The sequence below is a fragment of the Salmo salar genome, chromosome 16 (genome assembly GCF_965601325.2).
Source record: "Salmo salar chromosome 16, fSalSal1, whole genome shotgun sequence".
NCBI lineage: Eukaryota > Metazoa > Chordata > Actinopteri > Salmoniformes > Salmonidae > Salmo > Salmo salar.
In genome coordinates, this window is record NC_138306.1 from 4,023,584 (window position 1) to 4,167,762 (window position 144,179).

Genomic DNA, 144,179 nt, shown 5'->3' on the forward strand with positions numbered 1-144,179 from the left:
TCCTCCGAAACACAACCCAACCTAGTCACACTGCTTCTTGACACAACGCACATCCAACCCGGCAGCCAGCCACACCAATGTGTCGGAGGAAACACCGTACACTTGGCGACCTGGTCAACGTGCACTGTGCCCGGCCTGCCACAGGAGTCACTAGTGCACGATGAGACAAGGATATCCGTGCTGGCCAAACCCTCCCTAACCCGGACAATTGTGCATCGCCCCATGGACCTCCCGGTCGCGGGCGGCCGTGACAGAGTCTGGGCTCGAACCCAGAATCTCTGGTGGCACAGCTAGCACTGCGATGCAGTGCCTTAGACCACTGCGCCACACGGGAGGCCCCCGGGTCAGTATTGTCAATAGGTCAGTAGTCCTATTGTATTACTTATGTAATACACATGAATATAACCCCTTACTCTAAACAATACATAGGTACACATCCAATTAAACTCTCACTGTAAATCATCAGTGAGGATACAACACAGTCAAGTGCAAATTAATGTGATTCACAGAGAGGATTCCTAGATGACCTGTGAGCTATTCAGGGTGTTCATGAACCAAATGGACTCAGGGTGTCACCTGTCATAATGGGACTGGCTTAGGGTGTGCTATGAAGAACAGTCTTTATTATTTACTCTGCTTTGGGCATGGAGTAGATGTGTTGCATAATAAGCAGCTGTGTGATTGTAATCATAAGGATTCTGAACTGAGATGGAAATCAGTGTTCTAAGATGGAACTTAACTAAACTGGCACTCAGATAATTCTGTAATGGAACTCGAACCATTCTAAGATGGAACTATTTTCAATAACTATTTAAATTGAGATGAAACGAGAGGCATTCTGTTTTTCCATTATTCCTGTGAAAAAGGTAGTTTGGGAGGAGTACATTGACATTGCTTTTACCATGGCAAACTGTGTGGTATTTTTATTCATCTCCTTTGTGATCATCGCAGCAAATGTTTTCGTCACACGGGTGGTGTTCCATCAAAAGCATCGTTGAACGTGGAACAACGCGCTACTAGTCAATCTTCCCGTTATCTACATCCTTTGTTGCTGTATCACCTGTCCCATTCTCCTCACTATTGTTCTGAAAGGACCCAGAGGACGAGGTGTGGAGGAACTGCTCTGTGACGCCCAGGTAGCCTCTATCTTTCAGCTGCTGTATTCAGTTGCTCACATTGGCCTGCGTCAGTGCAGAAAGACATCAAGCCCTTTCAAAATCACTCAGCGCCGAAGACAGATCCTGGTCTGCATCCCCTTGACCTGGACGGTGGGTATACTCATTGCTGCCTTTTGTTAGACGTGTGTCAAGAGCCTCGTTTATACCTGGTGACAACATGCATCCTTTGTCCTGATCTTATCCACATTCTGATTTTCCCACATTGTAGCTGTTGCATCTACACATGGTCCAGATGTCAGATCTTAATTTGATCACTCTTTTGTCATGAAAATGTTTCTTTCTAGATCCTAGAGCAACTACAGCTACCTCATCCTCTACACACTGCTGTGCTTCCTCCTGCTTGTAGCCATCATCATCTACTGCTACACCAAGGTCCTCACATCCATGAGCAAGGTACACATAAATATTGTCCACCAGTCAGCTCCACAACTCTCTCTGTCTATATGCTGTTGCAATTGAGCTGGGGATGAGGTCAAGTCCCCATGTCCCCTAGAGCCCTCACTGTGTTCTTCAGGAGCACTATCGAGAGCATACTGTCGGGCTGCATCACAGCCTGGTATGGCAACTCCACCAATGTGGACCGCAAGGTGCTTCAGAGGGTGAAGGGATGTAAACAAATTTGTGCACAACATTTGAGAGAAATACGCTTTCTGTGGGTATGGAACATTTCTGGACCTTTTATTTCAGCTCATGAAAGATGGGTCCAACACTTTACATGATGCGTTTATATTTTTGTTCGGTAGTTCAGGACCTCCGGAAGGAAAGCAACTGTGTTCTACTGTATGCTCACTAGTATGTGAATGATGGTAGCCCTGTCTGGTTTCTCTTCCTCTTCTTCCAGCTGAAGAGGAGCTCCAGTGTGGAGTTCCAGGAGAATACTTTTTATAGTGGAAAATGAAATATTTGTGTTTCTTATTGGACAATTTCATGTAGTTCCTCCTTTTTTCAGTCTGTTTTCTTCCGGTAGATACCTAATGAACACAACCCTGTCGTGGAGTGTTGTTGTCTTCTTTTTCATCTTTCTATTCCTCTCCTTCCTCCTTCTCCCCCAGCTGAACCGTACTATGGCATTGCAGGGAGGGCATCCCAGCCTGGAGGAGAATAAGCGAGATGTGAGGATTGTGTTGACAATGATCGGGACTGCCTTTATCTGCTGGCTACTCTACACAGCCCTGTCTGTGGTGGTGGTGGTGGTGGACCCAGAGCTCCACATCCCTCCACTGTTGGCTACCATGCCTATGTACTTTGCCAAGACCAGTCCTGTCAACAACCCTATAATCTATTTCCTAAGTAACAAGCAGGTATGTGTAGGAGTGCCAGAAAAACACTAGAGTGAGGACACGCCACACCAATTGAGTTTCTAGATTATTGAAGGAGACTGCTATATATCAGTTCCAGTGGAGGCTCCTCAGAGGAGGAAGGGAAGGACCATCTTCCTCAGTGAATTTCATAAATATGTACATGGTAAAACATTTATAAAGTTATAATTGTTAGATAAAACTATATGAAATATAATCACGTCACCAAATAACTGATTGAATCATAGTCTACATTAGCCTCAACAGCACTCTATAGGGAAGCCACATGGTGTAACTGGAAGACAGCTAGCTTCCTTCCTCCTCTGGGTACATTGACTTCAATACAAAACCTAGGAAGCTCATGATTCTCACCCCTTCCATAAACTTGCACAGTAATTATGACAACTTCCGGAAGACGTTCTCCAGAGCTCTTCCAGCATGAACTGACATGTTGTCCATCCAATCAAATGATCAGATAATGAATCTAGTACTGAAAGCATACGCTACAGCTAGCTAGCGCTGCAGTGTATAAAATGTGGTGAGTAGTTGACTCAAAGAGAGAAGGACAATAGTTGAACAGTTTTTAACTAATTCATTTCTTTCAAAATGAAGGAGAAGCAAGAGAGAAAGAGAAACTTTCAGTTTCACTTACTTAGCTAGCAAGTGCAGCTAGCTAGTTTAGCCTACTGAAACACCCTGCTCAAACAGAGGGATGCTATGTTAGCTAGCTGGCTATGACTCTCCAACACAACACTGGAACTCTTCCAAGTCAAGGTAAGCTTTTGGTATTACTAATTTATTGCCCCCTGGGCATGCTGGTGTAACTGCTTACTGACTGTATACTAACGTTACTGCATGATTGTAGCGGGTTTACTAACAAGCTATGCTGACTATGACATTACTTTAGCTAATATGGTGACAACGATGTAGGCTGTTTGTAGAGATTTGGCTTGGAAAGGTTGTTTCGCATGGGCATATACAGCTGATTTGTTGTGCATTGAAGTCCACAAGTGAAGGGAAGATAAGGAATACAACGTGGCTGTTAACTCTGTTTACGAGTGATCAGGGGTGTATTCATTCCGCCGATTCTGTTTCTTAAATGGAAGCAAACGGAACAAAACTGGGATAAACATACCTGAATTTGCCTGTTGGACTAATGATTATACTTTATATCAGCTACATTCAGGCAAGAGTTTGCAAGGCGGTATTGAATGTTGCTGTCTGTCACCTCAAATCTCTCAACCTGTGTGCTCCTACGTTGTAAACTTTCATTCATAGGCTAGGTTGTAGCAACCTCATGATGGATATAGGGAAAATTGGAGTATCATGTAGTAGCCTAAACCTATCGCTGTTAGATTGAACTGGGTGAATGGAATATGAATGAGAGTCATCCAATATGCTGTAATAGAAATAAGGCCATGCTCATGAAAAACATGTTTTCCCTCATCTCAAACGGCACTGACCGCCACTGATCAGTTCCCTGTGGTCTTAATTCAATTAGGATACACATTTACATTTTGGTTATTAAGTAGATGACACTCTTATCCAGAGCGATTTACAATCAGTAATGTCTTGTGGATTGTCTGGTGTATTGAAGATTGTATGAATTGATTCATAGTTCTTTACCAGACATTTTGTACGTGGTTTGCAAACAGTTTTCATCTGTTTGTACTCCCTGTAGTTCCGTGATGCCACTCTAGCGGTCCTCTCCTGTGGGCACTGCATCCACCACGGCCCGGCCATCGACACCCTCACCATGAACTCAATGACCCTGATGAGCACCGTGGGCACAGGGAGCCGAGGGATCAGCGTCCACAGCAAGGTGCTGCCTCTGTGAATCCTCTCTCCTTTGTCTTCTCCATCACTCCACCGGAAACAGAAATAGGAACCTAGAAGTATCACAGTGGTCTGGGTACATCCCGTCCCGGCCCAATCAAGGGGAAGAGGAGAGAATAGCTTCCTCCTCATCCTCAGGCCACATAAAGTAGTCCCCATACAATTCCACTTCAGTTAGTCTCAGCAAGACCTCAAGCCACAAAGTAGTCCCAACCCTGCAATTCCACATCAGTCATCAGCCAAGACCGCCTCCTCAGTGCTATCAAAATGGGAATGAGCGCGCACTCAGTCTGTTGTTTTTCTGAAATAGTTTTTATTAAATAGTTTTTAATCATAACAACAACAACATCTTTAACTATTGGAAGTTCTGATAGCTAAGGATTCCTCGACGTAGCTGGCTTTTTCAGCTGGGTCTGTAAGTTTGTGTCCCGGATTCCTGCTAAAAAAAACAGTTAGCGGTTAGCCATCATGCTAACAGAGCAAGATAACGCTAACAGTGCTAGAGTCAAAACACCAGTGGTATTTGTGTCTTTGGCTGGGCTCAAATGCGCTAGGTGCGAGATGATGTCTACGCAAGAGGAGGAAAATAAGGTGGAACTAATAAATTAACATTAATTCTTTGTCTGTTCCAAATGTATCATCAACCGGTATAGGGAAGAGATTCTCCAGCTGCTATTTCAGCTGCCGGAAAAACAAGATGTGCTTTCTAAGTACTTTGATTCAGCCCAGGGGTCGATGAGAATTTTTGTTCTGAATGCCTCCTACAGCCAAGGGGTCGATGAGTCGGGCAGTACTGACCTGCTCCATTCCACTGGACAGATGGTAAGCTCAACTCCGCGGCAGGTAGCCTAGTGGTTAGAGCGTTGGACTAGTAACTGAAAGGTTGCAAGATCAAATCCCCAAGCTGACAAGGTAAAAATCTGTTCTGCCCCTGAACAAGGCAGTTAACCCACTGTTCCTAGGCCGTCATTGAAAATTAGTTTAATAAAGTTAAATAAAGTTAAATAAAGGTAAAAAAATATCTGGGGAGAAGGGCTTTGGTCAGGGTGACCAAGAACCCGATGGTCACTCTGACAGAGCTCTAGAGTTCCTCTGTGGAGATGGGAGAACCTTCCAGAAGGACAACCAATCTCTGCAGCACTCAACCAATCAGGCATTTACGGTAGAGTGACCAGATGGAAGACACTCTTCTGTAAATGGCATATGACAGCCCGCTTGGAGTTTGCCAAAAGGCACCTAGAGGTCTCTCAGACCATGAGAAACAAGATTGAACCCTTTGGCCTGAATGCCAAGTGTCACGTCTGGAGGAAACCTGGCACCATCCCTACAGTGAAGCATGGTGGTGACAGCATCATGCTGTGGGGATGTTTTCAGCGACAGGGACTGGGAGACTAGTCAGGATCGAGGGAAAGATGAATGGATCAAAGTACAGAGAGATCCTTGATGAAAACCTGCTCCAGAGCGCTCTGGACCTCAGACTGGGGCGATGGTTCACCTTCCAACAGAACAACGGCTATAAACACACAGCCAAGACAATACAGGAGTGGCTTTGGGACAAGTCTCAATCTCCTTGAGTGGCCCAGCCAGAGCCTGGACTTGAACCCGATCGAACATCTCTGGAGAGACCTGAAAATAGCTGTGCAGCGACGCTCCCTATCCAACCTGACAGAGCTTGAGAGGATCTGCAGAAAAGAATGGGAGAATCTCCCCAAATACAGGTGTGCCAAGCTTGTAGCATCATACCCAAGAAGACTCGATGCTGTAATCACTTCCAAAGGTGATATGTAAATGTGATATTTCATTTTTTTAATACATTTGCAAAAAATTAATTAAACCTGTGTTTGCTTTGTCATTATGTGGTATTGTGTGCAGATTGATGAGGGAAAAAAACAATTTAATTCATTGTAGAATAAGTCTGTAACATAAAAAAATGTGGAAAAAGTCACAGGGTCTGAATACTTTCCAAGTGCACTGTATGTCCAGAGTCATATTCTTGTTAGGTTGAGAGAGGATCTCACGTCAGATGATGTGGAAGTAATATGGCTACAGGTTCATCTGCCTCACCTAAAGCCTATTCTCGTAGGAAGTTAATATAGACCACCAAATGCTAAAGATCAGTATTTGGACGATATGTGTGAAATGTTGGATAATGTATGTAATATCAACAGGGAAGTATATCCGATGTCAACAACTACAGACCAGTATCCCTTCTTTCTTTTCTCTCCAAAACTCTTGAACGTGCCGTCCTTGGCCAGCTCTCCTGCTATCTCTCTCAGAATGACCTTCTTGATCCTAATCAGTCAGGTCTCAAGACTGGGCATTCAACTGAGACTGCTCTTCTCTGTGTCACGGAGGCTCTCCGCACTGCTAAAGCTAACTCTCTCTCCTCTGCTCTCATCCTTCTAGACCTATCTGCTGCCTTTGATACTGTGAACCATCAGATCCTTCTCTCCACCCTCTCCGAGTTGGGCATCTCCGGCGCGGCCCACCTGGTCGCTCCTACCAGGTGGCGTGGCGAGAATCTGTCTCCGCACCATGCGCTCTCACCACTGGTGTCCCCCAGGGCTCTGTTCTAGGCCCTCTCCTATTCTCGCTATACACCAAGTCACTTGGCTCTGTCATATCCTCACATGGTCTCTCCTATCATTGCTATGCAGACGACACACAATTAATCTTCTCCTTTCCCCCTTCTGATAACCAGGCGGCGAATCGCATCTCTGCATGTCTGTCAGACATATCAGTGTGGATGACGGATCACCACCTCAAGCTGAACCTCGGCAAGACGGAGCTGCTCTTCCTCCCGGGGAAGGACTGCCCGTTCCATGATCTCGCCATCACGGTTGACAACTCCCTTGTGTCCTCCTCCCAGAGTGCTAAGAACCTTGGCGTGATCCTGGACAACACCCTGTCGTTCTCCACTAACATCAAGGCGGTGACCCGATCCTGTAGGTTCATGCTCTACAACATTCGCAGAGTACGACCCTGCCTCACACAGGAAGCGTCTGGATTACTGCAACTCGCTGTTGGCTGGGCTCCCTGCCTGTGCCATTAAACCCCTACAACTCATCCAGAACGCCGCAGCCCGTCTGGTGTTCAACCTTCCCAAGTTCTCTCACGTCACCCCGCTCCTCCGCTCTCTCCACTGGCTTCCAGTTGAAGCTCGCATCCGCTACAAGACCATGGTGATTGCCTACGGAGCTGTGAAGGGAACGGCACCTCCATACCTTCAGGCTCTGATCAGGCCCTACACCCAAACAAGGGCACTGCGTTCATCCACCTCTGGCCTGCTGGCCTCCCTACCTCTGAGGAAGCACAGTTCCCGCTCAGCCCAGTCAAAACTGTTCGCTGCTCTGGCACCCCAATGGTGGAACAAGCTCCCTCACGACACCAGGACAGCGGAGTCAATCACCACCTTCCGGAGACACCTGAAACCCCACCTCTTTAAGGAATACCTAGGATAGGATAAAGTAATCCTTCTAACCCCCCCCCCCTTAAAAGATTTAGATGCACTATTGTAAAGTGGTTGTGCCACTGGATATCATAAGGTGAATGCACCAATTTGTAAGTCGCTCTGGATAAGAGCGTCTGCTAAATGACTTAAATGTAATGTAATGTAAATGTAATTTCGATGAAGATCATCAAAGGTAAGTTAATTTTTATAATGTAATTTTTGTCATTTCTGTTGACTCCAAAATGGTGGGTATCTGTATGGCTTGTTTTGATGTCTGAGCGCTGTACTCAGATTATTGCATAGTTTGCTTTCGCCGTAAAGCTTTTTTGAAATCTGACACAGCGTTTGCATTAAGGAGAAGTGTATCTATAATTATTTGAATAACAGTTGTATATTTTATCAACGTTAATGATGAGTATTTCTGTAAATTGATCTGCTCATTCACCGGAAGTTTTGGGAGGCAAAACATTTCTGAACATTACACGCCAATGTAAAATGGGTTTTTTGGATATAAATATGAACTTTATCGAGCAAAACATACATGTATTGTGTAACATGAAGTCCTATGAGTGCCATCTGATGAAGATCATCAATGGTTAGTGATTAATCTTAGCTGTATTTCTGGTTTTTGTGACGCCTCTCCTTGCTTGGAAAATGGCTGTGTGGTTTTTCTTGTCTAGGCGCTGTCCTAACATAATCTAATGTTATGCTTTCACTGTAAAACCTTTTTGAAATCGGACACTGTGGTTGGATTAACGAGAAGTGTATCTTTAAAATGGGATATAATAGTTGTATGTATGAGAAATTTGAATGATGAGATTTTTGTTGTTTTGAATTTGGCGCCCTGCTATTTCACTGGCTGTTGAATAGTGAGTCCCGCAGGTGGGACGTCCCACATACCCCAGAGAGGTTATTAATGTATGTAAACTTCTGACCCAATGGAATTGTGATACAGTGAATTATAAGTGAAATAATCTGTCTGTAAACAATTGTTGGAAAAATTACTTGTGTCATGCACAAAGTAGATGTCCTAACCGACTTGCCAAACCTATAGTTTGTTGACAAGAAATTTGTGGAGTGGTTGAAAATGAGTTTTATGACTCCAACCTAGGTGTATGTAAACTTCTGACTTCAACTCTACATCCTGGAGTTGTGAAAAACTCTGCTACCTCGTTACCAAAGCATAGTTGGCTAATGTTAGCTATCCAACATGGGTGGAAAAACGGTTTAGCTTGGTAGCTAACTAGCTAACGTTAGCTAACTAAGCCTAGTAAAATACAAAGGAGACCAGCTGCTATTGAGTCTTAATTTCTTTAATTGATCAAATTAGTTTGTGAGACACGCAGGCCGCCAGGAATCTCTTCTTGTGAGGGAACGATGCATCACCAAACAAGGGTATGCATTTCCAACCACTCATGGACACAATTAGTTCCCTGCTGAATCAAATACTGGACTACAACATGGTGGCTGATATGAAAATGAAAGGTGTGGACAAATTAGTATTTGTAGCTATATGACTTTGAATTTGACAAATTCAAGTTTATTTTGAAAAAGTCCAACCAAGCAATCAAGTTAGGTTGTTGTATGATGGTTATCTTGGGATTCTCACATATGTTACATTAAATTGTGGTGTGAACATGCATACATTTCCTGTTTTTCTTTGTCATGTTTCAGGAAGAACAGTCCGCACAACACCCGTGTAATGTATACTGAACAAAAAAATAAACGCAACATGTAAAGTGTTCTTCCCATGTTTCATGAGCTTAAATAAAATATCCCAGAAATGTTCCATACGCAAGCTTATATCTCTCAAATTTTGTGCACAAATGTGTTTACATCCCTATTAGTGAGCATTTCTCCTTTTCCAAGATAATCCATCCACCTGACAGGTGTGGCAAATCAAGAAGCTGATTAAACAGCATGATCATTACACAGAGAATTGAATGTTAATTTCTCTACCATAAGCCACCTCCAACGTTAATTTCAATTTACTGATTTCCTTATATGGACTGTAACTCAGTAAAATCTTTGAAATTGTTGCATTTTATAATTTTATTCAGTATAGTTTAAGAAGGTTTAATCAGGAAGGCTGGTCTGAATAACACAATTCACTTCGTTTCTTATTATAAGGGCATAGTGTGAATGAATACAAACGTATCATCATCAGCATAGCGTCTTCTTTCTTCTCTCTCCTCTTAGCCATGTGTGGATGTCATTCAACTAAACTCAGCAAAAAAAGAAAAGTCCGCTCACTGTCAACTGTGTTTATTTTCAGCAAACTTAACATGTGTAAATATTTGTATGAACATAACAAGATTCAACAACTTAGACATAAACTGAACAAGTTCCACAGACATGTGACTAACAGAAATGGAATAATGTGTCCCTGAACAAAGGGCGGGGGGGGGGTCAAAATCAAAGAAACAGTCATTATCTGCATTAGGTACTGAAGTGCATCTCCTCCTCATGGACTGTATCAGATTTGCCAGTTCCTGCTGTGAGATGTTACCCCACTCTTCCACCAAGGCACCTGCAAGTTCCCGGACATTTCTGGGGGGAATGGCCCTAGACCTCACCCTCCGATCCAACAGGTCCCAGACTGTCACGGTCGTCATAATGGATGGACAAAGGCGCAACGGGTATGTGAATGCTCATTTTATTTAACACGAAATAAAAACAAGAAAATGATGAACGGACAACAAACAGCCTTGTAGGCTCACACAGCAGTACAAAGAACAATCTCCCACAAGCCCCAAAACAAACAAACTCCTAATTATAGGACCTTCAATCAGAGGCAACAATAACCAGCTGCCTCCAATTGAAGGCCCGAATCCCAAATACTAAACATAGAAATAAACACCCTAGAAACAGACATAGAACTGTACAACATAGAACTAAACCAAAAACCCCGGAAACATAAATAAAACGCCCCTCTACATAAACACACACTCAAAACCATATAAAACAAATACCCCCTGCCACGTCCTGACCAAACTATAATAACAAATAACCCCTTTACTGGTCAGGACGTGACAGTACCCCCCCAAAGGTGCAGACCCCAGACCTGACAACAAAAATACCCACAAAATAAACCCCCTAAACTAAAGGGAGGGAAGGGAGGGTGGCTGCCGTCACCGACGGCTCCCGTGCTACACCCCCCCTCCCCAAACCTCCTACAGTGGAGGTGGCTCAGGCTCAGGCCTTGGTCCCTTACCTGACCAGTCCACCCCCTCTGAATACCTCTGCCTGAAGCCTGTCACTGTTGACCCTGGACTGGATTCTGGGAGCTCCGGACTGTAGGGCGACTCTGGGAGCTCCGGACTGTAGAATGACTCTGGGAGCTCCAGACTGTAGGGCAACTCTGGGAGCTTCAGACTGTAGGACGACTCTGGGAGCTCTGGACTGTAGGACAACTCTGGGAGCTCCGGACTGTAGGACGACTCTGGGAGCTCCGGACTGTAGAATGACTCCCTTGGTTCCGGACTGTAGGATGACTCTCTTGGTTCCGGACTGTAGGATGACTCTCTTGGTTCTGGACTGTAGGACGACTCTCTTGGTTCCGGACTGTAGGACGACTCTCTTGGTTCCGGACAGTGGGCCGTCTCTCTTGGTTCCAGACAGTGGGCCGTCTCTCTTGGTTCCGGACACTCTGGACGAGGCACTGTTGTCGGACACTCTGGACGAGGCACTGTTGCCGGAAGTTCTGGACGAGGCACTGTTGCCAGAAGTTCTGGACGAGGCACTGTTACCGGACACTCTGGACGAGGTACTGTCGTCGGAAGCTCGGGACTGGGCTGACGCACTGGAAGCCTGATGCGTGGGGCTGGTCGTGGAGGTACCAGACTGGGGACACGCACCTCAGGGCTAGTGCGGGGAGCAGGAACAGGACGTACTGGACTGGGCTGATGCACTGGAAGCCTAGTGCGTGGGGCTGGTACTGGAGGTATCAGACTAGGGACACGCACCCCAAGGCTAGTGCGAGGAGCGGGAACAGGACGTACTGGACTGGGCTGACGCACTGGAAGCCTAGTGCGTGGTGCTGGTAGTGGAGGTACCAGACTGGGGACACGCACCTCAGGGCTAGTGCGGGGAGCAGGAACAGGATGTACTGGACTGGGCTGATGCACTGGAAGCCTAGTGCGTGGGGCTGGTACTGGAGGTATCAGACTAGGGACATGCACCCCAAGGCTAGTGCGAGGAGTGGGAACAGGACGTACTGGACTGGGCTGACGCACTGGAAGCCTAGTGCGTAGTGCTGGCTTAGGAGACGCCAGACTAAGGACACGCACCTCAAGGCTAGTGCGAGGAGCGGGAACAGGACATACTGGACTGGGCTGATGCACTGGAAACCTGGTGCGTGGTGCTGGCTTGGGATGTGCCAGACTGGAGACACGCACCTCACGGCTAGTGCGAGGAGCGGGAACAGGATACACTGGACCGTGAAGACGCACTGGCGGTCTCGAGCGCAGCACTGGCTCCAGCCTTACTGGCTGGATGCCCGCTTCCCCCTAGCAAATGCGGGGCGCTGGCACCGCGCACACCGGCCTGTAAATACTTGGCCTTGACGCACTGCGCATTACTCCGAAGCACGGGACCTGTCCAGTAATAGGTTGCCTCCAAAAAGCACGGGGATTTGGCTTAGGGCTTAACCGCCAAACTACCCGTGTGCCCCCCCCCTAAAAAAATTATTGGGGCTGTCTCTCAGGTTTAAACTTCAACCGTGTACCCCTGTAACATTCCCGGTCCTCTTTAACCTTCCTCCATGGGCCCTCTCCGGCTATAATCTCCTCCCAGGTCCACGACTCCCGATAGTCCACCTGCTGCTCCTTCCTCCGCTGCTTGGTCTGTGATTGGTGGGAGATTCTGTCACGGTCGTCGTAATGGATGGACCAAGGCGGAGCGGGTATGTGAATGCTCATTTTATTTAACAAGAAAATGATGAACGGACGACAAACAGCCTTGTAGGCTCACACAGCAGTACAAAGAACAATCTCCCACAATCCCCAAAACAAACAAACTCCTAATTATAGGACCTTCAATTAGAGGCAACGATAACCAGCTTCCTCGAATTGAAGGCCCCAATCCCAAATACTAAACATAGAAATAAACACCCTAGAAACAGACATAGAACTGTACAACATAGAACTAAACCAAAAACCCCGGAAACATAAATAAAACTCCCCTCTACATAAACACACACTCAAAACCATATAAAACAAATACCCCCAGCCACGTCCTGACCAAACTATAATAACAAATAACCCCTTTACTGGTCAGGACGTGACACAGACGTGCTCAATGGGATTGAGATCCGGGCTCTTTGCTGGCCATGGCAGAACACTGACATTCCTGTCTTGCAGGAAATCATGCACAGAACGAGCAGTCATGCTGGAGGGTTATGTCAGGATGAGCCTGCAGGAAGGGTACCACATGAGGGAGGAGGATGTCTTCCCTGTAACGCACAGTGTTGATTGCCTGCAATGACAACAAGCTCAGTCCGATGATGCTGTGACACACCGCCCCAGACCATGACGGACCCTCCACCTCCAAATCGATCCCGCTCCAGAGTACAGGCCTCGTTGTAATGCTCATTCATTCGACGATAAACGCGAATCCGACCATCACCCCTGGTGAGACAAAACTACGACTCATCAGTGAAGAGCACTTTTTGCCAGTCCTGTCTGGTCCAGCAAAGGTGGGTTTGTGCCCATATGCGACGTTGTTGCTGGTGATGTCTGGTGAGGACCTGCCTTACAACAGGCCTACAAGCCCTCAGTCCAGCCTCTCTCAGCCTATTGCGGACAGTCTGAGCACTGATGGAGGGATTGTGCGTTCCTGGTGTAACTCATGCAGTTCAAATCAAATTTTATTTGTCACATGCACATGGTTAGCAGGTGTTAATGCAAGTGTAGCGAAATGCTTGTGCTTCTAGTTCCAACCATGCAGTAATATCTAACAAGTAATCTACCAATTCCACAACAACTACCTTGTACACACAAGTGTAAGGAATGAATACGAATATGTACATAAAAATATATAAATGAGTGATGGCCGAACGGTATAGGCAAGATGTAATAGATGGTATGGAGTACAGTATATACATATGAGATGAGTATTGTAGGGTATGAAAACATATAAAGCAGCATTGTTTAAGGTGGCTAGTGATACATTACATCAGGATGGCAAGATGCAGTAGATGGTATAGAGTACAGTATATACCTATGAGATGAGTAATGTAGGTTATGAAAACATAACGGCCCACTGAGTCCCGTGTGGCTCGGTTGGTAGAGCATGGTGTTTGCAACGCCAGGGTTGTGGGTTCGATCTCCACGGGGGACCAGTACGGGAAAAAAATGTATGAAATGTATGCATTCATTACTGTAAGTCGCTCTGTATAAGTGTGTCTGCTAAAATAACTAAAATGTAAAAAAATTATATAAAGTGGCATTGTTTAAAGTGGCTAGTGATACATTTATTATGGCAAGATGCAGTAGATGGTATGGCGTACAGTATATACATATGAGATGAATAATGTAGGTTATGTAAACATTATCTAATATAAATAATATAAAGTAGCAAGTGATAAATTGATTACATCAATTTTCCCATTATTAAAGTGGCTTGAGTTGAGTCAGTATGTTGGCAGCAGCCACTCAATGTTAGTGATGGCTGTTTAGCAGTCTGATGGCCTTGGGATACAAGCTGTTTTTCAGTCTCTCGGTTCCAGCTTTGATGCACCTGTACTGACCTCGCCTTCTGGATGTTAGCGGGGTGAACAGGCAGTGGCTCGGGTGGTTGCTGTCCTTGATGATCTTTTTGGCCTTCCTATGACATCGGGTGGTGTAGGTGTCCTGGAGGGCAGGTAGTTTGCACCTGGTGATGCGTTGTGCAGACCTCACTACCCTCTGGAGAGCCTTCCGGTTATGGGTGGAGCAGCTGCCGTGCCAGGCGGTGATACAGCCCGACAGGATGCTCTCGATTGTGCATCTGTAAAAGTTTGTGAGTGTTTTTGGTGACAAGCCGAATTTCTTCAGCCTCCTGAGGTTGAAGAGGCGCTGCTGCACCTTCTTCACCACGCTGTCTGTGTGGGTGGACCATTTCAGTTTGTCCGTGATGTGTACGCCGAGGAACTTAAAACTCTCCACCCTCTCCACTACTGTCCTATCAATGTAGATAGGGGGCTGCTCCGTCTGCTGTTTCCTGAAGTCCATGATCATCTCTTTTGTTTTGTTGACATTGAGTGCGAGGTTATTTTCCTGACACCACACTCCGAGGGCCCTCACCTCCTCCCTGTAGGCCGTCTCGTGCGTGGCCATGCATGCATGGCCACGCAGTCGTGGGTGAACAGGGAGTACAGAAGAGGGCTGAGAACGCACCGTTGTGGGGACCCAGTGTTGAGGATCAGCGGGGTGGAGATGTTGTTACCTACCCTCACCACCTGGGGGCGGCCCGTCAGGAAGTCCAGGACCCAGTTGTACAGGGCGGGGTCGAGATCCAGGGTCTCGAGCTTAATGACGAGTTTGGAGGGTACTATGGTGTTAAATGCTGAGCTGTAATCGATGAACATCATTCTTACATAGGTATTCCTCTTGTCCAGATGGGTTAGGGCAGTGTGCAGTGTGATGGCGATTGCGTTGTCTGTGGACCTATTGGGTCGGTAAGCAAATTGGAGTGGGTCTAGGGTGTCAGGTAGGATGGAGGTGATATGGTCCTTGACTAGTCTCTCAAAGCACTTCATGATGACGGAAGTGAGTGCTACAGGGCGGTAGTCATTTAGCTCAGTTACCTTAGCTTTTTTGGGAACAGGAACAATGGTGGCCCTCTTGAAACATGTGGGGACAGCATACTGGGATAAGGATTGATTGAATATGTCTGTAAACACACCAGCCAGCTGGTCTGCGCATGCTCTGAAGACGCTGCCGGGGATGCCGTCTGGGCCTGCAGCCTTGCGAGGGTTAACACGTTTAAATGTTTTACTCACGTTGGCTGCAGTGAAGGAGAGCCCGCAGGTTTTGGTAGCGGGCCATGTTAGTTGCACTGTATTGTCCTCAAAGCGAGCAAAAAACTTGTTTAGTCTGTCTGGGAGCAAGGCATCGTGATCCGCGACGGGGCTGGTTTTTCTTTTGTAGTCCGTGATTGACTGTAGACCCTGCCACATACCTCTCGTGTCTGAGCCGTTGAATTGCGACTCCACTTTGTCTCTGTACTGACGCTTAGCTTGTTTGATTGCCTTGCGGAGGGAATAGCTACACTGTTTATATTCGGTCATGTTTCCGGTCACTTTGCCCTGATTAAAAGCAGTGGTTCGCGCATTCAGTTTTGCGCGAATGCTGCCATCAATCCACGGTTTCTGGTTGGGGAATGTTTTAATAGACGCTGTTGGTACGACATCACCGATGCACTTATTAATGAACTCGCACACCGAGTCAGCGTATTCGTCAATGTTGTTGTTCGCAGCAATGCGGAACATATCCCAGTCCACGTGATCGAAGCAATCTTGAAGCGTGGAATCCGATTGGTTGGACCAGCGTTGAACAGACCTGAGGGCGGGAGCTTCCTGTTTTAGTTTCTGTCTATAGGCTGGGAGCAACAAAATGGAGCAGTGGTCAGCGTTTCCAAAGGGAGGGCGGGGGTGGGCCTTATATGCGTCGCGGAAGTTAGAATAACAGTGGTCTAGGGTTTTGCTACTCCTGGTAGCACAACCGATATGTTGATAGAATTTGGGGAGCCTTGTTTTCAGATTACCCTTGTTAAAATCCCCGGCTACAATAAATGCAGCCTCAGGATATGTGGTTTCCAGTTTACATAGAGTCCAATGAAGTTCTTTCAGGGCCGTCGATGTGTCTGCTTGGGGGGAGATATACACGGCTGTGATTATAATCGAAGAGAATTCTCTTGGTAGATAATGCGGTCGGCATTTGATAGTGAGGAATTCTAAGTCAGGTGAACAAAATGACTTGAGTTCCTGTATGTTGTTATGATCACACCACGTCTCGTTATTCATAAGGCATACACCCCCACCCTTCTTCTTACCAGAGAGATGCTTGTTTCTGTCGGCGCGATGCGTGAATAAACCAGGTGGCTGTACCGACTCAGATAGCGTGTCTCGAGTAAGCCATGTTTCTATGAAACAAAGAACGTTACAGCCTCGGATTGTCTCTCTGGAATGCCAACCTTTCTCGGATCTTGTCTACCTTGTAGTATGCTCGGGAGCGGTGCGCAATGTGCCTGTCTACGGAGCCTGACCAGAAGACCGCTCCATCTGCCCCTTCTTCTACGACGCCGTTGTTTTGGCTCGCTGGCTGGGATCCAATCCATTGTCCTGGGTGGTGGTCCAAACCCTTATCCCTACAGGCTCCGGACCATGGATAATCCCTACAGGCTTCTCGCCATGGATTATATCTACAGGCTCCGGGCCATGGATTACCTCTGGAGGCTTCGTGCCATGGAACATCCCTACAGGCTCTGGGCCATGGATCATCACTTGAGGCTTCGTGACCATCGATTATCACTGGAGGCTTTATTCGTGGAGCTGGAACAGGTCTCACCGGACTGGGGAGACGCACTGAGAACCGAGTGCTCAATGCAGGCACCGGCCGTACTGGGCTATGGATGCGTACTGGAGACAGAGTGCGAGGAGCAGGCACAGGACGTACTGGGCTATGGTGACGCACTGGAGGGAGAGTGCGCGGAGCAGGCACAGGACGTACTGGGCTCTGGAGGCGCACTGGAGACAGAGTGCGAGGAGCAGGCACAGGACGTACTGGGCTATGGTGGCACACAGGAGGGAGAGTGCGCAGAGCAGGCACAGGACGTACTGGGCTCTGGAGGCGCACTGGAGGGCAGGAATGCTGAGCGGGCATACTCCAAGCTGGCTGAGTGCCAACCTTAGCACGACAACGGTGAGGAGCTTGCACCGAGCGCACCGGGCTGTGAGTGCGCATGGGCGACACCGTGCGCACCACCGCATAACACGGTGCTTGTACAGTCACTCGCTCACCACGGTAAGCACGGGGAGTTGGCTCAGGTCTTAAACCCGCCTTAGCCAATCTACCCGTGTGCCCCCCCCAAAAAACAATTTTGGGCGCTGCCTCTCGGGCTCCTGTAGCTCTCTTAGCTTTTCTTCCCAGTATTGCCATTCCGCCTTCGCTGCCTCTATCTCATCCGGTGGGCGGCGATACTCTCCCGGCGTTGTCCAAGCTCCTGCCCCATCCAGGATCTCTTCCCAGGTCCATTCCTCTGAACCACACTGCTTGGTCCCGCTCATCTTTCTGGTGAGTGCATGCTGCTAGGCTTTCTTTTGGTGGGATCTTCTGTCACGAGTGCTGTCTTTGTATTCCCTGTCATAAATTAGCCAAGGCGTAGCGTGCCGGTAGTTCCACATCTTTTATTTGTGAAACTCTAACAAAACAAGAAAACAGGTGAAAACTGAAACAAACGTGACGTACTGTGGCTGCTCACACACAGCTGCACAAAAACAAAGGGGAAAACAGGCTGCCTAAGTATGGCTTCCAATCAGAGACAATGATAGACAGCTGCCTCTGATTGGAAACCATACCCGGCCAAAACATAGAAAAGAAAACATAGAATGCCCACCCACCTATCACACCCTGACCTAACTTAACAGAGAAAACACAGCTCTCCTAGGTCAGAGCGTGACAGGTTCATTGAACAAGCATGGGAAACAGTGTTTAAACCCTTTACAATGAAGATCTGTGAAGTTATTTGGATTTTTACGAATTATCTTTGAAAGACAGGGTCCTGAGAAAGGGACGTATTTACCTTATAGTCTATAAGCACAGCACAATGATGCACATTTCTCACTCTTGCTGTTTAACCTATGGGCGCACTCTTGCAATCTTCACCTTTCTTTCAACCAGTGGGTGTAAATCTTGGGATTTATTTATATGTCAATTTAGCCTTGTTCTCTCACTTGCAATAGTTTTCAAACTATGGTAATTTCCTTCAGTGTTGGTTAATTATGTTAGACGCCAAAATCTTTTTAATGAGGCTGTGAAAATGTATAGACAGTTTGAGGCCCGCTCATCCACTAAAGAATGGCTTGATGATGCTCTCTGTAGAGTACGTACCATTGAGACCTCCAACCAGAAGAGATGAAAGTAAAAAGAAAATGTCTGTACCCCCATATAATCTCCTTTGAGTGATGACATCAAGGGAGAGATTAAGAAACATTGGAATATGCTTATGGCTGATCCTGCTTGCCAAAATATTTTCACACTACAGGGACAGGAATGTCAGGGACTTCATTGTTCGTGCTGACACTCATGTACCCCCGAAAAGAAATTACGGAACCTGGACACGGTGACTGGCTTCTACCGCTGACGTAATTGTGTGGCATGTAGGGATTACTCTAAAAAAGTGAGTGTATTTAGCAGTTTTGGCACTGGCAAACAATACACTATCAAACAGTTCCTCACATGCAACTCTTCTAATATCATACATAGTGCCTTCGGAAAGTATTGAGACCCCTTGACTTTTTCCACATTTTGTTACGCTACAGCCTTATTCTAAAATGTATTCAATTGTATTTTTTCCTCAATCTACACACAATATCCCATAATGACAGAGCAAAAACAGGTTAAGAAAATGTTACTAATTTACATTAAAAAAACAGAAATATTACATTTATATAAGTATTCAGGCCCTTTACTAAGTACTTTGTTGAACCACCTTTGGCAGCGATTACAGCCTTGAGTCTTCTTGGGTATGACGCTACAAGCTTGGCACACCTGTATTTGGGGATTTTCTCCCGTTCTTCTCTGCAGATACTCTCTCTCTGTACTTTGCTCCATTCATCTTTCCGTTGATCCTGACTAGTCTCCCATTCCCTGCCGCTGAAAAACACAGCATGATGCTGCCACCACCATGCTTCACCGTAGGGAGGGTGCCAGATTTCCTCCAGACGTGATGCTTGGCATTCAAAGCCAAAGAGTTCAATCTTGGTTTCATCAGACTAGAGAATCTTGTTTCTCATGGTCTGAGAGTCTTTAGGTGCCTTTTGGCAAACTCCAAGAGGGCTGTCATGTGACTTTTACTGAGGAGTGGCTTCCATCTGGCCACTCTACCATAACGGCCTGATTGGTGGAGTGCTGCAGTGATGGTAGTTCTTCTAGAAGGTTCACGCATCTCCACAGAGGAACTCTAGAGCTCTGTCAGAGTGACTATCGGGTTCTTGGTCACCTCCCTGAACAAGGCCCACCACTCATTGCTCAGTTTGGCTGGGCGGCCAGCTCTAGGAAGAGTCTTTGTGGTTCCAAACTTCTTCCATTTAAGAATGATGGAGGCCACTGTGTTCTTGGGGACCTTCAATGCTGCAGACATTTTTGGTACCCTTCCCCAGATCTGTGCTTTGACACAATCCTGTCTCGAAGCTCTACGAACAATTCCTTCGACCTCATGGCTTGTTTTTTTCTCTGACATGCACTTTCAACTGTGGGACCTTATATATACAGGTGTGCGCCTTTACAAATCATGTCCAATCAATTGAATTTACCACAGGTGGACTCCAATAAAGTTGTAGAAACATCTCAAGGATGATCAATGGAAACAGGATGCACCTGAGCTCATAGCAAAGGGTCCGATTTTTTATGCAGTTGAAGACATTTCTAAAAACCTGTTTTCGCTTTGTCATTATGGGGTATGGCATAAAAGTGATTGATAATTTAGAACAGGTGTCACGACTTCCACCGAAGGTGGCTCCTCTCCCTGTTCGGGCGGTGCTCGGCGGTTGTCGTCACCGGCCTACTAGCTGCCACCAATCCCATTTTCCTTTTCATTTAGTTCTGTCTGGTTTTACACACCTGTGTCTTGTTTTTCTGATTTCGGTGGGTTTATATTTCCCCGCTGCAGGTTAGGCTGTGTGCGGGATTATTTTGCGGTTGGCTAATTGTAAGGGGTGCGTGCCTGCACCACGGGCGTTGTTTGTCTTTTGTACGGTATGTGTTTACCGTGGACAATTTTGCTTGTGGCTAGCGGAATTGAGGTTTCTCCCCTGTGTGTGTCATTGTGCTTTCGGGACCGCCAAAATAAAGTGTGGATTTTCCTGGAAGCCTTCTGCTCTCCTGCTCCTGATTCCACACACCCCCCTCCATCGAGAGGCTTTGTTACAACAGGTCCTATACTCTAGATTTTGTTATTTGGCAACTTTAGATGTGAATTATACAAACCTTTGAATGTCTTAGAAATGAAAACATACTGTATATGGGCTGCATAATGTGACTATAGGTTATTGATGATATGAGAACATCGCAAAAAAAAGCTTGCGCAATGTTCCTTGACTCAGGTTGCACACGCTGTTCTCTCATCAAGTGATCATATTTTCGCCCATAAGACTATTGTCTTTACTAATGTGTAAAATGAGTTTTGATTTAGAATGGCCCATAGGCTATCTAACGGGCAGGAACAGTGGCAGGGGAAAGTGACCTACATTCGCTATTGAGTGAATATGGACATCATTCACATGCACTCAATAGCGAATGAAGGCCACTTTCCCACAGGTTCGTCAGTCATGCGGGTAGGCTACTCAGTTATGCATCAACCATTGTTTGAGGAGCATGCAGCCTCTCACTGCGTGACAGGTGGGTAGCTGCAGCAACAGGGTTGGAGAGCCCATGGCATATAGACTTTGTGCGGAATATCTTCAACAGTAACATGTTTTCACAATGAAACATATTTAATTAAAATGTGCGCTGAAGAATATTTAACTAAACTGTGTGCAGAAGAAAGGAATTAAGGAGAGAGGGGAGTAGATGGAAACGCACAGTGGTGCGATATTCTGTAGCTAAAGGTAATGTGTCAGCCTATTAATTATGAAAATATATAAAAATGCCCTATTACTAGGGTATAAAAAAAAAAATTACACTCTAATTCTAGGTTAACCTGCACAATCAATGAACCAACAGCATCGCCTAGGCCTGTAAGTTATTTCCCAGACTCATGAATAGAACGTTTGGAGCGTAGCATAAGGTAACCAGTCCATCCAGTATGCATACTATTACATTCCACACTCAAAGGCAATTACTAGAATTTGTTTAATTTTGGAGTATAGGTTAACCTCTATGGGCTAGGTGGGACGCTTGCGTCCCACCTACTCAACAGCCAGTGTAATCCCGTGGCGCGATATTCAAATACCTCAAAAATGCAAAAACTTAAATTTTTCAAACATATTACTATTTTACACCATTTTAAAGACAAGACTCTCGTTAATCTAACCACACTGTCCGATTTCAAAAAGGCTTTACAACGAAAGCAAAACATTAGATTATGTCAGCAGAGTACCCAGCCAGAAATAATCAGACACCCATTTTTCAAGCTAGCATATAATGTCACATAAACCCAAACCACAGCTAAATGCAGCACTAACCTTTGATGATCTTCATCAGATGACAACCCTAGGACATTATGTTATACAATACATGCATGTTTTGTTCAATCAAGTTCATATTTATATCAAAAACCAGCTTTTTACATTAGCATGTGACTAGCATGTGACTAGCATTCCCACCGAACACTGCCGGTGAATTTACTAAATTACTCATGATAAACGTTCACAAAAAACATAACAATTATTTTAAGAATTATAGATACAGAACTCCTCTATGCACTCGATATGTCCGATTTTAAAATAGCTTTTCGGTGAAAGCACATTTTGCAATATTCTCAGTAGATAGCCCGGCATCACAGGGCTAGCTATTTAGACACCCAGCAAGTTTAGCACTCACCAAAGTCAGATTTACTATAAGAAAAATGTTATTACCTTTGCTGTTCTTCGTCAGAATGCACTCCCAGGACTTCTACTTCAATAACAAATGTTGGTTTGGTCCCAAATAATCCATTGTTATATCCAAATAGCGGCGTTTTGTTCGTGCGTTCAAGACACTATCCGAAAGGGTAAATAAGGGTGACGAGCATGGCGCATTTCGTGACAAAAAAAATCTAAATATTCCATTACCGTACTTCGAAGCATGTCAAACGCTGTTTAAAATCAATTTTTATGCCATTTTTCTCATAAAAAAGCGATAATATTCCGACTGGGAATCTGCGTTTAGGTAAACAGACGAAAGAAAACAAAGCATGGGGTCGACGCGGGCACTTGTCAGACAGGCCACTTCCTGTTCAGAATCTTCTCAGGTTTTTGCCTGCCATATGAGTTCTGTTATACTCACAGACACCATTCAAACAGTTTTAGAAACTTTAGGGTGTTTTATATCCAAAGCCAATAATTATATGCATATTCTAGTTACTGGGCAGGAGTAGTAACCAGATTAAATCGGGTACGTTTTTTATCCGGCCGTGTCAATACTGCCCCCTAGCCCTAACAGGCTAGACCAATTATGTATCAAAGACATCTTAATTTTGAAAAAAATTTTTGTAATGTAATCTGCAGTAGACTATGAATTGTTTTATGGCACAATCATTATTTAAATTCCGTTTTTTTCAGGCTTGGGCTCATGTATAGGGCTATGCATATGCATAAGCTCTAATATGCATATGGTTGTTTTGAATTCATCATTGTGTTAGGCTTTGAAACAACATCCACAAGGACCATCTTTTTCCACTCAGTTTTAACCTGTTATTGAACTTATTTCTTCAAAGTGATCAATCACAGTGAGGTGTGTTTTAACATTTTCACGTGTGAGTTCCAAATATTGTATCGCTAATGGTCACCCCAGCATGAGTTTCTTTATGCGAGTGATGTCGGAAGGCACTCACTGTTCCAAAATGTGATTGTTACACAACAGCACAGTTACCCATGCTGTTCTCAAACCAAGGCACACTGCCTGCTAATTATCTATAGGTTGTTTTAACTTGTCAATTTCAAATTAATATCTAATAAATGTTATTTTCTAACAACAGTTTGAATTGAGGTGTGTCCTGCCTCCTTAATTCACATAGAGGTAGTCCATTTCACTGTTGGGGACAATTTACGATTGAGGCATTACTAAGCCGGAAAAACTTCTCTCTTCTATGAGAGCCCAAGCTATTCCCCCGTGTTTCCTCAGATCAAGTATGCAGACATTTGCGCATTTCTCCAGTCAGAACAGAACTTGCATGAACTTTCACCCCGGCACATTTTCCAGCTGGCACCTGCATTGCCTTCATTGTTTTCCTTACTAATAATAACTTTGGACATGTGTGCGTTCGTATCAAACTAAGTGCCTTATTACGTTATCATTATAGTTTCTGTATATGGTGTTGTTGTTTATACAAGTGGTGTAAAGTATCTGGGTATCTGTACTTAACTATTTATATTTTTGCCAACTTTTACTTTTACTTCACTACATTCTTAAAGAAAATAATGTAAGTTTTACTCCATACATTTTCCCTGACACCCAAAAGTACTCGTTACATTTTGACAGGAAAATGGTCCAACTCACACACTTGTCAAGAGAACATCCGTGGCCATCCCTACTGCCTCTGATCTGGCAGATTCATTATACACAAATGCTCCTTTTGTAAATTATGTGGGTGTTGGAGTGTACCCCTGGCTATCAGTCAATAAATCTTTTTTTTTTTAATTGTTCCATCTGGTTTGCTTAATAATATAAGGAATTTGAAATGATTTATACATTTACTTTCGATACTTAAGTACATTTTAGCAATTCCATGTACTTTTGATACTTAAATATATTTATAACCAAATACTTTTAAACTTACTCAAGTAGTATTTTACTGGGTGACTTTCACTTTTACTTGAGTCATTTTCTATTAAAGGTGTCTTTACTTTTACTCAAATACGACAATTGAGTACTTTTTCCGCTACTGGTTTCTACTGTAGCACACCATATGTATGTATAGAGCATAATATGTTTACTGTTTTATTTACATTTTCGAGTACTGGTGACAAATCATAGTGCGTGCATATGAATTCACCCCCTTTGCCCTGGAGCCCCTAAATAAGATCTGGTGCAACCAATTACCTTCAGAAGTCACATAATTACTTTAATAAAGTCCACCTGTGCGCAATCTACACTACCGTTCAAATGTTTGGGGTCACTTTGAAATGTCCTTGTTTCTGAAAGAAAAGCACATTTTCTGGTCTATTAAAATAACATCAAATTGATCAGAAATATTGTGTACACATTGTTAATGTTGTTGTCACGTCCTGACCAGTAAAGGGGTTATTTGTTATTGTAGTTTGGTCAGGACGTGGCGGGGGGTGTTTGTTTAGAGTGTTTCAGGGTTTGTTGGGCTATGTGTTTATGTAGAGGGGTGTTTGTTTAGAGTGTTCCGGGGTTTTTGGTTTATGTTCTATGTTAGTATATTTCTATGGTCTAGTCTTTCTATTTCTATGTTTAGGGTTGTTGATTGGCCTTCAATTGGAGGCAGCTGTTCCTCGTTGCCTCTGATTGAAGGTCCTATGTATAGGGGTGTTTTGTAATGGGGGTTTGTGGGTAGTTGCTTCCGTGTTTAGTGTCTGTGCACCTGAACCGGTGCAGCCAGAGTCACCCTACAGTCCGGAACCAGCGCAGCCAGAGTCGCCCTACAGTCCGGAACCGGCGCAGCCAGAGTCGCCCTCCAGCCCTGAGCCTGCAGAGATGCTCATCAGCCCTGAGCCTGCAGAGACGCTCATCAGCGCTGAGCCTACAGAGACGCTCATCAGCCCTGAGCCTGCAGAGACGCTCATCAGCCCTGTTGTTGATTGGCCTTCAATTGGAGGCAGCTGTTCCTCGTTGCCTCTGATTGAAGGTCCGATGTATAGGGGTGTTTTGTAATGGGGGTTTGTGGGTAGTTGCTTCCGTGTTTAGTGTCTGTGCACCTGAACCGGCGCAGCCAGAGTCGCCCTACAGTCCAGAACCGGCGCAGCTAGAGTCGCCCTGCAGTCCGGAACAGAGACGCTCATCAGCGCTGAGCCTACAGAGACGCTCATCAGCCCTGAGCCTGCAGAGACGCTCATCAGCCCTGAGCCTGCAGAGACGCTCATCAGCCCTGAGCCTGCAGAGACGCTCATCAGCCCTGAGCCTCCAGAGACGCTCCTCAGCCCTGAGCCTGCAGTGACGCTCATCAGCCCTGAGCCTCCAGAGACGCTCATCAGCCCTGAGCCTCCAGAGACGCTCCTCAGCCCTGAGCCTGCAGTGACGCTCATCAGCCCTGAGCCTCCAGAGACGCTCATCAGCCCTGAGCCTCCAGAGACGCTCATCAGCCCTGAGCCTTCAGAGACGCTCATCAGCCCTGAGTCTCCAGAGACGCTCATCAGCCCTGAGTCTCCAGAGACGCTCATCAGCCCTGAGTCTCCAGAGACGCTCATCAGCCCTGAGTCTCCAGAGACGCTCATCAGCCCTGAGTCTCCAGAGACGCTCATCAGCCCTGAGTCTCCAGAGACGCTCATCAGCCCTGAGTCTCCAGCGACGCGCCTCAGCCCGAGGTGTCCAGCGACGCGCCTCGGTCCGAGGTCTTCAGCAATGCGCCTCAGCCCGAGGTCTCCAGCGACGCGCCTTAGCTCTGAGTCTTCAGCGGGGGAGGACAGGTTAGGTTGGGGACTAAGGCCGGGGCCTGAGCCACCTCCATTGTTGGAGGATTAGGGAGGGGGGTGTAGCACAGGAGCCGTCGGTGACGGTAGCCACCCTCCTTTCCCTCCCTTTAGTTAGGGATTTATTTTTTGGAGTTTTTTGGATTAGGTTTTGTTTTGTGGTTTTAGGTGCATCTGGGGTCTGCACCTTTGGGGGGGGGGGGGGGGGGGGGGGGGGGGGGTACTGTCACGTCCTGACCAGTAAAGGGGTTATTTGTTATTGTAGTTTGGTCAGGACGTGGCAGGGGGGTGTTTGTTTAGAGTGTTTCAGGATTTGTTGGGCTATGTGTTTATGTAGAGGGGTGTTTGTTTAGAGTGTTCCGGGGTTTTTGGTTCATGTTCTATGTTAGTATATTTCTATGTTCTAGTCTAGACTTTCTATTTCTATGTTTAGGGTTGTTGATTGGCCTTCAATTGGAGGCAGCTGTTCCTCGTTGCCTCTGATTGAAGGTCCTATGTATAGGGGTGTTTTGTAATGGGGGTTTGTGGGTAGTTGCTTCCGTGTTTAGTGTCTGTGCACCTGACAGGACTGTTAGTGTCTTTCTTTGTTTTTGTATACGTGATTTGTTTGTTTTTCCTTCTTTTATAATATATACACGTTCCCGCTGCGTTAATATATACACGTTCCCCTACGACATCCGTGACAGTTGTAAATGACTTTCGTAGATGGAAATTGCATGATTTTTTTTATGGAATATCTACACAGGCGTACAGAGGCCCATGATCAGCAACCATCACTTCTGTGTTCCAATGGCACGTTGTGTTAGCTAATGCAATTTTATCATTTTAAAAGGCTAATTGATCATTAGAAAACCCCTTTTGCAATTATGTTAGAACATCTGAAAACTGTTTTTCATTGGCAGGGACTGGGAAACTGGTCAGAATTGAAGGAATGATGGATGGCGCTAAATACAGGGAAATTCTTGAGGGAAGCCTGTTTCAGTCTTCCAGAGAGATTTGAGACTGGGATGGAGGTACACCTTCCAGCAGGACAATGACCCTAAGCATACTGCTAAAGCAAAACTTGAGTGGTTTAAGGGGAAACATTTAAATGTCTTGGAATGTTCTACTCAAAGCCCAGACCTCAATCCAATTGAGAATCTGTGGTATGACTTAAATATTGCTGTACACCAGCGGAACACATCCAACTTGAAGGAGCTGGAGCAGTTTTTCCTTGAAGAATGGGCAAAAATCCCAGTGGCTAGATGTGCCAAGCTTATAGAGACACACCCCAAGAGACTTGCAGCTGTAATTGCTGCAAAAGGTGGCTCTACAAAGTATTGACTTTCGGGGGGTGAATAGCTCAGGTTCTGTCTTTTTGTCTCATTTCTTGTCTGTTTCACAATAAAAAATATTTTGCATCTTCAAAGTGGTAGGCATGTTGTGTAAATCAAATGATACAATCCCCCCCCCAAAAATGTATTTTAATTCCAGGTTGTAATTGTCGTGGAAATATTCAGTCAATAATATTTCTCAAATAACGGAGCCTGTGAGTTCAAATAGACTTTATTACAAAGTAATATAAGCCAAGCTGGTTCATGAAGCAACTGCCTTTCCAGCTTGGCACACACTTTTTATACAGGTTTCATCCTTACGTCACACACATAGTAACTCCTCTTTGTGTTAATGATTCATCCCCTCAGGTCATTTAGCCACCATTATCTTTTTGCCTTGCACTAATTTTAGTCTGGTTTCACATTAGGGCATGGAAACATTACAGTCATAGCAATGGTACAAAAATTAACAGACATGTCCACCCCCAAGACAGGTGCATGTCTAATGGTGGCTAATGACCTAGATACACATATAGAGTGCACTTATTCTGCTGACTACTCTGAGATGGGCTCACATGTTCTGGAAAATTCCAAATAGGCTTAACCGAAGCAACAGTAAATATTAGGCCATAGAAATGGTACAAAAATAACCAGACATGCCCACTCCCCAGACAGGTGCATGTCTAATGACCTAGAGTGCACTCATCCTGCTGACTACTACGAATTGTATAAGGGGCCGGAAGTTTACATACACCTTAGCCAAATACATTTAAACTCAGTTTTTCACAATTCCTGACATTTAATCCGAGTAAAAATTCCCTGTTTTAGGTCAGTTAGGATCACCACTTTATTTTAAGAATGTAAAATGTCAGAATAATAGTAGAGAGAATGATTTATTTCAGTTTTATTTTCTTTCATCACATTCCCAGTGGGTCAAACACTCAATTAGTATTTGGTAACATTTTCTTTAAATTGTTTAACTTGGGTCAAACGTTTCGGGTAGCCTTCCACAAGCTTCCCGCAATAAGTTGGGTGAATTTTGTCCCATTCCTCCTGACAGAGCTGGTGTAACTCAGCCAGGTTTGTAGGCCTCCTTGCTCGCACACACTTTTTCAGTTCTGCCCACAAATTTTCTATGGGATTGAGGTCAGGGCTTTCCGATGGCCACTCCATTACCTTGACTTTGTTGTCCTTAAGCCACAACTTTGAAAATATGCTTGGGTCATTGTCAATTTGGAAGACCCATTTGCGACCAAGCTTTAACTTCCTGACTGATGTCTTGAGATGTTGCTTCAATATATCCACATAATTTTCCTCCCTTATGATGCCATCTATTTTGTGAAGTGCACCAGTCCCTCCTGCAGCAAAGCACCCCCACAACATGATGCTGCCAGCCCCGTGTTTCATGGTTGGGATGGTGTTCTTCGGCTTGCAAGATTCCCCATTTTTCCTCAGAACATAACTATGGTCAGTATGGCCAAACAGTTCGATTTTTGTTTCATCACACCAGAGGACATTTCTCAAAAAAGTCAGATCTTTGTCCCCATGTGCAGTTGCAATCCGTAGTCTGGTTTTTTTATGTCGGTTTTGAAACAGTGGCTTCTTCCTTGCTGAGCGGCCTTTCAGGTTATGTCGATATAGGACTTGTATTTACTGTGGATATAGATACGTTTGTACCTGTTTCCTCCAGCATCTTCACAAGGTCCTTTGCTGTTGTTCTGGGATTGATTTGGACCTTTCGCACCGAAGTACGTTCATCTCTAGGAGACAGAATGCGTCTCCTTCATGTGCGGTATGACAGCTGCGTGGTCCCATGGTGTTTATACTTGCGTACTATTGTTTGTACAGATGAACGTGGTACCTTCAGGCATTTTGAAATTGCTCCCAAGGATGGACAAGACCTGTGGAGGTCTACAATTTTTTTTCTGAGGTCTTGGCTGATTTATTTAGATTTTCCTATGATGTCAAGTAAAGAGGCACTGAGTGTGAAGGTAGGCCTTGAAATACATCCACAGGTACAAATGCTATTGACTCAAATGATGTCAATTAGCCTATCAGAAGGTTCTAAAGCCATGACATCATTTTCTGGAATTTTCCAAACTGTTTAAAGGGACAGTCAACTTAGTGTATGTAAACTTCTGACCCACTGGAATTGTGAAATAATCTGTCTGTAAACAATTGTCGGAAAAATTAATTGTGTCTTTAATTAATTTAAATCTGGACCCCTACAAATCAGCTGGGCTTGACAATCTGGACCCTTTCTTTCTAAAATTATCTGCCGAAATTATTGCAACCCCTATTACTAGCCTGTTCAACCTCTCTTTCGTGTCGTCTGAGATTCCCATAGATTGGAAAGCAGCTGCTGTCATCCCCCTCTTCAAAGGAGGTGACACTCTTGACCCAAATTGCTACAGACCTATATCCATCCTACCCTGCCTTTCTAAGGTCTTCGAAAGCCAAGTTAACAAACAGATTACCGACCATTTCGAATCCCACCGCACCCTCTCCGCTATGCAATCTGGTTTCAGAGCTGGTCATGGGTGCACCTCAGCCACGCTCAAGGTCCTAAACGACATCGTAACCGCCATCGATAAGAAACAATACTGTGCTGCCGTATTCATTGACCTGGCCAAAGCTTTTGACTCTGTTAATCACCACATCCTCATCGGCAGACTCAGTAGCCTTGGTTTCTCAAACGATTGCGTCGCCTGGTTCACCAACTACTTCTCTGACAGAGTTCAGTGTGTCAAATCGGAGGGCCTACTGTCTGGACCTCTGGCAGTCTCTATGGGGGTACCACAGGGTTCAATTCTTGGGCCAACTCTTTTCTCTGTATACATAAATGATGTCGCTCTTGCTGCGGGTGAATCTCTGATCCACCTCTACGCAGACGACACCATTCTGTACACTTCTGGCCCTTCTTTGGACACTGTGTTAACAACCCTCCAGACGAGCTTCAATGCCATTCAACTCTCCTTCCGTGGTCTCCAACTGCTCCTAAATACAAGTAAAACTAAATGCATGCTCTTCAACCGATCGCTGCCTGCACCTGCCCGCCTGTCCAGCATCACTTCTCTGGACGGTTCTAACTTAGAATTTGTGGACAACTACAAATACCTAGGTGTCTGGTTAGACTGTAAACTCTCCTTCCAGACTCACATCAATCATCTCCAATCCAAAGTGAAATCTCGAATCGGCTTCCTATTTCGCAACAAAGCATCCTTCACTCATGCTGCCAAACATACCCTCGTAAAACTGACCATCCTACCAATCCTCGACTTCGGCGATGTCATTTACAAAATAGCTTCCAATACCCTACTCAACAAGCTGGATGCAGTCTATCACAGTGCCATCCGTTTTGTCACCAAAGCCCCATATACTACCCACCACTGCGACCTGTACGCTCTCGTTGGCTGGCCTTCGCTTCAGAATCGTCGCCAAACACATTGGCTCCAGGTCATCTACAAGACCCTGCTAGGTAAAGTCCCCCCTTATCTCCGCTCACTGGTCACCATAGCAGCACCCACCTGTAGCACGCGCTCCAGCAGGTATATCTCTCTGGTCACCCCTAAAGCCAACTCCTCCTTTGGTCGTCTCTCCTTCCAGTTCTCTGCTGCCAATGACTGGAACGAACTACAAAAATCTCTGAAACTGGAAACACTTATCTCCCTCACTAGCTTTAAGCACCAGCTGTCAGAGCAGCTCACAGATCACTGCATCTGTACATAGCCCATCTATAATTTAGCCCAAACTACTACCTCTTCCCCTACTGTATTTATTTATTTAATTTATTTTGCTCCTTTGCACCATATTATTTATATTTTATCTCTGAACTTTCTTCAAACTACAAATCTACCATTCCAGTGTTTTTCTTGCTATACTTTATTTACTTTGCCACCATGGCATTTTTTTGCCTTTACCTCCCTTATCTCACATAATTTGCTCACATTGTATATAATCTTTTTTTTTTTTTTTTTTTTTTTTTTTTTTTTTTTTATTATTATTATTTTATTTTTTTCTACTGCATCATTGATTGTATGTTGTTTTACTCCATGTGTAACTCTGTGTTTTTGTATGTTGTCGAACTGCTTTGCTTTATCTTGGCCAGGTCGCAATTGTAAATGAGAACTTGTTCTCAACTTGCCTACCTGGTTAAATAAAGGTGAAATAAATAAAATAAATAAATAAAATTGCGACTTGTCAAAACTATAGTTTGTAAACAATACATTTGTGGTGTATGTAAACTTCTGACTTCAACTGTAACTTCAAATAAAAGAAATCAATGTAGGCTACAGCAAAACACAAACATGAGAATGTATAGGTCCTCTGCCTATGTGATAATATAAAGCACATATTCAGATTACAAACGTGTTCTGTGCTGTGAAGGTAATGGGAAAAAAAGACCTACCTTTGTTTTCAAAATCTTCCACAATAACTTTCCCCATATCAAGTCCATTTAACTCCTGAGAGTCAACTTGTTGCTCAAAGCCACAGCATGTGGCTGTGATGTTTAGCCTCCTAAGAATGTTCTGAAAACTCTGGCTCTAGTGTAAATGTTCTTTCTTCAATTTTGAGTGTTAACCTGGGTGTCCTCTTTAGCCTTGTCTTCAATTCTTGCTGCCACCAAATGCACCTTGATTCAGGCATGTTCAAAAAACGTTTTTGGAGGGCTCTTTGTTTTTTTGTTTTCATGTCTGATGCATAGGATGTTCATTTACTGTAAATTCCACCCACTCTTTTGCTAGTTTAAATCCCTCCAGTTGTTTCTAGATCAAAGATCCCTACCTTTTTGCATGTTGTACAGCCCAACTTTGAATTCTGCATGACAAGCCAGGGGTTATACGTGTGCTTGTTCTTGATCTGCAAATTGCACCTGCTCCGAGCACTTCGTTGATGGATGCACTGCCCCTCTCCCCCTCTCCCCCCCAACTCCCCATCTCCCTCTCCCACTGAGTCTGACTTCAGTAGGGAGACGACTAGACTAGGCTATGTGACATGATTACGTAGGGACCTCTTCACTAGCTGACCACCACTACCAAGACCTGTGTCAAGATTAGTTTCTTACCCCGCTGGCCCTCCCCATAACGTCTATGTACAAATAAGAGAGCAGGTCTGGAATCAGTGTAGCAGGATAGGATGATTACATAGAAGGATCACCGCGCTTTTACATGATGGTCTTTCTGGGGGGCGGGAGAAATAACGAGGAGGCAACTTGATTTAATGCAGATCGCTTTTATTAGAATGTCTACAGTGCGAACAGTGAAATAATTAATAAATCATGCAACGAGAGGTACCAGATCTTGTCAAATAAGTGCCGGAACAAATAAAGTCAAATCTGAGAGGTCCTGTTCCGGCAGCATCCGGCTCAAATTAAGCACTGGATGGAAGGTCCCCGTAGAGATGTACCTCGGACTCAGGATGCATGCCAAACAAGACTAGATGATTAGACTATAGCTGGTGTGTGTGTGTGTACTAGCTGCTCAGCAGTGGTCATTGTACAGATGTAAGATCTTAATTTGATATACCTTTTGTTACCTAGAGATTCCTGTGTCGCAGGAAATGCAGACGAGCTTTGTGATTTACAGAAATTCACTGAAAAACCACACTAACACACAGTTATATTAACAGTATTCCAATTTTAATGTAGTCTCATTTCGACCAGCTAATAACCTAACCACCGACCAAGCAACTTTGTGGACTAAACGTTCAAATCCTGTTGGTGCAGGATTATTTTTCTGCGACAATACAGGTCAAATTAGGATCCTGCATCTGTACACACGACCCTTTGACAGTCAGCAGCCAGCCCAGTAGCACTTGACAACAGAAAGGCCATGATGAGAAATGGTTTTGCTACTTCAGGTGAATGAAGCTAATAACTGCAGGTGTAGAGTACAACAGTAAGGTTGCATCCTACATAGCACCCTATTGCCTATATAGTGCACTACTTTTGATCTGGTCAAAAGCTGTGCACTGTGTAGGTAATAAGGTGCCATTTGGGACGCATCCTAAGGGAATAACCATGGGGGGCATGTCATTATTACACAATTCCACACTGCACATGATCCATACTGTGTACGACCCTGCCTCACACAGGAAGCGGCGCAGGTCCTAATCCAGGCACTTGTCATCTCCCGTCTGGATTACTGCAACTCGTTGTTGGCTGGGCTCCCAGCCTGTGCCATTAAACCCCTACAACTCATCCAGAACGCCGCAGCCCGTCTGGTGTTCAACCTTCCCAAGTTCTCTCACGTCACCCCGCTCCTCCGCTCTCTCCACTGGCTTCCAGTCGAAGCTCGCATCCGCTACAAGACCATGGTGCTTGCCTACGGAGCTGTGAGGGGAACTGCACCTCCGTACCTTCAGGCTCTGATCAGGCCCTACACTCAAACAAGGGCACTGCGTTCATCCACCTCTGGCCTGCTCGCCTCCCTACCTCTGAGGAAGCACAGTTCCCGCTCAGCCCAGTCAAAACTGTTCGCTGCTCTGGCACCCCAATGGTGGAACAAGCTCCCTCACGACGCCAGGACAGCGGAGTCAATCACCACCTTCCGGAGACACCTGAAACCCCACCTCTTTAAGGAATACCTAGGATAGGATAAAGTAATCCTTCTAACCCCCCCCCCCCCCCCTTAAAAGATTTAGATGCACTATTGTAAAGTGGTTGTTCCACTGGATATCATAAGGTGAATGCACCAATTTGTAAGTCGCTCTGGATAAGAGCGTCTGCTAAATGACTTAAATGTAAAATGTAAATGTGTGTGTGTGTATGCCTGACTGTGCACATGTGCCTTTGTATGTGTGTGTGTGTGTGTGTTTACCTGTGTGTATGACAATCTTTCCATCTCCTTAGCAACCCCCTCTCCCCCTTGACTCCTCTCCCCTCTAAGGACTGTATTAATAACCAGGGCCCATTTCTCCTGATGAAACATTTAAGGGTGTTTTTTTGTAAAAGGAGTTCAATCTATCTCTGCTGCTGCCAAGGCAATCAGGATCACTCTCAGGAGCTGGGAGAAGGGACAAGCAGCCTTGACTCCATCCATACCCAAGCTTGTAGCATCATACCCAAGAAGACTCGAGGCTGTAATCGTTGCCAAAGGTGCTTCAGCAATGTCCTGAGTAAAAGGTCTGAATACTTATGTAAATGTGATATTTCAGTTATGTTTTTTATTTCTAAAATCCTGTTTTTGCTTTGTCATTATGGGTTATTGTGTGTAGATTGATGAGGGAAAAAACTAATCAAAGGTATTATTACTGCACTGTTAGAAACAGAAAAGCATTTTACTGCACCTGCGATAACATCTACAAACGGTGTATGCGACCAATATACTTTTCTTTGATTTGACCAAATCATCACAGGTGAATTGCAGACAGTGAAAAGTAAAATATGGTTTACAAAGAATTTGCAGGTGAGGTGAAAAAGCCAGTGAAATTACTATTAAAACAATTGCTTACATTGACACTTTTTACAACCAGGAAAGGACAAGAGAGGGGGGTAGACAAGAGACAGCAACAGAAGAAGGCAGACAATAGAGATAGCAACAGATGACATTGTAACGTTGTCTTTGGAAGAAGGAGTAGACCAAAGCGCAGCGTGGAACGTGTTCATGATGTTTATTAATAACTTGAACACTGCAACCAAAAAACAAAGTGGAACAAAATGCAACAGCTCTGTCAGGTGAACACACCAAACAGAAAACAACTACCCACACCAACCCTGTGGGAAAAGGCTACCTAAGTATGGTTCCCAATCAGAGACAACGATAGACAGCTGTCCCTGATTGAGAACCATACCCGGGCAAAACAAAGAAATACCAAAACATGCGTGACAGTACCCCCCCCCAAACCCCCCCCCCCCCAAAGGTGCGGACTCCGGCCTCAAAACCTGAACCTATAGGGGAGGGTCTGGGTGGGCTTTTCTCCATGGTTGCGGCTCTGAGAGCCTATGGGAGCCGTAGGAAGTGTCACGTTACAGCAGAGATCCTCAGTTTTCAATAAAGAGAGTGTAGAAGGCCAAGAAATGGTCAGAGAGGGCACTTCCTGTAAGGAATCTTCTCAGGTTTGGCCTGCCAAATGAGTTCTGTTATACTCGCAGACACCATTCAAACAGTTTTAGAAACTTTGGAGTGTTTTCTATCCAAAGCTAATAATTATATGCATATTCTAGTTTCTGGGAAGGAGTAATAATCAGATTAAGTCGGGTACATTTTTTATCCGGCCGTGAAAATACTGCCCCCTATCCATAACAGGTTAAAATCGGACATAGCGATTGCATAAAGGAGTTCTGTATCTATAATTCTTAAAATAATTATGTTTTTTGTGAACGTTTATCGTGAGTAATTTAGTAAATTCACCGGAAGTTTGCGGTGGGTATGCTAGTTCTGAACGTCACATGCTAATGTAAAAAGCTGGTTTTTGATATAAATATGAACTTGATTGAACAAAACATGCATGTATTGTATAACATAATGTCCTAGGTGTGTCATCTGATGAAGATCATCAAAGGTTAGTGCTGCATTTAGCTGTCTTCTGGGTTTTTGTGACATTATATGCTAGCTTGAAAAATGGGTGTCTGATTATTTCTGGCTTGGTACTCTGCTGACATAATCTAATGTTTTGCTTTCGTTGTAAAGCCTTTTTGAAATCGGACAGTGTGGTTAGATTAACGAGAGGCTTGTCTTTAAAATGGTGTAAAATAGTCATATGTTTGAGAAATTGAAGTAATAGCATTTCTAAGGTATTTGAATATCGCGCCACGTGATTCCACTGGCTGTTGAGTAGGTGGCACGATTTCGTCCCACATACCCTAGAGAGGTTAATTTTTGAAATTCCTTCTTTTTTTGCCAGGGGAGGATGCCCCCGGATCCCCCTACTGGCTCTGGGCTAAGCCCAAAATGTCTTAAAATCCTAGAAAAGCCCCAGGGCGAGTTCATAATGACACTCACATTCAGTCAAAATCACAAAATAAACCCACTTGTGTTTTGTCAAGGCAGCAGTTAAATCTTTATTATATCTGCAAAGTTTACAAAAAAATATAGGTTAATATAACAAAAATACATGTTTCTCTTTTTTTAAGCATACAAAACCACATGTTATTTAATACTGTTTAATAGCAAATTATCTTCTGTTTATAACATTCACACATTAAGCCATCCTTTGCTACACAACAATCCCTTTCTATTGGTCAAACAGGGCCTTGGGACCAATCAAAATACTTTGACCAACATGACTTGGAACACATCTACAGTACACAGAGATCGATAGACGGCGCACTGCCCATGCAGTTACAGAAACGATTAATAGCAAAATATAGGAGTGCCCTCTTTCCAACTCTATGACACCACACTAGTCACCGACAACTTTTCTCTAAACAGTAACAGTTAGAGTTAATAATTTTTAAATAAAGGTTGAAATCTTATTTTTTCCTTATAGGGGAGAGGGAGAGAAAAACTCCCTTGCATTTTTTTGTGCATATTGAGAGAGGAGGTTCGTTCTACAGTCGTCCATTGAAGAGTGTAGCGGAGTAGCGGAGCAGGGTGGGGGTGAAATGGGGGTCAGGGGTGAGATTTCAAGGTTTGGAGAACAGAGTTATTTCAGGGCACAGCTACTTTGAAGGGGCTACCTGGGACACTGTCATCCCCCCACTTGACGATGACGGTGTAGTTGTCCTTGTCTTTGACAGCGTAGGTGACGTTGTACAGGCGGTTGCCCATGTGTTTAACGTACACCTCTTCACAGGGCGTCCTGGGACCGTGCACTCCCACCAGCAACATGTTAGTACCTGGAAGAGGGGAGGGTTAGGAATGGTACTAGAGGAGTGTGTGTGTGTTACATATTAATGTGTGTATCTATTCCTCGAGTCTGTTCTTCTCACCTGCTTTGCTGCAGTCCACATTGAATATATTCTTCTGTCCGACCAGAGCCTTGGTGAGCCCACCGCCTCGACACACCACCTTGCTGGCGTCAGAGGTCAGTTTTGAGGAGGACGAGGTACTGTACGCTCCTGCTAACTTGGACGTCTTAGTGATCGTCTCTACCAGGACCGAGGACGTCTCGTGAAGGCTGTGACCACCAGACAGACGGGTACCTGAGGGAGGGAGACATGTTACAAAAGAGCTGCAGTCACGACTCAAACCAGACATTACATAATCTAACACCTCCTCTCCACCTCACCTCCCCTCCTCAGAACAAACAAGAGCACCATGAATGGAGGGTACTTAGAACAACACTGTTAACCTGTAGGCTACTGTTTTCCCCATCTCAACATATTCATACAGCAGTGATTCCTCACACTCGGAGGGATTCTTTGTAACTTCACAACAACATACAGTATCTAGCCTTATTTTCTACATTTTGCCGGTGCTTCAGAGGATGCACTCAGTCTTCAGCACAGTGACTATTCAATTTACAATCCCGATGAGAGAATTTTTTTATTTATGTATCATTTACGCAATTTGTTATTTATATACTACGTATTCATTACATAATTTCTAGGAACTTTGAACTTTTCAGAGTGTCTCATTTTATACCGAAAACCTCTAACCTCCTTTTCATCAAGATCTGGCAGTCAAGCTGCACACACACGTCACACACCGAACACACACCTGTGACTTTGGCTTTGAATGGGCTGCCCACTATATGGTTGGGTCCTCCATATTTGATGGTGATGAGATAGTTGCCGGGGGCCATGGGTGTGTAGATGACCTTGTAGCCATCAAGGCAATCGGAACAGTCCATCTTCACCTTTGAGGGACCGTCGATGGTCACGGACAGGGCACCCGACCCAGCGTTACAGGTGTTCACTACAAACTCTGAGGCTACACCTAGAGGGAGAGAGAAAGACTACATGGTGAGGAGACCTAGCATTCATAATACATCATTTTAAGTCAGCATCATAACTAGGGCTGTGGCGGTCACAAATTTCGTCAGCCGGTGATTGTCAAGCAAATAACTGTCGGTCTAACAGTAATTGACCGTTAATTAACATAAACACATTTAGCATCTCTTGGCTTCCACACATAGCCTACAAGCCACTGATGCAGACCTTTGGAACATATACACTGCGTGCACAATTATTAGGCAAATTGAATTCCTCGGGATGAATTTTATTGTTGAACAAACACAATGCTCTCAGTCAATCCAAAATGTTATTGAACCTCAAACCTGAATGTTTAACAAAGGAAAAGTGAGGTTTGTCTTTCTCAGGGAAATATATAAGTGTGCACAATTATTAGGCAACTATTAGTGTGCAGAATTATTAGGCAACTAAATTACAAAAATAATTTCTCTCAACTCACTTGTTTATTCTCAATTTTTAGAGTAAGTGTAACTGATAAGTAACACAAAATGACAATTATAACATTTTTGGCCTTTCAAAAATATTCAGTGACCAATATAGCCACCCTTATTTTCAATAACTGCCATGAGCCTTCCATCCATGGAGTCTGTCAGTTTCTTGATCTGTTGGAGTGAGTAGTCGTGCTGTACTTCGCTCCGCGGGTAATATTACATTTCATTACATTACAACGGAACAACGGAACGATTTGATTAGTGTAATGTTAGCTAGCTAGCTACATAGTTGTCTTTGCATCAAGGATAAAGGTGTAGCTAAAGGTGTAGGTGTAGCTTTGAGAAACTAACTTTGAGAAACTAACATGGTTAGCTAGCCAGCTTTATTCGTTCGTTCGCGCCGTTTTCCAAACGGCGTCAACACCACAACATCACAGCCACTGCTAGCTAGCCAACTTTACCAACTAGCAGTATTGTTGAAACTAAATACATTACAACGGAACGATTTGATTAGTGTAACGTTAGCTAGCTACATAGTTGTCTCTGTATCAAAGATAAAGGTAAACGCAACCACTGCTAGCTAGCCAACTCTACCAGCTAGCAGTACTGTATCATTTTTAGTCAATAAGATTTTTGCAACGTAAGCTTAAATTTCTGAACTTTCAAGTTGTGTAGTCCACTTGCGTAGCTAGCAGGACTGACTTTGTGTTAGCTAGCCAACGTTTAATTACTTCTGCGTAATGAAAGGAACTAGACACGGACACGAATGATCCATTGGTAGTTTGTTGTAACCAAGTATTGGTGCTAACCGTGTTTTATTGGATGCTAGCATGCTAGTTAGCTACGGCGTCATAGGACATGGTGCACTGGGTGGGTTTCACAGAAGAATACTGTACAAAGTTATCTAGCTGAATAAACTAAGTTTGAGCCTATTCCTGGAAACATTGAACCACTGTAGTTTACAAAAATTATACATTTCTAAAGTGGAAGTTGGAAAAGTTATATTTGAGTGTTTCAGTGAATGATTAGTGAGGGAGGCCCTGCTCTCTCGCTTCCCCAGTTGTTTAGTTTATTTTCATTCCAATCTCCTTTGCATTAGCGTAGCCTCTCCTGTAGCCTGTCAAGTATGTGTGTCTATCCCTGTTCTTTCCTCTCTGCACAGGCCACACAAACGCTTCACACCGCATGGCCGCTACCACTCTAACCTGGGTGGTCCCAGCGCGCACGACCCACGTGGAATTCCAGGTCTCCGGCAGCCTCTGGAACTGCCGGTCTGCGGCCAACAAGGCAGAATTAATCTCAGCCTATGCTACCCTCCAGTCCCTCGACTTCTTGGCGTTGACGGAAACATGGATTACCACAGAAAACACTGCTACTCCTTCTGCTCTCTCCTCGTTTGACCACTTGTTCTCGCATACCCCGAGAGCATCTGGTCAGCGGGGTGGTGGCACTGGAATCCTCATCTCTCCCAAGTGGACATTCTCTCTTTCTCCCCTGACCCATCTGTCTGTCTATCTCCTCCTTTGAATTCCATGCTGTCACAGTCACTAGCCCATTCAAGCTTAACATCCTTATCATTTATCGCCCTCCAGGTTCCCTTGGAGAGTTCATCAATGAGCTTGACGCCTTGATAAGTTCCTTTCCTGAGGATGGCTCACCCATAACAATTCTGGGTGACTTTAACCTCCCTACGTCTACCTTTGACTCATTTCTCTCTGCCTCCTTCTTTCCACTCCTCTCCTCTTTTGACCTCACCCTCTCACCGTCCCCCCCTACTCACAAGGCAGGCAATACGCTTGACCTCATCTTTACTAGATGCTGTTCTTCTACTAATCTCACTGCAACTCCCCTCCAAGTCTCCGACCACTACCTTGTATCCTTTTCCCTCTCGCTCTCTCTCTCCTGCTACTCTCTCCTCTTCCATCCTATCATCTCTTCCCTCTGCTCAATCCTTCTCCAACCAATCTCCTGATTCTGCCTCCTCAACCCTCCTCTCCTCCCTTTCTGCATCCTTTGACTCTCTATGTCCCCTATCCACCCGGCCGGCTCGGTCCTCCCCTCCTGCTCCGTGGCTTGACGACTCTGTTGCGAGCTCACAGAACAGGGCTCCGGGCAGCCGAGCGGAAATGGAGGAAAACTAGCCTCCCTCCGGATCTGGCATCTTTTCACTCCCTCCTCTCCACATTTTCTTCCTCTGTTTCTGCTGTTAAAGCCACTTTCTACCACTCTAAATTCCAAGCATCTGCCTCTAACCCTAGGAAGCTCTTTGCCACCTTCTCCTCCCTCCTGAATCCTCCTCCCCCTCCCCCCTCCCTCTCTGCAGATGACTTCGTCAACCATTTTGAAAAGAAAGTTGACGACATCCGATCCTCGTTTGTTAAGTCAAACGACACCGCTGGTCCTGCTCACATTGCCCTACCCTATGCTTTGACCTCTTTCTCCCCTCTCTCTCCAGATGAAATCTTGCGACTTGTGACGGCCGGCCGCCCAATAACCTGCCCGCTTGACCCTATCCCCTCCTCTCTTCTCCAGACCATTTCCGGAGACCTTCTCCCTTACCCCACCTCGCTCATCAACTCATCCTTGACCGCTGGCTACGTCCCTTCCATCTTCAAGAGAGCGAGAGTTGCACCCCTTCTCAAAAAACCTACACTCGATCCCTCCGATGTCAACAACTACAGACCAGTATCCCTTCTTTCTTTTCTCTCCAAAACTCTTGAGCGTGTCGTCCTTGGCCAGCTCTCTTGCTATCTCTCTCAGAATGACCTTCTTGATCCAAATCAGTCAGGTCTCAAGACTGGTCATTCAACGGAGACTGCTCTTCTCTGTGTCACGGAGGCTCTCCGCACTGCTAAAGCTAACTCTCTCTCCTCTGCTCTCATCCTTCTAGACCTATCTGCTGCCTTTGATACTGTGAACCATCAGATCCTCCTCTCCACCCTCTCCGAGTTGGGCATCTCCGGCGCGGCTCACTCTTGGATTGCGTCCTACCTGACAGGTCGCTCCTACCAGGTGGCGTGGCGAGAATCCGTCTCCGCACCACGTGCTCTCACCACTGGTGTCCCCCAGGGCTCAGTTCTAGGCCCTCTCCTATTCTCGCTATACACCAAGTCACTAGGCTCTGTTTTATCCTCACATGGTCTCTCCTATCATTGCTACGCAGACGACACAATTAATCTTCTCCTTTCCCCCTTCTGATAACCAGGTGGCGAATCGCATCTCTACGTGTCTGGCAGCCATATCAGTGTGGATGACGGATCACCACCTCAAGCTGAACCTCGGCAAGACGGAGCTGCTCTTCCTCCCGGGGAAGGACTGCCCGTTCCATGATCTCGCCATCACGGTTGACAACTCCATTGTGTCCTCCTCCCAGAGTGCTAAGAGCCTTGGCGTGACCCTGGACAACACCCTGTCGTTCTCCGCTAACATCAAGGCGGTGACCCAATCCTGTAGGTTCATGCTCTACAACATTCGCAGAGTACGACCCTGCCTCACACAGGAAGCGGCACAGGTCCTAATCCAGGCACTTGTCATCTCCTGTCTGGATTACTGCAACTCGCTGTTGGCGGGGCTCCCTGCCTGTGCCATTAACCTGTTAGGGCTAGGGGGCAGTATTGACACGGCTGGATAAAAAACATACCCGATTTAATCTGGTTACCACTCCTACCCAGTAACTAGAATATGCATATACTTATTACATATGGATAGAAAACACCCTAAAACTGTTTGAATGGTGTCTGTGAGTATAACAGAACTCAAATGGCAGGTCAAAACCTGAGAGATTCCTTTACAGGAAGTGGCCTGTCTGACCATTTGTTGAACTTCTTTTCCATCTCTATCATTTACTAAGGATCTCTGCTCTAACGTGACACTTCCCACGTCGTCCATAGGCGCTCAGAGCCCGGGAAAAAACAGAATGTCGTCATTCCAGCCCCAGGCTGAAACACATTATTGCCTTTCTCAAGTGGCCGATCAAGGGACACTGGGCTTATGCTCGTGACCCCGACCGCCCCCGCCTTTGGGATTTTTTCCTCTGTTTGCCGAAAAGGAGATTCCCTGTCGGAATATTATCGCTTTTCTACAAGAAAAGTGTCGTAAAAATTGATTTTAAACAGCGGTTGACATGCTTCGAAGTACGGTAATGGAATATTTAGAATTTTATTGTCACGAATTGCGCCATGCGCGCGACACTTCTTTACTATTTCGGATAGTGTCTGGAACGCACGAACAAAACGCCGCTATTCGGATATAACGATGGATTATTTTGGACCAAACCAACATTTGTTATTGAAGTAGCAGTCCTGGGTGTGCATTCTGACGAAGACAACAAAAGGTAATGAAACTTTTATAATAGTAAATATGATTATGGTGAGTGCTAAACTTGCCGGGTGTCTAAATAGCGAGCCCGTGATGCCTGGGCTATGTACTTAGAATATTGCAAAATGTGCTTTCACCAAAAAGCTATTTTAAAATCGGACATATCGAGTGCATAGAGGAGGTCTGTATCTATAATTCTTAAAATAATTGTTATGCTTTTTGTGAACGTTTATCGTGAGTAATTTAGTAAAATGTTAGCGAATTCCCCGGAAGTTTGCGGGGGGTATGCTAGTTCTGAACGTCACATGCTAATGTAAAAAACTGGTTTTTGATATAAATATGAACTTGATTGAACAAAACATGCATGTATTGTATAACATAATGTCCTAGGGTTGTCATCTGATGAAGATCATCAAAGGTGAGTGCTGCATTTAGCTGTCTTCTGGGTTTTGGTGACATTATATGCTGGCTTGAAAAATGGGTGTCTGATTATTTCTGGCTTGGTACTCTGCTGACATAATCTAATGTTTTGCTTTCGTTGTAAAGCCTTTTTGAAATCGGACAGTGTGGTTAGATTAACGAGAGTCGTGTCTTTAAATGGCTGTAAAATAGTCATATGTTTGAGAAATTGAAGTAATAGGATTTTTAAGGTTTTGAAAATCGCGCCACAGGCTGGCAGTGGCTGTTACGTAGCGTCCCACCTAGCCCATAGAGGTTAAACCCCTACAACTCATCCAACCTTCCCAAGTTCTCTCACGTCACCCCGCTCCTCCGCACACTCCACTGGCTTCCAGTTGAAGCTCGCATCTGCTACAAGACCATGGTGCTTGCCTACGGAGCTGTGAGGGGAACGGCACCTCCGTACCTTCAGGCTCTGATCAGTCCCTACACCCAAACAAGGGCACTGCGTTCATCCACCTCTGGCCTGCTCGCCTCCCTACCTCTGTGGAAGCACAGTTCCCGCTCAGCCCAGTCAAAACTGTTCGCTGCTCTGGCACCCCAATGGTGGAACAAGCTCCCTCACGACGCCAGAACAGCGGAGTCAATCACCACCTTCCGGAGACACCTGAAACCCCACCTCTTTAAGGAATACCTGGGATAGGATTAAGTAATCCTTCTAACCTTCCCCCCCCCAAAAGATATAGATGTACTATTGTAAAGTGGTTGTTCTACTGGATATCATAAGGTGAATGCACCAATTTGTTAGTCGCTCTGGATAAGAGCGTCTGCTAAATGACGTAAATGTAAATGTTCACGATCAATTTTCGCTTAAGCAGCAACCACAGCCTCCCAAATGCTGTTCAAAAAGTTGTATTGTCTTCCATCACTGTAAATCTCACGTTTGAGAAGGACCCACAAGTTCTCAATTGGATTTAAGTCAGGTGAGGAAGGGGGCCAGGTCATTATTCAGGCATCTTTGAGGCCCTTGCTGACTAGCCAAGCAGTGGAGTACTTGGATGCATGTGATGGAGCATTGTCCTGCATAAAGATCATGGCCTTCTAGAAGGCTGAGGACTTCTTCCTGTACCACTGTTTGACGAAAGAATCTTCCAGAAACTGGCAGTAGGTTTGGGAGTTGAGTTTCAGTCCATCTTCAACCCGAAAAGTTCCAACTACCTCATCCTCAATGATAGCAGCCCATACCAGTACCCCTCCTTCACCTTGCTGGCACCTGACTCAAAGTGGTGCCCTGTGTCCATTACTGATCCAGCCACGGGCCCATCCATTTGGTCCATCAAGAGTCACTTTCATTTCATCTGTCCATAAAACCTTTGAAAAATCTGTCTTCAGGTATTTCTTTGCCCAATCTTGACGCTTCAACTTGTGAATCTTATTCAGTGGTGGTCTTGTTTCAGTCTTCTTGACCTTGGCCTTGTCTCTGAGCACTTGACACCTTGTACTTCTGAACACTCCAGTTAGGTTGCAGTTCTCGAATACGGTGGCACTGGAGGATAATGGGTTCCTGGTAGTTTGAAGTTTAATTCTTCTCAAGTCTTTTGCAGTTAATTTGCATCTTTTCTTCCCCATGCGTTTTTTTGCGCCCCAGTTCACTATTCGCAACAAAACGTTTGAATATCCGGTGGTCACACCTCAATAGTTTAGCTATTTAAAGAGTGTCGCATCAGTCTGAAAGGCATTTTACATTTTTGGCTTTTCAGTGTCAGTTAAATTTATTTTTTGGCCCATTTTACCTGAGGTAATGAGGCTGCCTAATAATTATGCACACCTTGATATAAGGTGTTATTCACTTTCGCCACACGCTCCCTCATTACACAAATACATATCACCTGAAAATGATTAAATCCAATAAGCATTCAAGTTTATATGGTTTAGAGTTCGAAAATGTGAATAGAAACAATGATAAGATCAGAATACTCACTAATAATTGTGCACACAGTGTAATTCATTTAGAAGACAAGATTTACTTTGAATTCCATGGCATTATTTTATAGTATGAAGAATACAATTGAACAAAGCTAAATTAAATAGAAAGGATATTTTCTCCAAATGAGATTTGAAGGAGTCCAGGTGACTCCACTGACACGCCAATGCACGTAATGATGGTGACAGGTGTGCATAATGATGGGCAGCCTGGTGCGAGAGGGTGAGCGGGAGTAGGTGTGATAGTGTACACCCCCCCCCCCCCCCCAGGGGCGTGGGAGCCCCAGACGAGCCGGCTGAGGCGTGGGAGCCTCAGCTCATCTGGCCCAATATATCACTGTAAACATAACTATGTAATTTCAATAATATAATACGCAATTAAAGCACTTGTGCTGATTATAGACACTTAATAGCGAGTTAAGTTTGAAAAGATTGCGACCCCCCCACCCTTTGCCTCATAATGGTGTGATCTACTGACTAGCTAGCTACCTTGTAGATTGAAGCCCATTATAGAATGATAGAAGACAATAGATGATAGAAGCTAATCTCCTACTGTAAATAGCCTGCACGTGTGTGTGTGTGTGTGTGTGTGTGTGTGTGTGTGTGTGTGTGTGTGTGTAGCCAGCCAGGTAGGAAAAATGGCAAAAAAAATGTAAAAGAGAGCATTTTTCAGTACACCAAAACGCAAAGTAGGAACCTTAGTAGCCTAGTATCTCAAAGACTAGTTGATAAAATGTTCAGAAGAAAGAAGTGAAATGCTAATGGAATGTTTCATAATGATGTCATTAGGCAGAGCAGGCAACAGATGGCTCACAGACAGCAGAGTTGGGGACAGATAGGCAGGGACAGACTGGCAGAGACAGGGAGTCTCAGGTAAGTTTGTTGAGTCTTTGTTTGGCAACATTATGAAAGGTTCTCTCATTTTTAGATGTGTAAAATAGGGACATAATTGGAAAATGCCATGGATACCCCCACTCTCAACTTAAACTGGTGACTGAACTAAGATTTGTTTAAGGCAATGGTATTGCTGTTGTGATTGTGTAGTTTTGTGTACCGGTAGTTAGGAGTATGGCAAACACCTTTTTTATTTTCTATGAGACAGACTGAGTCAGTGAGGGTGGTGAAAGGGAAAGAGCCAGGGAGAGAGACTTCAGATGACAGTGTCACAGCCACGGCAGGACCAGGTGTCAACCTTGTTGCCAGCAGCACCAGTATAGGGGACAGTGGCACAGCATTGTCCTGTTACCTCAGTGATGACACAAAACCATATCAGCCACACCCACAATTTATAGAACCGCAAACTCTTGCCAACAGAGTGTTGACGTTTCAAGAGAAATGGTTTCGCGATTTCCTCTGGCTACGTTATAATCTATCAATAAAAGGAGTGTTGTGTTTTAACTGTAGCCAAGGGTTTTCTAGCCAGCCATCTTTTGGCCAAAGAGCGGATGCTGCCTTCATTAGTGCAGGATTTAGGAACTGGAGAAAAGCCATTGAAAAATTCACAGCACATCAAAACTGCCAAACCCACCGACACTTTGTAACTGTAACAGCACACCAGCTAAATCCAATCAGTGCCCAGTTATCCAGCGCGTGGGGTAAACAGCAGGAGGACGCAAAGCATTGCTTGATGAAAGTTGTTAGTTCGGTGTGGCATGTAGTAAGATAGGGACAAGCCTTTAGAGGCCACACGGATGACAGTGGGAATTTATACCAGCGTTTGAAACTTAGGGCATGAGAGGATGATCCCATTTTACTGAAGTGGTTAACAGAGTGTACCACAATGTACACAGGCCCCAAAGCACAGAATGAAATTCTGAACATCATAGCCAATACAGTAATTTGAGGCATTGTAGTTGAGATTAGGTCTCTTATGATTGTACAATTCTCAAGATGTCTCTGGTGCTGAACAGGAGAGTGTCTGCCTGCGTTATGTTGACCATGACCTTGTCCCTTAAAAGGAGTTTATTGGCCTATACATGGAGTCAAAGACAACAGGCGAGGGCATTGTGAAAGTGGCAACTGATGTGTTGTTGAGGCTCAATTTTCTCATGTCTGGCTTACGTGGGCAGAGTTACGATGGTGCCTCAAACATGGCAGGAAAATAAACAGGTGCACAGGCAATTGTGAGGAGGCAGCAGCCATTAGCCCTCTATGTGCATTGTGGAGCACACTGTGTAAATCTGATTACACAGGCTGGCTGCTCAGCCTCCCCACTGATCCAGGATTCCCTTTCTTGGGTCCATCAGTTAGGTGTCCTCTATGGCCAGTCAGGAAAGTTTAAGAGCATGTTTGAATCAATTGCCATGTCCAAACATACACATCTGACCACCCTGAAACCCCTATGTCCAACAAGGTGGACTGTGCGGAATACTGCTATTAGAGCTGTGCAAGGGCAGTATGAGCGGGTACTAAGCAGCCTAGAGGAGATGGCAAAAATTGCATCCAAGACAGCTTCAACTGCCAGTGGCTTATTTGAGCACTTCAGCAAAGGCAAGACTGTGTTGGGTCTCACACTTGCCTCTGCTGTTCTTGGAGAGCTGGAATGCCTAAACATTTCACTGCAGAAGAAAACTCAGACTGTCTCTGGTATGCAGGCTGCAGTCGAATGTGTACGGTCATCTCTTAGGGGCAAGAGAAATGACGAAAGCTACCTTGCACTGTATGAGAAAGCAACAACATTGATTGACTCCATTGAATCCATTGAGACACACTCAAGACGATTTGCTGGGAAAGCAGTGGATCACTATAGGGCAGAATTTTTTTAAGTGTTGGATGGTGTGGAGGTTCAGTTTGGCAACCGTTTTGACCAGGACAGTCTAAACATCCTGCAAAAGTTGAAAGAGCGCTTCTCACAGGGGAGTTGGATGAGTCTCTAGATCAACACCCTGATCTGAACATAGATTCTCCTTCAGTGCAGTTGCTTCTCTTTCGCAGCAAATACCCCTGTAGCAGCAGTGGAGAGGCAGCAGAGGTCCTCAGGAGGCTTCCAGTGGAGGTGCGGGGGTTGTTTGACCAAGTTGAGGTGCTGATCAGAATTTTGTTTGTGGTGCCAGTGTCTTATGGTTACTCAATATACATTTAACATATTACAACGTAGGCTATGAGTTACAGAACTACTTTTGGTGTCCCCCTCAGGAATTGCTCTTGAGAAAATGTCATGTAATTGTCCCCTCCAAATTTGATATCAGATTTTCGCCCCTGGCTAAGGCGTGGAAGCCTGACGAGCGAGCTGAGGCACCCCCGGGTTCCATCGGCAGCAGCACCCGGACCTGACGTCACCAACCAAAACTAAAAAGAGTTTGTTGTTGTGAATGCAGTTAGACGGTTGAGCCCTCAGCACGAGGTTGATAGCCTATCTTAAAGTCTGCACAGACAACCCTCCTTTTACACACTATCTGCTGACTGCCACGTATACAGAAAGGGGTTGTATTTTCTCTATAAAAGCAGAGACCTGGCTATGTTTGTTAAGCTTTCAACTCTGAACCATTCTTGGTGATGTTGATTTGCTTCATTTTTGCAAATCTTATAATAAAGCTGTTGTTGGAAGAATGTACAGTCTCTCTCTTCCTCTAGAATTTCCCTGACACCCTCCAAGCTCATCATCAAACTGGAGGCCCTGGGTCTCAACCCCGCCCTGTGAAATTGGGTCCTGGACTTTCTGACGGTCCGCCCCTCGGTGGTGAAGGTAGGAAACAACATCTCCACTTCACTGACCCTCAACACTGGGGCCCGACAAGGGTGCTTGCTCAGCCCGCTCCTGTACTCCCTGTTCACCCACGACTGCGTGGCCATGCACGCCTCCAACTCAATCAAGTTTGCAGACGACACAACAGTAGTGGGCTTGATTACCAACAACAACGAGACAGCCTACAGGGAGGAGGTGAGGGCACTCGGAGTGTGGTGTCAGGAAAACAACCTCTCACTCAACGTCAACAAAACAAAGGAGATGATCGTGGACTTCAGGAAACAGCAAAGGGAGCATCCCCCTATCTACATCGAAGGGACAGCAGTGGAGATGGTGGAAAGTTCCTCGGGGTACACATCACAGACAAACTGAAATGGTCCACTCACACAGACACTGGTGAAGAAGGCGCAACGTCTCTTCAACCTCAGGAGGTTGAAAAAAATGTGTCTTGTCACCCAAAACCCTGACAAACTTTTACAGATGCACAATCGAGAGTATCCTGTCGGGCTGTATCACAGCCTGGTACGGAAACTGCACCGCCCTCAACTGCAAGGCTCTCCAGAGGGTGGTGTGGTCTGCACATCACCGGGGGCAAACGACCTGCCCTCCATGACACCTACAGCACCCGATGTCACAGGAAGGCCAAAAAGATCATCAAGGACATCCAACCATCCGAGCCACTGCCTGTTCACACCGCTACCATCCAGAAGGCGAGGTCAGTACAGGTGCATCAAAGCTGGGACCAAGAGACTGAAAAACAGCTTCTATCTCAAGGCCATCAGACTGCTAAACAGCAATCACTAACTCAGAGAGGCTGCTGCCTACATTGAGACCCAATCACTGGCCACTTTAATAAATGGGTCACTAGTCACTTTATACAATGCACTCTAAATAATGCCCCTTTAATAATGTTTACATATCTTACATTAGTCATATCACATGTTTATACTGTATTTTATACCATCTATTGCAGCTTCGCCATCGCTCATCCATATACTTACATGTACATATTCTCATTCACCCCTTCAGATTTGTGTGTATTAGGTAGTAGTTTGGGAATTGGTAGATTACTTGTTAAATATTACTGTTAGATATTACTGCACTGTCAGAACTAAAAGCACAAGCATTTCACTACACTCGCATTAACATCTGCTAACCATGTGTATTTGACAAACAACATTTGATTTTGTTTGATTTGATTTGAATTCCGAGGTGCATATTGAAGATATTGGAAGAACTGTCCACATTTACTTTTCGTCAGCCAACAAGATGAGTAGGCCTAACGAACAGCAAAAGCACTAGCCTATGTCAATCTACTACCCCATAGTACAAAAGTCGACCTATTCTATTCTGTGCGAGAAATAAATATTCCAAAAATAGTCTGGGACAGTTGTGGGATGCGATAGATCTCAAGTTTATACAACCAATAGCATCAAAAAAACATATCAAATGGAGGACGCTTTTCCCCGTGGTTTATTTTCATGCCGGCCAGGGAGGCTATACTCCTATTCTAATTATAAAAATGTGCTTAATATTAGGAAAGCTAAGAAATAAATATAGTAGGACTAGCCTATAGAAAGCTGATGGGATCCTCCTCTTTTTCTCGCACAATTGCATAGCCTATAGAAATGCTGCACAACATGAGGCCATGGGCTTTCATGAAGTGTTTGATTAGATTTTCGAATACATTTGCATTGATGTCAGAGTGATTAGAGGGACAATAGAGTGCTGAGTACCAGGCAGTTAGCAGGTTTGGTAGGCTACTAATGACCAGCAGCAGCAGCGCTTGGAGAAGCCTAATTACCGTGACTAAATGGTCATGTGGAATTTGACTACCTTCATGACTCGTGAAAGCCTGTGTGGTGGTAATACGGTCACCGCAACAGCCCTAATCACAATAGGCAAAACTGGTTGAAATGACGTCACTGCAACCAGATTACAACCAATGATTAATATAATGTATGTATATTAATCATTGATGACAAACCTCTCCTGCATGTGTTGTCAGTAGCAGAGGGTCTGTGTACAGCGGGAGTGAGAAGATAAGAAGATATAGAGTAGTGTATGTACCTGTGGATCCTCCATCCAGTCCAGGCCCATACACTGTCACCATGCCTGGGTCTCCAGCCTGTCCGGCCTCCCCCACCCTCACGTTGAACGGACTTCCAGGGATGTGGCTGCCATTGAACTTGACGTCGATGGAGTGCACGCCATTCTCACGGGGAATGAAGCGGATGGCGTTCTTGTCTGGGGAATAGGAGTGATTAGATATAAATAAATATAATGGTAATGGTATAAAGTTCATGTTTTGTTCAACATTAAGTAACACATTTGTCCCCATCTCTCCCATTTAATTTTGGTTAGTGGTGGCTGAAGTTAGGAATAGTGTGTACAGAAATCCGAACCTCAAATTACAGTCTCTCCAGGCCCATGGCCTACTTTCAGAGTAAGGAACCATATAACTGTGAGGTCTAATACCAAACCTATCCTTATATCTTACCACTGTCCAGCTCTGTGATGTAGCACTCCTCTGATGAGCCGGAGGGGGTATGGACCTTAGCATCGACCACGCCCCTTGCCCCATTACACTGTACAGCGAACGACGCTTCCTGGTTCACCTTTAGGTCCTTCTCCTGAGGGGAGGAGGAAGGAAAAACAGGGTCAGGACCTGGTAAAGCTCTGTAAGCTTGTCTTGTGTGTGTAGAATGTGTGTGTGTGTGACTGTGACTCATCTTGTATACAAAACAACAATAAGGAGATAAGTAGAGAGATTCCCGGGATTAGTGTGTGTAAGAGGGAGAAGGTGTTAATGTGTTTCCTAGTGGGGGGTGATGAGCAGTACCGATAGCCATGGATAAGACCCCAAATCCCTCTCACTCACCATTAAACAACAACACATTAAAATAGCCTTGGTTACTGCTACAGCCCAAGCCTCCAGTTACACTTCCAAGGACAAACAAAGCCCGACCAACAAGCGACTATTGTTATGCTAAATTATGGTCTTGTGAGGAGTGTTCTAACACAATACGTAAATATGTGTGTGTGTGTGTGTGTGTGTGTGTGTGTGTGTGTGTGTGTGTGTGTGTGTGTGTGTGTGTTCCTACCTGCAGGCTGGTGACAGTGAGTCGGCATGCCTCATCCGACAGCGTTGCTATGGGAACAACAAAGGGGCTGTCGGGGATGTGCTCGTTGTTGAACTTGATTGACACTTCATAGTCACCTGAGGACACACAGCGGAACCAGGGAGTTAGAGACCAAAATAACAGTGATCAGATGATTGAAATGTAGTAGTAGGGAAGGAGAAAAACATGGCGTAAATGACAAAAAAAGATCTCAGTTTAGTATGATCAGATCAATAGCTATCATTGTCTCTGCTGAATATGAGAGCTTATCTGTTTCTTTGATAAACTATGGGAAAGACTGACGCCTTGTAGTCAATGTGTTTGTTTCTTACTGTGTCCTCATCCCTCTAACTGGGGACAACTGCTATGTAGCTTCTTAGACCAACTACTGCCTAGCCTACTGCTATGTAGCTTCTTAGTGTTATGTAGCTTCTTTGGATTTTAAATTATACAATGTGGGTGAACCATTTAGAAATTACAGCACTTTTTATACATGTTCCCCCCATTTTAGGGAACCAAAATAATTTGGACAAGTTTACTTATATGTGTAGTCAAAAGCTTAGTATTTGGTCACAAATTCCTAGCACGCAATGACTCCATCAAGCTTGTGACTCTACAAATTTGTTGGATGCATTGGCAGTTTGTTTTGGTTGCGTTTCAGATTATTTTGTTCCCAATAGAAATAAATGGTAAATAATGTATTGTGTCATTTTGGAGTCATTTTAATTGTAAATAAGTATATAATATGTTTCGGAACACTTATATATTAATGTGGATGCTACCATGATTACGGATAATCCTGAATACACATACTGTATAAGTGAATTTGTCCAAATACTTTAGGTTCCCAAAAATGTGGGGACTCTCAACAAAAGTGCTGTAATTTCTAAACAGTTCCCCCGATATGGATGAAAATACCCTCAAATTAAAGCTGACAGTCTGCACTTTAACCTCATTCTCATAGTATAATTTGAAAGTGCTGGTGTACAGAGCCCCCCCCCAAAAAAGTGTCACTGTCCAAATACTTTGTTCAATTGTTGGTCCTTGGAGCTGGATGGGGGTTTTCTACCCTATCTCACCTGGATCCTGTACGATGTACACCACCCCACAGGATCCATCCTTCCTGTCTTCAAAGGAGATCTCAGCCTTACTGGGGCCCTCTACAGCGATGGACAGACCGCCTGCACCGGCCTCCCGCGTCCAGATACTAAACTCATCTACGGGGAGGGAGGGAGAAAGACAGATAGAAACCTGGTTCAACTAAAGTAGGCAACAAAAACAAAATCACGTATTGAAAGTAAAACATTCTTCAAAAATATGTGCTGTATGCAAAATCAGTGCTAGTTAGTGTAAAGGAAAGGACAAATACAACAGTTGTGTTTTTTTTTTCAGAAACAGAGAGGGTCAGGTCAGACTACTTACTTGGTGCTCCTGCCACTCCTCTCTCCAGCCCAGTGCCTCCGGCCCGAACCTTGTGGGACCCTCCTTCTCCCAGGGGTCCCACTGTAAACTGGAAGGGACTACCTGGGACGTGCTGCCCGCTGTACTTCACATTGACCGTGTGGGCCCCCATCTCCTGGGGCACGAAGCGGACGCTGTAGGTGCTGTCCCCTCCATCTATGATCTCTGCCTGTTCTGTTTTACCCCCAGGGCTGATAACCTGGGCCATCATACTACCCTTGGTAGCGGTTTCACCTAGGTGAGAGAGGAGCGAAGGATAGGGGGTGTCAGACTGGCTGGGAGAAAAGGGGTTCTTCGGCTGTCCCCATAGGAGAACTCTTTGAAGAACCCTTTTTGGTTCCAGATACAACAATTTTGGTATCCATGTAGAACCCTTTTCACAGAGAAAGGAACCCAAAAGAGTTCTCATCTGGGGACAGCTGAAGAAACCTTTTGTTATCAGTTTTCTTTTACGAGTGTGGTTAAAACAACCACATATCGATTATGATCATTGCAAGTAAAACCTTGATCAATATTGTCGCTATCTGTAAAATCAGTAAAAGAAAAACAAGTACAACAGTTGAGTGTTAGTAAATTTGTATTTTTTCTTCATTCATTCTCACCTGGTGTGACTGTAGCGGGTATCCCAGCGAAGCTAGCCAGACTCTCTCTGCCCAGGAACTCTCCAAAAACATCTCTGAATGGACTGGCTCCTCCTGTTCCTCCCGTCTGGGTGCTCTCTTCGACCCTCACCTCCCTCTTCGTCTCGCCGCCCTGCATCTTGCTGATCTCCGTGCGCTCCATGCGCGTGTGCGTGTGGCTGCTGCGTGTGAATGTGCGCGTCATCCTCTCCTGGGCTGACACCATCTGGAACCAGTTTCCTATTGGTGGAGAGAAAGCAGGGATGGTTAATGTTTGGTTAGTCTTAGATGCAAGCTATACTTGAAGACTTGTGCTAGCTAGCTTAGCTTTTAAGCCAGCTAGCAAAAGCTGTATGAAAGTTGATTGAGAGTCAAGTGATAGGGGTAACAACCACCGTTGTGTTCATTCTATAGATGATATTAACACACTTCAGCACCATGAGAGTAATACTTGACCACATTGGGACCATGTTTAAAATGAAATAAAAATCTAAATGTGCTTGTCACATGCTTCGTAAACAATGTTTATTTACTGGTACTTTTTCAACAATGCAGATTTAAAGAAAAAATGTTAACGAAAAAAATTGAAATAGTGACAAGAGGAATAAATACACAGAGAATACTGAATAACAATGACGAGTAAAAAATAACATGGTTATATCCAGGGAGTACCAGTAGCAAGTCGATGTTCAGGGGTATGATGTTATTGAATTAGCTATGTACAATACAGTGCATTGGGAATGTATTCAGACCTCTTGTCTTTTTCCACATTTTGTTACGTTACAGACTTATTCTAAAATTGATTAAAAAAAATAATCACACAATACCCTATTATGACAAAACGAAAATAGATTTTTAGAATTTTTGGCAAATTTATGAAAATGAAATAAATATTATTTACATACGTATTCAGACCCTTTGCTATGAGACTCGAAATTGAGCTCAGGTGGATCCTGTTTCCATTGATCATCCTTGAGATGTTTCTACAACATTATTGGAGCCCACTTGGTAAATTCAATTGATTGGACATGACATGATTTGGAAAGGTCCTACAGTTGACAGTGCATGTCAAATCAAAAACCAAGCCATGAGATCAAAGGAATTGTCCATAGAGCTCCGAGACATTATTGTGTCGAAGCACAGATCTAGGGAAGGGTACCAAAAAATGTCTGCAGCATTGAAGGTCTCCAAGAACACAGTGGCCTCCATATTTTTTTAATGGAAGAAGTTTGGAACCACCAAGGCTCTAGAGCTGGCCGCCAGGCCAAACTGAGCAATCGGGGGAGAAGGGCCTTGGTCAGGGAGGTGACAAAGAACCCGATGGTCACTCTGACAGAGCTCCAGAGTTCCTCTGTGGAGATGAGAGAACCTTCCAGAAGGACAACCATCTCTGCAGCACTCCACCAATCAGGCCTTTATGGTAGAGTGGCCAGACGGAAGCCTCCCAGTAAAAGGCACATGACAGCCCGCTTGGAGTTTGCCAAAAGTCACCAAAAGGACTCTCAGGGCATGAGAAACAAGATTCTCTGGTCTGATGAAACCAAGATTGAACTCTTTGGCCTGAATGCCAAGCGTCACATCTGGAGGAAACTTGGTACCATCCCTACAGGGAAGCATGGTGGTGGCAGCATCATGCTGTGGGGATGTTTTTCAGGAGCAGGGACTGGGAGACTAGTCAGGATTGAGGGAAAGATGAATGGAGAAAAGTACAGAGAGATCCTTGATGAAAACCTGCTCCAGAGTGCTTAGGACCTCCGACTGGGGTGAAGGTTCCCATTTCCTGCAGGACAATGACCTTAAGTACACAGCCAAGACAAAGCAGGAGTGGCTTCGGGACAAGTCTCTGAATGTCCTTGAGTGGACCAGCCAGAGCCCGGACTTGAACCCGATCGAACATCTCTGGAGAGACCTGAAAATAGCTGTGCAGCGACGCTCCACATCCAACCTGACAGAGCTTGAGAGGATCTGCAGAGAAGAATGGGAGAAACTCCCAAAATACAGGTGTGCCAAGCTGTATTCACTGACAATGGTGCTTCAACAAAGTACTGAGTAAAGGGTCTGAATACTTAAGTAAATTTGTATTTTTTATACATTTGCAAAAATTACAAAAAACTGTTTTTGCTTTGACATTATGGGATATTGTGTGTAGAGTGATGAGGAAAAAACTATTTAATCAATTTTAGAATAAGGCTGAAGCGTAAGAAAATGTGGAAAAAGTTAAGGGGTCTGAATACTTCCCGACTGCACTGTAGGTGGGTTAAAGTGACTAGACAACAGGATAGATAATAGACAGTAGCAGCAGCGGGTAGCCATTTGATTAGCTATTTTGCAGTCTTGTTTGTTTAGCAGGCTTGGTGGTAAAAGCTGTTCAGGGTCCTATTGGTTCCAGACTTGATGCACTGGTACCATTTTCCATGCGGTAGCAGAGAGAACAGTCTATGGCTTGGGTGGCTGGAGTCTTCGACAATTCTTTGAGCCTGCCTCTGACACCACCTGGTATGGAGGTCCTAGATGGCAGGGATTTTGGCCCCAGTGATGCAATGGCCATACTCACCACCCTCTGTAGCAGTTGCCGTACCAAGTGGTGATGCAGCCAGTCAAGATGCTCTCAATGGTGCAGCTGTAGAACCTTTTGAGGATCTGAGGGCCCATGCCAAATATTTTCAGCCTGCTGAGGGGGAAGAGGTGTTGTTGTGCCCTCTTCACAACTGTGTGGGTGTGTGTGGATCATGTTAATTCCTTAGTGAGTTGGACACCGAGAAACTTGAAGCTCTCGACCCACTCCACTACAGCTCCATCGATGTGGACGGGGGCGTGCTTGCTTGTTACGAATCCCTTTTTGGCCCAGCAGTCTAGGGGGGATGGCAATGAGACCCGTAACATAAATCATGCAAATTATAAAAGTGACGAGTAACAGTGAGAACCAAAAACCACAGACAACTTAAGTTTACCGTCAAACTCTAAAGGTTTATTGCTAAACACACGGTAAGGGGGTGTGAGAAAAGGGGCTGAGCTGGACCCAAGCAAAGAAACAATAATCCAAAACACCCCTAAGCTAGACTAGCCTACTTCAAGAACAGCTAGCTAACTAACCAAAAATACAGTGGGTGGTCCGCCCAGTTCTAACTAGGGTACTTAGACAAAGTATTCCTACGGGTAATGTATGCCCATGGGCGACTTGTCTTAGTACCCCCTTTTCCCACCAAACAAACAAACAGTCAACACTTTAACAAAATAATACTCACAGGTGGGATGGACAAAGTGACATGTAGTTGCAAAACAAAATAGATCAACACAGAGAGCAAGAGATAGATAGAGCTGGGGACACAGAGAGGGAGCGATTGAGAGAATGAACACAAAGATTGATCTGGGGAGAAAACAACTGACTGGGTTTTTAAACCAAGGGAAAGGGGCTGTGATTGGTTGAGGGAAAAGGAACAGGTGTCTTCTGATTGGGGACTGATTGATGACTGATTGGGGGAATGATGATTGTCACCTGTGAGGGGAGGAGAGAAAAGAAATACAAATACAGGATACACACTACCTGTATCCGTAACATTGCTCCTCCGTTTCCTGTAGTCCATGATCAGCTCCTTTGTCTTGCTAACGCTGAGTGAGAACTTGTTGTTCTGGCACCACTGCCAGGTCTCTGACCTCCTCCCTATAGGCTGCCTCATCGTCATTGATGATCAGTCCTACCACCGGCGTATCATCAGCAAACTTGATGATGGTATTGGAGTCGTGCATGGCCACGCAGTCGTTGGTGAACAGGGAGTACAGGAGGGACTAAGCACACGCCCCTGAGAGACCCCCGTGTTGATGGTCAGCGTGGCGGATGTGTTGTTGCCTACCCTCACCGCCTAGGGGGCGGCCCATCAGGTAGTCCAGGATCCAGTTGCAGAGGGAGGTGTTCAGTCCTAGGGTCCTGAGCTTGGTGATGAAGTTGGAGGGGACTATGGTGCTTAATGCTGAGCTGTAGTCAATGAACAGCATTCTTATATTTCATGGCTGTAGATGTGAGTGTTAACGGGTGATATTAATTTAGGCAGGTTACCTTGGTGTCCTTGGGCACAGGGACTATGGTGGGGACTATGGCACTGGGACTATGGTGTTCAGCTTGAAACATGGTATTGGTATTACAGACCCGGTCAGGGATAAGTTGAAAATGTCAGTGAAGACACTTTCAAGCTGTTCAGTGCATGCTCTAAGTATATGGCCTGGTATTCCATCTGTCCCCACGGCCTTGCGAATGCCAACCTGTTTAAAGGTGTTACTCACATACAGAGAGAGAGATCACACAGTTGTCTGGAACAGTTGCTGCTCTCATGCATGGCTCAGTGTTGTTTGCCTCGAAGCGAGCATAGAAGCCATTTAGCTCATCTGGTAGGCTTGTGTCACTGGGCAACTCACGGCTCAGTTTCCTTTTGAAATCCGTGATAGTTTGCAAGCCCTGCCACATCCGTCAAGATTCAGAGCCGGCGTAGTAGGATTCGGTCTTAGTCTTATATTGACGCTTTGCATATTTGAAGGCTCATCGGAGGTCATTGCGGGATTACTTATAAGTGTCCGTATTAGTGTCCCGCTCCATGAAAGCGGCAGCTCTAGCCTTTAGCTCAGTGCGGATGTTACCTGTAATCCATGGCTTCTGGCTCGGGTATGTACGTACTGTACAGTCACTCTGGGGACGATGTCGTCAATGCACTTATTAATGAAGCCAGTTACTGATGTGGTAAACTCCTCAATGTTATCGAATGAATCCTGGAAGATATTAAAATCTGTGCTAGCGAAACAGTCCCGTAGTTTAGCATCCGATTCATCGGACCACTTCCGTATTGAGCGCGTCACTGGTACTTCCTGTTTGAGTTTTTGCTTGTAAGCAGGAAGCAGGAGAATAAAGTTATGGTCTGATTATGTTTCTGTGTGTGGAATAAAGGTGATCTAGAGTTTTGTCACCTCTAGTTGCATGGGTGACATGCTGGTAAAAATGAGGTAAAACGGATTTCAGTTTTCCTGCATTAAAATCACTGGCCATGACAAACACTGCCTCTGAATGTGCATTTTCTTGTTTGCTTATGGCCCTATACAGGTCGTTTGTCACATCCTGGCCAGTATAAGGGTTAATTGTCATTGTAGTTTGGTCAGGACGTGGCAGAGGGTATTTGGTTTATGTGGTTAGGGGTGGTGTTTTTGTAGTAAGGGCATTTGATTTAGGTATTCCGGGGGTTTTGGGCACTGTTTGAGATTCATGTATTCTATGTTTATTCTAGGTAGTCTGGTTCTATGTTTAGTTAATTGGGGTGGGGACTCTCAATTGAGGGCAGGTGTGGTCTATTTGCCTTTGATTGAGAGTCCCATATATTAGGGTGTATTTGTGTTTGTCATTTGTGGGAGATTGTTTCTTGTCTAGCGTATGTGAGCCTGAGAAGACTGTCTGTAAATCGTGACTTCGTTTTGTTATTTTTGTATGTTCATTTTGAGTTTATTAAATGTTCAAGATGAACAATCTCAATCCTGCTGCAAATTGGTCCTCCTTTTCCGACGATGATTTCGCTATATCGTCTGACGACGACGATAGTCGTGACATCGTTGCATGCGGTCTTAGTGCCAGCATCGGTTTGTGGTGGTAAATATACAGCTACAAAACATATAGATGAAAACTCTTGGTAAATAGTACGGTCTGCAGCTTATCATGAGGTATTCTAATTCAGGCGAGCAAAAACCTGAGACTTCCTTAACATTAGATATCGCACACCAGCTGTTGTTAGGCTGTGCTCACCAGGGATTTTGAGGTTGAGGCCACAGGCGCTGCCGACAGAAGCGATGGCGGGGGCAGTTCTCTTCCTGGTGATGCTCTCCTTCATCCTTCCTTCTCCTGTCACCTTCACAGTGAAAGGACTTCCTGTAGGGGCAGATTATCAGCCAATCAGAGGTAAGAGAGTACCAGCAACAGCCAATTAGTGACGTCAGGGAGAAGTGTATTAGCCAATGACAGGTCCGAAACCGGAATTGGTGCAGAAAAAAATCACAGGTAACAGTGACTGACAATGTTGTTCGATAATGAAACGCAGTCTCATTATCAGTTAATTTACGGATTTTACACATTTTTGATAACATTTACAAAACTGAAGTAAGACAAAGAAACACTAACCTGGGATGTGCTTGTCAGAGAACTTGATGTTGATGATGTGGTTGCCTGGCTCTGTGGGGCAGTAACTGACTCTGCACGTCCCATCCTCCACAACCTCACAGTTAATATCCACTTTACTCGGACCCTCGATCGACAACCCCAGACCACTATAACCTGAGAAAAAGAGATAAAGATGTAAGGCAATGGAGAGAGCATTGTATCTGTCTATGCACTTTAGCAGATATGGGTTAGATTAGCTTAAAGAAAAGATACACCCATTTTGAATGTTGATGCAAAACTCGTCATACTGCCTGTATTTCTGCCTGCTTGAATGGCGAATAGCTCAGACACACGTGAACACTTGAAATGACTCTGGGAATCGATAGAATATCGCTCAGAGATGCACAAAAACTGTACAACATTCAAAATGGGTGAATCTTTCCTTTTATATGTCTAACATGCCTTACCTGCATTCCTAGTGTCCACAAAGAACTCAGTCATTTCGAAGGTGTGTGCCTCCACCAGTCCTTTACCAAAGGCCTTGACCCTACTGGCCTCGCCAATCTCTGACTGGCCAACCTGGATCTTGAAAGGGCTGTTGGTCACGTGCTTACCGTTCTTCTTCACGCTCACCTCGTGCTCTCCCACCTCCTTAGGGGTGAAGGAGATACCTGCAGATGGAGAGATGGAGGAGAGGAGTGTGTAAGTAGATATTTCAACAGAATATTTAAACAGGGATTAGTTAATGGATTCACAAATTCTGACATTGCTGTCATCGTTTTATGCTTCAAGAAAGTTGAACTCAGTGCTCTCTGTCTGTCTGTCTGTCTGTCTGTCTGTCTGTCTGTCTGTCTGTCTGTCTGTCTGTCTGTCTGTCTGTCTGTCTGTCTGTCTGTCTGTCTGTCTGTCTGTCTGTCTGTCTGTCTGTCTGTCTGTCTGTCTGTCTGTCTGTCTGTCGTGAGTCCCAAGACTGATGGTTCACATGGAGAGAAAGGTTACTTTGCTTCAGAGTAAGGAAACCAAACATTTATTCTACCCACCAGCACTAGCGGTTCTGGGGGGTGGGCAGGGGGGGCCAGTGCCCCTGTGACCAACATTTTGGACCCCCTTGTGGCCCCCCTAAATGTGGAGTATGAAATAATTTTTACATAACTCATTTTTGCTATCGTTCTTTTTTTACATCCGTTATTAGACAGTGGCAACGATGATGATTATGAATATGGTCTTTTGCCTGCTAATGCCTGCAATGCAGTGAAGAAAACGATATGACAACAATAACGTCTAATGTAACTGGCCCCTCTAACAGTACAACTGGCCCCAGCTTGGCCCCCCCAGTTGAAATGGTCTAGAACCGCCACTGCCCACCAGAGCCATGTTATTGAAAGTCACAGGCTCAAGCCAGACTAGTGGGTAGTGTCTCACCTATGTGTCTGCTGGGCAGTCTCTTGAGCAAACATGGCTCTTTGTTGCCTGATGGAGCTCTGATACTAGCCGTCAGCAGACTCAGGTCAGACTCTGTGATCTTCAGTGATAAGTCTGCTGCTGTCCCCACGTTGAGCTGGGACATCCTGATAGAGTCATCACCTTGATAGAGAGAAATGGAAAATAGATTGACAAACCATTTACTAACTACATAATAACATGTATAAACCATTTACAAACCATTTACTAACCATTAACTAACAGTTACTAACATGTACAAACAATTACTAACATTCACTCACAATGACTGACCATTTACTTACACTTACAAATCATTTGCTAACCCTTTACTAACCATCCCAAATACCATTTTACGTAGAGCCCTACAACACATATGATTGATCAATATACCAGTGATTTCACGGCAAAAGTATGAGTGGCATTGTGACTGTATGTGGGTGCACCCCTGAGTGTTCTGGTCCAGACCCACTCACCAGTGATTTTAGCAGTGAAGGGGCTGCCGGGTATGTGTTTGTTGTCAAACTTGACAATGATCTTGTAGTCTCCTGGTGAGGTGGGCAGGTAGGATACAGTACAGGTTCCATCCTTATTGTCTTTACAGGTGATCTCTGCCTTAGAAGGACCCTCCACCGCCAGGGACAGACCACCTGTAGGGGGGGGGGGGGGGGGGATTGGGGGAGAGAGAGGGGGAGAGAGAGAGAGATGGGGTTTTACTCAACTGTCTACATAGGCTTAGATGAATAAATGTTTTCCCATGTTTGTGGATGGGGGGGAATACAAGTCAATAAAACTGTATTTCAAAAGTATTGGTGTAATTAAGAAAAATAGTCAGAAGAAGTACCTTCTCCAGCGTTCTGGGTGACCACGGTAAAAGTGACAGGTTTGTTGATGGTGCCGTGACAGAGACCAGGGCCGTATGCTGTCACCAGACCACTGTTCATAGCATCCACATAGAACTGGAGGGGGCTTGCTGTGAGGGGGAGAGAGATAATGGAGGGAATGGACCATCAGAAAAAAGTTTGTTCAATGTTCATCAATGTTTATTTAAAATTCATTTACATAAATCTGCCTGTTTAAACACCTGAGCTGTCATGTGGGCTCCCTCTCTGGCCTCTAGGTCACCAGGCTGCTCGTTATGGTGCACACCTGTCACCATCGTTACGCGCACCTGCGCATCATCAGACTCACCGGGACTCCATCACTTCCCTGATTACCTTCCCTATATATATATATCACTCCCTTTGGTTCCTTCCCCAGGCGGTATTGTTTCTGTTCTGTGTCAGTTCTGTGCGTTGTTCGTGTTTCTTATTTTTGTATTATGTTGTTTATTTATTAAAACACTCACTCCCTGAACTTGCTTCCTGACTCTCAGCGCACATTGTTACAAAATAACGGCTTACCTAAGGGAAGCATCAGGGAGTGTTCTTTTGTTTTTTTTGTTTCGGTGGGAATGACGTCAGGTCCGGGAGCCGCTACAGGCTCTCATGCCTTAGACATATCGCCAGGCTACCCTGCCTCTGTCCGTTTGTCTGGCTTTCATGCTTTTGCCGGATAGCCAGGCTCCCCTGCTTCTACCGGCTCGTCAGGCTCTCATGCCTCAGCCGGATTGCCAGGCTCCCCTGCCTCAGTGGGTCTATCAGGTTCCAGCGCCCCTGCCGGTGACAGGTTCCCGCGCATCAGCAGGGGTGACCGGTCGGCTCTTGATCCCTGGGAACGTCCCTTTGGTTGGCGTCCTACGGCTGGAGCCACGCGTCGGGGAGGGGGTACTGTCACATGTGCTCCCTCTCTGGCCTCTAGGTCACCAGGCTGTTCATTCTCCAGGCGTTATTTATTAAGACACTCACTCCCTGAACTTGCTTCCCGGCTCTCAGCGCACATCGTTACATGAGCTGGATTTTTTGTTGTTGAAATATAAACATAAGAACCTTAATTGAGCATAACTACTTATAGTGAGTCTGGGTTTAGTTTGAAGACAGGCTAACACAAGGTGTTTTCTCCTCTGGTTTTGACAGACAGAAGCGTACTGTACCTGGGATGTGATTTCCTTCATACTTGATGTCCATCTCGTGCAGACCCTTCTCAGTAGGGTTGAATTTAACTGTGATGGTCCTATCCTTGTTGTTTGTGATGTAGGGGCGGGGCGTCTTACCGGAAGGCATACGCACCTCACCTGGAAATTCCAGGAAAGGAAAGTGAGTGTGTCATTGTGTCAGAAACAGTGAGAGTATCTACAGGTACCTGTGTACTGTTTTATGTGTTAATGAGTATCTGTTAGGATTACAACATTCTGTAAAGTTTCCCAAATTTCCAAGGTTTTCCCAAAATCCTGATAGGAGAGTTCCTGGAATCAGGAAGGAATCTTTGCATCCTTGCATAAGCAGAGAGGGAATCCTTTAACTGGGGTTTTGGGGGAAAACCTGGGAAATTTGGGAAAGTTTCCGGAAATGTCCCTGTACCTGTGATCGGTCCCTGCTGTACAGTGAATGGGATGACCAGGTTGAGAGGGCGGAACTGATCCATGCTGTCACTAGGGACAATGGGCTCCTTTGTTGCCTAAAAGGGCATATCATACATGTACGAGTAACTATAGCAAGCTATGTCTATACAAAGTAAAAATGTAACTTTAATGCAGCCTTTTTGAGTCAGTTAAAATGTTCTTAAACCCTTATAATAAGATATTATAAAGATTCATACATGATAACAAGTTATAAAGCATTAAGTAAACTATTACCCAATGTTAGTATTGTCCAACAGAATGCTCCACACCACTCTCTCAACAGACCCCCCTCCCCCCAATTTGTGTCTCTGATTCTGGAAAAATGTATTTCTATGCCTGTGATATTTGGTTGCTTAAGCTTAACATTGTTGTCATCTATCGCCCACCAGGTGCCCTTAGGGAGTTCCTCAATGAGCTTGACACCTTGATAAGCTAATTTCCTGACGATGGCTCACCGCTCTTCGTACTTGGTGACTTCAACCTTCTGACATCTGCCTTCGATTCATTTCTTTCCAATTCTCTCTTTCCCCTCATTGCCTCTTTTGACCTCAATCTTTCCCAGACCTCTCCCACTCACAAGGCAGGCAATACGCTTGACCTCATTTTTACTAAAGGCTGTTTGCCTACTAATCTCACTGCAACCCCGCTCCAGCTCTCTGATCATGACTTTGTTTCCTTTTCTGTCTTCCTCTCCTCCAAACCTAGCCACTCAGGCCCTAGCCAGATGGTCCTGCGCCGTCGCAATCTTCGCTCTCTCTCTCTCCCACTACTCTCTCCTCTTTTTATCCTATTATGTCTCCCTTGTGCTAAATTCTTCTCCCTCCTGTCTCCTGATTCTGCTCTTCAACCCTACTCTCCTCCCTTTTTCTCATCCTATGACTCGTACTGTCCCCTTTCTTACCAGCCGGCTTGGCCTTCCCCTCCTGCTCCGTGGTTGAGTGACTCATTGCAAGCTTACAAAACAGCATGTGGGCAGCTGAACAAAATTGGAGGAAAACTAAAATTCCGGAGGATCTATCATCCTTCCACTCCCTCCTATCTACCTTCTCTTCCTCTGTATCCACTGTTAAAGCCACTTTCTTCTCTAAATTTCAAGCTTCTGCCTCTAACCCTAGGAAACTCTTTTCCACCTTCTCAGCCCTCCTTAATTCTCCACCTCCTGCCCCTCCCTCCTCCATTTCTGCAGACTTTGCCAACCACTTTGAAAAGAAGGTTGACAACATCCGCTCCTCATTCACTCAGCCTATTGAGTCCACTGGTCGTACTCACACAGAACTACCTTACTTCTTGACCTCTTTTCCCCCTCTCTCTCTCCAGATTAAATCCTGCAACTAGTGTGGTCCGAACGCCCGACAACCTACCCGCTCGACCCCACCCCCCCTCCCTTTTCCAGACCATCCCTGGAGACCTTCTCCCATTCCTCACTTCCCTCATCAACTCATCCCTGACCACTGACTGTGTCCCTTCTGACTTCAAAATGGCCTGAGTCGCTCCCCTCCTCAAAACCAACACTCGACTCCTTTGACGTCAAAACTACAGACCGGTATCCCTTCGTTCTCTACTTTCCAAAATACTTGAACATGCTGTCTCTAACCAACTCTCTCGTTATCTCTCAGAACAACCTTCTTGACTCAGTCAGGCTTTAAGATGGGTCACTCAACCGAAACTGCTCTTCTCTATGTCATGGAGGCTCTCTGCACTGCCAAAGCTAAATCTCTATCCTCTGTTCTCATCCTCCTAGATCTATCCACTGCCTTCGACACATTGAAACATCAAATCGACCCTCTCAGGGCTGGGCGTCTCTGCACACTCTTGGGTTGCATCCTACCTGGCAGGCTGATCCTACCAGGTGATGTGGAGAGGATCTGTATCTGCGCCACGTACTTTCACGACTGGTGTCCCCCAGGGCTCGGTTCTAGGCCCTCTCCTCTTCTCTCTATACACCAAGTCACTCAGCTCCGTCATATCCTCACAGTCTCTCCTATCATTGCTCTCCGGATGACACTCAACTACTTTTCTTCTTCCCCCCTTCTGACACTCAGGTGGCGACACGCATCTCTGCGTGCCTGGCAGATATATCAGCTTGGATGTCAGCCCACCACCTCACACTCAACCTCGACAAGACGAAGCTGCTCTTCTTTCCAGGGAAGGCTTGCCCACTCAAAGACCTCTCCATCACGGTTGACAACTCCACAGTGTCCCCCTCCCAGAGTGCAAATCCTTTGCCGTGACCCAGGACAGCACCCGTTCATTCTCTGTCAACATAAAAGCAGTTACTCGCTCCTGCAGATTAATGCTCTACAACATCCGTAGAGTACAACCCTTCCTCACACATGAAGTGGTGCAGGCTCCCGCTTGTGCCATCAAACCCCTGCAACTAATCCAGAACACTGCAGCCAACCTGGTGTTCAACTTTCCCAAGTTCTCCCATGTCACCCCACTCCTCCGCACACTCCACTGGCTTCCAGTCGAAGCTCGAATCCACTACAAGACCATGGTACTTACCTACTGAGCAGCAAGAGGAACTGCCCCTCCCTACCCTAATATCTACATAGGCGTACAGAAGCCTATTATCACTCCTGTGTTCCAATGGCACGTTGTGTTAGCTAATCCAAGTTTATCATTTTAAAAGGCTAATTGATCATTAGAAAACTGTTGTCCTGATTAAAGAAGCAGTAAAACTGGCCTTCTTAGACTAGTTGAGTGTCTGGAGCACAGCATTTGTGAGTTCAATAACAGGCTCAAAATGGCCAGAAACAAAGACGTTTCTTCTGAAACTTGTCAGTCTATTCTCGTTTGCTGATAATGGGCCTCTGTACGCCTATGTAGATATTCCATAAAAAATCTGCCGTTTCCAGCTACAATAGTCAATTACAACATTAATAATGTCTACACTGTATATCTGATCAATTTGATGTTATTTTAATGGACCAAAAATGTGCTTTTCTTTTAAAATGTAAGTGACCCCAAACTTTTGAATAGTAGTGTGTGTATATATATTAATTAACACACAAATCTATATTACTAATATGTACTCAACCGTAACATGGAAGGGGCTCTTGGGTATGTGCTGTCCTCCGAAGCGGATGGTGATTACATATTTTCCGGGTTCTGGAGCGGTGTAGTAGATGTCGAAGGTTCCATCACGGTTCTCCTGCACATCCATGTCTAGCTCCACCCCCTCTGGGGTCGTGACCGAGCAGGTCACCTTGCCCTTCCCATCAGCCTTTGCGTCCACAGAGACGATGGCCTCCTCGTGCACCTGCATCTTAGTCAGACCTGATGCCAGGGCATGTCCTCCGATGGACACTGGGAATAAGGAGAGAGAAAATTGTCAGACTACTGAAAAGAGACGATAAAATAGAAGAGAAGGGAAAATGAGAGGTGTACCAGTGAGCAGACACTTGCTGGCGTCTCCAGTGGGCAGGGCTAAGATGTGGTAGGGAGAGTAGGGGATCTCATCGCCTCCATACTTGATCATGATGGTGTAAGGGCCGGTGGAGTCTGGTACGTAGGACACGGTGTAGGTCCCATCTCTGTTATCATATATGGTAGCCTTCTTTGGCTTGCCATCTGGGTCCTACAGGGGAAGAGGATGTTAATGTGTGTGGGGTGTGTGTCTGGCGGGAGGAGGGGGGGGGGGGGTTACCCACCAGTATTTGTACAGTGAGCAGTCCCTCTCCTGCGTCGCGGGCATCAATGGTGAACTCCACTGGCAGGCTGGCGGGCACACCTGACTTGTCCAGACCTGGACCGCTTGCACAAACCTTACTGGCATCATGACCAGGCTGAGATCTCACCTTGAATGGACTATGAATGGAGAGAGAAAGAGAGAGAGAGAGAGAGAGAGAGAGAGCAAAAAAAAAAGATCTATATATATTTCATGACCGTATTGAAAATGTATGAAATACCTACAGAAAAGTAAATAAGGATATTACAGTAAGGGTTTCTAGTTTTGTCCAGTCTGTCTCACCTGCGAGGAACCTCCCGGTCTCCATATTTAACTGACACAGTGTAAGGGCCATCATGAACTGGAGTGTAATTGACTGTATGTGTACCATCACTGTTGTTTTTTACAGCAACAGGCTCTGAACCTATGGGGAAAAGAGGACAGATTAGCTACATTCAAATAAGTCACTATATGTAAACATTCATGTGTTTATGGGTGTTCTTTATGCTTGAGCGTGTGCATGTGTGAGTAAAGTAAAGTATGTAGAGTTCCTCTTACCTGATGGTCCTGTGAGACTGACCTCCAGTTTTGCCTGTCCTGCCTGTGTAGAGTCCACAGTAAAGGTCTGAGGTAGGTGGGCTTTGACTCCGTCACCCAAACCTGGGCCTGAACATTTCACCTTACTGGGATCCACCACATCCCTCACTGGCACGCTGAACGGACTGCCTGCAGGAGACACATGGAGAGACACTGTATGGTCAGCTTTTTTATTAGGATGATAGGGAAGAAGGCAATCAGAGGCAGCCAGTAGAAGAGAGAGATATTGAGAAGTATTGGATATTGTGTTTTTATGGTGTTTCTATCGTGAGAGCTGGGGTAAGATTTTCACTATTTATTATGCATAGCAAATAAACTTGAAACTTGTATTATGGTGATGATTCTGCTGCTTCTTCTCCATGCAGTGTGTAAGTGTTTGTATGTGCGTTTATGTGGGGACTATTAATTATTGGGCTATCAATTGTTCCTCCCTGTATTATACTTACGCTAAATTGTTTATTCTATTCTACCGAGCCATTCACTTTATGTTTGGAGTCTTATCTGTTATTACATTTTATTGTTGTTGCATTGTCGAGAAGGAAGCTGCAAGTAAGCATTTCGTTGGACGGTGTAAACCAAGGATGGGCAACTGGCGGCCCGTGACCCACTCTTTTGTAGGTCCGCGGATCAATTTTCAAAAACTACACCATTTTTTTATATATATATATATATATAGTGCCTTCAGAAAGTATTCAGACTCCTTGACTTTTTCTACATTTTGTTAGGTTTCAGCCTTAATCCAAAATGTATTAAATAAAAAAAATGCTCAGCAATCTACGCACAATACCCCATAATGATTAAGAGAAAACAGGTTTTTAGAAATGTTTGCAAATTTGTCAAAAAATAAATAGAAAATAGGGAAATAGCTTATTTACATAAGTATTAAGATGCTTTGCTATGAGACTCGAAACTGAGCTCAGGTGCACCCTGTTTCCATTCATCATGTTTCTACAACTTGATTGGAGTCCACCTGTGGTAAATTCAATTGATTGGACATGATTTGGAAAGGCACACATTGGTCTATATAAAGGTCCCACAGTTGACAATGCATGTCAGAGCAAAAACCAAGCCATGAGGTCAAAGGAATTGTCTGTAGAGCTCAGAGATAGGATTGTGCCGAGGCACAGATCTGAGGAAGGGTACCAAAACATTTCTGCGGCAAGGTTGATGAGGGAAGAAAAAAAATGGAATCAATTGTACAATAGCCTGGCTGGCTAAATGACTGCGGAGAGAAAAAAAAACTGTATGTGGGGGTATGGATGTGGGTACACAGACCCGCGAGCCACTTCGGCCCCTCATGATGAGTTCAGATGTTTTGTGGTCCCCACCCCCATCAGCTGCCCATCCTTGATGTATACCATATGTATCCTGGACATACGACTAATAAAACTAGAATTTGTATGTATATGAGGCATTACCTGGAATGGGGTGTCCTCCGAAGTTGATATTGACGTCGTACTCTCCAGGTTTGAAGGTAACGTACTCTACGCTGCAGCTGCCATCTTTGTTATCTTTACAGGTAATTTTTGCCTCTGACGCTCCCTCTATGGTCAGGCCCAGGCCTCCAGTACCAGCACCCCTAGAGAACACAGACAATGATCAACTTTAATGGTAATTTCACATCAATTACATTGCTTTCATAGGAAAGGCTTTCTCACTATTAGAAGAATTGAAAGACATTGGATTTGTGAATGATTTTCCTGTGATCATGTGTTCTTATGTGCTTAACCAGCTATAATGTTTCGAAACATTGTCATCAATAAACCACATGGGAGCATAGATTGCAGTGTGCAGTCTCTTTTTAGCATTTACTGAACGTATTATTTGAAATCCATCACCTGTTCAGAAACATTGGCTGTGTGTATGCAATCTTTTCCTTTGCTGTGATTGTACCTGGTCTCGACGGTGAAGCAGTTGGGTTTGTTGATGAGTCCTCCCTCCAGCCCTGGCCCGTAGGCCCTGACCCGGGTGGCGTCACACCCCTCCACCACTGACACCCTGAAGGGACTCTTAGGGATGGCCACCTCGTCATACAGTACCTCAATCACATGCATACCTGGAACAGACAGACCAACCAGATGGTTTCAATATCTCACAGTGCTGTGTTTGTTTGTTTGTTTGTGTGTGTGTGTGTGTGTGTGTGTGTGTTCTCAGATTACAGGTGATTTTATGGCAGATATACTGTACATGATCTTGTATGATGACCAAGCTGGTTTTACTGTGCAGGGCAATTAAGTTATATCTATCTAAGACGATTTTCAGTGCATTTATGATATTTTATCACGAGTGAACCTTTCTTCCTAAGATTCGTTCAGATAATGAATGAGACTTGTGGTAACTATGGAGATGTGAGACGAATCATTAATACACAAAAATAACACATCTTCCCCACGTTGTTATACCGTAATAACATTAACTTGACAGAACTCTATTAATACCTCCAGCTAGCCATTACTCCTGTATCTGAGAGAAGAGGCTCAGAGCAGGACAGAGCAGTGCATATATACCTGAGCTTCTTTTCTGTTCCAGCACTAACACTATTTATAAAGCCCTCTCCCCTCTCTGCCTTTCTTCTCTAAACCCCTCAGATCACCTCCTCTGCCTCATTCTGTATGTATACCCTCTCTATCTACTCTATCTATCTAGTCCTAAATGAACCCTCCACTCAAACACCTGCATTTTTGTCCAGCCACCCGCCACCCCCTCTTTTACGCTACTGCTACTCTCTGTTCATCATATATGCATAGTCACTTTAACCATATCTACATGTACATACTACCTCAATCAGCCTGACTAACCGGTGCCTGTATGTAGCCTCGCTACTGTATATAGCCTCGCTGCGATTCTTTTCACTGTCTTTTTACTGTTGCTTTTATTTCCTAGTGTTCACCAAATACCTTTGCACTGTATACAGCGCACGTGACAAATAAACTTTGATTTGATAATATCTCGCTATCACTCTTTTCAAGGATTCCTTGTTGAACAAAACTGAATAAAAGAACAAGTAACGTGAAGGACTTGCCCTGTGTACATCTACATTGTCCCTTTATGGTCCTTGGAGTCGGATAGTGTCACAGAAGTTGTCATGGAGAGAAGAGGACCATGGCGCAGCGGGATTGTGGACACTCATGTTTATTAAATAAAACATATAAAACATCCACTTGAAAACAACAATAAACAGTACTTACAACAGCAACAGTCTTGCAGGCACATACAATGCAGTGCAAGGACAACCACCCACAACCCCAAAGAAAAACACACACACCTATATAGGACTTCCAATCAAAGGCAACTCAACACACCTGCCTTCAATTGGAAGTCCCAATCACCAACACAACATTTAACAAACACAAACCACCTGCCACATCCTGACCAAGACTAACACAATTACGCCCTCTGCTGGTCAGGACGTGACAGTACCCCCCCTCAAGGTGCAAACCCCGGGATGCACCTAAAAAAAAAAAAAACACAAGAAAATCCCCAATACCCCAACAAAACCAACAAACAATAACCCCTAAACAATAAGGGAAGGGAGGGTGGCTGCCGTCACCGACGGCACTGTGCTACACCCTCCCTCTCCAACCCACCTATCCTGGAGGTGGCTCAGGTGCAGGACGTGGACCTTGCTCCAACTTCGGCGTCGCCCACTTCGGTGGCGCTGCTAGCTGCGCCGGGCAGACGGACCACTCGGACTGGGCCGGAGGACAGGAGGGCCACTCGGGCTGGGCCGGAGGGCAGGAGGGCCACTCGGGCTGGGCCGGAGGGCAGGAGGGCCACTCGGGCTGGGCCGGAGGGCAGGAGGGCCACTCGGGCTGGGCCGGAGGGCAGGAGGGCCACCCGGGCTGGGCCGGAGGACAGGAGGGCCACCCGGGCTGGGCCGGAGGACAGGAGGGCCACCCGGGCTGGGCCGGAGGACAGGAGGGCCACCCGGGCTGGGCCGGAGGACAGGAGGGCCACCCGGGCTGGGCCGGAGGACAGGAGGGCCACCCGGGCTGGGCCGGAGGACAGGAGGGCCACCCGGGCTGGGACGGAGGACAGGAGGACCACCCGGGCTGGGCCGGAGGACAGGAGGACCACTCGGGCTGATCCTGACTGACGGGCCACTCTGACAGCTCCGAACAGTCGGGCCACTCTGGCAGTTCCGGGCAGTCGGGCCACTCTGGCAGTTCCGGGCAGTCGGGCCACTCTGGCAGTTCCGGGCAGTCGGGCCACTCTGGCAGTTCCGGGCAGTCGGGCCACTCTGGCAGTTCCGGGCAATCGGGCCACTCTGGCAGTTCCGGGCAATCGGGCCACTCTGGCAGTTCCGGGCAATCGGGCCACTCTGGCATCTCCGGGCAGACGGGCCACTCGTGCATCTCCGGGCAGACGGGCCACTCGGGCATCACCGGGCAGACGGGCCACTCGGGCATCTCCGGGCAGACGGGCCACTCGGGCATCTCCGGGCAGACGGGCCACTCGGGCATCTCCGGGCAGACGGGCCACTCGGGCATCTCCGGGCAGACGGGCCACTCGGGCATCTCCGGGAAGACTGGCGGCTCTGGCGGCTCCTGACTAGCCGGGCGGCTCTGGCGACTTACGACTGGCGGGCGGCTCTGGCGACTTACGACTGGCGGGCGGCTCTGGCGACTTACGACTGGCGGGCGGCTCTGGCGACTTACGACTGGCGGGCGGCTCTGGCGACTTACGACTGGCGGGCGGCTCTGGCGACTTACGACTGGCGGGCGGCTCTGGCGACTTACGACTGGCGGGCGGCTCTGGCGACTTACGACTGGCGGGCGGCTCTGGCGACTTACGACTGGCGGGCAGCTCTGGCGACTTACGACTGGCGGGCAGCTCTGGCGACTTACGACTGGCGGGCAGCTTTGGCGACTTACGACTGGCGGGCAGCTCTGGTGACTCTTGACTGGCGAGGCTGGGCTGACGCACTAGACTCCTGATGCGTGGGGCTGGTACTGGACGTGCCAGCCTGGAGACACGCACCTCAATGTTAGTGTGTTTAGTGGGAAACACCGGACCGTAGAGGCGCACTGGCGGTCTTGAGCGCAGGGTTGGCATCACCCCTTCAGGCTCGATGCTCACACTCCCCTGGCACATGCGGGGCGCTGGTACTGCGCTTACCGGCCTGAAAATGCCAGGCCTCACCACAGCACCTACCCCAAAGCACGGGACCTGTCCAGTGTGTTTTCTTCCAAAAAGGGTACGGGGGAGCTGGCCTGGGTCTCCCATCTCGCCCCGCCAAACAGCCCTTGTGCCCCCCCCAAAAAACTATTGGGGCTGCCTCTCGGGCTCTACCTGCCTCCCAGGTTGTCGCAGTGCACCCGCAATTGCTCCCATGTCCAGTCAATCCTCTCCTCCAGTATTTCCAGCGACCAGGAATCCATCACCTCCCGAGCGCACTGCTTCCAACTTTCCTCCTGTGGCTTCCTCCTCTTCCGCTGCTTGGTCCTTTGGTGGTGGGTGGTTCTGTCACAGAAGTTGTCATGGAGAGAAGAGGACCAAGGCGCAGCGGGATTGTGGACACTCATGTTTATTAAATAAAACACGTAAAGCATCCACTTGAAAACAACAATAAACAGTACTTACAACAGCAACAGTCTTGCAGGTACATACAATGCAGTGCAAGGACAACCACCCACAACCCCAAAGAAAAACACACACACCTATATAAGACTTCCAATCAAAGGCAACTCAACACACCTGCCTTCAATTGGAAGTCCCAATCACCAACACAACATTTAACAAACACAAACCACCTGCCACATCCTGACCAAGACTAACACAATTACGCCCTCTGCTGGTCAGGACGTGACAGATAGCTATTAAACATATCCTACGAAGCAACCTAACTTTAGCTATCAGAAAGCTATCAGAAAAGTTTTCATCTTCTACATGTTCTTACCGTCCTCATAGGCGGTGTATTCCACTCTGAAGGTTCCGTCTCCCTTGTTTGTGATGTAGGTGTCCGTGCTGGTGCCTGAAGGGCTGATGATGCATGCTTTCAAGTGGTCACCAAAGGTCTTGGTCATTTTGCGGGCATCCACAATGAAGTGAGTGGTAACCTCCTTGATGACTCCTATAGACAAAGATGATCGCAAGGAAGGATCGCAAGCTACTGTAATTGTTAGCATGTAATTGTTAGCTACAGTAGTGTTAGGTAGAGTAACCTTTTCCAGTATACTTTAGCTATAGTAGCTTTTTGCCGGTATGCTATAGTAGCCTTAGCTATATGGCTTTTATCAGTAAGCTATGCTTTGTTTTGCTCGTAAACTACTGTGTATAGTAGCTAGCTAGCCTTAGATTGAGGCATTTACCAAATTATAGTTAAATAGCTTAAGTAGCCTTTAGCTATAGGAGCCTTTGCCTACTTTACCTAGGCAAGGGTAATATGCCCTAACCACTCCACAACTACTCCTCCTTACCTCTGGGCTGCACTCCTGGTCCATAGACCTGCACTCCGCTGGTATCAACAGCCGGCTCCACTTGGATGAGCGCAGGGAAGTTGGGAACCACATGACCCCCGTACTTAATGGTGATGGTGTGTGTGCCGTGGAAAGGTGGGATGTAGGTGACAGAGAAGGTTCCCTCGTCTGTCTTCTGGATGTGGACCTCGGCCTGAGCCCCGGACTCAGAGACAATCTCGATGGTGAGCTTAGCCTCTCCGGCACTGGTGCAGTCCACTGTAAAGTAGGCTGGTTCCCCTGCTTTGGCTTTATCTAGGCCTGGACCACTGGCTGTTACCTGTAGGTTTAGGGATAGGTTTATTTGATATTTTTACAGATGCAGAAACATATATACAATCTCAAATTTGACATCATACATTCCTAAAAAACATGGAAAATATATAAACGATATAATCAGCCTGAATACACAACCGATAGGCATGTCAAAAAATCAATAACTAGGCATATCGAAGGCATAAAGTATATTAAATAAAGTATCATCTCATCTCACCTTGCTGGGTTCCAGGCATGGCTTAACAGCTGCCTTGAAAGGAGACCCAGGGATATGCTGCTCTCCAAACAGGATATTGATGGCATACTCTCCAGCCTCAGTTGGCAGGTAGGACACTGAGCAGGTACCGTGTCCGTTGTCCTGGCACTCGATCTTAGCCTTGCACGGCCCCTCCACAGTCAGGCCCAGCCCGCCGGGGCCCGCTCCATTGGTGTCAATGGCAAAGGGGGCTGGTTTACCCACAATGCCTCCCTTCAGGCCTGGGCCGTATGCACGCACCTGAAGGATAAAGTTAATAGATGTTAGAGAGACTCATAATGTCATGAAGAAGCAAGAAGAAGTTGATGCCAGTAGTGTTAACATTAGGACAAAAAAACATTCATGATGGTTCACTAAGCTTCAGTATAGATTACATTTCGGAGTATCAGTCAGCGGACAGTTACTGTCTTTTCATGAGCCTCACATTAAAATAGATCCCACTGAAGCTCATAGGGTCAAATGTTGTAGTCACTTTTACCTTTGATGGGTCAGCAGGCATCACTCCCTCCACAGCGAAGGGGGATCCAGGGACAGGGTTGCAATCATAGCTGACGTCCACCTTGTAAGGCCCCTCCTCTGGGGGGATGTACTTCACCGAGTGGGCTCCATTGGCTGTGTCCGAATCCAACTTGTAAGGGATTGGTCGGCCAGAGGGTGAGGTCATCTTGACGGCCACCTCGCCCTGTCCTCCGGCTCCCTGGGTGTTGATGTAGAACTCTTGATCCTTGCCAACTTCTACCTCTGTAAAATAACAAGAACAAACATGTTTAAATCATATATTCATCAGTTTTAACAGCTACTCATTCAAACTATTGACAACACCTTTGCAAATAAGAATTAGCTGCGGTATATAGCTATAATCTAGGGCAATGTCAGATGTACATGGTCCCAAGAAGAAGAAAATGAATAAGATAACAAGATCCAGTTTTCAAATCAATTACATTTTGGGCTTTACGTTGCAAAGTTACTGTGTACAATGTTGAGAACTTACTGGTGTCCAGTCCTGTAACCTTGACCTTTCCCAGATCTACAGGAGGAGCCACAGTAATATTGAAGGGGCTCTTGGGAATGGGGTCCCCTCCATGGGTGACGGAGATGGTCATCTGACCCTGTTGAACAGCGGTGTACTTAACGGTGTAGGAGTAGTCATGGTTGTCTATGATCTCAAAGTCCCTGACAGCCTCTCCCTTCAGTTCTGCTGCTGTGAACTGGACCTTTAGCTTGGCCTTGCCTGCTCCCTTTGTGAAGATGGTGAAGTGGGTCGGAGTGCCCGCCTCCACGCCTGTCTTGTTGAGTCCTGTGCCCTCAGCCCTCACATTGCCAGCATCATGGGAAGGATTCACCTTCACTCTAAATGGACTAATGGGGATTTCCTGTAACACAAACATGGAATGGTTTTGCTGCTGTACGATTTTTTATAAAAACTCGAACACAAATCGAGATCCCAACTACGACAACTTTTGTTCCATTCGGGTCATCCTTAGAATGAATAGTTAGAATTATTATAGTTCTAATGCTAAGCCACATAGTAACAGTAGGCAGGGCAAACCCATTTTGGTGATTTCTGGTATATCATCAAAATAAACAAACCATAGCACGTTTTTGGACTCATTCAGGAGTTTTTACCTGATCAGGTACAATAACACTGGAAATAAATGTTGAATGTTCAATTTATATTCCTAAAACTTAAATTGAAAATGATGCTGTCGCTGCTTCCTGTTGAGAAGACATTTTGTTAAGAATCCCAATGTTAAAACACAGATTTAACATGTTCAAATCAATAACCAATACGCAGAAACAGTTTGTGATATACTGTATTGGAAACCTAAATATAAAATGTAGTATCTACACATGAAGTAAATGTGCAACAATAGTAATCATATTACTTGTGTTTTTGTAAAAAAGCACCTTATAAACTGCACATGCACCAAAACCCCTATCGATTAGGGAGAAAATCAGGTTGTACGCGTTGCTGAAACTAACACAACTAAAAAAACAAATGGAAACTGGAGTTATTATTTACATCACTGGTTAGAGAACAACCTGCAGATGACAGTCAGCTACATTTTGGAGTGATGCATTTTGATTTGGGGGTCGCCAAAACGGAAAGAGAAACACAACACTTATTTGTCAATCACTCATGTCGATATCATGTTGAGTTCAATGGCGCTAGAGGGGGGAGATGAGGTTGCACGTCCTGTTAAAACGAATAAAGCTCAAAAACCACACGGAATTCAAAATAATGTGTACATTACTGGTTAGAGGACGATTTGTGAAAGAGAGCTAGCTACATTTTGAAGTGTTGCATTTGTATTCAGGTGGCTCGCCAACCCGGTAAGTGTAACACAACACTGTTTTTGTTAATCACTTCCATTGATATTACGCCAAAATCTATAGAACAGGGGACAAATGTTTGGGGGGTTGCACTGTTTAAACTAACACTATTCAAAGGGCACACGGAAACTTAGAATAACCTATACATGGTTGTTTAGATGAGAACTTGTTTAGAAGGCTTATATCTATATTTTAGAATGTCGGATGTTGATTTTGGGAGGCTGCCATCACAGAAAAGGGAACAGACCACTTTTTCTGTTAGTTAACTTCAACATATCACGACGTGGCATAGGATATCAATAGTGACAAAGGTTGGTTGCTATTTAACTGCTAGTTTGACTGTCAAAACCATGTATTGGTGTGTGGCAAGCAACTTTTATAGAGAGACCACCCATTCATTTTCTGTGCCATTTCCTGGCCACTCCGAGTTCTAAGTCCTGCGCATCCCAGCACGTGTGACAAACTCAACGGTACAAAATCAAAGATATTGATCTGTTTTAAGCAATCAATCTCATGTTATCATGATGACTAAACTTTTATTCTAACATCACCAGTCTGAGGTAAAAAGGATGTTGAATTCCACTTAATTTTATGGTGAAAATGCAAGATTGTGTAAGGTAGTAAAACAACTGTCCACATTAGGGAAATTAGTGCAAAATATACAATAATTGAATATGGCAAAATAATTCAACATGTCAATTTAAGATGATAGTATATGTTGCCCACTCACAAACTATTGCAACAATGACATCTATTTCTCGCTCATTTAACCATTTAGAGAGTTAAAAAATGCTCTCAAACACAATTTAACTGGGCGCTCTAGATTAGAGCCTCCATAGTGTCTCCACGTTTGATGTCCCTTGTAACAGTAACTCTCTACTGAAGGACCCTGGGTAGTGTAGTTTTAGTCTCACCTGTTCAGCAAACAACACCATGATGGTGTATTTCCCTGCACCGGGGGGGGTGTACTTGACAGTGAAGGTGTCATTGTCGTTCTTGATAATGTCAAAGTCGATGTCAGCCTCGGCTGGACCCACCACTCCTGGAGCACACTTGATCACAATACTGATGTCTCCTGTGGGAGATCAATAGATATGTATATCTACATATGAAGAAATCTCATAATACTCTGCCTATCAGTATCAAAAACTTTCTGATCTTTTACAGTTGCAGGCACTAAAGTTAGGTTGGTATTGGCAGAACAAGTGCAAGACGATGCTCGTCCATATGGCGGCGCACAATTGGCCCAGCGTCGTCCGGGTTACGGTTTGGCCGGGGTAAGCCGTCATTGTAAATAAGAATTTGACTTGCCTAGTTAAATAAAGGTTAAATAAAAAATAAAGAAACTGCCTTCTCTATGGAAGAAATGGTTTTAAAAGGGTTCTAACAAGGTGAAAATGTTATACCTGGAACCCTACAGGGTTCTTCTACAGGAAGAAGCCGAAGAACACTTTGAGTAGTATTTCCTATTAACACACATACCTTGTCCAGCCTCTGTGCAGTCCACAGTGAAGAAGTTGGGCTCGTTGGCCTTGAGTCCTGTCTTCTCCACTCCTGGACCATACACCTTGACCTTGTCTGGGTGGCAGCCCTCTCCAACAATCACCTATACACACAGAAACACACAATGTTATTCAGACAGAGGCAACACTTGACACACAACACTATTGTTGCTACCTAAAGTACTCATATCCATTTCTAGTGGAGTATCATTTTCCCTAAATAAGAGTAGGCTGGCTGGGCTTATGTAAACTTGTCTGAGACCTGAAGACTTGTATTGGCTCCCCGTCCTTGACCTAATGCCTAGGCTTTAGCTCAGTGGGCTAACACGGTTTAGTGACACACAGGAGATCCTGGGTTCAAATCCCAGTGGGTCAGTCCTACTCACCCTGGAGGGGCTGTTGGGTATGTTGACATCTCCCCAGGTGATGATGATGGTGTGTTTGATGGGCTTGATGGGGACGTACACACACAAGAAGGTCCCGTCTCCCTTATCAGTGATCTTAATGTCGATGGTGACGCCCTCTGTATCCTTGGCATAGATCTTCAGATGGCCGTTGCCAGCCTCGCGGGCATCGATGGTGAACTCTGCTGGTTTGTTTACGATGACCCCTATGGGCTCCAGGCCTGGACCGAAAGCTTTCACCTGCAACAGAGAGGTAAACATTAATGTGAGTTGCATAGAGGTACAATTAAATGCGTGTATGTTTGTTTGTACATCAGTGTGTTTTTGTGTGTCATAAAAACTACTCCTGTAAGGGTGGAGCTAGGCTGGTGTGGTGGGAGGAGCTAACCTTCTCAGGGAAGCAGTCATTGGTTGCAGAGAGGATGTGGGCCATGAAGGGGCTGTCCTTGATGTCTTCGTCATCACATATGACATGGACAGCGTAGTCATCTGGCTCAGTGGGCCAATAGTGGACATCGCAGGAGCCGTCACCCTTATCATCACACTCAATCTTAGCCTGGGATGGACCCTCGATAGAGAAGCCTGGAGAGAGAACGTTTGACTTTAGTCTCCCAATCACTCAAGAGGCATATAGGTAATTTTCCTCTGCACACCTGTTAGAATACCAACTGAACTTGTGACTATAAAGAAGAAGTAATGTGCCTTTTCTTAGAAAATGTAAAGATAAGTTCCACTAAAGAAGTTTGATTTTGTTACTGTCATCTAATCCATTACTCTACTTGTTCAACTATTTTACTCATAATGCCCCATGTCCCTCATGCCTTGGCTTACCCAGAGTTCCCACTTCCGTGCCGATGGCCTCCACCATGAAGTCAGCCGACTTGCCTACCTGGCCGGTCACCAGACCAGGACCCCAGGCTCTCACCTTCTGAGGGCCTGCCACCTCACTCACCTCCACATCGAAGGGGCTGAAAGAGACACACAGAAATAGGTAAAGAAAAGGAAAGGAGGGTACGTTGCAGTAGACTATGTAGGTGCTGGACATTGGGAAGTGTAGTAAACACATTATGCTAACTTTATAAAAACTTTATATGCTATTATTAATGAGTATTTAATCATTAACAAACACTAATAGAACATTAAAAAAGCATTATAATTAATAAGCATTTCTACACATTTATAAGCATTTAAAACAGCTTATTGAAAGTCCTTACCTGTGTGGGATGGGCTGTCCTCCCCAGGCGATGTTGACGCTGTATTTACCAGTCTGGTTAGGAAGATATTCACATTCATAGACACCATCACCAATATCCTTTACTTTCACTGGCTCCTCATCTCCACATGGTCCAGTCACTGAGACCTTGAGCTCTCCGTTGCCAGCTCCCTTGGTGAAGACCTTGAAGTCTGCCACCTCCTTGACCCTCACCCCTTTTGGCTGAAGGCCTCGGCCTGTGGCACAACACGTGTTGGCATTGATGGCTGGAGAGAAGGAAAGGGGTGGTTAAGGAGAGTGGTACACAGACTGACAGATTGACAGACTAACCTAGCAGTGTAGGACCAAATGGAGCTGGCAGGAGCATTCACATACGATACAATGTCGTATGCAAACATGATGCAGGCAAGATGCTATAATGAATTTCATTATTAAGGTCAATGAACATAATCAGTCAATCAATTCCATAGGATGCTAGCTTTGAACTTTGATACAATGCAGTATAGGAATAGCACAATGCTGAATGCAGTACACTCACATTGTATAATACACATACATTAAGAAGGAAAGAAATTCCACAAAGTAACTTTTAAGGCGGCACACCTTTTAATTGAAATGCATTCCAGGTGACTACTTCATGAAGCTGGTTGAGAGAATGCCAAGAGTGTGCAAAGCTGTCAGCAAGGCAAAGGGTGGCTACTTTGAAGAATCTCAAATATAAAACACTTTTTGGGTTACTATATGATTCCATATGTGTTATTTCATAGTTTTGATGTCTCCACTATTATTCTACAATGTAGAAAATAGTACAAATAAAGAAAAACCCTTGAATGAGTAGGTGTGTCCAAACTTGACAAGTACTGTATATCAATACAACCATGTATTGTTTGCATCATGAAGAAACTAATGGAGCTTCCAGGCAACAACTGACTTAACAACATTTCAGTCTAATAGAAACATTGATTGCAGGCTTGGTTACTCTTAAAAATTTGAAACAATAAAACCTATGAATACTAACCCAAATCAAGGAAACACAACAAGCCAAAACATTTAAAAATGAAACATTTCATAATGCAATCTGGGAAGCACTGACTCACTTAGACTAAAATCACTTTCCTGGAAAGTTTCCTACTAGTCAAGAACATTCACTTTGCTACATAATAGAAATGTATGAGATATCTGTCTCCAACACCGAGCTGCCACAGGCAAGGCAGCAACCGCCCAAGCAAGGCACTCTTTCTTGGCCCTCAGAGGGCATGGCATTGCATTAGGAAGCATACAGGGCATCGGGAAAATGGCATATGGCACAGGACATAGGTGTGGTGGGGCCCGGCTAGCATACCAACGGGCGCAGGCCTCCACCTAGACAACCCATACTAACTTGGTCTGCACTTTTTGCCTCTGAGGGTAGGGACACCACCCTTCTTGCCCTCTGGGCCCTTCTCTCCACTGGGAGAGGTGAATGCAGACTCGGGATTTATTTGAACTGGAAGAGGACCCAAGATAGAGGGAGGAGCGAAAAATCACAGACAGGAAGTTGGTTTAACTTCAACATAACACTGACTGGTCATCGTGGCGACATGTTGGCAGCGGCGAGTGATTGAAATAACTGTGGAACTAGAGAGTGATATATCAACAACGGAATGACACAATGCAACAGTAGTGCCAACAACGGTGATTTGTGTAGTGACAGTTGGTGACTGTTAGTGACAGTTGGCTCAGTGCTAACTTACCCTCTGCGATTTGAACCTTGAAGGGGCTCTTAAGAATCTCCTGACCGGCAAACAGGATATGGATGGTGTGGGGGCCTTCCAACATGGGCCAGTAGGTGCAACGGAAAACACTGTCCCCCTTGTTGTCCAAGATCAGTTTCACTGTGTCTTTCTTCCCCTCAGGGTCCACGATGACAACGCTCACATCACCGTTACCGCCACCTAGACAGGATAACAGGAAGAGACCAATCAAAACACTGTTAACCAACCATGTGATCAAAACAAGGAAACGTGGGACATTATTTTGGGCCCTCACAGTAAATTCCTTCTCTAGTTTTAGCAGTTTTGCAAGGAACTCATCTGATCACTGCTACTAATGTGTTCCTTGTCTGGTGTGTCCCCACTCCTTACCTGCAGTGTAGATGTCAAAGTAGATGGGTTTGTTGGCCATGTTGCCAGTAGCTTCCAGCCCTGGTCCTCTGGCCTGGACCTTGTTGGGATCACCTATGGCCTTGGCCACATTCACTGTGTAGGGGCTCTTATCAATATCCTGCCCAGCAAACAGCACTTTCACCTGAGGAAAGAACCAGTAAAATGTTCCTTTATTAAAGGCCCAATGCAGACTTTAAAAAATATATATATTTCAAATAATTTCTGGATAACAGTTAATTAGCTTACTGTAATAGATTTACATTGGCACATTTGGGAGTGGTGTGAAAATTAGCTGTTATTGGCAGAGGTTTGGAACTTTGTTATTGGTTTATTAACCAATTTACTGCATGGTGATGTCACCATGGAAAGCTGAAACTCCCGCCCATGCGAAGGTCCTGTGTAGATTGTATTTTCAACCAGCAGCTATCAGGAAATAACACTGATCAAATCTTTTCACACTTTTACAGTGTTAGTTTCATCAGCTGTTGTACAATATGATACAAAACAGGGGGAAAATGAATTTTGACTGCATTGGGCCTTTACGTTTTGCTTTAAAGAGTTTCAGTGGGCTAGTAGTACATTGTGATGATGAGATGTGTGTATAGTAAAGTCAAATCAAGTAAGAATGTAAAGTTAAGTAAAATAAATCTATATGGGATATTGATGGTAGTGATCAGTTACTTTGTGGGCGCCCTGAAACTTGGGGATGTAAATTACGGTGTGGGTCCTGTTCTTGTCGTTGTTGAAGACCACCTTAGCCTCCTCAGTGTGTCCCTCAGGATCAATGACATACACCAGCACCTCAGCCTGACCCGCCTGCAGAGTTTCCACTGTGAACACTGCTGGCTTCAGAACCATGTTACCATTTGCCTCAATACCTATGGGAGAGAGAGGAAGATTACTTCATTGTACAATGTCCATGAATTTCCAGCAGAATTTATAATTAGAAAAATATGTATAAAATAGCGAGTTGGATGTGTTTGAGTCTATGGGTAGTATATGAAACAATACATTATGCTTATCAGAGATCCTGATTCACTTACATTACTTTAGTCATCGGGCAGATGCTTTATCCCCAAGTGCATTCAACTACAGTAGGTAAAACAACCTCACAACTATCGCAAGTAAAAATGTCTTTATCTACTAAATCAGTGCTAGATTCAACTCACCACTGTGGTAAAGTATGGTCCCTATCCCAGTGGTACCCACCTGGTCCGTAAGACTTGGCTTTTTTGGGGTACAGCTGAACCCCTTTAGGTTTGAGGGGAGCGCCAGGCCTCAGTTTAGACTTAGGGAACTGGGACAGGTAAGTCATCACAGACTGTTCATCCACTTCCGGATCTACAATCTCCTCAGGGTTGATCACCTAGGCCACAAGGAGAGTGAAAAGTTAGTTACCTAGTCAACAAGCAGAAAGTCATGGGTTAGGGAAGTGATTTTTAACTGGTGCCTTGAGGAACTCAGGTGTGTCGCAAAAGTTTTCCTGATCTTGTTAATTTTTTGGAACATTCACTTATAAACGTGACCTGTGGAATGCATATGGAATTTTGACTTGGGAGCAACAGTGCCACTCAGATAATACATTGAATGGTACATGGTTACATCTGTATCACTGTTTCAAGTCTGGTGCGCTCAGACTGTTGTTACATTATCATTTGAGGGGAGCGTATCATGAGCAAAGTGATTTGTAGGCTATCATTTTACTTAGCCTGTGAGAACCATTAGCACACACAAATGCATCTTCATGAGTAAAGAACTATGACAATACTTCAAATAAATCCTATTTAATCTGTAAAAAAATATTTGTCACTGAAAATAGAGGATTTGCAGTATGGATCTGCCAAGAAGGAGGTCATTACCACTACATTCATTTATAGGAACATTTTAGGTGTGCCACATAAAAATAAAAAAAAATGGTTGGGAAACATTGGGTTAGGGGTCAATATAGCCACAATTGTCTTACTTGACTTAAACCCTTTTGCCCCATGGGGAGCATATGTCAAAGCACATCTGTATTTACCCTTTTTATTTATTTTATTTCACCTTTATTTAACCAGGTAGGCAAGTTGAGAACAAGTTCTCATTTACAATTGCGACCTGGCCAAGATAAAGCAAAGCAGTTCGACAACATACAAAAACACAGAGTTACACATGGAGTAAAACAACATACAATCAATGATACAGTAGAAAAAAATAAGACTATATACAATGTGAGCAAATGATGTGAGATAAGGGAGGTAAAGGCAAAAAAGGCCATGGTGGCAAAGTAAATAAAGTATAGCAAGTAAAACACTGGAATGGTAGATTTGTTATTTGAAGAAAGTTCAAAGTTAAAATATAAATGATATGGTGCAAAGGAGCAAAATAAATAAAATAAATAAATACAGTAGGGGAAGAGGTAGTAGTTTGGGCTAAATTATAGATGGGCTATGTACAGGTGCAGTGATCTGGGAGCTGCTCTGATAGCTGGTGCTTAAAGCTAGTGAGGGAGATACGTGTTTCCAGCTTCAGAGATTTTTGTAGTTCGTTCCAGTCATTGGCAGCAGAGAACTGGAAGGAGAGACGACCAAAGGAGGAGTTGGCTTTAGGGGTGACCAGAGAGATATACCTGCTGGAGCGCGTGCTACGGGTGGGTGCTGCTATGGTGACCAGTGAGCGGAGATAAGGGGGGACTTTACCTAGCAGGGTCTTGTAGATGACCTGGAGCCAATGTGTTTGGCGACGATTATGAAGCGAAGGCCAGCCAACGAGAGCGTACAGGTCGCAGTGGTGGGTAGTATATGGGGCTTTGGTGACAAAACGGATGGCACTGTGATAGACTGCATCCAGCTTGTTGAGTAGGGTATTGGAGGCTATTTTGTAAATGACATCGCCGAAGTCGAGGATTGGTAGGATGGTCAGTTTTACGAGGGTATGTTTGGCAGCATGAGTGAAGGATGCTTTGTTGCGAAATAGGAAGCCAATTCTAGATTTAACTTTGGATTGGAGATGATTGATGTGAGTCTGGAAGGAGAGTTTACAGTCTAACCAGACACCTAGGTATTTGTAGTTGTCCACAAATTCTAAGTCAGAACCGTCCAGAGAAGTGATGCTGGACAGGCGGGCAGGTGCAGGAAGCGATCGGTTGAAGAGCATGCATTTAGTTTTACTTGTATTTAGGAGCAGTTGGAGACCACGGAAGGAGAGTTGTATGGCATTGAAGCTCGTCTGGAGGGTTGTTAACACAGTGTCCAAAGAAGGGCCAGAAGTATACCGAATGAAAAAAGAGGACTGTTTTCTGGTCTTTACTGTAAATAGTTTTTAAGAAATCAATACAGGACTAAATTACTTACTAGGCCTAGTAGATAGTCTGTGTACTTAGCAAAAGGTAGAAGTTTGTATAACAGACAGGCATAAAATACATTTGATGTCTCTATTGTTTATGTGTTCTGTAAACCAATGTAAAGGCACATTTCCACATTGCATAGATTCTATTTCATTGACTCCCTCCTCCTCCACTCCCTCCCTCCCTCCCTGTTTTTTTGGCTGTATCACAGTGTGGTGTACATTTCTTGACCCCAGCACAGCAGGGTTAAGCACTGTGGCCTCAGTAAACCATGATTTAGCCCAGAGCCAAGCCCTCTCCCACACCTCATCGACAGCTCACAAGACAGCCCTCAGCCCGGGGAGAATTCAGCCCCCTAGGCCTGGGACCTGGGAATCCAAGACACATAACTTTGGCCTTATCTCTCACTACGATACACACCCTAGGCCAGCTCAATATACAGTATAACCTAGGCCAGCTCAATATACAGTATAACCTAGGCCAGCTCAATATACACCCTAGGCCATCTCAGCATGAATCACACCCTAGGGTGATGCCATGTCACGAATGGCCCTGCTTCACTGAGACTATGCACGTGTTGTATCAGATAAACAAGTGAACAAGTAGATAAACAAGCACTCAAATAGTACATCTGACAGTGTCAGTCTTGGAATTGAATTTGGCAAATCTACATCTCAGCATATAAATCTATACTATGCTATAATCACGCACCTACTCATGCACCTACTCAACACTCAAACAAAATAAACTACAGTAAAAGTGAAACATAGTAGACAATATGAAACCTTGCCATGTATCGTCCCTCTGTTAACTAAAACATTCATAGCATTACACTCACTAGCTCCACATCGTGCCGCAACAAAAAAAACCTAATAAATCACGTGAAAAAACACGTGGTTTTCGGACACGTGCGAATACATGTGAACAAATCCTATGACCATTTTTACATAATTTCAAAAAAAATCTACCACAAAACAAAATCACGTGACATTGCCACTAGTAGAGAGAATAAATTATTTCAGCTTTTATTTCTTTCATCACATTCCCAGTGGGTCAGAAGTTTACATACACTCAATTAATATTTGGTAGCATTGCCATTAAATTGTTTAACTTGGGTCAAACGTTTCGGGTAGCCTTCCACAAGCTCCCCACAATAAGTTGGGTGAATTTTGGCCAATTCCTCCTGACACAGCTGCTGTAACTGAGTCAGGTTTTGTAGGCCTCCTTGCTTGCACACGCTTTTTCAGTTCTGCCAACAAATGTTCTATAGGTGTGAGGTCAGGGCTTTGTGATGGCCACTCCAATACCTTGACTTTGTTATCCTTAAGCCATTTTGCCACAACTTTGGAAGTATGCTTGTGGTCATTGTCCATTCGGAAGTCCCATTTGCGACCAAGCTTTAACTTCCTGACTGATGTCTTGAGATGTTGCTTCAATATATCCACATAATTTTCCTGCCTCATGATGCCATCAATTTTGTGAAGTGCACCAGTCCCGCCTGCAGCAAAGCACCCCCACAACATGATGCTGCCACCCCCGTACTTCATGGTTGGGATGGTGTTCTTCGGCTTGCAAGCATCCCCCTTTTTCCTTCAAACAAAACCATGGTCATTATGGCCAAACAGTTCTATTTTGTTTCATCAGACCAGAGGACATTTCTCCAAAAAGTATGATCTTTGTCCCTGTGTGCAGTTGCAAATCGTAGTCTGGCTTTTTTATGGCTGTTTTTGAGCAATGGCTTCTTCCTTGCTGAGCAGCCTTTCAGGTTATGTCGATGTTGGACTCGTTTTACTGTGGATACAGATACTTTTGTACCTGTTCCTCCAGAATCTTCACAAGGTCCTTTGCTGTTGTTCTGGGATTGATTTGAACTTTTCGCACCAAAGTACGTTCATCTCTAGGGGACAGAACGCGTCTCCTTCCTGAGCGGTATGATGGCTGCGTGGTCCCATGGTGTTTATACTTGCGTACTGTTGTTTGTACAGATGAATAAGGTACCTTCAGGCGTTTGGAAATTGCTCCCAAGGATAGACAAGACTTGTGGAGGTCTACAATTTTTTTTCTGAGGAAATTGAGAAAAATAACCCTAGCCTGACTCCAACCTAAGTGTATGTAAACTTCCGACTTCAACTGTATGTGGTTTCACATTTCATGTGTGATATTTTACATTTCTCATGTGTGCTTCTGTAACTGCCGGGATTAGAACCCGGGTCTCCCACAGGAAAAGCCAATGTCTTGACCGTACAAACAAAAGGAACAACACAAATTCTGAAGTTGAAGGCGGGCCTACTTCTTCACGTGACCATGAAGAACCATGATCGACTCATGTCTACTACACTTTCACATGTGCATTTTTATATTTTTATGTCAACGAGGGCTGTCAAACGATAAAATTTTTTAATTGACTTTATCGCAGGATCTGCGATTAATCACAATTAATCGCAAATTCAGAATTTGGTCAAATTGAGCTTTAATTTAAGATTTCTTATACAAAAAGCATTACAAGAATATTGAGTAACACTACGAATGGATGGCTCAGAAATAAGAAATTATTATTTTTAAAGTACCTTAATTACTATACTCGGGGAGGCTAAGTTACCTTCTTCCAGAATGGCATTACATACTGTAACATTGCTACTGCAACATGTTAATACCACCTTTTCACATGTGAGGAGAATAACGCTATTTCATCACTACATTTGAACTTGCAATTCCACATGTGAAAGTGAGATTTTCACGTGGAGTTTTCTTACATGTGAAACTGCAAATTAGATTTTCACATGTGATTTACTTTCACATGTGAACTTGCATTTGAACATGTGATTTGAACATTTTAAACTGCAAATTTGACAAGCCTCAAGGGGCTTTCTGTGGACAGTAGTCCCCAGAGTAGTGTGTCTTACCTGGGGCACACCCAGCCAGTCATCAGCCTGCTGCATGGCCTCTCTGGCGTTCTCCACAGGCTGGTTAGGGTCCCAGGCCTGCCAGTCAGAGCACAGACCTACAGGGAAAGAGAGAGGGAAACGACGGGAGAGAAGTAGAGAGGGAGGAAGGAGGGAGTGACAGGGGTTTTAGAGTGGATTAAGATGGCATCCTCTCAGGGTTAAGATGGCATCCTCTAACAATTACATAAGTGTCTTATCTGGTAAGAGAAAGAACTAAGATTATCATCATTACTACACTTCTACTAATTACCACTAACACCCTACCACCCTGTGAGACCATGCTGCTCTCCTCCAGTTTGTATAGATAGATGTTTAACTAGCCCTTGATTGAAGGGCTTCAATATCAAAACAACGAAAGCAACAGACGTCCTTTCAGTTTCCCTGTCGGACACTGAGGGCTAAAGCAAACAGGCTAAACACTAGAAATAGACTTACTAGAATTAGCATTCCCATTCAAGTCAATGGGTCTATGATGTGTGGACCGCAATGTAATTCTATTTCTATGTGCTTATTTTTATTTTTTTTAAGTACCTTTATTTAACTAGGCAAGTCAGTTAAGAACAAATTCTTATGTACAATGACGGCCTACACCGGCCAAACCCTCCCCTAACAGGGACGACGCTGGGCCCTATGGGACTCCCGATCACGGCCGGTCGTGATACAACCCGGGATCAAACCCGGGTCTGTAGTGACGCCTCTAGCACTGAGATGCAGTACCGTAAACCGCTGCACCACTCAGGAGGCCATAAATGATGTGCCTTGTGCTGCTAATGCTTAATTATCTGTTAGCAATACAGTGAGTTCACTGACTCAAAGAACCCAGAGCTCAACAAGAGTCTATTATGTCGTTATTACTGACACCGCGGAGCTGCTGGGTTACTGTAACATTATCGTGACATTTAAACATTTACTTTACATTAATCTGGCGCTGGAATATTGTCAGGGATACACGAGAAATACTTTCTCAAACAAAAGAGGGAACGACTCTTGTTCTACCTGATTTCTCTAGCTGTACCAAAACTATAAATCTGTTAAGTATAAATACACTACCGTTCAAAAGTTTGGGGTCACTTAGAAATGTCCTTGTTTTTTCAAGAAAAGCACATTTTTTTCCCATTAAAATAACATAAAATTGATCAGAAATACAGTGTAGACATTGTTAATGTTGCAAATGACTATTGTAGCTGGAAACGGCAGATTCTTTATGGAATACATAGGCGTACAGAGGCCCATTATCAGCAACCATCACTCCTGTGTTCCATTGGTACATTGTGTTAGCTAATCCAAGTTTATAATTTAAAAGAATAACTGATCATTAGAAAATCATTTTGCAATGATGTTAGCACAGCTGAAAACTGTTGTTCTGATTAAAGAAGCAATAAAACTGGCCTTCTTTAGACTAGTTGAGTATCTGGAGCGTCAGCATTTGTGGGTTTGATTACAGGCTCATAATGGCCAGAAACAAAGAACTTTCTTCTGAAACTTGCCAGTCTATTCTTGTTCTGAGACATGAAGGCTATTCCATGCGAGAAATTGCCAAGAAACTGAAGATCTGGTACAACACTGTGTACTACTCCCTTCACAGAACAGCGCAAACTGGCTCTAACCAGAATAGAAAGAGGACTGGGAGGCCCTGGTGCACAACTGAGCAAGAGGACAGTACATTAGAGTGTCTAGTTTGTGAAACAGACATTTTTACATTTACATTTTAGTCATTTAAAAGATGCTCTTATCCAGAGCGACTTACAGTAGTGAATGCATACATTTCAATTAATTTCATACATTTAAAAAAAATATATATATACTGGCCCCCCGTGGGAATCGAACCCACAACCCTGGCGTTGCAAACACCATTGCAAACACCATGCTCTACCAACTGAGCCACAGGGAGCCCAGACGCCTCACATGTCCTCAACTGGCAGCTTCATTAAATAGTACCCGCAAAACACCAGTCTCAACATCCAAATTGAAGAGGCGACTCCGGGATTTTGGCCTTCTAGGCAGAGTTGCAAAGAAAAAGCCATATCTCAGACTGGTCAATAGAAATAAAAGATTAAGATGGGTAAAATAACACAGACACCGGACAGAGGAAGATGGGAAAAAAAGTGTTATGGACAGACAAATCTACATTTGAGGTGTTCGGATCACAAAGAAGAACATTCGTGAGACGCAGAACATTTTTTAAGATGCTAGAGGCAATGTGATGGTCTGGGAAGTGGGAGATTTGTACAGGGTAAAAGGGATCTTGAAGAAGGAAGGCTATCACTCCATTTTGCAATGCCATGCTATACCCTGTGGACAGTGCTTAATTGGAGCCAATTTCCTCCTACAACAGGACAATGACCCAAAGCACAGCTCCAAACTATGCAATAACTACTTAGGGAAGAAGCAGTCAGCTGGTGTTCTGTCTATAATGGAGTGGCCAGCACAGTCACCGGATCTCAACCCTAATGAGCTTTTTGTGGGAACAGCTTGACCGTATGGTACGTAAGAAGTGCCCATCAAGCCAATCCAACTTGTGGGAGTTGCTTCAGGAAGCATGGGGTGAAATCTCTTCAGATTACCTCAACAAATTGACAACTAGAATGCCAAAGGTCTCTGCAAGGCTGCAATTGCTGCAAATGGAGGATTCTTTGACAAAAGCAAAGTTTGAAGGACAATTATTATTTCAATTAAAAATCATTATTTTTAACCTTGTCAATGTCTTGACTATATTTCCTATTCATTTTGCAACTCATTTCATGTATGTTTTCATCGAAAACAAGGACATTTCTAAGTGACCCCAAACTTTTGAACGGTAGTGTACATTACAAACTAACTCTAAGGATTTGAGCAGGGCAGGATTTGTCAACTTCCTAAATGATATTACGTGTTCAGTAAGGAACCTGGGCCTTGTATGGTCTCAGCTGTAGCTTGTTAGGTGTTTGAAAGTCGCTGTATCACGTCAGGCATTCTGAGTCATGTAAACATTCAACCACAGTGTTCTAGACTCCTCTCTCTGTTCTATAACTCCAAAATTAGACTTTTTAAAGTTTCATGTCAGAGGGTCAGAGTGTGCAGTAACTTCTGGTCAAATTGGAGGCGTTTCAAGTTAACGAGTCATCTCTGTGAATCTCCACTCCTGCTCCAATGCTTATCCTCGTGCCATCAATCTCTAGCACAGAACGGCCTGCTTTTTAAAGCCATGTCAAGCATATAAGCACATCTTCCTTGACAGATGAAGAGGAATCGTGCCCAAATTTGGGGGTGTTGTGTGGGGAGGCTGAAGAGAGCTACTTCACTTAGTCTGGGACAGCTGGCAGGGACGTACTAGAGCTCTTTCTCTCTTTCTCTCCTCTTCTCTCCGAGATGTTACATAGAATGTCTGTCTCTCGGGCCTCCCTAGTGGCGCAGTGGTCTAAGGGACTGCATCGCAGTTGCTAGCTGTGACACTAGAGATCCTGGTTCGAGTTCAGGGTCTGTCGCAGCTGGCTGTGACCGGGAGACCCATGGGGTGGTGCACAATTGGCCCAGCGATGTGAGGGTTTGGCCGGCAGGGATGTCCTTGTCACATCGCAACTCCTGTGTCGGGCCGGGCGCATGCACGCTGACACGGTCGCCAGGTGTACGGTGTTTCCTCCGACACATTGATGTGGCTGGCTTCCAGGTTAAGCGGGCATTGTGTCAAGAAGCAGTGCGGCTTGGTTGGGTTGTGTCCCGGAGGATGCATGGCTCTCGACCTTTGCCTCTCCGAGTCCATATGGGAGTTGCAGCGATGAGACAAGACTATGACTACCAATTGGATACCATGAAATTGGGGAGAAAAAGGTGTAAAAATGAATACAAAAAATGTAAGATTTTCTGTCTACCAAAAATGTGTATATTGACCATACCAAGATGTTATATACATTTCTGCCTCAAATTGAAATTGGTATCTTCAACACTGCGAGATGTTGGGATTTCTCCCTCGACCAGAAATTGATATCTTGAGCATTTGTGATGTTTTGTATGTAATTGTGTTCTGATGAAGAGATGTTATCCTACCAGAAACTAAAGTTCCCATGGGACAGTGCTGTGTCTGTCAGGGAGGTGTGTCCTAAGGACATATACGAGCAACACGAAATCCACATGTACTAACCAGGGGCACATTTGTCTACCAGGGCTCCTAGGGCCTTGCCGTCCCTCCAGTCGCGGTGGAAGTTGTTGATGGGCAGCTCAGGCACCTTGTTCTGGATCCAGCCCAGCAGCCTCTGCTTGGGGGTCAGTTCCTTGGCCTCCTCATAATCCTCGTCCTCCCACATGGGCATGGAGATGGAGTAGTGCAAGATCAGAGTCCAGATCAGACCCAGGATCAACTTCAGGTTCCCGTCCACGATGGCCTTGGAGTCTGGAGGGGAGAGAAACACAGATCTAGTATCAGATTTTAGTTCCCATTTATCATGGCAAGAAGCAATGTTATGTGTATAGCTTTTCAGGCCTAATTGATTGTTTGGTATCTGATTCTATCTGAGTCTTTAGATAAACAAAATGGCCTTGTGATTACATCTACATTTTAGTCATTTAGCAGACGCTCTTATCCAGAGCGACTTACTATCACATCTATCAAGTCTGACCTGACTTCCACTCTCTCACCCCACCCCACCCCAGACACTCCTCTCCAACACAAGAGTGACTGAGTATCCCTGGTATTCCACATACAGACAATGAGGCATGGTTGGGCTCAACTGCTGAGGACATAGAGTATGTTGATATGGAATCCTTCCCTAAGTTAACAGCACTTGCATTTCATTTGCTTTGAAAGTACTTTGGAAAATAAGTTATATTAGTGTGAGATAAATCTAGGAAGATGCACTAAGTAGTAGGACAATAAAGATAATGCTGGTAATCATGCCAACAAACTTAACCAGTGAATTCTTAGATCAGTCATCTCTCTTCGTACCTCTTCAAAACTAACCAAACTCAGAGACTATACATAAACCAAACAATTGCATCATACTTTGATTAAGAGTAGACAAACTGGAGGGTAAAGTGTACCCAAAACCATTGTGCAATAGGCTAATACATTCCATATAGAGTTGAAGTCGGACGTTTACATACACCTTAGCCAAATACATTTAAACTCCGTTTTTCACAATTCCTGACATTTAATCCTAGTAAACATTCACTGTCTTAGGTCAGTTAGGATCACCAATTTATTTTAAGAATGTGAAATATCTGAATAATAGTAGAGAGATGTAACGGCTGTCGTCATGTAGAGAAGACCAAGGTGCAGCAGAGTTAGTGTCCATCATTTAATATTTAAGTAAGAAAGACGTGAACACTATACAAAACAAGAAAAGAGCAAACCGACAGCCAACAGTCCTGTCAGGTGCAAACACTAACAGAAACAATTACCCACAAAACCCCAACGGAAAAACATGCACTTATGTGTGACTCCCAATCAACAGCAACGAACCTCAGCTGTGCCTGATTTGGGAGCCACACACACGGCCCAAAACAAAGAAATACAAACACATAGAAACAGAACATAGAACGCCCACCCAATGTAACACCCTGGCCTAACCAAAATAAAGAACAAAAAAAACCTCTCTATGGCCAGGGTGTTACAAGAGAATGATTTATTTCAGCTTTTATTTATTTCATCACATTCCCAGTGGGTCAGAAGTTTACATACACTCAATTAGTATTTGGTAGCATTGCCTTTAAATTGTTTATCTTGGGTCAAACGCTTCGGGTAGCCTTCCACAAGCTTCCCAAAAAAAGATGGGTGAATTTTGGCCCATTCCTCCTGACAGAGCTGCTGTAACTGAGTCAGGTTTGTAGGCCTCCTTACTCGCACACACATTTTCAGTTCTGCCCACACATTTTCTACAGGATTGAGGTCAGGGCTTTGTGATGGCCACTCCAATACCTTGACGTCCTTAAGCCATTTTGCCACAACTTTGGAAGTATGCTTGGGGTCATTGTCCATTTGGAAGACCCATTTGCGACCAAGCTATAACTTCCTGACTAATGTCTTGAGATGTTGCTTCAATATATCCACATAATTTTCCTGCCTCATGATGCCATCAATTTTGTGAAGTGCACCAGTCCCTCCTGCAGCAAAGCACCCCCACAACATGATGCTGCCACCCCCGTGCTTCATGGTTGGGATGATGTTCTTTGGCTTGCAAGCCTCCCCCTTTTTCCTCCAAACATAACGATGGTCATAATGGCCAAACAGTTTTTGTTTCATCAGACCAGAGGACATTTCTCCAAAAAGTACAATCTTTGTCCCCATGTGCATTTGCGATTTTGGAGCAGTGGCTTCTTCCTTGCTGAGCAGCCTTTCAGGTTATGTCGATATTGGACTCGTTTTACTGTGGATTTAGATACTTTTGTACCTGTTTCCTCCAGCATCTTCACAAGGTCCTTTGCTGTTGTTCTGAGATTCATTTGCACTTTTCAAACCAAAGTACGTTCATCTCTAGGAGACAGAATGCGTCTCCTTCCTGAGCGGTATGACGGCTGCGTGGTCCCATGGTGTTTATACTTGCGTGCAATTGTTTGTACAGATGAATATGGTACCTTCAGGTGTTTGGAAATTGCTCCCAAGGATGAACAAGACTTGTGGAGGTCTACAATTTTTTTTCTGAGGTCTTGACTGATTTCTTTAGATTGTCCCGTGATGTCAAGCAAAGAGGCACTGAGTTTGAAGGTAGGCCTTGAAATACATCCACAGATACACCTCCAATTTACCCAAATTATGTCAATTAGCCCATCAGAAGCTTCTAAGGCCATGACATAATTTTCTTCAATTTTACAAGCTGTTTAATGACACAGTCAACTTAGTGTATGTAAACTCCTGACCCACTGGAATTGTGATACAGTGAATTATAAGTGAAATAATCTGTCTGTAAACCATTGTTGGAAAAATTACTTGTGTCATGCACAAAGTAGATGTCCTAACCGACTTGCCAGAACTATAGATTGTTAACCTGTTATGGCTAGGGGGCAGTATTTTCACAGCCGGATACATTTTTTTACCCGATTTAATCTGATTATTACTCCTGCCCAGAAACTAGAATATGCATATAATTATTAGCTTTGGATAGAAAACACTCCAAAGTTTCTAAAACTGTTTGAATGGTGTCTGTGAGTATAACAGAACTCATTTGGCAGGCCAAAACCTGAGAAGATTCCATGCAGGAAGTGCCCTGTCTGACAATTTCTTGCCCTTCTTGATTATCTCTATCCATTACAGAGGATCTCTGCTGTTACGTGACACTTCCTACGGCTCCCATGGGCTCTGAGAAGGAGGCAAAAAGCTGAATCGTGGCTTTGCAGGCTCTGGCTGAAAAAAAGTAGCGCGTTTGGATAGTGGCTGGTTACAGTACTGTGAGACTCAGGCGCGTGCCCGCGTCGACCCCATGCTTTGTTTTCTTTCGTCTGTTTACCTAAACGCAGATTCCCGGTCGGAATATTATCGCTTTTTTATGAGAAAAATGGCATAAAAATTGATTTTAAACAGCGGTTGACATGCTATTTTAAAATCGGACACCTCAATTGCACAAAGGAGTTCTGTATCTATAATTCTTAAAATAATTGTTATGTTTTTTGTGAACGTTTATCGTGAGTAATTTAGTAAATTCACCGGAGGTTTGCGGGGGGTATGCTAGTTCTGAACGTCACATGCTAATGTTAAAAGCTGGTTTTTGATATAAATATGAACTTGATTGAACAAAACATGCATGTATTGTATAACATAATGTCCTAGGTGTGTCATCTGATGAAGATCATCAAAGGTTAGTGCTGCATTTAGCTGTGGTTTTGTTTTTTGTGACATTATATGCTAGCTTGAAAAATAGGTGTCTGATTATTTCTGGCTGGGTACTCTGCTGACATAATCTAATGTTTTGCTTTCGCTGTAAAGCCTTTTTGAAATCGGACAGTGTGGTTAGATAAAGGAGAGTCTTGTCTTTAAAATGCTGTGAAATAGTCATATGTTTGAAAAATTGAAGTTTTTGTATTTTAGAGGAATTTGTAATTCGCACCACGCCTATCATTGGAAATTGGAGCAGGTGTTCCGCTAGCGGAACGTCTTAACAAGAAATTTGTGGAGTGGTTGAAAAACGAGTTTTAATGACTCCAACCTAAGTGTATGTAAACTTCCGACTTCAACTGTATATGTAAGGACCATTTTTTAACTTCATATTCATCATCTCTAGCACCAGCCCAACATCAACATATGTGAACATGTCAGGTTTCTATGTTTTGTAGTAAAAAATATAGAGGAAGATACATTTAGTATACAATACATGAATGACTGTGTATGTTTGCAATTCAGGGAGGGAATGGGCAAGACAAAAGATTGAAGTGCCTTTGAACGGGGTATGGTAGTAGGTGCCAGGCGCATCGGTTTGTGTCAAGAACTGCACCGCTGCCTGGATTTTCAAGCTCAATAGTTTCCAATGTGTATCAAGAATGGTCCACCACCCAAAGGACATCCAGCCAACTTGACACTGAGGGAAGCATTGGAGTCAACATGGGCCAGCTGTAACGGCCGTCGTAGGAAGTGGACCAAAATGCAGCGGACACGTGAATGCTCATATTTATTTTATGACGAACATTACACAAAAACAACAAAACGAAAAACGACCGACAGCTAGACAGTCATGCAGGCTAAACATAACAATGCAAAAACAACCTCCCACAATACCCAAAACAAATACACCCCTATATATAGGACCTTCAATCAGAGGCAACAAGAAACAGCTGCCTCCAATTGAAGGCCCAATCCCAATTAACTAAACATAGAACTAAACACCCTAGATCAGACATAGAAATACACAACATAGAACCTAACCAAAAACCCCGGACTAATCTAAACAAACACCCCTCAACAAAACACATATAACAACAAACCCCGAACCACATAAAACAAACACCCCCTGCCACGTCCTGACCAAACAATAATAACAAATAACCCCTTTACTGGTCAGGACGTGACACCAGCATCCCTGCGGAATGCTTTCGACACCTTGTGGTGTCACCCCCCGATGAATTGAGGCTGTTCTGAGTGCAACTGAATATTAGGAAGGTGTTCCTAATGTTTGGTATACTCAGTATAAATGTTTCCAATTACATAATCAACCAATTAGTATACAATTAGTAGGCAATAGCAAGTGAAGAGGCTGGTCATGTGAGTTGTTTATTTCTGAGTCTAATTATTGTTTATTCTTCTCTGCTTAATGGCTGTTTGATAAGGCCCATTAGACTGACTGGCATAAGCAGGTGGTGTGGTGTGGAAGGAGGGTTGTATGGCTTGATGTAATTTTAATACTGCCATCTCAGGTTTTTTGGACATCTGTGTGCCATGTGGTCAAACAGCCACCTATCAAAAAGTGTGTGCCAGTGACACGTACTCAGTATCACATACTCAGTTGCTGTGACAACACAGAAAAGTTATTTCATGGTTTGTTTTCACTGTTCACTTGGTGTTGCTGCATCAGGTCTCAAGAGGCAGGCGTCAGGAGAGGAATGACAGCGCTGCCGTTATCGTGTCCCGTTTCTGTCAGACTGACAAGGTCGCAAGTATAAACACCTTCTCCGCCTGCCACTCCCCAACACACACACTTTGAGGTGGGCATTGTGTGAATGACCCCTAACTTCTTTGCTGACACTATATTGCAGGACGTTGGGACATTCCAGAGGCATGAGGTCCATCGCTCTCCATAGAGAGTACCCCCGGGCATCACGACACACACGCCGTGCCCTTCACAACCACCCGCTCAAAGCAGCGGTCACACTAGGAATTTCATCGCGCCGTGTGGGAAGAGAAATCAATCACCAGTGTCATGGGTTTAATATCCCATCTACTTAGTGAAATGTGAGTCTGGAAAACGCTAGCTAGACTTCTCACAGTCCTAACCCTTATCATATCTTAAGATGGTTATGTAAACATAGTGTACAGTAGACAAAATTAAAGAAATAACTAGCCAAGGTGCTTAAAGAGCACTTTTCATGTCTCATTTGTTGGGTGTCTCTTCAGCAGTCAACTACATTTAAGGGCATATTTCCTTCTAAACAAAAACCCTCTGTCTGTGTCTTTGTGACACATCAATATTGAAATGACTCAATATGTCAATATGAAGAGTTTCTTTCTGAAACGCTATATCCACCAATTTTTTTCACATTTGTTTTCATCAGAAATGATTACTTATGGGTACATTTATGTGTGTGTAAAATATTGCTGTTCTCAGATATTTAATTCATAGATTCTTGATGTGTATGAATATTCCTTTTTTTTTTTGGCTAAATGCTATAAAGTGCATTCGGAAAGTTTTCAGAACCCTTCCCTTTTTCCACATTTTGTTACGTTACAGCCTAATTCTAAAATGGAAATATAGAAAAAAATCCTCATCAATTTACACACAATACCCCCATTCTGACAAATACCCCATTCTGACAAAGCGAGAACAGGTTTTTGGAAATTGTTGTAAATGTTTATATATATATATATATATATATATATATATATATATATATATATACTAGAGTTACACATACTAGAGTTACACTTGCCTACCTGGTTAAATAAAGGTGAAATAAATAAATAAATAAAAAAAATATATATAAAAACAGAAATACCTTATTTACATAAGTATTTAGACCCTTTGCTATTAGACTCGAAATTGATCTCAGGTGCATCCTGTTCCCATTGACCATCCTTGAGATGTTTCTACAACTTGATTGGAGTGCCATGGAGTGCCATGGACAACCACATGATTTTTAGCAACATTGATTGGACTAAATTGTTTTTGGTATCTTTAAGTTTGTTTTCAGTGTATTAAACTAAGCATTTATAGTCTTGTTGATTTGATGATGTTTAAGTTGAAATGGTGCAGGAATAGCAGAGGCAATGCTCCTGTTGTCTTTGTGCTGACTTGTGGGTAACTCTGTGGTTCTAAATCTTGCTTGACCATACTTCAGGTGATATAACTGTTTGTTATGTGCAATATTTGTTTCATGGACTTTGCTCTCCAGTTTTGTGATGAAACAAACGTATGTGTTGTTGAATTTATTCTGCCAATGTGTGACTTGTCTTTTTGTTGTCTACGCCTTATTGTATATCACGTTGGCGTATGAACGAATGGGTTATAGAGCAAACAACACAATTATCACAACCTAATATGGCTTTTTTACTGGCTTAGGTTGGCTTCATCAGTGATTTTACCCACGCACCTCTACTGCAAACTGGATTTACAGAGGTGCCATAATACTGCAGTGTGGATGGATGTTTAGTCACTCAGCTGAATGATTCAAATTGGTCTCTCAATAATATGTGGTCGACAATCTAAGATCCACTAATGTGTAAAGACATATTATTACTCTACTGTGTATTATGTAAAGTACAAATATTTTGTGAAATGACACTGACAGTCTATAATGAATGTATTATCCATTGATTAATTAATAATTGATGAATTCATTTCTGTATAGTCTATATTGTAACCTAAAGAAAATAGATTTATGAATCAGTAAAAAAGCTATTATTTTGATATATTTTGTTAAAATAAAGAGGCACATGTATTGTTCTGTTCTGTTATTCCCTCTGTCCTGATTATACACTGGAGTTTGATTGAACTCCCTCTCCTTCTCTCTCTCTCTCCCCCTCTCTCTCAAAGATGAATAACAATAAATAAAGAATTGCCCCAAAAGCTTAATTATCACTTACCAATAGACACCAACTTGATGTGTTCCCTGTCCAAGAATTCAAGAGCCACAGACACATTTTCCAGTTTCATCTGTCTGAAGTTGGGTCTATTGTGGTGCTTTCTGTACATCTTCTTCTGACTCAGAACTTCCAGGAGCCCGATCAGCTTTAAACCGTCGCCAAAATCCTTCTGCAAGTCAGTGATGCTCCTGTTGATGCACTTGAGGTGCTCATTGCACCACCTGGTAAAAGTGTTCTGTTGTATTTTCTTCCATGGCGCATCCTCAGCAAGGTCCTTCTCTGTAGCCGGCATCTCGTCTTCCTCGTCCCCTTCAGAGTTGTCAGTGCCCTGGTAGTACTGTGGTGGATGGCTGTTGTCGTAGTAATGTGCATTATTGCTTGACATGCTGGCGGTTTCCATGTGTGGCTTTTTATACCGAAAGATAGACCGATGTGTGAAATTATCTGCAAAAGAGTTTAACGTGTCGATGCCAAGCGTGCGCACTATTCGCTGTGGTAAAAGTTCAAAACTTGGAGAGATGAGTTTTAAAAAATGTTCCCCGAAGACTTTTCGGATGTGAAGAAGCCACTTCTTGTTAGGTAGGACAACGATGAATTAAATGGTCAGATTTACAGTCCGATTTACAGCCGGTCACTGGTTGTTAATTGGCAGTGGCTTGACAAATGTAGTCTCTGCTTCTTAATAGATAGGCTTAGAGAATAATGTCACTTTTTGAGAAATGATGCTTCAGTTCAGTTCGTTCTATAGCTGGTGAGTAGTAAAGCAACAGTTTCACGCACAGTAGTTCATTGAGTTCTGTATGAAAGTCAGTTAAACTTGATTGGTGTGAGGTGTGCAAGAGTGGAGTATATAAAGGGACCATCGGACTACGACACACCAGTCGTAGACCACTATGTCATAACTACAGTCATAGACTATTTTCTATATGTGGATAACGGGAGGAGTCAGGATTTGCCGTAAGATATGATATGGCAATGAGTCATTCACTGTGGGTCAGATCCTGTGCATGCAGCACAACAGTTGTGACAGTGCGCTCTATTTTTAGACACTCCGATTTGGGTTGTGGTGCCTTGGACTTCTCGAGAGTGGTTAAACAATTGATCCAAGAGAAGAAAATGATGTATCCTAAAATCAAGTGGGCCTCATTATGTGGCTTAGTTGCGGCTTATATTTGGTATTTTATGGTTATTTTGTACTTTTGCCCCTTTTTGCCCCTTTGCTAAATCCTTGTAATAGCCTAATCTTTCAATTGATAGGCTATATTCTTTTCTCAAAGAGAGAGATTTAGGAAGGCCTCATAAAACATGAGGTCCCATAGCCTATTGCTAGTGGTTCATTGAGCTACAAATCCAATGCATTATGTACAGTTGAAGTCGGAAGTTTACATACATTTAGGTTGGAGTCATTAAAACTCGTTTTTCAACCACTCCACAAATTTCTTGTTAACAAACTATAGGTTTGGCAAGTTGGTTAGGACATCTACTTTGTGCATGACACAAGTACTTTTTACAACAATTGTTTACAGACAGATTATTTCACTTATAAATCACTGTATCACAATTCCAGTGGGTCAGAAGTTTACATGAACTAAGTTGACTGTGCCTTCAAACAGCTTGGAAAATTCCAGAAAATGATGTCATGGCTATAGAAGCTTCTGATAGGCTAATTGACATAATTTGAGTCAATTGGAGGTGTACCTGTGGATGTATTTCAGGCCGACCTTCAAACTCAGTGCCTCTTTGCTTGAAATCATAGGAAAATCAAAAGAAATCAGCCAAGACCTCAGAAAAAAATTGTAGACCTCCACAAGTCTGGTTCATCCTTGGGAGCAATTTCCAAATGCCTGAAGGTACCACGTTCATCTGTACAAACAACAGTACGCAAGTACTTTTGCTGCGAAAAGTGCAAATCAATCCCAGAACAAAAGCAAAGGACCTTGTAAAGATACTGGAGGAACAGGTACAAAAGTATCTATATCCACAGTAGAACGAGTCCTATAATCAACATAACCTGAAAGGCCGCTCAGCAAGAAGAAGCCACTGCTCCAAAACCGACATAAAAAAGCCAGACTACGGTTTGCAACTGCACATGGGGACAAAGATTGTACTTTTTGGAGAAATGTCCTCTGGTCTGATGAAACAAAGATAGGACTGTTTGGCCATAATGACCATCGTTATGTTTGGAGGAAAAAAGGGGGAGGCTTGCAAGCCGAAGAACACCATCCCAACCGTGAAGCACGGGCTGGCAGCATCATGTTGTGGGGGTGCTTTGCTGCAGGAGGGATCGGTGCACTTCACAATATAGGTGGCATCATGAGGCAGGAAAATTATGTGGATATATTGAAGCAACATCTCAAGACATTAGTCAGGAAGTTAAAGCTTGGTCGCAAATGGGTCTACCAAATGGGCAATGACCCCAAGCATACTTCCAAAGTTGTGGCAAAATGGCTTAAGGATAACAAAGTCAAGGTATTGGAGTGGCCATCACAAAGCCCTGACCTCAATCCCATAGAGGAACAGCAGAACTGAAAAAGCTTGTGTGAGCAAGGAGGCCTACAAACCTGACTCAGTTACACCAGCTCTGTCAGGATGAATGGGCCAAAATTCACCCAACTTATTGTGGGAAGCTTGTGGAAGGCTACCCGAAACGTTTGACCCAAGTTAAACAATTTAAAGGCAATGCTACCAAATACTAATTGAGTGTATGTGAACGTCTGACCCACTGTGAATGTGTTGAAAGAAATACAAGCTGAAATAAATTTCACATTCTTAAAATAAAGCGGTGATCCTAACTGACCTAAAACAGGGAATTTGTACTCGGATTAAATGTCAGGAATTGTGAAAAAATGAGTTTAAATGTATTTGGCTAAGGTGTATGTAAACTTCCGACTTCAACTATATGATTCACAATTGTGTCACCTCTGGATGAAATATGTATGTTCAATAAACAAAATTAACTGTTCATGGAGGAACACATATTAACAATGTGTTCCTCCATGAACAGTGTAGTGTCCCTACACTACACTGTCATCCCAGTGAAATACCATAAACACTGGCATAAACCAATGGTATTTAGACCAGACATTAGTCTGGAAAGTTGGCCATTGTCTAAGTTTCCTACAGTTCTGAGAATGTTCATAGGAGTGATTGATTAACAGAGTGATTGATTAACAGCGTTTATGTGACTCGTTTCAGGAAACTAGGCATCACTACTTCACAGGAGAGGCAGTTGAACGTACATTTTTTTTAAATTAAATTGCGTTTTTGGGCAGAAATGCCTTCTGGAACATTGTATGCCATCTGTACAAACTTGTATGCCATCTGTAAATATGAATACAATTGTTAAATTACGAGCCTAGTTGGTTTAGCCACTAAAAAAGACAGGAACCATCCCGCTAGCCATCATTGGCTGAGATAATGGATGGACTGGACATGCCGAGATATGAGTTCAGATTGTTCTGTGGAACACTTCTGTCTATAACATGAGCTGCTGTGTAGGTAATCCTTTCTAATGCAACTTTCTGGAGGACTGACTTTTGAAATCAGTTGAATTGTCACGCTTGTCGTCGGTTAAAGAGGACCAAAACGCAGCAGGTATGTGAATGCTCATCTCGACGTTTTAATGAATACAAAATTAACACCAAAATAACAAACAGAAATAACGATCGACTGACAGTCTACAAGTCTAACACAGAACAATCACCCACAAATAACAAACACAAACACACCCTAATATATGGGACTCTCAATCAAAGGCAGACAGACAACACCTGCCTTCAACTGAGAGTCCCAACCCCAATTAACCAAACATAGAAACAGACATACTAGACTAAACATAGAATACCTGAAAACCAAACAGTGCCCAAAAACCCCGGAATACTTAAACCAAATGCCCCTTCAACAAAACACACCACCCCGAACCACATAAAAACGAATACCCTCTGCCACGTCCTGACCAAACTACAATACCAATTAACCTTATACTGGCCAGGACGTGACATGAATGCCCGGTGGAAGCAGAGTATGATAGCTAAGGAGATGGAGAATATTCAGGCATCTGATTGCAAATATGCAGAGGGAGATGAAAAGAGAACACACAAAAGGCTGTTGTATAAAACACCTGTCTCCAGATTACATCTTGAAACTAAAGGCAACCATGGCACCCATGACAGAGAGGGAGAAGCGTTCATCTATATATACGGGTAAGAGAGATGGGTGGTTAATTTCTGTATTATCAAATGAGGAGAGACAAACTTATCACACAAGTCAGAGTCATACTTAAACTGAATCTTTTTTAGCGAGAACTCTGCAATAGCGATGGCTGGTCGACGAACCACCCTCAGATGATTCATTGAGAGCCATGAAACAAAGGCTACTAAAATATTTTATAGCAAAGATCCACCCCCTAGTCTACATAACAAACCACATATGTTTGGAATGGGTCACAAGGTGAGAATTGTTAAATGAGAAAGGAGTATCCCGCAGCCAGATAGCATTTGCTATAAATTCTGTTGTTATCGTTCAGTTTGGACCCTAAGACAAGGCTCTGATCTCATTCCTGGTGCTTCATAGCACAAAAACACCAACTCATTCTATGGCATAAATCAATTGTCAACTCCAGATTCTCCCATCTCAAGTAAAACCCCTTCTTGACCACATGCCTGGACAAGCTCACTGAGGGAAGTGAGCCTCTAGGTCATACACTATTCTAGGATAAGTACAACATCAGAGATGACATACAATGGTTCCAGGTACTACCCCACCCATATGATGTCTCAAACCTTATCTCCCCCAAGGGCAAAGGAGGGAGTGACTGGCGCACAGACATTGTGGAGACAGGTAATTGGTTCCCCATGAATCCTTCACATCCAACCATTCCTTCACATGGTTTAAGAATAGGTAAAGACACATTCACATATGAAGACAATGTTCCCTCCTGTCCTCTTCTCTTTCTAATATTCTGCATAGCACCAGGGACATGTAAAATACAAGCCTGACTTCTCTCCTCTCTGGGCCCCAGGTGACTGAGCCCCAGCTGAGGGAAGAAGTGCAACTGCCAACACCAGATTCCGAAGGGATACATTCTAATAACAAGCATATCATATAAGCATATTATGCAGATAAGACATCTTAATTATCTATGTTACCTAACTAATTCTGATTCTTCCGCCACAAGAGTCTAGCTAGCTACATTTTCAGATATTATACATTTCTAATTTTGTCTGAAAAACGTTAGCTGGCTGGCTCGCTAGCTAATGTTACGTGTATGATCTGTGTAGTAATATTATTCGTATCCCAGAGCGATTTTAATTGCTAGTTATAGCCTAATGTTAGCTAGCTAGCTAACATTGAACCTAGTTGGCTAACTTTAGCTACCTGTAGATTCATGAAGGATAGTAACGGTATGAGTTGGGATTATGGTTCATTGTTTAGCTAGCTAGCTACATGTGTAAACAAATGACTTCACTATGCAAGTTACCATTTCACTGTACCTTTTATTTTTTTTAATGTTTTAATTTAACCTTTATTTAACTAGGCAAATAAGTTAAGAACAAATTATTATTTACAATGACGGCCTACAACAAACCCGGACGATTCTAGGCCAATTGTGCGCTGCCCTATGGGACTCCCAATCACGGCCAGTTGTGATACAGCCTGGATTCGAACATGGGTGTCTGTAGGGATGCCTCAAGCACTAAGATGCAGTGCCTTAGACCGCTGCCCCACTCGGGAGCCAACTTCTGTATCCTGTGGATGTGATAAATAAATGTGAGACGGTAATGTGAAAAACAGCATGACCTGCACCAAATTACGATATAACGTTAGGCCAAGTTATGTCCAAGTTATAAAATTCTCAGGTAGAATGCCCTGCTTTTATTTAGTCACACTCACAACCGTAAGCTATTTTCTGTAATTAGCTTGCCATTAACTTGTAAATAACTATCTTGTTGTGAGTTTTTTTCCTGTAATAATGAATACAAATTAGCTAAAGTTAAGACGTTGTCAGTGATATGATATGTTCATTATTTGAACTGGCTAGCCAGCTACCTTAATGTTAGCTAGCTAGCTAACAAGCTAGAAACTTACCAAAACATTGTTTAGAAAGTTGCTTTTAGTTAAATTAGTGTATTCGGCTATTTCAGCCACACCCGTTGCTGAAAGGTGTATAAAATCGAGCAACCAGCCATGCAATCTCCATAGACAAACATTGGCAGTAGAATGGCCTTTCTGAAGAGCTCAGTGACTTTCAACGTGGCACCATCATAGGATGCCACCTATCCAAGAAGTTAGTTCGTCAAATATCTGCCCTGCTAGAGATGCCCCGGTCAATTTTAAGTGCTGTTATTGTGAAGTGGAAACGTCTAGGAGCAAAAATGAGACTGACAAGTGCTGAAGTGCGTAGTGTGTAACAATCTTCTGTCCTCGGTTGCAACACTCACTACCGAGTTCCAAACTGCCTCTGGAAGCAACATCAGCACAATAACTATGCAGTCAAACTCATCCCACTCTGAAGCAGTGGAAACGTGTTCTTGGGAGTGATGAATCACACTTCACATCTGGGTTTGGCGGATGCCAGGAGAATGCTACCTGCCCCAATGCACAGTGCCAACTGTAAAGTTTGGTGGATCAGGAATAATGGTCCTGGGCTGTTTTTCATAGTTTGGGCTAGTTCCAGTAAAGGGAAATCAACGCAATAGCATACAATGACATTCAAGACGATTTTGTGCTTCAAACTTTGTGGTAACATTTTGGGGAAGGCCCTTTCCTGTTTCAGCATGACAATGCCCCTGTGCACAAAGCGAGGTCTAAACAGAAATGGTTTGTTGAGATCGGTGTAGAAGAACTTGACTGGCCTGCACAGAGCCCTGACCCATCGAACACCTTTGGGATGAATTAGAATGCCGACTGCGAGCCAGGCCCAATTACTTTATTTCCCTAGCATTTAGTTTGGTACAGCGGGGGTTAATATATGCCTCGCAGTCTGCCTGTCCAACCTTGGAAACAATGTTTCACTTTTGAATTTCGATCTCTTTACAATAGGGAGTGAAAAGGCCCCAGACGAGACGAGACAACTTTTCTGATCCAGGCGAAATCACACATCGACGTCATTATCATGGACATATCCAATTAAATTCCAATAGAAAGAAAGTTGAAGCAAACAAAAATGCAGCTAGGGCAGTACCATCATTCCAGGTTCAATGTTTGACATGACTGTTAGCTGAAGTTGGCTAGCAAGCTAGTAAGTGACAAGAACGTTATTCAGCCTGCCCTGCATAGCGACCAATTTGTTTAGAACGGATCACCAGTCTTTTTGCAAAGCAACTTTGCAAAAATAATAAAAAATACGGTCGCTTCTGTAGCAACATGACCAAAAGAACTAAGAACTAGATTTTTTATCCAGACTATATCGTCTGGTGGAAGAATTAAATTGCATGAATTAACTTATCAACATAGAGTTTTTAATTCAAATATGTAATACATTGTTATTTTAATATGTGGGAAAAAGTTTTATAAAAGCTATAAGGCACGTGAGGCAGTGCTGTATCATGAATACAGTCACAGGTAAATGGGTTGACTAATCCTCCGCTATCGCATCAGGACGAACAACGCCATTTACCTGTGACTGTATTCAGGATACAGCACTGCCTCACGTGCCTTATTGCTTAAATAATGCACACTCTAGAAGGCCCTTCAAGCCAACCAGAAACGAGTATTCAACAATGCCATGGTATAATAAGGCCAGAGGAGGTGTGGTATATGGCCAATATATAACGGCTAATGGCTGTTCTTACGTACGATGCAATGCAGAGTGCCTGGATACAGCCCTTATATATTGGCTATGTACAACAAACCTCTTAGGTGCCTTATTGCTATTATAAACTGGTTACCAATGTAATAAGACTAGTAAATAGTATTTTTTCTCATACCCATGGTATATGGTATGATATACCTTGGCTTTCAGTCAATCAGCAGTTAGGGCTCAAACCACAGAGTATGATATACAATAACAATAAGAAAAATCTAAATGCCCAGGTCTCGCTTTAAAAAAAAAGAGGTATTTTGACCTCTTTGACCTTACGTGAACTTGGCCGAAAATCATGTTATAGTCCCTCTCCACCATGCCGCTAGTTCAGCAAGATGGGAGACATCGTTTCTGGGTCATGAATATGAAACATATTTTTAAGCAGTTTTTAATGAACATGGCTGAAAGTCATGTTTTGGGCCCTCTCTGCCATGCCTCTTATTCAGCATGACGGGAGACATCGTTTCTGGGACACAAATTTGAAGACATTTTTGAGCAGTTTTTCATGAACATGTCCGAAAATCATGTTTTAGGCCCTCTCCACCATGCCTCTAGGTCAGCATGACGGGAGACACCGTTTCTGGGACAAGGTTTGAAATATATTTTTCATCAGATTTTCATGAACATGGCTGAAATCACGTTTAGGCCCTCTCCACTATACATCTAATTCAGCATGACGGGAGACATCGTTTCTGTGTCACGAAGTTGAAATATATTTTTGAGCAGTTTTACATGAACATGGCTGAAATCATGTTTTAAGCCCTCTTCATGCCGCAAGTTCAGCATGACGGGAGACATCGTTTCTGGGCCACAAATTGGAAACATATTTTTGAGCAGTTTTTCATGGACATGGCCGAAAATCATATTTTAAGCCCTCTCCTCCATGCCGTTAGTTCAGCATGACGGGAGACACCGTTTCTGGGTCACTAAATTGAAACATATTTTTGAGCAGTTTTTCATGGACATGGCTGAAAGTAAGGGCCCTCTTCACCATGCCGCTAGGTCATTTCTGGGACACTAACTTGAAATACATTTTTTTGCAGTTTTTCATGAACATGACTGAGAGTCATGGTTTTGGCCCTCTCCACAAATGCTTTTCATTCAGCATGACTGGAGATACTGATTCTGGGTCACGAATATGAAATACATTTTTGAGTAGCTTTTCATGAACTTGGCCAAAAATCATGTTATAAGCCCTCTCCTCCCTGCTGCTATTTCAGCATCGTTTCTACTCATCTCTTCTCCTTCTAGGCATTTTCTTCTCTTGACTTTATGTTGTGATTGGCGACTTTCATAAATTAGGTGCATTTCCGCGACTGACCTCGTTCGTCTTTCAGTCACCTATTTGGGTATAACCAATGTTTAATGCTCTTCGACCTGTCCCCAAATTAATGTAATTGGTTTAGAGTTTGTTTTGATATTTTAACCTGCGTGTCGTGATCGCGTTTGGTGTAGGGGGACAAAATAAATGTATGCACGATGGCGCACGAGCGCAGCCGGTTTGGGTTCCGTGTTACTCTAGTTCCTGAGAGAGCAGCATACTGGTAAACCAACTTTGTTTTCAAACTTTGTAATCATCTGTAAAGTTGTTTTTACATGCAATCATGCAAGCTAGATAGATATTTTGTTTAAAAGCCTGTTGTCATTCATTGGGTGTTTCCTTGGAGCTAGCTAAGCTATCACTAGCTAGCTAGGTGGATAATAATGTGATGTACAGTAGGCTACAGTAACGTTACAGTATTACTGATTGACAATATAGCCTTGTCACTACTAGTTGGCAAGTTGGTTGATATGGGGTGCAGTAGGCTGGCGTCGTTGTTATTCGTTGGGTCCCTTGACAAAATTATGTTATTTTTGACTTGGTAAAATAAGCTAATGGTTGTGTGCACTCTCACTAGATAGAATTGTGTGGTTTGGAGGCAGATTTTCAAAAGAAAATAGACATATACACTATATCATCAGCAATTCTTAATCAGATGAGATACACAGCAAACCCATATTGAATTTCATTCATAAATGTGGACACTAATTATTGTTAATATTCCAATTCTCTAGGCCCTCCATTGCCAAACCTGAAGCCCCCTGTCCCGAGCAGGAAAGACTAGGAAAAAGTGTTGACTTAAGATTGTCACGACTTCTGCCGAGGTCTTCTAGCCATCGCTGACCCATCTTTCATTTTCCATTGGTTTTGTCTTTATTTTCTACACACCTTGTTTTCATTATCCAATTACATGTTCATGTATTTAACCCTCTGTTTCCCCCGTGTTTGTTGTGCGTGATTATTTCTATGTTCAGTTCGGTTCATAATGGCTGGTTTTTCCACAGGTGCTGTGTTCACCCGTGCGTAAGTTTACCATTGGTTATAGGTCAAGTGTATTTGTTTTACCTTGTACCTTTTTTTGAGTAAAGTACGTTGCTCACTCATTTTGCTCTCCTGCGCCTGACTTCATGCACCAGCTACACTCACCTTCTGTCACGATTCTCTAAAGCCGAACCCAGAAGCAGACCAGGACAAGGTGAGTTGAACGAAGATGAGTATTTATTTACAGACTCAAATGTGAAAGCAGAATAATCCAGGAGACGGAGCGGGCAGCGGAGGTGAGTTGGTGAGAGTGAATAGGCAGATCCAATGTCACAGAAGCCACCGACGACCAGGCAGGGGTGGGGTGAATGTTCCGGGAGAATGATTATAGACAGAGGAAACGGAGGTGAGTACACGGCAAGCAAAAAGTACAGAACAACAAAACGAACTCTAGTAAACATGAGGCTGACACAACATACTGTTCATTGCTAATGATCCGGCAGGGAATGGATGTCAGGTCAGAGCTTATGAAGAGAAGAGGTGATGATCAGGACCAGGTGTGCAGATAGCTGATGAGATGCAGGTGCGGGTAATCGAGAGATCTCCCGCCTAGCTTCGTCGCCTAGCAACCAGACAGGGTGCGTTCAGGAACCTCAGGAAACACACTCCAAAACAGAAAACAGGCAACTCAGGCAGAAAACAGACTCAGGAAGCGGGATTCATGACACCTTCTGACAAAGGTACAACTTCCTATTGAGAAAATAAGACGACTCAATGTCCTGTTTAGATTTACTGACATGAAAAGATAAAGGACTAAAACGTAAATGTAAAAGAAGCATATACAAGCAATCTATCAAATGTATTTTATAAAGCCCCTTTTACATCAGCAGTTATCTCAAAGTGCTTATTCAGATACCCAGCCTAAAACCCCAAAGAGCAAGCAATGCAGATGTGGAAGAAATTTAGAGGAACCGGGCTCTAAGGCGTGGCCAGCCATTTAGCCAGATTATTTTTCAAGTTGTTTAAACATTCATAGATGGCCAGCAGTAATAAATAAGAGGTTTATAGAGGGTTCAATAGTTCAGCACCTCAGGAGTAAATGCCAGTTGGCTCTTCATAGCTGAGCATTTAGAGGTTGAGACAGTAGGTCTGGTAGAGAGAGACAGGGTCAAACAGCGGGCCTGGGACAAGGTAGTACCTCCGGTGAGCCTTAAGCAGGTCAGGGTTCCATAGCTGCAGACAAACAGCAGAGGCTGGATCAGCAGCACAACTAGGTGGACTGGAGACAGGGACAGCCAGGAGTCATCCGGCCAGGTAGTCCTGAGGCATGGTCTTAGAGCTCATGTCCTACATCCTTTATTTAACTTGATTGTAGACAAAGCCCTAGAGGTTTGTAACTTCACATGATTTAGCGTACTTGTCAATCCAGATCTAAATATTGGATATACTTTTTACTGTACACTGTTGATAGTAATTTTTCCCAAGCTAATCACTGAATGGCCTACTACAATGATGTGGTCAGGTTGAGACTTCTAAGTCATAATAACACAGAACACACACACATCAGATTGCAAGGGCAAGTACAATGAGCAGTTGGGAAAATGAAGTCTGCTGTGTGGGTTGCCAGATATACACACCCAATCTTAATTGATTTGTTTTATTGTATTTATTATGGATCCCCATTAGCTGCTGCCAAGACAGCAGTTACACATCTTCGAGTCCAGCAAAATTAAGGCAGTTATACAATTTTAAAAACATTACGATACATTCACAACACATTAAGTGTGTGCCCTCAGGCCACTACTCTACTACCACATATCTACAACAACAAAATCCTTGTGTACGTGTGTGTACAGTGCGTCTGTTATCGTGTGTATGCATGTGTCTCTTCACAGTCCCCGCTGTCCCATAAGGTGTATTTTTATCTGTTTTGTAAATCAAATTTTACTGCTTGCATGAGTTTCTTAATGTGGAATAGAGTTCCATGTAGTCATGGCTCTATACTACCGTGCGCCTCCCATAGTCTGTTCTGTTTAGGTTAGTGTGTAGTCAAGGCTTTGTCATTAAAATTATATTGTGCCCATTTTTCAGATCTGCCAACCTGCTCAGTGGGTGACAGGTAACTGTCTTTCCATCAAGCTGTTCCAGGCCTGGAGTGGCACACTGGAACTTCCAGAGGCTTGTAGACCTGAAGCAGTGTGATGTGGTCCAGGTAATTATCAAACACACATATACACACTCACTCAATCACTCTGTTTTGTTGTATAATTATTTTAACTTAAGAAAATTGTTCCTCTCTCTTTTAGATCTGACACCCCTATTAGCTCAACCACAGTCTTCACAGCTGCAGTTTGCCGCTGTATCTGCTACACTGGTCACGACAGGTGATACAGGTAATTATCACATGCATGTATACACACATGCACACTCTCCCTCGCTTGGGGCCCTATTCAATCACGTCCGTTTTAGCCGACATCCACATAGCGGTTGTTTTGGCGGTGTCTGAGGTGGAACTGTGTTAGAGCTGTCAAATTCACAAGCGGTTCCTGGCATTATACCTAAAGCGGACATTGCCATTGGCTGCACGGAGTCGCATTAAAATAAATATCATGCAGCCCTGTTTACAAGTTAGAACACTGGAATTTGAGATGTAATCTACACCTCGATTAGGCTGATAGAAATCCCCATTATTTAGTTGAATGATTTTGAATTTGAGCGGCATTAATTCTACATAACCTACACTTTCTCGTTCTGAACTTGTAACGTGAGTAGGACGGGTGTAGTTTTGTGACAATGTTCAAGAGCTGCTGCTTACTGATTTGATAGATCCAACACAGTTACACCTCCGACATGGCCAAAACATCAGCTATCACCGGTTAACACTTGATCTAATTGAATCTAGGCCTTACACTCATTCAGTCTATTTAGTTGTATAATTATTGTCAGTTAAGAAAATTGTGCCTCTCTCTTTTAGATATGCCACCCCCTAATGTGGTATTTAATTTACCGGCTGCACCAGTTCCTACTACACTGGCCGTGAAGGGAGACACTTTTGAGGATACCCAGATGGATACAGGTTATTCAGAAATATATTGCGTATGCTCACTCACACCAACATGTTGTTGAGTGGTATTCTTACTGTCACTTTGTGCATCTCTCTTTCAGATCTGCCTTGCTCTCCACTACCTGACAGCCTCACCTAGAAGTGCATACACTGGGCCTATCAAGATTGACAAAGCAGAGATGGGTGGCTGACAAGGAAAAATAAAGCAACACATTATCCACAATTACAAGTTGTAATTACTTGTTTATTAAATGTTTGCTCCATTTTATTTTAGGATTGGCGATATCTACTCCTTCATATCCATTCTCAGTATCTACATAATTACTCTAAATATCTATCAAATCAAAGTGTGATTGATAATGTTGTAAAAGACTATGGCTTAATGTGAACAGTTTGAGGAAATTATGAGTTGAAAAACATGTCTCCCTCTCACACATTAGACCCAATGTAAATAAATTGTAAAAACTTGTTTATTTTATGTATGCTCCATTTTATTTGAGGAAAATATCTGCAATAACGTACATTCACAGATAAAGCAATGTCTTTGGTTTATTGGATATGTCTCTGAATACAATGTGTGACCAGAAGGAAGTTGGCAGACCTGCAACCCTTGGACTGTGTGTCGGTTTTGTCATCTGGAGCTGAATTATAGAGATAGTTTATCATTAATAACTGACACTTCTATAATGAATACATATTCTAATAATACATAAGTGACCAATAACTACTGAATTGTGGTTGTTTTATTTAGTCAATCAAGTAGTGCCCCAAGGGGGATCGAACTGTGTCTCAAAAGCAGCAGAAAAGGTCAAATAAGGTCACCAAAATTTCCGTTACGGCTATACACGACTGGCTATACAGGGGCCAGTCGTGTATAGCCGTAACGGAATTTGTGATGGCTGCTCCAATGCCTTGACTTTGTTGTCCTTAAGCCATTTTGCCACAACTTTGGAAGTATGCTTGGGGTCATTGTCCATTTGGAAGACCCATTTGCGACCAAGCTTTAACTTCCTGACTGAAGTCTTGAGATGTTGCTTCAATATATCCACGTAATTTTCCTGCCTCATGATGCCATCTATTTTGTGAAGTGCACCAGTCCCTCCTGCAGCAAAGCACCCCCACAACATGATACTGCCACCTCCGTGCTTCACGGTTGGGATGGTGTTCTTCGGCTTGCAAACATAACGATGGTCATTATGGCCAAACAGTGCTATTTATGTTTCATCAGACAAGAGGACATTAATCCAAAAAGTACGATCTTTGTCCCTATGTGCAGTTGCAAAACGTAGTCTGACTTTTTGTCAGTTTTGGAGAAGTGGCTTTATCCTTGCTGAGCGGCCTTTCAGGTTATGTCGATATAGGACTCGTTTTACTGTCGATATAGATACTTTTGTACCTGTTCCTCCAGTATCTTCACAAGGTCCTTTGCTGTTGTTCTGGGATTGAGTTGCACTTTTCGCACCAAAGTACGTTCATCTCTAAGAGACAGAACACATCTCCTTCCTGAGCAGTATGACGGCTGCGTGGTCCTATGGTGTTTATACAAGCGTACTGTTGTTTGTACAGATGAACGTGGTACCGTCAGGTGTTTGGAAATTGCTCCCAAGGATGAACCAGACTTGTGGAGGTATACAATTTTTGGCTGATTTCCTTTGATTTTCCCATGATGTCAAGTAAAGAGGCACTGAGTTTGAAGGTAGGCCTTGAAACACATCCACAGGTTCACCTCCAATTGACTCAAATGATGTCAATCAGCCTATCAGAATCTTCTAAAGCCATGACATTTTCTGTAACATTCCAAGCTGTTTAAAGGCACAGTCTTAGTGTGTGTAAACTTCTGAGCAACTGGAATTGTGATACAGTGAATTAGAAGTGAAATAATCTGTCTGTAAACAATTGTCGGAAAAATTACTTATGTCATGCACAAAATAGATGTCCTAACCGACTTGCCAAAACTATAGTTTGTTAACCACTCTAGGGTAGGGGGCACTATTTTCACCTCCAGATGAAAAGCATGCCCAAAGTAAACTGCCTGTTTCTCAGGCCCAGATGCTAGGATATGCATATAATTGTCATGACTCCCGCCGAAGTCGGTCCCTCTCCTTGTTCGGTCCCTCTCAGCGTTCGGCGGTCGACGTCACCAGTCTTCTAGCCATCGCCGCTCCACCTTTTCATTTTCCATTTGTTTTGTCTTGTTTTCCCGCACACCTGGTTTGCAACCCCTCATTACTCTACCTGTATATTATCCTCTGTTCCCCCCAAGCCTGTGTGTGGTATTGTTCGGTCGTTACGTGTGTGACGCTTAAGGCTGGTTTTGCGCCGGGTATTATTGTAACCCGTGGTTTTGTATTTTGCACCAATTTGTGTAATTTGTGCGCTATCGCTTTTTCCCTGGGCCGGAGTGTTGTGACACAGTTGCGTCCGGCTGTTTTTCCTATGCCTGATTAAAGTGTGCCTGTTAACTCATCTCTGCTCTGCTGCACCTGACTTCTTTCGACCAGTTGCGTACACGCTGACAATAATTGATAGATTTGGATAGAAAACACTCAACATTTTCTGTGAGTATAACAGAACTGATATGACAGGCGAAAACCTGAGAAAAATCCATCCAGGAAGTGGGATTTTTTTATGTTTGTAGTTTTCCATTGACTGCCTTTTCAGATTCCTAAGACTTAGGACTCAAATTGCACTTCCTATGGCTTCCACTAGATGTCAACAGTCTTTAGAAATTGTTTCAGGCTTGTATTCTGAAAAATGAGGGAGTTTGAGCACTCTGAATAAGTGGTCTCGGAAAGTCCCCAGAGCTGTTTTCCTGCGTGCGACCGACAGCTCGCCGTTCTTGTTTTCCTTTTATATTGACGAAGCTATTGTCCGGTTGAAATATTATTGATTATTATGACTAAAAACAACCTGAGGATTGATTATAAACATCGTTTGACATGTTTATTCGAACTTTACTGATACTTTTGGGATTTATTGTCTACCTGTTGTGACTGCCTTTGAGCCTGTGGATTACTGAACAAAACGCGCCAACAAAACTGAGGTTTTTGGATATAAAGAGGGACTTTATCGAACAAAATGAATATTTATTGAGTAAATGGGAGTCTTGTGAGTGCAACCATATGAAGATCATCAAAGGTAAGTGATTAATTTTATCGCTATTTCTGACTTTTGCAACTCCTCTACTTGGCTGGTAACTGTTTGTAATGATTTGTCTGCTGGGCGCTGTTCTCAGATAATCGCATGGTATGTTTTCGCCGTAAAGCCTTTTTGAAATCTGACACAGTGGTTGGATTAACAAGAAGTTAATCTTTAAGCCGATGTATAACACTTGTATGTTTTATGAATTTTTATAATGACTATTTCTGTTTTTGAAATTGGCGCTCTGCAATTTCACTGGATGTTGGCCAGGTGGGACGCTACCGTCCCACGTACCCTAGAGAAGTTAACAAGAAATTTGTGGAGTGGTTGAAAAATTAGTTTTAATGACTCCAACATAAGTGTATGTAAACTTCCGACTTCAACTGTATATCCATAGTAAAACGGGTCCTATATTGACTTAACCTGAAAGACCGCTCAGCAAGGAAGAAGCCACTGCTCCAAAACCGCCATAAAAAAGCCAGACTACGGTTTGCAAATGCACATGGGGACAAAGATGGTACTTTTTGGAGAAATGTCCTCTGGTCTGATGAAACAAAAATAGAACTGTTTGGCCATGATGACCATCGGTATGTTTGGAGGAAAAAGTGGGAGGCTTGCAAGCCGAGGAACACCATCCCAACCGTGAAGGACGGGCGTGGCAGCATCATGTTGTGGGGTGCTTTGCTGCAGGAGGGACTGGTGCACTTCACAAAATAGATGGCATCATGAGGCAGGAAAATTACGTGGATATATTGAAGCAACATCTCAAAACATCAGTCAGGAAGTTAAAGCTTGGTCGCAAATGGGTCTTCCAAATGGACAATGACCCCAAGCATACTTCCAAAGTTGTCGCAAAATGGCAAACTGTTGGGGCTAGGGGGCAGTATTTGCACGGCAGGATAAAAAACGTACCCAATTTAAACTGGTTACTACTCTTGCCCAGAAACGAGAATATGCATATAATTAGAAGATTTGGATAGAAACCACTCTAAAGTTTCTAAAACTGTTTGAATGGTGTCTGTGAGTATAACAGAACTCATATGGCAGGCCAAAACCTGAGAAGATTCCATACAGGAAGTGCCCTGTCTGACAATTTGTTGTCCTTCTGTTGCATCTCTATCGAAAATACAGCATCTGTGCTGTAACGTGACATTTTCTAAGGCTTCCATTGGCTCTCTAAAGCTGCCAGAATGTGGAATGGGGTGTCTGCGGTCTCTGGGCAAAGAACAGCAGCAGAGTTTGTAAGTGGTCAGCCTGGGGACAGTGAGACTGAGATGCGCGTTCACAAGACTACTCCATTTTTTTCTTTCAGCCTTTGAATGAATAAAACGTTGCCGGGTTGGAATATTATCGCTATTTTACGAGAAAAATCGCATAAAAATGGATTTTAAACAGCGTTTGACATGCTTCTAAGTACGGTAATGGAATATTTTGAATTTTTTTTCACGAAATGCGCTTGCGCGTTACCCTTCGGATAGTGACCTGAACGTGTAGCGTGGTTCGTTCTGCGTTGTGTATTTTTATTTAGGACACTGCCACAACTGGAATTCTGTTGGTAGAATCATTTTTATTCGACCTGCACACGAAGAGACAACACACAATATGTTAGCCCTCGGTGCAGTCACAGCTCTCGGGCACCTTGCTAGCTGAAGGTCCGGCAAAAGAGCGAGAACTGCATACATACATTCAGTGCCCAACAGCACACTATACAATTAAAATGATATACAACATATTCGGAACAAAATAAAAGACATACCTGCACACGAAGAGACAACACACAATATGTTAGCCCTCGGTGCAGTCACAGCTCTCGGGCACCTGCGTGAGCACATAGCAACTCACTCAAACACGGTCCCAAATACTCCCAAGTTACAATAGGTACCCTAATTATCGAGCTTGGTGAAAGTTGTTAACATAAATCTTTAGAATTGTTCACATTGTAACAAAACCTATAGTTGCGTAACAGCACTTTATGTAACTTTACCACAGTTTTATATTGCCAAATTACGACGCCAAGGACAACATACCTTGCTAGCTGAAGGTCCGGCAAAAGAGAACGATAAAAGGGTACGTAAGTACGGATAACCCGCGATGGACCAAAACAAAATATACAAACTTTTACAATTAGGTGTATTTACAATATAGATATCAAAACATGTTTGTACACCGAAAAATAACATTAACTATGCTGCTGTAATTAAATAAAGAAAACACATTGAATTATTATTATTGTTATTAACTTATTAACATCCCCTCTTGACCTGGGCTACTTGAACTGTCCTTGTGCGCAACTTGGTGCATAATCTAGGGGAACAACATCACTCTACTACATTCACCCCCACTGTTTTACACTAGATTATAGGCACAAAACAAAACACATTACCTCGAAGGTAACAAAGCAAAGAAAGAAAATAAATTCACACCCACAGAGCGACGGAGTAACCCAGTGTAGTCCCTTAAGTCTAGACCCACAAATGGTCGATCAGCTGGAAAGCTATCCCGCGAAGGATTAGGAAAAATAAGAGGTAGCTAATCCCTTATTCAACCGTATACAAAAAATGCCAAATACATTTTATGCTGATGAACTACACACAAAGTTACATGAATTGTCAAAAATATTAGACCAACCCACAAATCACTCTAAGACCCAGTTAGATTACCACATACATACAAAAAAATGAAAAGGTAGGCAATATCCTACCGTCACTGAGAAACCAAGAACGGTTTCATTTCCTGTGTAGACATAGTTTGTATTAACCTATTCACTGGCTTAATAAATCTACCTAGTCTAGTCCGAACACCCTCACCCAAAAACCTAGCAGGAATGTCACGGACAGCACTAACCGTGCTCAGAGGTCTAACCTCAGGTTGGGGAATACTACAACTCGTCCTATCCGGAGCCAGCACACTTTCAGTTACAGACTCAACACTAGTAGTGTCAGACGACTGATCAGAATCCTGGTAGATTGCCACAGACCACACTGACAAAGCATCTTCAACCAAGTTAACAACATCTGTTACAGCACCATCCCCACTGAATGGAGTTTCGCCATCAGAACTCTTGTAGGCTTTGGGGATCTCTCTCTGGTCCACTTCTACTGAGCACACCTCACTCAAGGGGACGTCATATGGCCGTTCCACTTCACTTCCATCAACTGGGACTACACCATCCTCTTGGAATATCCTCCCAGAAGACTCAGGAAGGCTTGCTACCCAGTGGACAGTCCTTGCGTCACTCCCATCCATTTTGCTGGACGCTGCAGACATCTCAGAGAACACGTCACCACTCGATAGATATCCGTGACTCTCAGGTTCCTCCCAAGAAGGCAAAGGCAGAAAGTTGACTGGCATAATCAGGTTCCTATGCACCGTCTTGATGCGTCCAGTGGTAGGGTGCTGTATACGATATGTGTTCAGTGAGCTGTTCTTTGCAACAACTATGTACACCGCACTGTCCCAGCGATTAGCCAGTTTCTTCTTGCCCCTCTCTCCCTTGTTAGCAAGTAGAACTCTCTCCCTTCTCTACCGAATGACCCTTCGACCGTCTGTTGTAGACCTCGGCTTGTCTCTTTTGTTGCTTACTTGCATGCTGCTGAGCCAATGTCATGGCTTCTCTCAGATCCTCACCCAAAGACTGGACATACTTATCCACATCGACCGTGTCCCCATCCAACAGCACACTTTCAAACATAACATCTACTGGCAGCCTAGGGGTGCGTCCAAACATCAAGAAGAAGGGCGGAAACCCAGTAGTCTCGTGAACAGTGCAGTTATAGGAGAATGTCAATGTGTTCAACATCTGGGGCCATTTAGCCTTGGACCTAGCTGGCAGAGCTCTAATCATCCCACCCAGCGTGCGATTTAGACGTTCTGCTTGACCGTTCCCCATGGGATGATAAGGTGTGGTGTGGGACTTTGCAACACCAGATAACTGAAGTAATTCTGCAATAAGTGAACTTTCAAAGTTAGCACCCCTGTCAGAATGGATACAATCAGCGAACCCATAAACGCAGAAGAAATTATTCCAGAGAACACGAGCCACAGTCTTAGCAGACTGGTTTGGACACGGATACGCACATGCCCGCTTAGTAAAGTGATCAGTCACTACTAACACATCAATAGACTTGTTGTTTGAATCTTCTGCAGCCCAGAAATCAATACACACAAGTTCCAAAGGTGCCGTTGTCACAATGGAGACAAGTGGAGCTCTTGCTTCAGGCTCAGGTGCTTTACTCAACACGCATCTCTTACAGTGGGCCACGTATTCCTTGACATCCTTTTCCATAGAGTCCCAGTAAAACCCCTGTCTCGTAAGCCACAATGTGCGCTGCTGACCCTGATGACCAGCATCATCATGAACTCCCTTCAACACAAGGCCTCTCAAAGACACAGGTACAACATACTGGAATATTTTCTTCTTACTCACTGGGTGTTTTGAGACACGATACAGAATCCCTAACCGCGTGGTGAGTTTTCCTCACTGTCTTAGAGTATAAACTGTTTCATTAGCTTCAAGGACTCGCTCTCTCCTAGATGGGCGCCGGCCTCTATCTACAAAGAACATGACTCTGCTGATGACAGGATCCAGTGACTGGTTATCATACAGCTCCTTGTGTGTAAAGACAGGTAAAGGGCTCTGACCCATGGACATCAACTTCTCAAGGTGCTGCGCATGTGAAATGGCCCTCACCGTGGCACCATCATCCCATCGGCGGTGAGCATGGAGGACAGCAGACACCTCTTCACAGGAAACCAACCCACTGACATCGTCTCCAGCTCTACTTAACTCACTCCCAGGAGCCATAGACGTTCCACAGCCAGCCTCGGGCTGTTCACAGGAGAGGCGGAACATGTCTTGTACATCACCCACTCGAAGACCTCTGGCTTCCTCCAGCAGGACATCATATGGGATTCTTGTCAGTCGGTGCAAAACTGTGGAGCGAACAAATGGCTCTCTGCTCAAGGCATCAGCAACGACATTCTTGGGACCTGGTATGTACTGGATATCAAAGTCAAAGGGTGCCAGCTTTGCGACCCATCTCTGCTCGCATGCATCAAGTCTCGGCTTTGTAAGAATATATTTGAGTGGATTGTTGTCGGTCCACACAGTAAACTTATGCCCTCGCAGCCAATGGCTGAATTTATCATGAATGGCCCATTTCATGGCTAGAAATTCCAGCCGGTGAGCAGGATACTTGGATTGTGCATGATTAAGAGATTTACTAGCAAAAGCTATTGGCCTGGCTATTGCCGTCCCATCTTGCACTTGGGATAGTACAGCTCCCAAACCACTAGTAGATGCATCCACAGAAAGTAAAAATGGCTGAGAAAAATCTGGATGAGCCAGCAGTGCCTGGTCAACTAGTGCTGATTTCAAAGCTTCAAAAGCGAGTTGACATTCGGCAGTCCAGTCTGCAGCAGTGAGCCTGCGAGAGGGACCAGGCCTCCTCCTACCCTTGCCTCTCCTAGGCTTCTTCTGACCTGTAGTTAGCTGAAACAACGGCCTAGCAACCATGGAACAATTCTCAATGTAGTGTTGATAGTATACTACCATACCAAGAAAATAACGGATTTTGCTAGGAGACGGAGTGACACCATCAGCTTCCATCATCTCGCTCTCAGTCACGTTCAAAATAGTTTGACCTTTAGCAGGGTCAGTGGCTACACCCTCCTGAGAAATGATGTGACCCAAAAACTTAACAGACCTCCTCAAAAACTTGCACTTAGACGGAGACAGTTTAAGATTGTGCTCCTGCAACCGCTGAAAAACCATCTCAAGTCTCTGCAGACTCTCTTCCTCAGTCTTAGCAAAAACCATCAGATCATCCAAATAACAAAGGAGACTTAGAAAGTTTTGGTCACCAAAGATGGTCAGCATCATTCTCATAAACGTAGCCGGGCTGTTGCATAGGCCCTGAGGCAACCAATTGTACTCGTGCAGACCTAAAGGAGAGGAAAAGGCAGTGTATTTCTTATCCTCTTCATGCAGTGGCACATTATAATACCCTGACGTCAAGTCCATTGTGCTGAAGAAGGCATTACCTCCCAGCGCGGCCAGTACATCAGCCTGATGAGGCAGGGGATGAGCGTCCTTTACAGTGCGTGCATTTAACCACCTAAAGTCAGTACATAGGCGCAAGTCCCCATTCTTTTTCCATACCAGCACCAAAGGTGAGGCATACTCACTGCTGGATTTTCTGACGATTTCCTTTTCCTCCATATCATCCAGTGTTTCCCTGAGTTTTTGGTAATGAGCTGGAGAAAGCCTACGATAAGGTAATCGAAATGGGCGGTCATCAGTCAGCCGTATGCGATGGCAGAACCCCTTTGCCTCACCACAATCTAGGCTATGTCTAGAGAACACTGTGTCATACTTCCCAATTAAATTGACAAGTTTATCCTTCCAGAACTGTGAAACTGGACACTCCTCAACAGACAGGCCTTGAAGTCCAAGATTGCTCAGTGTACTGTTGCCATGAACTACACTGCCACCAACTGAACTCTTAGCTGTCAGACTGCCGTGTGAGCTGTCACATTGAACTTTAGCCACGTTCTGGTAAGCTGCTTGCTGCTTGACATCATCAAAATCCTCTAATGCAATGCAAGGATACACATCCGCCACTTTAGCATTTCGTCTCAGGGTAACTGGTGATGTTGTTGGATTCACTATCTTCACAGGTAGCCATCCATCCCCCCACAGAGGCGTAACTACTCTCCCCACTAGTATGTGTCGATTCACACACCGAGACGTGCTGGGCTCGACAACAACAGTACTGCCCACAGAGAGTTTTGTCTTTGGGGGTAGGCGGCCCCACACCAGATGCTCACTCATGGGTTGGAGCGTTACTGCTCTCTTCAACTTAATGGTACCTACTTTATCTGGGATGGAGTCTCCTCTCCATCTCTCCAGATTTGACAGGAGACGCAGGAAGTGGCTGTCATCGCACTGGCTAGAGGAACCTGGTGTACCCACCAGTAGCTGTCATTTGATTTGAACTGTCTAATCAAAGACTTCAACACATTAGTGCCCACAATGAGTTCATCATACCACTCCTGCCTCCCTCAACCGAGGTACAATATCTGCGCGCAGAGTAGTAGCCATGGACCCACTATCTAACATCCCCTTCAGCTCAACTTTATCCTGTACTAGCACAGAGGTGTAAAACAAACTGTCATTCTGAGTAATTCTCATTGTGTTCTGAAAAATTACTGTGTTGTTCTTGGGTACTGACTCACAAAAGTAAGAATAAACACATTCGATATCATCATCAGTGGAGGAAAAACAAGACTGCCCCACATTGCCCTCCTCAGAATGGAGGCATTCTAGTTTTCCTGAGACCTGCCAGTCTGTCCACATCCAGGGCTCTGTCGCTGCCCAGCCTCACTACAGTCAAAGCTCATGTGGCCCGGAGAGAAGCACTTGAAGCACAGCTGGTGCATCTGACAGTGAGCTTTGGTCCAGTGATTAGTGCTTCCACAGACGGCGCACTCACGCTGACGTTTGTGGAACTGTTTACGGGGCCCTCTGTTCACAGACTGAGTATTGCTGACCAGAGCCTTCTCTAACAAAGTCAAAACCTTCTCTAATGTCTCACCCTCAGATATAGATGGTGCCTGGTCTGGTTCACGGCCACATTGAGAAAAGGATGACACCTTAGGTCTGTTCACAGGACCCACTCCCTCCTGGGGGGAGTCAAAGACGGCAGCCACCTGCTGTGAAAGTTGTGTTCTACATGCTTTACGTTCCCTTAACAGTTCATCCAACTGATTCTGTACCTCACTGGCTGTCCAGTCACGAAGGGGTTTGCTCTTGAACACTTGGGCCAACTCTTTATCAGGACAGTTGCGTACAAACATGACTGCCAACTCTGAGCACTCATTGGGTAGGGTCCTGCCCTCACTCACAAGGTACTGTTTGGCTGCCTCTGCAGCTTTGTTAAGCCTAATCCAGAAATCTATTGGACCCTCATTAGCATATGGTTTGATTGAATAGAAATCAGCTAATGGCATACCTGAGCAGACAGTATCCCCAAAGTGTTGCTTGAGAACACTGAACACCGCCGTAACATCTGTGACAACAGGGTTGTTACGCATCCAGACGTTGGTCACATCCCGTGCCCTCCCCATGAGCCTAGACATCACCTCCCCAACATTCTCAGACCCAGTGTAACCCCTCTTCTCTAAGTAGACTCCCATTAACTCCTCCCACTCCAGGATAGAGTACTTATCTGAGCCATCACCCCTAAAGAAAGGTGGAGGACTAACATCGGACTTCACAACCAGATTCAGCTTGGACGCATCAATAAAGGTTGACCCACACTGCTCAGGCAGGGGAAACTGCTGGGGTTGGTGAGGGGGACAGGCAGGAGCAAGACTTGAAACCCCAGACTGCAGTAAACTCGCTCTGATAGATTCACCTATCTCTGAACCAATCTGCTTAATAATGTCACTAAGCTGACTCGGAGGCGTCCCATTATCACTGAGGACTGTGGATGACGGTACATCAAAAGACAGAGGTGGGATACCCTGGTCAGGTGGAACAAACAGCCTACCCCTCCCAGCGCTTGCAAACTCAGGACTAGCAAACGCTCTACTCCCAGAAGCTGACTGTACAAGTGGTGTAAATGCAAGGACACCCCTCCCTCTACCCACACTAAAATCCCCAGCATAACTAAATTTGTGGACTTGAGAGTCTTCCATGGCTCAACAGAGCACTAAAACACAATGTAATTTACTGCATTCAAATACCAAAAAAAATTGCAAAAAACAAATTCATCAAAAACATACAAATAAGCACGAATACCTGTATCTAATGAGTATGCTACACTCACATTCACTGTTCACAGTATATATTAGCTTACAGCAAACCATCAACAAATGCGCATGCGCAGGTCGTGCGCCTCAGCCACATGCACAGCTCCCGGGGGTCGGCTTAAGCTGACCAGTCGGCAGGTCACGGCACCAGTTTGTAGCGTGGTTCGTTCTGCGTTGTGTATTTTTATTTAGGACACTGCCACAACTGGAATTCTGTTGGTAGAATCATTTTTATTCGACCTGCACACGAAGAGACAACACACAATATGTTAGCCCTCGGTGCAGTCACAGCTCTCGGGCACCTTGCTAGCTGAAGGTCCGGCAAAAGAGCGAGAACTGCATACATACATTCAGTGCCCAACAGCACACTATACAATTAAAATGATATACAACATATTCAGAACAAAATAAAAGACATACCTGCACACGAAGAGACAACACACAATATGTTAGCCCTTGGTGCAGTCACAGCTCTCGGGCACCTGCGTGAGCACATAGCAACTCACTCAAACACGGTCCCAAATACTCCCAAGTTACAATAGGTACCCTAATTAGCGAGCTTGGTGAAAGTTGTTAACATAAATCTTTATAATTGTTCACATTGTAACAAAACCTATAGTTGCGTAACAGCACTTTATGTAACTTTACCACAGTTTTATATTGCCAAATTACGACGCCAAGGACAACATACCTTGCTAGCTGAAGGTCCGGCAAAAGAGAACGATAAAAGGGTACGTAAGTACGGATAACCCGCGATGGACCAAACCAAAATATACAAACTTTTACAATTAGGTGTATTTACAATATAGATATCAAAAAATGTTTGTACACCGAAAAATAACATTAACTATGCTGCTGTAATTAAATAAAGAAAACACATTGAATTATTATTATTGTTATTAACTTATTAACATCTCCTCTTGACCTGGCCTACTTGAACTGTCCTTGTGCGCAACTTGGTGCATAATCTAGGGGAACAACATCACTCTACTACAAACGCACAAATAAAATGGAGGTATTTGGATATAACTATAGATTATTTGGAACCAAAACTACATTTGTTGTTGAAGTACAAGTCCTGGGAGTGCATTCTGATGAAGAACAGCAAAGGTAATCCAATTTTTCAAATAGTAATTCTGAGTTTAGTGAGCCCCAAACTTGGTGGGTGTCAAAATAGCTAGCCGTGATGCCGAGCTATGTACTCAGAATATTGCAAAATGTGCTTTCGCTGAAAAGCTATTTTAAAATCTGACATAGCGTTTGCATAAAGGAGTTCTGTATCTATAATTCTTAAAATAATTGTTATGTATTTTGTCAACATTTATCATGAGTAATTTAGTAAATTCACCGGAAGTTTTTGGTGGGTATGCTAGTTCTGAACATCACATGCTAATGTAAAAAGCTGTTTTTTGATATAAATATGAACTTGATTGAACAAAATATGCATGTATTGTATAACATAATGTCCTAGGAGTGTCATCTGATGAAGATCATCAAAGGTTAGTGCTGCATTTAGCTGTGGTTTTGGTTTTTGTGACATATATGCTTGCTTTGAAAATGGCTGTGTGATTATTTTTGGCAGGGTACTCTCCTGACATAATCTAATGTTTTGCTTTCATTGTAAAGCCTTTTAGAAATCGGACAATGTGGTTAGATTAACGAGAGTCTTGTCTTTAAAATGGTGTAAAATAGTCATATGTTTGAGAAATTGAAGTTATAGCATTTTTGAGGTATTTGTATTTCGCGCCACGCGATTCCACTGGCTGTTGACTAGGCTGGGACGCAAACGTCCCACCTAGCCTATAGAAGTTAAGGACAACAAAGTCAAGGTATTGGAGCGGCCATCACAAATCCCTGACCTCAATCCTATAGAACATTTGTGGGCAGAACTGAAAAAGTGTGTGCGAGCAAGGAGGCCTACAAACCTGACTCAGTTACAGCAGCTCTGTCAGGTGGAATGGGCCAAAATTCACCCAACTTATTGTGGGAAGCTGGTGGAAGGCTACCTGAAACGTTTGACCCAAGTTAAACAATTTAAAGGCAATGCTACCAAATACTAATTGAGTGTATGTAAACTTCTGACCCACTGGAAATGTGATGAAATAAATAAAAGCTGAAATAAATCATTCTCTCTACTATTATTCTGACATTTCACATTCTTAAAATAAAGTGGTGATCCTAACTGACCTAAGACAGGGAATTTGACCACTACAGCAGCAAGTTACACAAAAAGTTAGAGCCTATGGGATATTCATCTACTTTTCAGCAGGAAGTCTAGTGGTTAGAGCATTGGGCCAGTAACCGAAATGTTGCTGGATCGAATCCCTGGGCTGACAAGGTAAAAATCTGTCATTCTGCCCCTGAACAAGGCAGTTAACCCACTGTTCCCCAGTAGGATGTCATTGTAATAAGAATGTGTTATTAACTGACTTGTCTGGATAAATAAATAAAACAATTCTGCAATTCATTTATATTCACTACAGAACTTATGGTACAGCTGTTTTTGTAACTGCATTACCATTTGCTTTTCTAATTTTCCAAACATCTACCATTTTGACCATTAACCTGTTGGGGCTCGGGGGCAGTATTGAGACATTTTGAAAAACATATGTGCCCATTTTTAACTGCCTCCTACACCAACTCAGAAGCTAGGATATGCATATTATTAACACATTCGGATAGAAAACACTCTGAATTTTCTAAAACAGTTTGAATGGTGTCTGTAAGTATAACAAAACTCATATTGCAGGCAAAAACCTGTGAAAAATAGATCCAAAAAAATGTGAATTTTGTGACTGTACTATTTAGTGGAGATAATCAAAGGTAAGGGGGTATTTACAATGTTATTATCGATTTTAGATGATGCTAACTGTATAGCATAGCCTGTTGTTCTTAGCATAGCACCCCGTTTATTGCAAAATGTGATTTCCCAGTAAAGTTATTTTGAGATCTGGCCATTCGGTAGCAATTACGAGATGATAATATATTATTCTTTGAATGACAATATTATAATTTACCAATGTTTTCGAATAGTAATTTTGTTATGTTCACCGGAAGCATTTCAGAGAAGAAAAAAATCTGAATTTCACGCTACTGTAAAATGCTGTTTTTGGATATAAATATGAACTTGATGGAACAAAAAATGCATGTATTGTATAACATAATGTCCTAGGAGTGTCATCTGATGGAGATTGACAAAAGTTAGTGCATAATTCAAGCTGGTTTCTGCTTTTGGTGACGCCTGACCTTGAATTGAAAATGGATGTTTGTACTTTTGTGGCTATGTACTGTCCTAACATAATCTAACTTTATGCTTTTGCCGTAAAGCCTCTTTGAAAATCGAACAATGTGGTTAGATTAAGGAGATGTTTATCATTTAAATTGTGTAAAATAGTTGATTGTTTGAGAAATTGAAATTATTAGATTTTTGATGTTTTGAATTTCCAGCCTTGTTAGCAATCCCGGCTCGGGGTTCATTGCTAACCTGTAGCCCCAACAGGTTAATGGAAGAAGTTAAAGAAAAAAGTTCAAAAGGTATGACATCTTTCCCCACTTCTCTGCTTGTCAAATCAAAAATCGGATTTGAAATCGAGCCTACCAATCTGTAACTAGAGCTGTTTTCGTAGCCAATCACCTGTCTCTTTCTAGCTGCTGTAAATCATTTCAGAAGCAATTGAATTCATTACTTTCCAAATCACTACCGTTTTGACCACTAACCCAACAAGTTAGACAAAAATATTTTTTAATCTTCCCCTACTTCTCTGCTTGTCAAATCCGAGTATATTTTTAAAAATCGGGTCTACTATTCTCTAGGAAGAGAGCAATTTAAGTAACCCCTCGCCTGCTCTTTTCTAAAAACAGCTCTCTGTGTCCTTATTGAGATTCCAAAATGGAACCGTTGCTAGGATACTCACTGACACTGAGGGCCAAAATGATAAGAAGAGAGAAGACAGTGGCTACGTGAAATCATACAACTTTTTTACCCAAATCAGCTAATAATTCCACTTTGCAAGTTAAATCCTTAACAGCTTCATCTACCTCTCTGCTACTGAAATCTGGCGTTTGGACAAAATGTTTTATTCGGATCAAAAAAGACAATAAAAAGGAATAGATGTGTCTTGTTTTTTTTTGTTGTTTTTTTTCACCTTTATTTAACCAGGTAAGCCAGTTGAGAACAAGTTCTCATTTACAACTGCGACCTGGCCAAGATAAAGCAAAGCAGTGTGACACAAACAACAACACAGAGTTACACATGGAATAAACAAGCGTACAGTCAATAACACAATAGAAAAAAAGAAAGTCTATATACAGTGTGTGCAAATGGATAATTGTCTCATTTTAATGCTGAGTACGAGGTCTTTCCCAATTCAGACATCAGTATCAACCTGTCTTTCAGTCAGAGGACTCCATGACCAAATTCTCTCTCCTGTCTTCCATCTGTTGAAAACAGAGGTAGAGATGATGAGTGACACATGTATTCGTGACACATGTATTCGTGACACATGCGGTGGTGTTATCTTGTCCGTAAATTCAGTTTGTCTGCTTGTAAATTCTGTTTATTGAGTCAATTTCCTGTACATACAAATGTATTTGGCGAAAAAAGGTGATTCTGGTTCTGATATTACTAAACACTTGTGATGTCCTGTCTTATTAGTAATCACCTTTTGTCCCTTCTGAGGTCTTTGCCAGTGCCAGTAGATCAGCTCCAGACCCATCTCATCACAGATACTGGTCATGAAGGAGCCTGACTTACAGATCCGACCCAGCTCCAATCACAGAGAAAGAGAGGGTGGGAGAGCGAAAAAGACTGTCACCATATAGTCATGGAAGACAACATAAAATACACGGTTGAACATAGCCAACCAGAGATAATGAATCACAGCTAATTCACAAGGGACATGTAGCAGCATGGCACTGATTGGTTGGCATTACTCACCCTGGCCCAAGAGTAGTCCATTACGGCAACATGGATGGGGGGCACCTCCTTACAACATACAAGACACAAACACACACAGCTCTGATTACATTATCAATGGTGGTTATGTCCTCCATTACTCTGAAACGGGACTGGTGTCTGGTCACTGCATCCTTATCTGATGATTATTATTTTTGCCCTAGAAAATACACAATAATGTTGTTTCTTGTTGGCATCTTTTTGGAGGTTAACTGAAGCCCTAAAATGCTAGATAGCTAGTTCGCTTGATTATTTAGCAGGGATCTTACAGTAGCTAGCCAGTTCGAGTTGAAATAATGAAAGCAAGCTAGCAACATGCATAAAATATATCAGGTTTGCTTGTATATAAGCTAGCTAGCTAATGTTATGGTTCTTCGAATAACTTATAGGTGTTCCCCCACAGTTTCCTGTAAACATTTCCAGCTGTGTATTTCTGTGCATGTGCTAGCACCAGCAACATGAGCTTCCCTCTTTTACGCGAGTGAAGTGAGTTCAGAAAAACTGAAAGAATGCATCTTAGAAATAATGTTAAAATACAAACTTGATCAAAAAGGCTTCCCAAAAACAACATGGTCACTGAGGTAGAACGTTTATTTTGATTGCCGATTTTCTGCATTTATCAGTCCCATCATCAGGTAACCTGATATCAGATGTGTCTATGTAAATAGGAATATTAGAAATCATTATTTTTGCAAAGCATGTAAACGTTTAAATCAAACTATTATATTCATCTGACAACTCACAATAATCATATGATTGTGTGCATGTAACCATACTCAATGAAGTCAACTGCATTTGTAAGCAAAAGTCACAAGGGGGAGACATTGAGTTAGATTATACTCAGTCACATCCCTTTAAGGAGGATGCGGGCTATGAATCACAGGTGGCAGATGAGGTGTCCCCCACACAGTCAGTTATCCTAAACCTCTCATGTCATTAGCCCCCATACAAACATTATCATGAGAGAAGGAAGTACAACACATTCCATGTATAGTGTTGTTATTATTATAACTATTGGGATTCTGCCACGGCTATTGCTCTTTTCTAACCATTTTATCACGTGGGGCAGTGGGTTGTAGACTAGGCTTTCTAAATGTAATCTTTTACAATTACTAGTTACCTGCCCTAAATTTGAATCAGTAACCTAACTTTTGGACTACCCAAACTCAGCAACGTAATCTTATTACTTTCTGCTTAAGAAGATGTAGAAGAATACAAAAACGATCCATCAAACGCATTTTATGTGTCATCATAGTGCTCTCTGAGTTGTGGTCAGACTCACTCAGGTGGAGCAAACTTAGACTTGCGCCTTTTTCCATACTGAATTGAATGTCATTGAGAAAACAGAAATGCATCATAATGTATTTTTTTCTCAAACATCCTTTCTGAATTTAAAAGTATTGCAAGATCTGTAATCTGATTACAATATTTTTGCTGGTAACATAACTGATTACATGGCTGCCAGTTGGAGACTTTTGCATTTTTTTAAACACCTGAAACAGTTTTTTCCTGCAATCTAGAGCCATATTCATTATGCTTAATTTTATGTAAAAAAAATGGCAATTTTTCTGCATATGTAAGCATACCAGGTGAGCTGTTTGTATCCTCCTGACTTTTTTTTTTAAGAGACTAAATATGCTTCTTTGCATCTCTGCTAAAATCTGGGTAAAAGATTGAAAGGAATCTTATTCAGTACATTTAGTTATTGTTTGCTTTTATAAAGTCTACCAAATTTGCCAGTAGGCATGCCAGTCAGACAAGCTAGCTACACTAACTTGATTGATATCTTGAAATGAGGTTGAGAGATTGGGAACCTATCTGGGCTAGCTTAAACCAACTTCATTAATTTTGCTAGGTGGCTATTAATATTACAGAGAAACAGCAACAAGATTTTAAAATAAATACATTGAACTGGACAAATCTGAGGGGGCACGTGCCCCCTATGGGCAATGATTACAGTTAAAGTTTTTGTGTAATTCAATTACATGTAACTGATTACATGTGATTACATGTAATCAGTTACACCCCAACCCTGATCAAGTTATAGTGTTAGATGTTTACAGCAGCAACAGCCCTGTTAGAACACTGGAGCAATGATGCATTAAAGACAACAGGGACCACACAAGATGTGTAGCCTACATGATGTGTATGAGCCATTCTGGGATATCTTGTTTGGTGCCATTTTTCTGTTTATGTGATGTGACCGGGTTTCAGTGTGATGAAATAGAAACCAAGATGGACCCAAAATGATATCCTCACACTATATAAAAAGGCTACCGTTCAAGAGTAGAGTAGGGCTACTGGAGGGATTCCTCTGATGATGCACTTGGGCAATAGCACAGAATAGCCTATGCAGAAGACACATTAACCGAGCGTGGCGCGCACTATCGCATCCAAGAGCACAGCAATTACATTTGCTCTGCATGGACGTGACATTTAACACTGACAGGTCTGGTATGATTCATATGTAATCACGCAATGTCTACCGGGCACCCCTAAGCTATTTAAATACCGTGAACCTCCCCCATGTGCTCCATTGCTGCAGAAAAGCTGCATCCAGCCAGGGAAGAAGAGGCCAGCCGAAGACATTCCAACTCGCTTCTCAGTGTTGTTTCCACATCACTTTCACTAAACCTTCAAGGTGAGATATCAGATTTTGTGATCAAGCAATGGGATGGGTCATTCCTACTTTGCGTGCCTTTTGGACCTCATAACATTTGGGGAGGAAAGTACCTATTTCATTTTTGTGGGGTATTCTATCACTTTTAGTGGTCAAGCTCAAGCAGTCCTTAGCTGTGGTTTATTGGCCATATACCATATCCCGTGGGGCTTATTGCTTAATTATACCAGGCATTGTTGAATACTTGTTTCTGATTGGCTTGAAGGGCATTCTATTTCCCTATAATGCACGCTATATCAGCATGGTAGAATTCAATGGCTATCGTTCATTCTTGCATGTTCTATTCAGCTGCTTTTGAAAGCAAAAGTAAAATTGAAAACATTATTGGCATTGTTGAATTAGATTCTCATAATAGAAAGCTAAGACTGATGGTTTGGTTAGCTAAACTAGCGAATCTTTAAGGGATAATCAACGAGAGGCTATGCAACTCCGTGGAAGGTTAGTTCCACTTCGCTAGAGCGTCGTGGAGCACACCTTCCACATCGTTCATTATTCTCCAGAGAACGCATAGCCTCTCGTTGATTATCCCTTAAATAATTATAGGCAGATTGTTCACACATGGACCATGATATATTTCCACCATGTTAGGGACATACACGTATATCTGAAAGTGTTAACACATGTATATATCTAGATTTAGATTGTCCTTTATTCTATCACATTCATTTGTTTTCTTCAAATAATTATGAAACAAAGATTAATGAGTAAAATGTGTGTTATTTTCAGAACCAGCGCTTTTTTTGCACCCTATTTTTCCAAATAAGATTCAATATCAATAGAATGTTTAGTTGACCCCTTCTATCTCTGCAGGTTACCACAAAAATATACATAACATTTGATGGTATTGTTCAATTATTATTTTTAAATACTGACCTAACAGGATGGAATGAAGCACAACAGGGTATTAAGCAAAAAAACATGGTGGAACAACCAATAATGAATACAAGATCCTAACAGGGTGGAAATTTGGAGCCTAAAATAGCTGAATGCTGTTGTAGCAGTGTCATCAATTCAATGTCATATTCTAAACAGGCCCTTTACCATCGTTCTCCCCGAACCAGGAAGTATAAATAGCGTCCATGTCATGACACCATTGCCACTCCATAATAGTTTGTGGTCAGTTAGGCAGGGCAACCAGAGGCAGGAGCAGAAGGGTGCGGGAGAGAGATAGGCATTGCTATGGAGACCCAGTGTTGCTGGTCAAATAGGAGATAAAGATTTTATGCTGGGCTGCAGAGTGGGATGATATAACTAGCTGTTAGCAAACAATACATTTTTATATGATTTGAATATGATAAAAGGAATGTAATTTAGTTAAAATGCCATGTTACTAAAAAATGTGGGGAATGGGGATGGTAACTCCATATAGACAAGATAATAAAGCTCATACTTTCATTTAAAAACTGTAATTTAATATTCACTTCATAGCGGCCTCTGAGCTGACAGAAACACTGGACAAATAATAAATAATAATCATAACTGATTGGATTTATATAGCACCTTTCTACCAACTAAGGTGCTGAAAGTGCTTTACAAAATAAGGGGGAAACACCTCATCCACTAACAATGTGTGGATGCCAGAATCCTTACCACACATCAGCTAGCATGGTGGAGAGGTGAATGATATATACCAATTAATTAATTGTTTTGAGAGTTGACTCTTTGGCCTTCTATTCATTCTTGCTCTCTGCGATGATGTACTAGGGAAAACAAATGGAATCAGGATACAGTAGGTCTCTGACCCTGTCTCTCTCTCTCTCTCTCTCTCTCTCTCTCTCTCTCTCTCTCTCTCTCTCCCCTTTTGTCTTTGTCTCTCTGTCTTTCTATGGGTTTCTCTGGGTCTCTGGGTCTGTCTGTCTTTCAGATGACTACCAAGGAGAAGCTGATCACCCATGTGTTGGCTGGTGAGCCTGTTGGCTCCCGGAGCAAGGTGACAGTTGTTGGCGTCGGCATGGTTGGCATGGCCTCCGCAGTCAGCGTCCTGCTCAAGGTGAGACTGATAGAGGGGGTGGGGGGACCCCCTTACAAAAAAAGATTGCAGTTTTTAAACTGCAGTAAAAGTGCAGTAACTGTTGTCGACTGTGGTATTTTGGATGCAGTAATTGCAGAATAAGAGATTAGGGGAGTGGTGGAATGAAAGGGTGTAAGACTTTTAACCAGAGTGACAGGGGTATTAGGTGTTACAGTGTGAATTGTGGCGGCGGCGGCAGGGGGGGTATTAGGTAGTGGGAATGAGGGAGATCGAGGACAGAGGTAAGGGGTGTTTAGGTAAAGTGCATGAAAATGAATGAACATAAGAAGTTAGACAGACATGACTAGGACACAATGTCCAGGGTCGTGTTCATTTGGCACCAAACGGAAGAATACGTACCTAAACAGAGAGGGACTGCATGTACGTGTCCAATATGACATTGTTTTCTGTTGAAAAATGTAAATACAAAAAACAAATCTGTTGCATGCCCTAATGAACATGACCCAGGCCATTACCTCCATTGTTCTAACAGGTAAGAGAGAAGATTAGAGAAAATAACACAGGAAACTGTTCAAGGGCTCCAAGATCTCTGGTCTAAAAGCTAACCCCTCTGTATTCAGTCTGGCTTTGTCTTATACACCCCCAGCCAGAGAAAACAGGGTAAATGACGTGAAGCTGATAAGTGAAGTACATTCTGTAAATGTTTGATGGATTCCAGTTCTCTCTACCTCAGGGAGTGTCAGAAACATTGAGAGCCGTTTTTATACTCTAGCCATGGATACACCTTGCATTAACATCCCACTGGGCACACACTGGTTGAATCAACATGAAAACTACATTGATTGGACTGTGCCCAGTGGGATGTAGTTGTCATCATCCGATCAAGATGACCCGATCACTATCTGATCGAGATTTGTTGCGTCTACACATGGTATTAAAATGTGTCTCTTATCTGCCCACTGCATCCATATTGTGACCAAAATCCCTGGTCCCTCCCTGTATGCAAATTAATGTAACCTGCCTTGGACCTCCCATTATGACACAAGCTGTATAAATCGACAAAAAAACAGCACACTCATTTTTGTCAATAATTTTACACTCTCATCATTAGAAATGTGTAAAAGTGGGAATAGATAAAAAGTGCAAAGAATAATGCATGTAAAGCAAATACTATGACTTTATTAAGGAAAAAAGTGTCAAACTAAAAGTAGCCATGCATACAGAAAGCAATGTGCCTTTACGCATCAGTTTGGACATATCCTACAGTTTAGGGGAGAGTGTGGTAAATAGAGACATTTTTTTTACATTCAGCATCACTCCGTCAAGGGAAATATAGTATTATTTCAAACAAATATATATACATATATTTCAGGATGTTGTGTATCCCTAGAAATAAATCAGAATTCATGTAAACAGTACAGTTTTGAAAACATAATGGTCTTTTGGGACAACCTACTCCGGGTATGGGGTAAATAGGTTAAGTTAAGCTGCCTACACGTTTCTGTGCTGAATTAAACATTACCACTACCTTTTTAAAACCATGTCTACCTTTATTTCCTAAACACAATTTAAAACAATCACAATTGTTTTTTGTATTTTAATCATTTTAAGCATATTTTAAAACAAGCTTAACACCTTCCAAATACTTTGTACTTTTTTTAAAGCTTAACATAGGCCATTATTGCAGTATTACTTTAGTGCCTTGTTGCAAACAGGATGCATGTTTTGGAATATTTTTATTTTGTACAGGCTTCCTTTTTTTCACATATTCAATGGCTCCTTTTTTTTTTTTACCTATCTACCAAAAGGTGCCCGAAAACCTCCATGGTCTTTGTGGTTGAATCTGTGTTTGAAATGAACTGCTCGACTGAGGAACCTTACAGATAATTGTATGTGTGGGGTACAGAGATGAGGTAGTAATTCAAAAATCATGTTAAACACTATTATTGCACACAGAGTGAGTCTTATTATGTGACTTGTTAAGCACATTTTTCTCCTGAACTTATAACGAAGGGATTGAATACTTATTGACTCAAGACATTTGATTTTGTTATTAATTTGTCAAAACAATTTGACATTATGGGGTATTGTGGTTAGGTCAGTAGGCAAAAATCTTAATTTAATCCATTTCAAATTCAGGCTGTAACACAACAAAATTTGAAAAAAGTAAAGAGGTACTATCTAAGAGATACTATCTAAAGGCATTGTACCGCTTTATTATTTTCATATCTGATATAGCAACGGAATTAGACTATTCACATTACCAAAAAAGTTGATAAGCGTGGAGCAGCTATCCGTCAATATTGCCACAGCACTGTCCAGAATGAACAACGGACGGGTGTTGGGATGGTCACCCAATACCGCGTCCAGCTCTGACTAAAATGGATATCGGGCACTCCCGTTCCCACTCCTGCTATTGCAGTCCTTGGCCTTTCTGTACAACGTTTCAAATATTAGATTTTGCGCTGGCATTGGACATGGAATGGGGGAACCCTTTTTCCCATTGGAGACAATATCTTTTTATAAATAGGCCTCTTCATTTCTATGTGCGTTATCTAATTTCAATTGGACTGTGCATCCGACCACAGTGCCAGTAGGCACTTCCCACAGGGCAAAAACTGGTTGAATCAAAGTTGTTTCCACGTCATTTCGACCCCCAAAAAATCTATGTGATGGCGTTGAATCGACAGGGGATACTGATTGGATTTGCAAAAGTAATCAACATAAGGGCGTCTCATCTTTTTTGGTCACCATGTCATTGAACCTACAATAAATCCAATGACGTGGTGACATTTGTTGTTGATTTCATGTTTAATTCACATTAGTTGACAACTCAAGCAAATGTACACTGAACAAAAATATAAATGTAACATGCAACAATTTCAAAGATTTTACTGCGTGGCAGTTCATATAAGGAACTCAGTTACATTTAACATTGACATTTAAGTCATTTAGCAGACGCTCTTATCCAGAGCGACTTACAAGTTAATTGAAATAAATTCATTCGGCCCTAATCTATGGATTTCACATGACTGGGAATACAGATATGCATCTTAAAAAATGGTAGGGGAATGGATCAGAAAACGAGTATCTGGTGTGAACACTATTTGCCTCATGCAACGTGACACATCTCCTTCACATAGAGTTGATCAGACTGTTGATTGTGGCTTGTGGAATGCTGTCCCACTCCTCCTTAATCCCTGTACAAAGTTTCTGGATATTGGCGGGAACACGCTGTCGTGCACGTCGATCCAGTGCATCCCAAACATGCTCAATGGGTGACATGTCTGCCGAGTATGCAGGCCATGGGAGAACTGGTACATTTCCAGCTTCCAGGATTTGTGTACAGATCTTTGAGGCATGGGGCCATGCATTATCAAGCTTGAAAGATGAGGAGATGGCGGCGGATGAACTGCACGACAATGGGCCTCAGGATCTCGCCACGCTATCGCTGAGCATTCAAATTGCCATTAATAAAATGCAATTGTGTTTATTGTCCATAGCTTATATCTGGCCATACCATAACCCCACCGCCACCATGGTGCACTCTGTTCACAACTTTGACATCAGCAAACCGCTCGCTCACACATCTGCCATCGGCCCGGTTCAGTTGAAACCGGGATTAATCTGTGAAGAGCACACTTCTCCAGCGTGCCAGTGGCCATCGAAGGTGAGCATTTGCCCACTGAAGTCGAACTGCAGGCAGGTCAAGACCCTGGTGAGGACAATCTTCGGTTGTGCAAACCCACAGTTTCATCAGCTGTCCGGATGGCTGGTCTCAGACGATCCCACAGGTGAAGAAGCCAGATGTGGAGATGCTGGTCTGGCGTCGTTACACATGGTCTGCGGTTTCGAGGCTGGTTGGACGTACTGTCAGATTCTCTAAAATGACCCTGAAGGCAGCTTATGGTAGAGAAATTAACATTCACTTATCTGGCAACAGCTCTGGTGGACATTCCTGCGGTCACCATGCCAATTGCACGCTCCTTCAGAACTTGAGACATCTCTGGCATGTGACAAAACTGCACATTTTAGAGTAACCTTTTATTGTCCCCAGCACAAGGTGCACCACTGTAATGATCATGCTGTTTAATTAGCGTCTTTATATGCCACACCTGTCAGGTGGATGGATTATCTTGGCAAAGGAGAAATGCTCACTAACAGGAATGTAAAGAAATGTGTGAGAAATAAGCCTTTTGTGCGTATGAAACTTTCTGGGTTCTTTTATTTCACTCATGAAACATGGGACCAACACTTTATATTTATATTTTTGTAAATCAAAACTAGACATTGAACTGACGTCTGCGCCCAGTGGGTTGATTTTTAATGAAGACCAACGTCTTAATTCTGGAGAAATTGTAGAGATATATTTGTCCATATTTACTTTCCTCTGACACATTGGTGTGTTTGGCTTCCGGGTTCAGCGAGCATTGTGTCAAGAAGCAGTGCGGCTTGGCAGGGTCATGTTTTGGAGGACGCACGGCTCTCGACCTTCAACCTTCGTACGGGAGTTATAGCGATGGGACAAGATTGTAACTTCCTTTTGGATATCACGAAATTGGGGAGAAAAAGGGGGTAAACATTTTTTTTTTAAGTGAAAAAAGACCTATAAAGTTATAAACAAGGCTCCTGACTATTGCGTCCCAAATGACACCTATTCCCTATTGTACTACCTTTGACCAGAACCCTATGGGCCATTTTTTGTTTCCTGACTGGCATAGGTTGTGTCCCAAAACATCTCTTTCCATGACATACTGTAGATTGAGCAGATTAATCCAGGTGAAAGCTATGATCTCTTATTGGTGTCACTTGTTAAATCCACTTCAATCAGTATAGATGAAGGGGAAGAGACAGGTTAAAGAAGGATTTTTAAGGCACTCAGATGGTGAATGGGCATGATTAAAGATTTAAGTGCCTTTGAACGGGTTATAGTAGGTGCTAGGCGCACCGGTTTGAGTGTGTCAAGAACTGCAATGCTGCTGGGTTTTTCATGCTCAACAGTTTTTCCCATGTGTATCAAGAATGATCCACCACACAAAGGACATCCAGCCAACTTGACACAACTGTGGGAAGCATTGGATTCAACATGGGCCAACATCCCCGTGGAATGCTTTTGTCACCTTGTAGAGTCCATGCTCCGACGAATTAAGGCTGTTCTGTGGGAAAAAGAGTGTGCAACTTGATATTCGGAATGTGTTCCTAATATTTTGTACACTCAATGTATTGTCATACACCCTGTGGGCCCTGGTCAACAGTAGTACACTAAATAGGGAATAGAGTGCCATTAGGGATGCAAACTAAGCCAGTGAGGAAACAAAGGCTTACAGGAAATAGACCTCTGCTGAGAGCTGTGCATGTCAAGTCTGCCGAGGTGATCTGAGTGGAGTGAGCCGGAGGTAACTGGTGGGCTGCCAGTGTGTTTTTTCCAGGGCTTGTGTTATAACAAATCAGTAGAAGCTTGTTTTATCCAGTTGTTCAATAGGCCTATGTGGCATGAGACTGGTGTCAATGAGACAATGGACTGGAGGGAAGTGGTTTTAGGCCTCTAAGTGTGAGATGGGCCTGGTCAGTTGTCAAAATAAAACACAGTGAAAATGCATTTTAGACATAACTACTTTTTATATAGGTTATATTGTTAAACACTACAAAGTGTACTACTAAATAATGATCCTTCCACCATTAAATGTATTAGTAAAATGGAGCAGGGACAGTTTCCCTGGACACAAATAAACCATAGTCCGCGACTAAAAAGTACTTTCAACGGTGAAATAGCTTTTTATGCCAAAATGTTGCCCTAATTTGTGCCTGGGAAACTAGCCCCTTATGTACAGTATAGCCATATACTTTTCTATATGGAGTATATTCCTGAACCATAATATTCCTTGTTTGCATGTGTTGACCAGGACCTGTGCGATGAGCTGTGCCTGATTGACGTGATGGAAGATAAACTGAAGGGTGAGGTCATGGACCTGCAGCATGGCAGCCTCTTCTGCAAGACTCACAAGATTGTGGGCGACAAGGGTGAGTGAAGAGTCATACACTTATGCACACACACTGAAACACATATACGCACAAACGAGTTGTGCACACACACACACACACACAAACATAAACATGCACACACAAGTTGAGCAGACACACAAAGGCACACACACACAAAGGCACACACATACCACACACACATATTTGTTGCGGGGGTGCTTCGGAACACTAGGTTGCATTTGTGTGTGTTTAACGTGCATCTTATTTCTCACTCAAGACTACAGTACGACTGCCCACTCCAAGGTGGTGGTGGTCACAGCCGGTGCTCGTCAGCAAGAGGGTGAGAGCCGTCTGAACCTGGTGCAGCGTAACGTCAACATCTTCAAATTCATAATTCCCCAGATCGTCAAGTACAGCCCCAACGCCATCCTGCTGGTCGTCTCCAATCCTGGTACGAGAGGAGAGAGGGATAAGAGAGAATGAGAGAGAGAGAGAGAGAGAGAGAGAGAGAGAGAGAGAGAGAGAGATGGATGGATGGATGAGAGCGAGAAAGAGAGAGAGCAATAGAACAGGAAGGTAGACAGATGGAGAGTACTATAGATAGAAAAGTGAAATTGAAGGTAATTCGGTTCAACATCGTCTAGTGACTTGATCATTACTCTAGCATTATAATAAGTCATTGATAGGTTTGAATAATTTTAGTCCTGGGCTGGAACAAAAGCCTGCTCATCCTGTAGCTTTCCATGATCAGGGTCAGGTTACATTACCATTAACAACTCCACGGTCCTATTGCTGACAACTCCTATAAAATGTGTCACCCCTTCACCCCTCCTCCCCTCTCTTTCGGTCCCCACTGTATGACCAATCTGCAAAGTCAATATAGGCTATACAGTGAAGATTTCTTCAAAGAAAAAATATAATTTAAGGTTAGGCATAATGTTAGTGGTATGGTTAAGGATAGGGTAAAGGTTAGGGTTTGTTTTGTTTTGTTAACTCAGATTGTGCTAATATTTGTCACCCCCCTTCTTCCCCCATCCCAGTTGACATCCTAACCTACGTGGCTTGGAAGCTGAGTGGTTTCCCCCGTCACCGCGTCATCGGTTCCGGCACCAACCTGGACTCTGGTCGTTTCCGCCACCTGATGGGCGAGAAGCTACACCTTCACCCATCCAGCTGTCACGGCTGGATCATTGGAGAACACGGAGACTCCAGCGGTATGTAGGCTATGGCTTCAAATACACTCCACACCGGAACCTGTCTGTCTGATTACAATATTGTGGAAGACCTTCACGTACATTGGTACTGTGTCTATGACAGACTGACTGGATGCCTGTCTCTTCTCTTTCTCCCAGTGCCCGTATGGAGCGGTGTGAATGTTGCCGGTGTTTCCCTGAAGGGCCTGAACCCAGACATGGGCACAGACGCAGACAAGGAGGACTGGAAGCACGTCCACAAGATGGTGGTCGACGGGTGAGTCTTATAAACACAATTCGCTATATGTTCAACTTTATCTTTATTTATCTAGGGTCATGTTAATCAGGGCTCACCCTTTTAAAAATGTTTGCAATGGGAAACGCGTTACTTAGTGGAGAAGTTCAGATAGTACTCCATTCATACAGTACTCACTCCTTTTCTTCCGTTTCATGCCTAATGAACACAATGGTTCAGGCAAGTCAGTAAAGAACAAACTCTTATTTACAATGACAGCCTACCCCGGCCAATTGTGCGCCGCCCTATGGGTCTCCCAATCACAGCCAGATGTGATTCAGCCTGGATTTCAACCAGGCATAACAGTGTCACCTCTTGCACTGAGATGCAGTGCATTAGACCGCTGCACCACTCGGGAGCCCTAATTGTTCAGTAAAATAGAGCTCAAAGACTACTGTAGCACATGAATATACAGTCGTGGCCAAAAGTTTTGAGAATGACACAAATATAAATTTTCACAAAGTTTGCTGCTTCAGTATCTTTAGATATTTTTGTTAGATGTTACTATGGAATACTGAAGTATAATTACAAGCATTTCATAAGTGTTAAAGGCTTTTTTTGACAATTACATGAAGTTGACGCAAAGAGTAAATATTTGCAGTGTTGACCCTTCTTTTTCAAGACCTCTGCAATCCGCCCTGGCATGCTGTCAA

At 43.7% G+C, this 144,179-nt stretch overlaps 2 protein-coding genes and 1 long non-coding RNA gene across 4 annotated transcripts in view; 2 read left to right on the forward strand and 1 right to left on the reverse strand.

Annotated features, from left to right (window-relative positions):
• Positions 1-36,143: 36,143 nt before the first annotated feature.
• Positions 36,144-102,312, reverse strand: LOC106573040 (filamin-C). 2 transcript variants are annotated; one of them, XM_082962459.1, is made up of 42 exons: positions 101,326-102,312; positions 93,748-93,996; positions 89,589-89,686; positions 84,570-84,726; positions 84,078-84,238; positions 83,340-83,502; positions 82,950-83,150; positions 81,218-81,482; positions 80,835-80,971; positions 80,392-80,585; positions 79,986-80,243; positions 79,580-79,703; positions 79,012-79,172; positions 76,755-77,136; positions 76,242-76,504; positions 75,725-76,003; positions 75,193-75,511; positions 74,673-74,846; positions 70,667-70,829; positions 70,192-70,352; positions 68,735-68,902; positions 68,480-68,600; positions 68,160-68,316; positions 67,897-68,086; positions 67,547-67,815; positions 64,466-64,562; positions 64,039-64,179; positions 62,851-62,979; positions 62,483-62,656; positions 61,989-62,150; positions 61,034-61,237; positions 60,588-60,740; positions 60,216-60,338; positions 54,422-54,679; positions 53,781-54,053; positions 53,438-53,575; positions 52,341-52,456; positions 51,737-51,869; positions 51,307-51,483; positions 38,168-38,386; positions 37,438-37,650; positions 36,144-37,344 (listed from the first exon to the last, which is right to left on the reverse strand). In XM_082962459.1, exons 1-42 carry the CDS (start codon positions 101,723-101,725, stop codon positions 37,157-37,159), a joined length of 8,112 nt encoding a protein of 2,703 aa, XP_082818585.1. In that variant the 5' UTR covers positions 101,726-102,312; the 3' UTR covers positions 36,144-37,156. The 2 variants fall into 2 exon arrangements, with proteins under 2 accessions (XP_082818585.1, XP_014003140.3); XM_014147665.3 differs by having other exon boundaries at positions 84,042-84,238.
• Positions 102,313-110,670: 8,358 nt separating this feature from the next.
• Positions 110,671-114,962, forward strand: LOC106573041 (uncharacterized). Its single transcript, XR_001321239.3, has 5 exons — positions 110,671-112,171; positions 113,523-113,643; positions 113,738-113,824; positions 114,406-114,507; positions 114,597-114,962. It is a non-coding gene; the product is annotated as an uncharacterized LOC106573041 (long non-coding RNA).
• Positions 114,963-133,697: 18,735 nt separating this feature from the next.
• The window catches only part of LOC106573043 (L-lactate dehydrogenase A chain), a 16,074-nt gene continuing 5,592 nt past the window's right edge, over positions 133,698-144,179 (forward strand). The window contains exons 1-6 of the mRNA XM_014147666.3: positions 133,698-134,045; positions 135,949-136,074; positions 141,960-142,077; positions 142,316-142,489; positions 143,079-143,252; positions 143,391-143,508. Of these exons, the coding sequence (XP_014003141.1) occupies positions 135,949-136,074; positions 141,960-142,077; positions 142,316-142,489; positions 143,079-143,252; positions 143,391-143,508 (710 nt within the window). The 5' untranslated portion in view covers positions 133,698-134,045. The remainder of the gene's footprint in view (positions 134,046-135,948; positions 136,075-141,959; positions 142,078-142,315; positions 142,490-143,078; positions 143,253-143,390; positions 143,509-144,179) is intronic.

Bases quoted from the DNA above. Each gene is read 5' to 3' on its own strand.
- LOC106573040 (XM_014147665.3), bottom strand. From the start codon at position 101,725: ATGGAAACCGCCAGCATGTCAAGCAATAATGCACATTACTACGACAAC. The intron at 80,972-81,217 runs GTAAGGACTTTC...TGTCTCTTTCAG, and splicing joins GGACAGCCCATCCCACACAG to CCCCTTCGATGTGGAGGTGA. The intron at 37,651-38,167 runs GTGTGTGTTCGG...TCCCTCCCTCAG, and splicing joins ATTCAAAGCCAAAGTCACAG to GTACCCGTCTGTCTGGTGGT.